The sequence below is a fragment of the Gopherus evgoodei genome, chromosome 5 (assembly GCF_007399415.2).
Source record: "Gopherus evgoodei ecotype Sinaloan lineage chromosome 5, rGopEvg1_v1.p, whole genome shotgun sequence".
Lineage (NCBI taxonomy): Eukaryota > Metazoa > Chordata > Testudines > Testudinidae > Gopherus > Gopherus evgoodei.
Genome location: NC_044326.1, coordinates 8,637,305 through 8,774,835, shown reverse-complemented (window position 1 = coordinate 8,774,835; position 137,531 = coordinate 8,637,305). Strand labels below are relative to the sequence as shown.

The following is a 137,531-nucleotide window of genomic DNA, read 5'->3' as shown; positions in this document are numbered from 1 at the left end:
TTTGAGGGATTTTGTCTGACTATTTGAGATGAATAGAAAATAAGCATTTCTAAAACAAAAAAGCCAGATCTTCTGCGGGTACAAATTAACATCACTTCATGGAAGTTGGAGTCCATTGGTGCTGGGAGTCTGATTTAAATCTTGATCACACTGGTGTAAATCTAGAGTCACTCCAGTGAATTCAGTGGAATTACATTAGAGGGACACCAGAACAGAATCAGGGTCATAGGTTAACCTTAGTCTCTTCACACAAAGCTCTCGTTCATATTGACATGCAGGATATCAGTGGGTCAGAATATGGGCTGGAGTGTTTCCTATAGATAGTTAGAGTCCAAAATTCCTCTAAAGACCATCTCAGACTATCAAGGGAACCGATATATTGTCTCATATAAACTATTATGAGGAGTAAAAAAATACTCATGTGGGAATTTAGAAAGATGCATTTTTTTTACCTGATTGGATAATGAATTTGATAAACACTTTATAAATGACATTTTCCTGTGACTGATTTAATAACAACGTGGAATGACATATATTTTGGTACAAGCACTCATTTTGAAAATGCATCTTATTTACATAATTGATCATAATGGCTCCTTGGGAAGGGTTATGACGAATCCAATAAAAAAAAATAAAACCCAACACAGGTTTAGTCCCATGTCAGAAAGTAGATATTTTGCCCAATAAACTATGAGTCCATATGATATAATCTGTAAATCCTGTATTTACAAATTATTGAACCAATATACAATTGAATTAGTGCAGCGGACCCATGTATCAAATTCACATTCAGTTAAAAAAAACTATGGAAATCCATGGAATATTTAATTAGCATAAGGTTCATGCAGTCTGGTCTCCATGTCATGGTCAACACCTGATGTTGAAAAGGAAGGAGAAAATAACCCTTAATGCATGTACCCAACTGTGCAACAATGTCTAGCAGAAAAAGTTCCTTCCTGACCCCTGCAGGAAATTATGCCCTGAAGCATGAGAGCTGGCCTAATCTTCTCCTGCACAAAATAGCCCACTGCAGAAAAGAGTTCACACCTCCTCTACTGAAAAACTCTCTGACCTTGTTCCTTTACATGCTGTGCAAAATAGGGGCCCCATTCTCCCTGCCCTAGGGGAACAGTGACTCCACCAGCTGAAATTCACATGGTTTCTGTCTCTTTCTGTCAAGGGGACAGAATCTGTTTTCTTCCCCTCCCCCTACACCCACATAAGGAGCCAAACACACAAGGTACAGCTGGCTTAGCTCCTGCCCCCCGCCCTCTGGCCCAAAGCACTCAGATCCTAACTATGGTGATGGGGGCCATATACAGACCTAGATAGCGAGAACCCTGCAGATCTTGTGATCTTCCAGAGGCAAGTGGCTTCCTTGCAAAGTGGACCCTTGCTTTTCATTACCAGCTGCCCTCCGTTTCTATCTTCTTGCAGCCCTTGGAGCCTCATTGGAGTGCCCTCGCCTCCGTCCCTGCAACCACAATCTGCCAGCACAGGCTTCCTTCCTCTCGTGTTGAACTGAAATCCTGAACTGTGTCCTATCAGACTATGATTGGCCATTACCAAGCATTCACCAGAAGAACATTTTTCAGCACAGGCAATTTTCAGGGAGAGAGGGACATCTAGATAGGGTGTCTATAGCCAGTGCATTGCCCTGTGCTCCTGTCACCAATGGAAATCAGCAGGGGCCCTCCAAAGAGTAGAACTTTTGGAGGAAATCTTTCCTCATTCTGTTTTCCTTTACCAGTGTGAAAAAATGGGTCAGATACTTAGCTGATGCCCACGTCACAGCTCCATTGACTTCAGTGGAGCCAGGCTGACGTACCCCAGGTGAAGATCTGTTCCAACATCGCCAAACCTTCCAAGTGGTTAATCATTGAGCCATTTCATAAAGCAAGTGCATCACTGGTGTCCAGGAGCTCTCACTTCATTATGCTGGCTTTCTAGGGTCACTTTTAGCATTGTTATACTTTGTTGCTTCAATGAACTAATGCTAAGACTGGCTGGCCGCAGCACTTATGTCAGCAGAAACGCTCAGCTTCCATTCCTGGAGGGCAGAAGGTTTTATCCACCATTAAGCTGGACTGAAGTTTGGTTACATTTCTATTGTTTACAGCGTGTATATAAGTGTACATTTCCTTTAGCAACAGCTGGATTTTTTTTTTATGTATAGATTTTTATTTTTCACCCTCAGATGTATTTATTAGTCAAAATATTTCTGTTCCGTGATTCGAGGTACGTTGGATTGATGTAAAGTCTACAAAACTAAATGCACATATTTTGGTTTGTACCAAATACATGCACAATGCTGTATAAAAGGTGCAGTATTATTGTTAAGGTGCAGTATTGTTGCTTTATATAATTTTTGAAATATAGGAGGGAGGGTTGTGATAAAGCGCACATTTTTCATTCATGTATTTTCACCCACATATAAATGGTCTAAAAAGATTATAAAAGTTTGACCAGCTGGAATATATGACGGGAGTTTGAAAAGAAGCCATTTCTTCCTAAAATGATCTAAACTCAGGAATTCTCAGGCTGAGGATTACAAAGAGTGTCAGGGGTCATGACAAACTTGCTCTTCCCACATTGCTGAATGGAGGAGGGCATGTACTGGAGGGAGTGTGTGTCCTGGGATGGGCTGGGGGTTCTGGTATGGAAAAGGGGACACTAGTATCATAAATGTTAAGATTTAGGTCTGGTTGAAAATGTTTCCATTGAAACTCTTGTTTGATGGAAGATTGGTAGGGGGGAGGGTTAATGGGTTTTTTTTCTGAAAAATGTCTGCTTTCCTTGGAAATTTTCAATTTTTTGTTGAAAATGTACGAAAACTGAAATAGTTCCATTATGAAGTGCTTCACGGGACTTGTCACTTGGGTGTCTCGTTCTCCCATTCTCCTTTATGCATCAGGCTCCCTGGCTGCACTACATTTCCCATGAAGCATCACAATCTCCCTTCTCGGTAAAGGGAGGCAGTGCGTATTGGCAGTCATATGGCAGTAGTGCATTATGGGAGATGAAGTTCAGCTTTGGGCCTAGCCTATAAGGGAGAATGGAATCATGGGGCAACCAAACTATAAGTCTTGTGAGGCATCACAGCAGCGTTTTACAATTGAAATATTTTGGATTTGGGGCAAAGTATTTTGCCCAAAAGTTGAATTCCTCTGTATATGGAGGGAGTGGGGGACCAAGTGTTCCAATCAGCTCAGAGCCTCTGTCCCAGGGAGACAGAAATAGGTCCTTACAATGCAAGTGATAAATCACAGCCTGAGTGGATCCCATGTTGCTTTAGCTGAACAAAAACCATAGATATTAGGGATGAAAAAAGACTAAGAGGTTTAACCTTTTTAAAGGGGCTTCTTCTGCCTACAATTTAGTACCCACTTGGGATGAAATTTTAGACGCAACAGGAGCAGGGGAAGACCGTTTTCTTCCCTTTGTTAAATATTTGTAACGTTACAGAGCCCTGGGGGGGGAAAATAAAGGAAGTTGTCATTGCCACATGTACTTAATGATCTTTCCGTACCACAGAATTTGCCTGAGTGAAATGTCCCATCTCAGCTTTCACACACACCCTTCATTTTGCCTTGCCATTGAGTTTGTGAAACGCTTCCTCTGCCTTGAGCCATGTGAAAGGTTACATAGTATTAGCTGCTAAGTCAGAGGCTCAAAGGCAGATAGCCCATGGCTGTCCTTTGAACTGCACGTCTGTCTGGCACCTGGATGTGTTGTATGGTTCTCCTGATGCACAGGGTAAAAACAAGACAAAAACTCACTCAATTCCCAAGAGCCTGCTGAAGGCAGTGCTATGATTCCGAATGCCAGAACCATGTACACTGGTCAGCCAAATTAATAAGTGTTGGCCTGGTGATGTGAAGAGCTAAGCTCCGTCATTTCCCATAGACGTCAATGGGGCATTGGAGATAATCAGCACTTCAGAGGATTGGGACACATAGCACATCTCAACCAGCAAAAGAACTATTACAAAACTTATATCCAGAAACATGATGATTGACACAGTGTAGCAGGGAAAATGGGAAGCATCTTTTCATTGCTGGCCGCTGCTAGCAATAGCTGAAAGATGTCTCCACTCAGCAAGGTCTAAAGGACAGCTCCTGCATGTTATCGGACCAAAATAATGAGCATCTTTACTTCTCAACCCTTTGGTTGCCAGCTAAGAGTTATAAAACCTCAAATGTTAATTAGCATCAATAAAGATCTCATAGCAGCTATATGACCAAGGTTATTATTCATTTCTTTTTTTAAATACAACTCTGTCGACACTAGAGCTGGTTGGAAAATGGAATTTCTGTTCCATGGGAAATTCCAACATTTCAAAAAAAATTCCACCCCCAAATCAGGGGAAAAAGTCAAAGTTTTCCATGAACAGAAATTCCAAGTTTTCAATTTGGAAAGATTGAATCATGTCATGCTCATAATATAGACCTGATTAATTTCAACAATGTCAAAACATTTCATTTTGCAAAGGTAACACTGTTTTGTTTTGATAATGTCAAAACACTGTCATCATATTTAATATTAATTAAAGATATGCATACAATAAAATATTGAGCTATAACAACGTAAAAGTCTAAATGAAATTAAACAGAACAATAAGGTCAAAGCAAAATGTTTTGACATTTTTTCACAAAATGAGACAGTCGAAAGGAATTGTGTCAACATTTTCTCATCGAAAATTTTGCTGAAATCAACATATTCCTGCAAAATGTTTCAATTTCATCAAAATTGCATTTTCTGATGGAAAACTATTCTGCCAAAAAAAATTGATAAGCACTCATATAAACCAAAGATTGAGCTCAATGGCTCAGGGGTGAGTAATGGGCTACAAAACTTTTTTCACGTAGGTCACTGGTTTGAATCCAGGTCTGGGTAATAGTAACCTCAACCTCAACAGTTGTTCGGTGACCTGTGTGAAATGGAATTAGCAATCAGGCCTGCAGCCAAGGCAGATATTTTCAACTAGGAGATTTAGACACATCTATTTTAATGGAAGAGATGTAATAAATTTATAATTAACAAATTTCAAGGTCAGAAGGGACTGTTGTGATCATCTAGTCTGACCTCTTGATTAGCACAGGCTATAGAACTTCCCCCAAATAATCCCTCAAGCAGAGATTTTAGAAAAACATCCAATATTGATTTAAAAATTATCAGTGATGGAGAATCCACAACCACCTTTGGTAAATTGGTCCACTGATTAACTACCCTCACTGTCAAAAATGTATGCCTTATTTCCAGTCCGAATTGGTCTAGCTTCAGCTTTCAGTCAATGGATCCTGTTGTAACTTTCTGTGCAGATTGAAGAGCTCATTCTTGATCTGTAACATCAATGGTAGAGTTACTGCAGTAATTGAACCGAGGAGTCCAGCCTTACAGTGACTTCTAGACTGCAATCCATCCTTTAGCACAGAGGAGGACAAACTATGGCCCACGGGGTGGATGCAGCCCGTCAGGGCTTTCAATCCGGCCCATGGGATTGCCAGACCTGTGGCGCAACAGGGCTAAGGCAGGCTCCCTGCCTGACCTGGCCCCGCTCCACTCCCGGAAGTGAGCAGAACCACGTCCCTGCAGCCCCTGGGGGGTGGGGGCAGAGGGTTCTGTGCACTACCCTCGGCTGCAGAGGCCACCCCCTGTAGCTCCTATTGGCCAAGAATGGGGAACGGCAGCCAATGGGAGCTTCAGGGGTGGTACCCACAGACGAGGGAAGCACACGGTGGAGCTGCCTGCCCCACCCCCAGGAGCCACTGCTGGACATGCTGGCCACTTCTGGGAGCAGTGCGGGGCCAACAGGCAGGGAGCCTGCTGAGCACTGCTGCCACCCTGGAGCCGCTCGAGGTAAGCAGCACCAGGCTGGAGCCCACTCCCCAAACCCTTCCTTCACCCCGCACCCCAACCCCCTGCCCTGAGCCCCCTGCCACACCCCGCATCCCTCCTGCACTGCCCCCTCCTGCATCCCAACCCCCTGTCCTGAGGTCCCTGCCACACCCTGCACCCCTCCTGTACTGCCCCCTCCTGAACCCCATATCCCTCCTGCATCCCAACCCCCTGCCCTAAGCCCCCTCCTGCACTCTGCACCCCTCCTGCACCCCAACCTCTTTCCCTGAGCCCCTTCCTGCACACACACACCCCACACCCACACTCCCTTCCACATCCCAACCCCGTGCCCCAACCCTATATTCATGGCCCTGTGTGCAATTTCCCCACCCAGATGTGGCCCTCAGACCAAAAAGTTTGCCTACCCCTGCTTTAGCACACTGCTATTCATGTGGGATGTTTACGTGTTTCTGTTGAGTTAGTCTCATCACAGACTTACTGTTTAAAAAGGCTGCTTCTTAGTATCTGGGAAGCGATTTCTGATAGATAGCTCTTGAGCAGAAAAACAGGTAAGATCCGGCAACTGGAAGGTGAAACGAGACAAATTCAAACTAGAAATAAGACACAATTTTTAACAGTGAGGGATATTAACCACTGAAACAAATTGTCTATGGAGTGAGTGGATTCTCCATCACTTGAAGTCTCAGTCAGGACAGGTTATCTTTTACGTTATATATGCTCTAGCTCAAATAGAGGTTAAGGGCTCGATGCAGGAATCACTGGGTGAGGTTCTTTGGCCTGTGTTATGCAGGAAGTCAGATGAGATGGTCATAATGGACCCTTCTGGCCTGAACACTCTATAAATCTATACCTGGCCTAGGGGATGGACAGTACATCCTACTGAACACAGGAGGCATTGCCAGAAGAGCACGCCTGCTTTGCTCATCAGAGCAGACTTACCTGGCCAGGGGAGTTACCTGCTGCCATTCTGAAGCTCCAGGGACAACTACACTTTGGCTTCTTTTTGAGAGAGTTTCAGTCATTTGTTTATTTATGTTTAGGTTCTGGGTTCTGTGTTTTACAGTCTATCCACCAAGGGTCATTGCAGCTATTTTCGCTTCTGGGAATTGGCCGCGGGGTTAGAAAAAGCTGTTTTGATTCATTGTATTTATGTCTGTAGTTTTCACAGTGAGTTATTGCCAGGGAAAGGTGCCATTAGGACAGCCGTGGGGGCCTCTCTGCCTCCCCCCACCCTCCCATTAAAAAACAGATTCTGCCTGTACCATCACAATGGAGGCCACCCTGTATGCTATGCCACGGAGCTGCATCCTGGAGCAGATCACCTCTTAGACCATGGCCCAGTCTAGTGTCGTCTGTGCTGAGATTGCCAGCCATGAGGCCAATGAGCCCCAGCTGTGCTTGTTCACTCAGGGTGGGATTATTCAAAAGGGTCTAAGGGGGGAGGCGGAGTAATGGGCCTCCTCTGCCATTGAAAGACAATGGGAGACAGGCACTTGCTTTCCTTAGGCAATCCCAGTTTTAAGGCCAAATCCAACTCCCCTTGAGGTCAATTGAAGATGCCCACTGACTTCAACGGGAGCTGGAAAAGGCCCTAAGCACTAGGCCGAGACCAAAAAGCTCAGTTCACATAGGCCACCAAGACAGCTGACAAGGATTTCTACTCTCCTGAGCTTTCCTGGATTCAAGCCATTGGCCTAGAGATAATGGGGGGCCTAGCTTAAGAACATAAGAACGGCTGTACTGGGTCAAACCAAAGGTCCATCCAGCCCAGTATCCTGTCTTCTGACAGTGGCCAATACAAGGCCGGCTCCAGGCACCAGCGGAGGAAAGCACATGCTAAGAGGCAGCATTCCGTCTATTCTTGGGGCGGCACAATCCAAGCATTTTTTTTTTTTTTGCTTGGGGCGGCAAAAATGGTAGAGCCAGCCCTGGGCCAATGCCAGGTGCCCCAGAGGGAATGAACAGAACAAGTGATCATCCAGTGATCCATCCCCTGTCGCCCATTCCCAGCTTGCTACCTGTCCTCTGAACCAGCTGCCTGTGAGCCCTGGGTGTCGCAAAACGAAATGAGGATCAAGCAGCAGGGTTAATGGTGGGTTTGGCCAGGAAGGTCTTTCCCATTGCGGGTAGGTACTGACTTTACCTTGTCATCTTGCTTACCACAGAGCTTATTGCTGGTGCCAAAGACATAATGAGGAACAAATATTCCCAATGCAGTGGCCTTCAGACTGAAAAAAAAAAAAATACATCCCTGTGGATCCACCACAGCCATTCAGTCCCTACGGTACCTAGGACAAGAGTGCATCTGAAAATAGAATTAACGAGGCTTGTGATATGGACACTGCCAAAAATGCAGAGAAGCTGACCAGTCTTCCTCCTATTACCAAAGGGTGTGTGATGTTGGAAGAGGGCCAATGTTTAGGACAAAGTGTTTTTAAAAAATGCTCTGGGTCAACTATGCAGCCTGTAGTGAGGAACTTTTATGGCTGTGCTGAACTCTGAGATGTCAGACACCATCTCCTCGGCCAACAGAGAGCTGCAGAAAGGCGCCACTGTCAGTATTCATGTGGTATTTTTAGATGACAAGCACTGAAGTAAACTCACGGGATGATTTTGCAGCCTCCTTGGCAGAGCACTGTATGAACAGAGACACATGCAACTGACACAAGGCCCCAGAAAAACATCTTTCAAGAGTGGGAGCAGTTTCATTTTCCCCAGAGGGCAACATACACACAGGTTGGTATGTGACATGCTACCACTGCCCCTGTGGCCAGACTCAGCCCTGTTCCGAAGATATTAGCTGCCTATCCAGCGGATGGGCTAGAATGAGAGATGAGCAAACATGTATCCCATGGAGTCCTTAAACCCACAGCTCCTGTAACCTCTAATATGAGGATGGGGCCTAGGGATACTACAAGTCCCATCATGTATTGCTCCACCTATAATCTTATCCATTTCATGTAATTTATGTGATGACCTTTGGGCTCCTGACAAGTTGTTCATTGAGCAGAATGTGGACACCTTAATATAAGCCCCAATACCACTGGCTGCTGAGGAGGATCCTGACAAAGATTTCCTTTCCTAGAGCTTCCTCCAATGGGCTTTTCCATGAGACAGGAGGATTTGGGCATCTATTATTCATTTCCTAAAGCGTGTTGATACAGTGTGTGAAAGTTGGTGGTAGAATGAAATGATCATTATAATATTAATATGAGAAAATGTTAGAAAAGGTGCTCAATTTCTACACGGATGGATGGATAACTAGAGGTGGAGGCTGCCTCTGTTAAACGATCACCATTAGAATTCTCATTAGATGAATTTCCAAGAAACACCATTCTGCTGAGGCCCAGATAATAAGCAGCCTGTCTAAAAACAAATATCTGGTCTTGTCTACATGGGGATATACAAGAAAATTAATTTGAATTAACTAAAGGTGTAAATTTGAAGTAGATTAGTTAAACTGCTTTAAATCCCTGTGTGGATGCTATTAATCAGAATGAAGGTGATTTAGTTTAAGTGAATTAAGTTAAACCAAATTAAGACTATTTTCATTCTGAATAGGGCTTTAAGGTTGAGGGGTTGTTTGAAGGCCAGAAGAGGGGATTCAGGAAAGATTTCTTCCAGGATGTCATCTCCATTGAGTATGGTCTGTAACTGTTTAATGATACCTGTATGGGTTCCAGTGTGGGGTGGTAGGTGGCAATTGGGGTGTGCTGCCAGAGGGGCTTTTGTCCTGTATTGAAGCATGTTCTTTCAGGGTATCGGGTGGCCCGTTCCATGATGCAATCTACTTTTCTGGTGGAGTGTCCTTGTTTGATGAAGGTGATTTTATGTGAACGTATGTATCCCAGACTTTCTCCTCGGAGCACATTCTGAGATATCTAAGTCCTTGCTCTAGAGAACAGATTTCTTGCTGTGTTTGGGATGGTTACTAGATCTGTGAAGGTAAGCGTGGAGATCAGTGGGTTTCCGGCATTTAGTCATATGTATGGTGTCATCAAATCTTTCCCCAAATAACTGCAAGAGAAACTTTACAAACTCATCCCCCCCGGGAACCCACCCCAAGGACCTTCTACATGCTTCCCAAGATACACAAACAAGGCAGACTCTTTGTATCTAGTCATAGCACTTTTATTGACCAACTATATCGGGACTCACAGCCAGGGCCAGCTCCAGGCACCAGTGAAGGAAGCAGGTGCTTGGGGGGGGGGGGGCAATGGAAAGGGGCGGCACGGCCAGGGATTTCGTTGGCGGGTCCCTCAGTCCCTCTCTTCCTTTTTGAGCTGCTGTCAAAGTGCCGACAAAGAGGAAGAGAGGGAGCGAAGGACCCGCCACCAAATTGCCGCAGAAGAATGAAGCAGCGCAATTGAGCTGCCACCGAAGTGCCGCCGATCGGCTTTATCGCGGCGGCAAAAAAGCTGGAGCCATCCCTGCTCACACCACACAAAGGGCCAGCTTCCTCCAGGACACAACCAATTTCCTCAGGAAACTCTGCAACAGTAATAGCTTCCCTCAGAACACCATCTTGGCCACCAGGGATGTCATCTCCCTATTCACCAACAACTCGCACAATGGCGGAATCACTGCTCGCCTCAGAGATCTACAAGACACTCACGTCTCCACCCCAAACACATCACCAAACTCATCCATTTCATCCTCACCCATAACCCTTTCATTCAAACAAACGAACACTTTGTCCAAACCATGGAAACAGCCACAGGTACTAGGATGGCTCCCCACAGAGCAGGACATACCAACTCAAAGTGGCACCAGACCCTGTCATAACAAAGCTTGCAGACAAAAGATGCAAAACCTGCAAATATATTTCTACTGCTATGATGATCAGTATCCCCCACAACACACCTTTCAAGATCCATGGCTCCTATGCATGCCTATCACATGTACCTCATCCAGTGTACACAGTTGCAATGATGTCTGGTTTCACCCACAGTCACTATGCTCTTGAATGAACTCACACAGGAAAAGGATACAAGACACAAATACCCTATCCCCTATGGGCGAACACTTCTCACAAAACGATCACTCACTATCTGACCTCTTAGTCCTCAAAGGAAACCCGCACAACCCCGTCAAAAGAGGAGCCTGGGAGCTCTCATATTCATAACTCTACTTCTCACCAAAAATCATGGACTGAAAAAAGACACTGGGTTTATGGTCCATCATTACAACAATTTGTAACCCATTAACCTTCCTTTGTCCTAGGACTGTAGAGCTTAATTGCCCATTTCACCTTGAATAGTCTCTTGCAACATGTGTTAACTCCTTATCTTTTCTACCTTCTATTGAGTACCCTTCCCAGGCCTGAAGAAGAGCGGTGTAAACTCAAAAGCTTGTCTATTTCCCCAACAAAAGATATGACCTCACCCATCTTGTCGTCCACAAAATGAACATGGCACATATTAAATAGATTAAAAACTGGCTGACAGATCTCAAAAAGTAATTATAAATGGGGAATCAGCATTGAGCAGATGTGTTTCTAATGGAATCCCGCAGCGATCAGTTCTTAGTCAACATTTTTATCAGTTACCTGCTGGAAAACATAGAGTCATCACTGATAAAGCTTGCAAGTGATGCAAAGATTTAGGACAGGTCTATACTACAGACTTGCCCAGATGCAGCTGCGCAGCTGTAGCATGTCTGTTGAAGACATTTGAAGGCCTTGGCTACACTTGCGAGTTACAGCGCAATAAAGCAGCCCTGGGCACCCTAGCTCACTCCCTGTCCACACTGGCAAGACACATAGAGTGCTCTGACTCCATAGCTACAGCGCTGCTGGTACTCCACCTCGGCGAGTGGAATAACATTTGCCGCACCCCTGCTGGAGCACTGCAGCGCCAGTGTGAATGAGGTGTTGCGTTACTGCACTGTGATCAGCCTCCCAAAACATCCCATAATCCCCTTAAGTCAAGTGGCCACTCTTGTCATTGTTGTGAATGTTGTGAAATCGGCTGCAGGAATGCAGAAATGTCCTTTCAAAGCTCTGTTTTGGAGAAGCTGGCTGCTTATCAGCTTCGAAAAAGGCAAACATTTATTGTTTGCTGTGAGTCAGAGAGAGATGGGGGGGGGAGGGTCTGAACTTACAAGACAGCATGCTGACACACTCTCCGCACCCCAAAAACCCACTCTCTCTCCCCACACATACACACATCACACTCCGTCACTGCAGTCACTTGCATGCTGGGATAGCTGCCCACAATGCACCGCTCCCAATGCCACTGCAAGTGCCGTAAATGGCCACGCCAGTGCGTTGGCAGCTGTCAGTGTGGACAGATTGCAGTGCTTTCCCTACTGCGCTCTACAAAGGCTGGTTTACCTCACAGCGCTCTACATCTGCAAGAGTAGCCATGCCCTAAGGTGACAGGAGAGAGCTCTCCCGTCAGCTTAATAACTCCACCTCCACAAGGGACGGTAGTTATGTCAGCAGGAAAAACTCTCCCATCAACGTAGTGCTGTCTACACAGGGGGTTACAGTCGGTATAACTACGTCGCTCAAGGGTGTGGATTTTTCACACTTATACTGAAGTAAGTGTGTAGTGTAGACCTGGCCTGAGCGAGTGGTGAATAAAGAAGAGGACAAGTCACTGACGTAGGCGTGATCTGGATCATTTGGTAAGCTAGGTCACGGGCAGTAAACAAAAATTCATGGGCCATGACCTGTCCATGACTTTTACTAAAAATACCCATGACTAAAACTTGGTAGGAGGCTGCCCGGGGGCACCACAGGTGCTGCGGGAGGGTGGCCCCGCTGCTGGGAACGGGAACAGGCGGCAGCGTGTGGCTCGGGACCCCCACTGGTGCTGATGGTGGGGGTTGGCAGGGCCAGCAGGCTCCCTACCTGGTTATGTGCCTTCCCTGCCCTACCAGCAGCAGAGTTTGGATGTGAGAGGACGGCAGGAGGTTGGGTCACAGGATGGGGTTAGGCGGGCTCTGGGCAGCACTTACCGGGGCACTCCCTGGAAGTGGCGACATCTCCCTTGCTCAGCTGCTAGGCGGAGGCGTGACCAGGAAGCTCTGCTTGCTGCCTCTTCCCAGAGTGTTGGCTTCACTGCTCCCATCGCAGCCTTACTAATGGGCAATCAAAGCAGGCCTCACTGGCCAAGCAGAAGGGCCAAGGAGACAATGTGATAAGAGACAGATGAGTGAAATAGGGCGGCTTGCAGGATCGGCACCCAAGAGATTTGCTTGTGTCCTTGCATTGCTTGGCATCCTTACTGTGCCCATCACTGTGGTATCTAAGAACCTTGGCAAGACAGATTAAAAACGAAGTAAAGTGCTCAAGATTGGGGCCAGTGTGTGCATTTTTTCATAAACTTCTTTTTTTCATTGAAAAGCCAACACACAATATGTGCTTGACCTGAATTTGTTTCCCCTGGTTCTCTTTGCCATAAATGCCTTTGGAAATTGCTTTCTATTTTTAAAAAGCCTTTTTGCCCAGAAATAGCATAAACTTCCTAGGCCGTTCAACAATAGGTTTTAAAGATTTTTCCCCCCAGCCATTCTCCTGTTCTGAATGTATTAATCCCTTAGTGAGTTCTTCTGTTAAGGGCATACCTGTGTTTATCACTTTTTCTTTGCCTGTCTCACTTTGCAAGGGCATAGAAACTGCCACTCTAGGAGAGATCAATCTTCTAGCTAGTCTGGGGTCCTGCCTCCAACAGTGAGCCATACAAGAGGTTTTAGAGAACCAGAAAAAGGTTATCAAGATTATCCCAATGGAAGAATGGTGCTGCGTCATTCCATTAGGCACAGAGCTTTATGGATTGAAATCTCTCCAGGAAATCCTTTTTGCTTTGTAGAGGAGTAGCACATAAATATTTCTTTTGTTTCAGAAAGTTGCTGTCACGACCTGGACTTGGACAGTCATGCCTAATGGTCAGAGCATTGGCAATCAGCCTAATAGTTAGAGCAGTGGCAGTCAGAGACCAGGAACAGCACCAAAGGTCAAAGCCAGGAACCAGGAATCAGAACCAAGGTCAGGAATATGAGTGGAGAGACAGGTCCATCTCTAGGTGGGATGGGAGGGGAGTCCACCTTCTTGCATGGATACTTCTTGGAATGTCTCCTGAGCTTAAATAGGATGCTTGGCCCAATTAGGGGCCAAACAGGAAGTTGTCAGTCTAGCCTTCCAAGGCAGTACTTCCTGTGAAGTTTATCTCCCCAGGGTTTATGTGATAATGCAGATGATTCTATCACAGCTGTCGGGTAGTGATGTGTAGGTGTTGGCTGTCCCACGGACCCAGCAGCTAGTCCCAGGAAAACCTCACAGTCACACCCAGTAAGAAAGAGAGAGAATGGGGAATACCACAGGAAATGGAAGGAAAGCTTGGAGTGCATCCACCATTGCTTTGCACGCAGAGCGGTGCCACTAGACAATAGTTGCTCGGGGGGTAGGGGGCAGATGTTTTCTTCACCTTTAAACATACACAGAGAAGATTTCTTAAAAGCATCATGCAGCAGTCCGTCAACTCCAGAATGGAATGACTACCGCCTGAGCCTTCCATCCATTGCAGGCTTTTTACATACCCCTTTGATGTACGGGAACAGAGTGTGGGGAGAGGACGTGTAGGTGCCACCATATTGATGCCCTACCAAACCATCCACAGAATGGCGAGCTGGCTGTACCACGCTTTCCCTTAGAGAGATCAGAAGCTGACAAGGTCCCTTATTCTTCACAAGTGGACTAATGCAAGAGGGTCCTCTGCCCTGGCTGAAATAGAAGTGATCCCTGACTGCAAACTGGAGGAAAGGCTAGTCAGGCCATGGCAAAAGCCTGCTCCTCACCTCACCTCGATTTCCAAACCCAGTCCAGAGTGTGACCACCTCTGTGCATTGAGTCTGAACGCTTCTTGGGTAACCCTTCTGCTGACATGATTTAAAAGCGATCCCTAGTCTACCCCAAAGAGCCATCATCTGCATGCGCACCAAAGTCACCCAGGACCATATGCCCTATGGACTCCAACATGAAGCCGGGTAAGGACTCAGTGGGTTCACCAGGGGAAACCAAGGTGCAGCAGGGTGGCCAATATGACACAGCTGTTCCTAAATGCTGTCCTGTGACTTATCCATCAGCACAAACAAATCCATCTCTGGGAGACAGCTGCTGTATTTGTCCTCAGGCTTCTCCATTTTGTCTCTAAAGTACAGAACAGAGTCACAGACAATAGCAATGGAGAAAAACTGCTAAGTCCCCCACTGCTCCCCCATGGCAGCGTGCATAGGCGCTGACTTTTGGTTTTGCTGGTGGGTGTTTCTGAAGACGTGTGTTTGTTTGGAGGGGGAGAGGGCGCTCTGCCAGTTTTGGGGAGGAGGCTATTTTCAGCATATTTATACGCTTCTTTCATATTCTATTTATTGAATGTGTCTATCATTGGTATCTTTGCTATTTTAATAATAATTAAATGGTTATGAACTATATAATTATGTTACATAGAATCATAGAAGATTAGAGTTGGAAGAGACCTCAGACGGCCATCTAGTCCAACCCTCTATATGACTTAAAGTGTATTAAATTCATTGCAATCACTTACAAGCTGTCTTCACTAATGTCCCAGTTTAAAGACATGTCTCATTATAGCTTTCTGGATGAAACTGTCAGCAATCTTAGGCCTGGTCTACGCTGGGGGGTGGTGTCAATGTCATATACGCAACTTCAGCTACAGGAATAGCGTAGCTGAAGTCAACGTATCTTATTTTGACTTACCTCCCATCCTCACGGCGCGGGATCGACAGCCGCGGCTCCTCTGTCGACTCCACTAACACGGCTTGCTCTGGTGGAGTTCCAAAGTCAACGGGAGCGCGTTCGGGGATCGATATATCATGTCTAGATGAGACGCAATATATCGATCCCCGATAAATAAACCACTACCCGCCAATCCGGTGGGTAGTGAAGACATACCTTTATTTACATCTAGTTCCCTGGAATGGACATTAAAGGCAGTGATATTATTCAGTTGCGTCTGTCCCACTGATGCCTGGAGATAACTTTTAATTCTTCTGAAGCTGGAGAATGAGCATTCTGCAGTTCAGGATGATACAGGCACAATGAGAAGGATTCTTATAAATTTTGCAGAACTCTGCCCTTCCAGAATACTGCAAATGACTCCTAGCTCTCTTTCATGATGGGTAACAGCTAATTTAGGCCCCATCATTTTGTACGTATAGATAGGATTATGTTTTGCCATGTGCATTACTTTGTATTTAACATTGAATTTCATCTGCCATTTTGTTGCCAAGACACCCAGTTTTGTGAGATTCCTTTGTAACTCTTTGCACTCTGCTTTGGACTTAACTGTCTTGAGTAATTTTGTATCATTTGCAAATTTTATCACTTCGCTCTTTTCCCCTTTTGCAGATATTTAAGAATATGTTGAAGAACACTGATCCCAGTACAAGCCCCTGGAGGATACCCCTCTTTACTTCTCTCCATTCTGAAAATGGACCATTTATTCCTATCCTTTGTTTCCTATCTCTTAACTGGAGTTCCTGGCAATGCTTTCAGGATCATCTAATGCTCCTTAATTTAATTTAAGGACAAGCCTTTTGTTATCTTAATCACCCTCTGTTTATAAACAACCAACCTGCCCCTAGGGCAGAAGCTGTTAGCATCACCAAACTCATCACATTTCACACAAGCTCTGGCTCCTGGTTGCTGAGCACCCTCTATATTTTTCCCATGGGTGCTAGAGCCCCAGAACATGCATGGAGTCGGCACTTATGCCAGTGCAGGATTGCTCGCTGGCTACATGACAAATAACAGTGCAATAAGATGACTTAGCACTTACATAGCACCTTCAGGACCAGATCTGCAGCTAAAACAGCATATCCCCGTCAAGCTCTGTAGCATTATGCTGATTTATCCCAGCTGCATTCTGCCTGGCCCTCCATCTCCAGAGCACTGTCAAACATTTGATAATTCACAAAGTACATTTTCTCATGCTTTAGCCATCTAGTTTTTTGCAAATCAGGAGGTTTCCACCACTTCCCTTCTGTCAAGAATTGTTTCCCTGGATGTTTATGGTCAAGTCCTCAGCTGGCATGACTCAGCAGAGCTCTGTTGAAGACAAGCAAACCATGCTGATTTGCAGCAGCTGAGGATGTGGCCCTTAATCTACAGTCTCCTTATTTTAATTCCATCCCATCACTACTAGCTCCCCCTGGCACTGCAACCAAGAATGCCTCTCCTTCCCTGATGGGAATGCCCTCCATGTATTCAAATGATGTAGGCCCCCTCTCATCCCTTAGCTGCTGCTCAGCCAAGCTGTAAATATTTTGCTCCTTTTCTTTTTTAATCTTCCACCATAAATCCCTCCAGTGCCTTCATCACATCTGTTGGGTTTGCCGGTCCATGAGGTAATGCTGCTAATTGCAATTTGTCAGCCACCTGGCTGGGCTCCCATTACACAGGAGAACTTGTTTACAGTTGTTTCGCCTGGGTACATAATAGTTTTCTGACCATTTTATCTCTGTTTTATGTTGTTTTAGCTCTGTTGTTTCCTTTATTTTCCAGATACCCAAAGCAAACAAGGCAATGCTGAAGTGCCCAGGCTGAGCCCAGACAGGAAGCCTCTTTAAAATCATCATGAAAGGTTGATTTAGGCATGGATTTTGCACTGCTTTGAGTAAATGGGAGACTGGGGGCTTGTCTACATCAGAAAGTTGCAGCGCTGGTGAGGGAGTTACAGCGCTGCAACTTTGAGAGTGTCCACATCTGCAGGGCATCACCAGCGCTGCAACTCCCTCTTTGCAGCGCTGGCCGTACTCCCGTTTTGTCTCGGGTGTAGAGGATCCAGCGCTGGTGATCCAGCGCTGGTAATGCAATGTAGACACTCACCAGCGCTTTTCTTGACATCCGTGGAAGGAGGAAGCCTCTGGTAATCAAGCTGGTTTCCTTTCCCGGTTTGCCCTCTCGGTCCCGGAGCCACCCAGCAAACCGCAGGGAAGGAGACCTGCTTGCTCGGGGTTCCGGGACCGAGAGAGCAAACCGGGAACGCCGCGGTTTGCTCTCTCGGTCCCGGAGCCAGCCAGCAAACCGCGGGGAAGGAGACCTGCTTGCTCGGGGTTCCGGGACCGAGAGAGCAAACCGGGAACGCCGCGGTTTGCTCTCTCGGTCCCGGAGCCAGCCAGCAAACCGCGGGGAAGGAGACCTGCTTGCTCGGGGTTCCGGGACCGAGAGAGCAAACCGGGAAAGGAAACCAGCTTCGCCGCGGTTTGCTCTCTCGGTCCCGGAACCCCGAGCAAGCAGGTCTCCTTCCCCGCGGTTTGCTGGCTGGCTCCGGGAACGCGAGAGCAAACCGGGAAAGGAAACCAGCTTCGCCGCGGTTTGCTCTCTCGGTCCCGGAGCCAGCCAGCAAACCGCGGGGAAGGAGACCTGCTTGCTCAGGGTTCCGGGACCGAGAGAGCAAACCGCGGCGAAGCTGGTCTCCTTTCCCGGTTTGCTCTCTCGGTCCCGGAACCCCGAGCAAGCAGGTCTCCTTCCCCGCGGTTTGCTGGCTGGCTCCGGGACCGAGAGAGCAAACCGCGGCGTTCCCGGTTTGCTCTCTCGGTCCCGGAACCCCGAGCAAGCAGGTCTCCTTCCCCGCGGTTTGCTGGCTGGCTCCGGGACCGAGAGAGCAAACCGCGGCGTTCCCGGTTTGCTCTCTCGGTCCCGGAACCCCGAGCAAGCAGGTCTCCTTCCCTGCGGTTTGCTGGCTGGCTCCGGGACCGAGAGAGCAAACCGCGGCGTTCCCGGTTTGCTCTCTCGGTCCCGGAACCCCGAGCAAGCAGGTCTCCTTCCCTGCGGTTTGCTGGCTGGCTCCGGGACCGAGAGAGCAAACCGCGGCGAAGCTGGTTTCCTTTCCCGGTTTGCTCTCTCGGTCCCGGAACCCCCCTTGAAGCCGCCCAACAGCGCTGCAGTGTGGCCACATCTAACACCACTTGCAGCGCTGGTTGCTGTAAGTGTGGCCACTCTGCAGCGCTGGCCCTATACAGCTGTACTAATACAGCTGTAACAACCAGCGCTGCAAAATTTTAGATGTAGACATGGCCTGTGTAAAGAAAGGCAATGGATTGCAGCTGCTGAAGAGGGAAATCCTCTGTTGTCAGCAAGTGGAGAGCAAGTTTCACCTACAATGGCCTGCCATGGTTCTCCTGTCTGGATTTGTAGGGCACCACATCTAGGGATAAGAGCATAGGGATGTGCAGCACATTTCATTAGGATGTGCACCTAGGGAATTTTATTTTATTAAAAGGCAAACACTGAATACTCAGTCATAAAGGACAGTATTTTTATTCAAACAAACTAAAACTCAACTAAACTTATTTTTTTTAAATTAACAACTAAACTTTACTTAGAAAATACAAACTTAAAAATGAGACAAAATACCAATTTTTTGCTGTAGTGATAACCAAGCATATACAAAGGTAAAGATAATGAAAATTGACTGTATATTTAACCAGATAATGAGCTAACCCAAATTGACCAAAACAGGTTAAGGTTTCTTCATCTTCCTATCCTAGAGAATGAGATGTTGCTCACCAGGTGGACTTGCTTCCAGAATGAATCAGTGAAACCATCCTGAATCGGAACATGCTCGGCACTACCTGACTATTATGTGGTTATGTGCGAAATGATGCTGTGAATAACAGCACCTGACACAAGAATCATTTATTTGCAAATAAACAGCTTGACCCAAAGCCCAGGGAATTCATGTCCAACTTGACCCCCGTTGTTTGGTTGCTTTCTTCATTTTTGGCAACCAGATCGCATAGCTATCTAAATTTGCCACAAGATGGCAGTGTTCAGTCACTTTATAATCCAATTAAAATGACTGTAATAGGTACCTTTGGAGCCTCTAATGTTAGAGATGGAAAAGACCTATTCAGTCATTAAAGCCCTCTCCTAACTAGTGTCAGATTGCTCCTTACAGGACCATTTTAGTCCAGGCTGCCTTTAAAGGTTGTTTCAACTGGAAAAGTTTTGATTTTTCAGGTCAAAACTACTGAAACAGGACATTCCAAAAGTGGTAGAACTCCTTCACATACACACACCCTTGATTTTTTTGGAGTTGGGAGCGTCGTCAAAACTGATCATGTTTCATGAACAGTTTTGGTTTTGACAAATCAGCATTTTTGGGCAATAAACCCCCCCACTTTGTCCAAAAATTCACAAAACAATCCTCAGAGCAGCCCGACGTTCAGGAGATGCAGTCCCCAGAGGAGCTCCACAGGTAGGGGGTTGCTCAGGTGTAGCAGAGATGCCATAGCAGTTCCCACAACCAGCTTTTCAGCCGGCCCAGGGAGCATGTGACACTGCATTTCAACAGTCCCCAGCTGCTGTAACAGCTGCTTGTGACTATTGACAGCTGGTACAGGTTAGAGATCTGTGCCCAGGGACCAGACCAGCACAGAGTGGTCTGAAGATCAGGACATGCAACACCCACCTTTGTGATCCCTTCCCCCAAGCTTCACCTGAGAATCTGGCCCCTTTGCTGCACTGATTTGCACTATGCCCAGAGGCAAATCACTTGGGCCCAAGTTATTTTAAGCATCCGTGTAAAAGAGCATGTGGCCAAGTGATCCCCACTTTCCGGTCTCAGTAGTCAGTAAATATACCCAGATATTACTGGTTATCCAATATATTATCTATGATAGTAACAGAACTGCCACGCCAATGCTTCCTTGAGGAACCCTTTTGGCCTAGTCTGTGTAATCTACATGGGGCTAAGCAGTTTCTGTCCAATAGATGTATATACTGTGACAGGTTAGACCACAGAACCCCCCTTGGGAGCTGCCACCTGATGTGCCAAGACTACTTCTGCCCCTGCTTTCCTGCCCTGGCACCTTAAGACTTCAGTGCCCTCCCTGGTTTGAACCAGACTCACTAGCCTGCTGCAAACCCACACCCAGGTATGAATCTCATCCCCTAACAGCTGTAGGCTTACCTGAAAGCACCTTACAGAAGTGTTCCTGCCTTTAACACTCAGATACCCAGCTCCCAATGGGGTCTAGACCCAAATAAATCCGTTTTACCCTGTATAAGTTTTATACAGGGTAAACTCATATTGTTCGCCCTCTATAACACTGATAGAGAGAGATGTACAGTTGTCCTTACCGCCACCCCCCCCCCCCAGTATTAACACATACTCTGGTTTAATTAATAAGTAAAAAGTGATTTTATTAAAAATAGAAAGTAGGATTTAAGTGGTTCCAGATAGTAACAGACCAAACAAAGTAAGTCACCAAGCAAAATAAAATAAAACACGCAAATCTATGTCTAATCAGACTGAATACAGAATCTCACCAGTTCCAGAATGCTCCCTTTTACAGACTAATCTCCTTTTAGTCTGGGTCCAGCAATCACTCACACCCCTTGCAGTCACTGTCCTTTGTTCCAGTTTCTTTCAGGTATCTTTGGGAGTGGAGAGGCTCTCTCTTTAGCCAGCTGAAGACAAAATGGAGGGATCTCCCCTGGTCTTAAATAGACAGTCTCTTGTGGGTGGAGACCCCGTCCTCTCTCCTATGCAAAGTCCAGCTACAAAATGGAGTATTGGAGTCACCTGGGAAAGTCACATGTCCTTACCAGCCAAGCCACATTCCTGGGAAAGTCCAGATGTGGACTGGTGTCTCCCAGTTCTTGTTGGCTTAAATGTTTCTTGATGGGGTACTTACTGAGAATAGTCTTCTCAGGAAGCTGACCAACTGCTTCACTAAACCCTACTTAGACTCAAGTATGCAGCCAATATTCATAACTTTGAATAAAGAAATGATACGTGCATACAAATAGGATTAATAGATTCAGTAGATCATGACCTTTACAGAGATGTTACATGACATATGTAGCATAAAACACATTCTAGTTATGTTATATAATATACATACATAAGCATATTTCCATAAAGCCTTCTGGGTGGCACCGTCACACATACCCCAATAACTTTTGGGCTGTGTGTATTCAATACATTGAAATAACATTACATAAACACAGAAAATGCAGCTTGCTTTCCCAGAGTGCCTCCAGCTCCCTAGGGGCAGCGAGAGGCAAGGCTCCTTTAGGACAAGAAAGTCACCTGGACCCAGGACCGGCGCTAGGGGTTTGAGCGCCCTAGGTGGACAGCAATTTCGCCGCCCCGCGCGCTGGTCCCGCGGCTCCACTGGAGCTGCTGCAGTGGTGCCTGCGGAGGGTCCGGTGCTCCGTGGCTCTGGTGGAGCTGCCGCAGTGATGCCTGCGGGAGGTCCACCGGAACCGCGCAAGCAGCTGACCATCAGCACGCACGACTGCGGCAGCTCCACCGGAGCCAAGAAGCACTGGACCCTCCGCAGGCACCACTGCGGCAGCTCCATTGGAGCCACCTGCCGCCTCCTCCAGCAAAACGGCGCCCACCATTTATTCTGGCGCCCTAGGCGATTGCCTAGGATGCCTAAATGGTAGCGCCGGCCCTGCCTGGACCTGACTCTAAAGACACACAGGGTGGAGTTCACCCCGTGCCGAGGGCCAGCATGTTGCCTGGGCACCACTGAAGTCCTGATGTGAGGACTGAAGTGGAAGCTAAGCAGTGCAGGGACCTGCTGGCTCGGTGCACAGCACAGGGTGAATTTCATCCCGGGAGTCATTCAACTGAGGAAGTGGTGACATTTTTCATGAAAGCTTTTCCCTGAGTGCAGCTGTATTTGCATTCATAGGTTCAGGCCAGAAGGACCTATTGTGATCTGACTCCTCTACAACATGAACCAGAGACTCTCTCCCAGTGATTTTTGCGTCAAGTCCCTGATTTGTGGATGAGCCAGAGCATTTCTTATGACCAACCATCCTGATTTAAAGTCTTCAAGTGCTGGACAATCCACCCTGGCCCTAGAGAAGATGTGCCCAATGTTTAATTACCTTCTTGGTTCAAAAACAACTGCACCTTTTTTCTAGCCTAAATTTGCTTAGCTTCAGCTTCCAGCCGTTACAACTGGTTCTGCCTTTGCCAGCCCTCTCAAGAGACCTGTCCTATCACAAACCTCTTCCCCCTGTAGATCCTACAGACCAGGAACCAGTCACCTCTTAAGCGTCTCTGGGATAAACTAGTGAGACTGAGTTTATTTAGTCTGTCACATTGGGGCAGGTTTTCCAGACCATGAATCACTCTGATAGCTCTTTTCTGAATCCTTTTCACAGTTTTACACCGTTTTTGAGGTGGGGACACCAAAACTCAACTCAGAATCCAGATGTGACCCCTCCACGGCTGTGTACAGAGCTAAGCCCACCTCCCTATCCCTGCTCGAAATTCTTCTACCTCTATTACTCACGTGTGCTCTCTTAGCCACAGCAGCACAGTGGGGGGGGGGTGTCACATTCAGTCCATCCACCATGACCTTCAAGGCAGAGATACCTCATACCTGCTGATACTGGGGCAGGGAGTTAAAGGTGAAGGGAGGGCACATGACTGCCTCACTCGTCAACCCTAAGAGGAGAGTTCCAGCCTCATCTCCTTGGACCAGGGCAGCCAATTCCACCAACTCCTGCAAGGCTGGGACCAGAAGAGAAGGAAGCACATGCCTCTGGGCTGGGCCCATCTGGGGGAGAGGCTCGCAATAACACAGTGTCTCCCCAGAGCTCCCAGACCCTTGCAGACCCCTCAGCAAGGGGAGGAGCATAGGCAATGCTCCTAACTGGAGCTGAACAGAGGGAACCTGCTTCCAGCACCTTCCCCTGTGACCCCCCTGCCCTGCGCCCAGCCTGAAGCTGCCACACTCTCCCTGCCAAAATTACCTGCAAGGGGGGGGGACTCTGTTCTTGTCCTGCTGACCCTCCCACCCCCAGCATGTTTCAAGCTTGCTCAGCCCCTCACCCCAGCGGCCTGGCCTGAGCAGGAAGCGGAGGAGTCAGGATGGAGCCGCTTCTCACACCTGTTGAGGGTGGCCGCTCCGGGTTGCTGCCTCTGTGCCTTATGAGAGCTCCCAGCTGTGGCAGGTGATGGGGGGGTCCCCCAGAGCTCCAAGCAGTTGGCAAGCAGGGGCACCCTGCAGCTCCCAGCCTCTGTGGGTGGGGTGGAGACCCCAGACATTTCAGCGACCATGGGTGGCCGGGGCCCCTCCCATAATTCCCTTCAGCAGGTGGAGGGGACCCCAGATCTCCCAAACACAATGGGAAGGGGACTCCTGCAGGCAGCGGGGGACCCCAGAGCTCCCAGACGCTGCAGGTGCTGGATCCTCTCCCCTCCCCATTTCATCAGGGATATTTTTAGTAAAAGTCAGGGACAGGTCATGGGCTTCCGTGAATCTTTGGTGATTGCCCAGGATTTGTCCCTGACTTTTACTAAAAATATCCATGACAAACTCTTAACCTTAATGATGGCTGTCTGTGAGCAAGCCCGGCTGGGGAGGCAGCGGTGGCCCACCCCCCGCCCCCACTCCCTGCCCAGGCTGAGGCGCTTGGGACAGGGGCTGAGTGAGCCAGAAACACGCGGGGGGGAGGTACAATGGGAGAAGGACAGAGCATCCCATCCCCCCCAGCAATGCAAACAGGACAAGCCCTGCAAGAGCATCTTGGTGTTCGCAGAAGTCTGAGGGGGATAAAGGGAAGCACTTGCCCCCCCTTCCCCATGCGTCACCTCTGTCATAACTCTCCTACTCAGATCTGAACCTTAGAGTTCAGAACATGAGAAGCTAGCATGAAACCTCCAAACTTAATTACCAGCTTGGATCTGATATCGCTGCCATCAGCCAGAATTCCAGTGTCTGGCTCACTCTGGTCTCCCCAAAACCTTCCCTGGGGAACCCCCAAGATTCAGATGCCCTGAGTCTCACCACAAAGGGAAATAACCCACTTCCCTTCTCCCTCTTCCCCTCCTCCCAGATTTCCCTGCCCTAGGTACTCTGGGAGATTCCCTGCTTCAAGTCCTTGAAAAACAAGTACCGAGAGATCAATCTCTCTCTCCCCTCACACAGAGGGTATACAAAGTCAGGCTTAGTAAATCTAACACAAAGAGATTTTCCCCCTCCCTTCGTTTCTTAGCCTTAACCAGTGAAAAACACTTAAACAGGTCTTAAAAAGAAAGCTTTATATACAAAGAAAGAAAAAGACATAAAATGGTCTCTGTATCAAGGTGACAATATACAGGGTCAATTGCTTAAAAGAAAAAATGAATAAACAGCCTTATCCAAAAAGAACACAATTTAACACATTCCAGCAACTACACACATGTAAATACAAAAAAACAATATAAACCTATTTTCTTACTATCTTTGTACTTACAACTTGGAAACAGAAAATTAGAAATCCTGGAGATAGAAAGATCACTCTCAGAGCCGAGAGGGTCACCAAACCAAGACAAAGAATAAAGAACTCACACCCAAAACTTCCCTCCACCCAGATTTGAAAAAGTCTTGTTTCCTGATTGGTCCTCTGGTCAGGTGTTTGGTTCCCTTTGTTAACCCTTTACAGGTAAAAGAACATTAACCCTTAGCTATCTGTTTATGACAACCTCTGCTTCAAGGCCTTTTCAGAGTCACTGCTTTCCAAAATTCAGTCCCTAGCTTGTTAGTGTGACCTATGTGCTGTTTTAAGTATTTCCCCAATATATAATTTCTCAACCGCAGGACTGCATTAGTGCCACTAATTTAATACATCGGTGTAGTGAGGCGGTGTGGCTCCCCGCCGCCCCGGGGAGCCACCCCCAGAGGCTGTGGTGGGCGGAGCTAGGGAGCTCTGAGCCCGCCCCTCAGAGGGTCAGGTGGCGAGCCAGAAGTATAAAGGCCCGACCTCAGAGCTCAGTAGAGGGCCAGTCGCCAGGGAGGCCAGCCACCTCCAGCCTAGCCTGTGAGAGGGAAACTCCTGTGGCCCAAGGTGCCCACCAGGACTGGCCGGGCCTGCCTGGCGCCCGCTACCCGGAGGAGCTGTGACTTAGTACCTTGGGGGGGGGGGGGAGGAAGTAGCCTGGGGGCAGCTGACCCAAGTCTGGCTGCAGCACTGCCAGAGCCCCATGTCAGTGTGTTGTGGCCAGGATCCCCCTGACGCAGCAGCGGGTTGTCTGCCGCTGCTAGGGCCCCGGGCTGGGATGCCCCTGCGACCCACCTGCCACCCAACTCGTGGGTGACCGTCTCCCCAGCCCTTTAGAGGCTTGGGCCTACTGTTATTGCTCAGCCCTGCCTGAGGGCCTGACTCATTATGGCCCCACCCTGACCTAGGGCTGGGGTTTACTACTGTTTATATTGCTACTGTGATAGCATTATTGCTCAGCCCCTGCCCGAGGGTCTGAGTCATTGTTGCCCCACCCTGACCTAGGGCCCCAGCATAACTGCACTTATTTCTGCCTCCACAAGGGCCGCTAGGGAAGGCTCCCATGGCCAGACTAATTCCCCAAACCTCAGCGGTGTGCAGTGAGCCAGTGTGGCTCCCCACTGCCCGGAGAGGATCAGGCTCCGGCCAGCACGTCTACACTCAGTTTAAGATCCTCCCAGCTGTACTACATAAGGCTCTCCAGGAGATGGTGCTCAGGGACTGCTTTGCTGAGCAAAGGGTCCGATGAAACAGAATCCTCGGAAGGCAGCGCTGATATGGGATCCAGCTGATGATATAACCGAGAGGAATGAGAGAGAAGAAATGAGAGGAGCTGGCGGAGAGACGGCTCATGATATGACCTTTGCTTTGTAGGCCCCCTACTTGAAGTGGCCAGGAACAGGGGTAGGTTGCAGAGTCTCTCCGCAGAGCAAGAGACACCCCCAATGTGATACAAGAGCACAGAGACTGACTGTAGCGATGTGGACTCACCCCTGCAGCACCTCCTGCTGGTTGTCTCAAGGAATTAGCTCTTCCAGCATCCAGAACACCCTCTAGAGGCCAGTGATCCACCTTACCGCTGGCCCATGTCCCTCCCAGGACCCAGTGCCCCTTTTACCTGGGGTGCTGCCCCCCTGGCAGTAACCCCTCACAGCCTCAGGGTCTCCCCCCTCCCAGGGGAACCCCCACCCACTATCCCCACTTCACCTCAGTGTTAGGCTACTGCCAGTCCCCATCTCGCGCCCACTCACTGGAGCAGACTGCAGTGTACACCACTCATCCTAGGCAAAGGGGTTCAGACCTGCTGCCTCTGCCTACCCAGGAGCTTCCCTCTGCAACCCAATACCTGATAGGCCTTATCAGGCCTGCAGCTTGGGGCTTTCCTAGGCCAGAGCTCCCCAGCTCCTTTGGCCTTTCCCCAGCCCTGCTTCAGTCTAGGTTCCCTGCTTGGCACCTTACAACCAGGGGGCGGGGGCAGGGGTGGTGTCCGTGTCTGTGTCGACAGAGGGAACCTACCTGGGCCTCTGGCTCACAGCCTTTTATAAGGGCCAGCTGGGCCTGATTGGGGCATGGCCCCAGTTGAGCCTACTTTCCTCCAATCACCCCAGGCTTCTTGCCCCAGCCATAGCCCTCCCCTGGGCTGTTTCAAGCCCCGCAGGGCAGGAGTGGGTACACTGCTACACTGACCCACAGATTAGAAGCATCCCCCAATCAGCCTGGTAGCAGCCCTTGCCTGGGCAATGCAGTGGGGCTAGCAGTGCCCCCGAAAACAGACAGGTGGGGGACTGAGTCCACGGCTAACCCCAGGAAGGTGCTGGCATGGGACCTGGGTGGCTGCTGCGGGCCCCTAGAGCTGCCAATCAATGAGGCTTGCAACCCAGTCAAGGAGACTGGCCCCCAGCAAGAACAGCAAGAGTCAGTGTGAGCCAGGAGAAACTCTGGCTTCTGGGGCCTGGCTGTGCCTAGGGGGGACAGGCGGCAGGTATAAACCACTTCTACCCTCACATTCCCTCTGTGCGGAGAACACCCTGCCAACACTGGGAGCTCACCTCCAGCCCCAGGGTCGGCTCTGATGACCCCACACCTCCGAGGGGATGGCACACCCTGGGGAGAGCAGTGTTAGCCATACCAGTGCACAGCCGGGGACGGCGAGGGCATGAACCGTGGGCTATAGAGCATGAGGAGGCCAGAGGGGAGTGGGGGGCCAACAGACATGAAACCCCTGCCCCACCTGAGGGGGGGATATAATTGAGGCCACATTAGGGAAAACCCAACACTCGGATCCCAGCACCCCTCCTTGTGACGCTTGGGCCCATCTGTCCCACGAACCCCTCCAAAGACTGTGGTGCGGCATCCCTGCAAACAGGGCCAGCTAAAGAAGCAACCAGGCAGGCCTGGGGTGCCTGCACTGGGATGCGCAGTCGTTTTAGCCGGCACAGGGCGGGGCTGCTGAGTGTCAGGCATCTTATATGACACTCATGCACCTAGCAGCCCTGTCTATGTTCCTGCAGCCCAGCTGGACCCTCCTGCGGGAGCTGCCGTTTGGCCACCAGCGGTCGCTGAAGCAGCTGGTGCAGATAGCTGGGCAACCTCTACACTCCCTTAGGGAACCCCTGGGTGGGGGAGGCGAAGTGACAGCAGTGACAGTGGGTAGAACGGTGGGGAAGGCCAAGGGGGGGTTACAGGTTCCCCAGGCTGTAACTTAGAACCAGGGTACCACTGAGCCCTCTGTCTCACCAACCTGGGCTCCCTCTATCATTGTGATGCTGTGACAAGCTGCAGACCTCTAGATCCTGTACATACACAGACATCCACAGGCAAGGACACATCCAACCGAGTTACATGAATGCTTCTCCTGGCCACTCATGAACCAACAATAGAGAAGACTCCAGCCAATTCCCCCAGCTGCCCAGCCTAGAACCCCAGAGCTGTATTGTCTTGCCCTGGTCAGAAGCCTGACCAGTGTCCGTTTATTACCCAGTTACCCCCGTTAAATAATCTCCATAAGAAGTCAGAGATGAAGCTGCACCAAACTGTTAGCCAAGGACAGGAAAGGATCAGCAGGCTGGCCATTGGAGGGGAACGAGAGAAGAGGGGCACCCGTGTTTTGGAAGAGCCACAGAGCTGGCTAGGGACAGGCAGCTGTGTGCCAACAAAGGGCACCACAGCCAGGAAGTGCTGCAGCCCTTTAACCAGAGAGCCACACGGGGGTAAGTTAGCACATCTGGACGGGCTGGCTAGGATTTTTAGGAGCATCCAGCACACAGAAATTGCTTGGTCCCTGGGTTTGACCCATAAGCCTGACAGAAAGTGGGGACACCGGCAGTATGGCCAACTCTTGTGCTTTTATTGTGTGTTGTGCAATCTCTCCTGTTTTCTTTAAAAGCCCCAGATCTTGGAGTCAGGTAATTACATAAGAACCCCAGCATTTATTTAAAAAAAAAATTAAAAAGCAGAGAAAAACTTGAAAATGTGACAGATACACTCACCCCAAAGGCTCAAAAACCTTTCTACAAACAAAAATCACCAAAATTATTCATATAGCTCTCATGGTTTTGAGGCAATTTCATTATCTTTTTTTCCTTAGGCCTGGTTCATGATTTTTGAACACTCAGAGTTGGCAATACTGTTCTGGTATAACCCCCCCAAAACTTTGCTCTTTTCAGGGGAGTTATTCTGAATTCACACCACAATTTGGCCCTCTGATGTCAACAACAGAAAGTTCCTATTGGGTCCAAGGCCTGGTCTACACCTAAAATGTAGGTCTCCATAGTTACGTCACTCACACTCCTGAGAGACGTCATTAAACTGACCTAAGCCCTGGTATGGACACCACTAGACCAATGGAAGAATTCCTCCATTGACCACACTATTGCCTCTCCAGGGGGATGGATATACTGCAGCAATGGAAATAACCCTTCTGTTACCGTAGTAAATGTCTACACTACAGCTGCACAGCTGCAGTACCATAGCTGTGAAGCTGCAGCACTAGTAATGGAGACAGCCTAGGAGAAATTTCCTGAGGAGAAATGGGGTGAAGCAAAAGAACAATAGATTTAAAAGGAAAAGAAGAGTTAAAGTATTTCTCCTCCTAAGGCAGGAACCCCGCAATATCCCTTCCCCTCTCTCTCTCTCTCACACACACACACGACACCTGCACCATCTAGATATGGCAGCAAACTGAGCCACATTTCCCATGTCTAACTGAAATGGTTAGGCCCATAGGGGTACTCACTCTGAACTCTGTAATTAGGCCTGGTCTACACTGCACAGTTAGATCAATATAACCTGCCTCACATTGACCTAGCTGTGGAAGTGTTTTCACTTAAATTTGGCTCCCGTCGACGCTGATTTAGTAACACCACTTCCCCAAGAGGCTCAGAGTCAAGGTCAATGTAGTTAGGTCAACACAATGTCAGTGCAGATGCTGCGTTCTTACATCGATTGTTACTGGCTTTCAGGAGCTGTTCCTTGCAAGGAGCCAAATGTGTGCACACACAAGCCACGTAATCACTGCAGAGGCTGTGTGCCGATGTAAGCTCAGTCGACCAAAATTTGTAGTGTAGACATGGCCTTGGTTACCTGCTGCAACAGGTGACTCGTATCTCTAGATAATCCTTTCTATTCAGAAGAGGCTTCCTGTTTACTGGCCCTTCCTATGATGCTTGAGCAGCAAAGAGTCCTGTGGCACCTTATAGACTAACAGGCGTATTGGAGCATGAGCTTTCGTGGGGTCATTGGATGCATGATATATGATGCTTGAGTGGGCTCATACCAGGTACTCAGGCTTAGGTGCAATCAGAACATATAGCTGCAAAAGACCCTATCTGTTGTTGCCTAATGTCAGTGACAATTCAGAACAAGAGGCCAAAACCAACACTCCAGATTAAGCACAGCCATATTGGGTCAGACAAAAGGTCCATCTAGCCCAGTATCCTGTCTTCTGTCAGTGGCCAATGCCAGGTATCCCAGAGGGAATGAACAGAACAGGTAATGATCAAGTGATCCATCCCCTGTCGCCCAGTCGCAGCTTCTGGCAAACGGAGGCTAGGGACACCATCCCTGCCCATCCTGGCTAATAGCCATTGATGGACCTATCCTCCATGAATTTATCTAGTTCTTTTTTAATCCTGTTATAGTCTTGGCCTTCACAACATCCTCTGGCAAAAAGTTCCACAGGTTGACTGTGCATTACATGAAGAAATACTTCCTTTTGCTTGTTTTTAACCTGCTGCCTACTAATTTCATTTGGTGACCCCTAGTTCTTGTGTTACGAGGAGGAGTAAATAACACTTCCTTATTTACTTTCTCCACACCAGTCATGATTTTATAGCCCTCAATCATATCCCCCTTTGTGACTTTTCAGTCTGGAAAAGAGACGACTAATCTTATTAATCTCTCTTCATACGGAAGCTGTTCCCGACCCCTAATCATTTTTGTTGTCCTTTCTTGTAACTTTTCCAATTCCAATATATCTTTTTTTGAGATGGGGCAACTAGATTCCAGCCCCACTGAACTTTGGGGAAATTTGGATCCAGAGCCAGCCTTGGTGGCTTGGGACCATCTTGATATTTACCCTTTAAAACCAAAACTACATCTAGCTATCGAGCTCAAACAGAAAGTCACCTCTTCCAGCCTGTAGAACGAGCCAACAATCACGTGCACTACATATTCTACCTAGCAGAGGCAAGACACATAAATCATTCATCACCAGGTGGTGCTTAAACCTATCAGTTCTGCATACTGCAGAGGGAGTGAAATGTAGGCACTGGATGATTCCATTGACAAGTGACACATCAAGCAGCATTACAGCTGCCTGGATCAGTTGCTGTCATTTTTTATGTCAGCTTTAATCATAACGTTATACCAGCTAGAAGACTGACAGCAAACAGCCATTGGAGGCCCAGCTCTGACTTTGTGTTGCTCTTCTGAGTTAGTTACTAAGGGAGAACTTTCCCTAATTATTTCTCTGTAAGTGGGGGCTGCTGGGAGATTGCCTGTGATCAGAGCCATCATCCCTCCTTTTCCTCCAGTGTTTGGTTCAGTAATGAGTGCCCACCTGGGTGAGTCTGTAGGTTTGTTTATCTGCTGTGTGTATCTTGGATCATGTAATAGATTGTAGGTGTGGGGGGAGTTGTAAGGTCATCTTTTGTTAGGTATTTAATGCCCTCTGACTGCTGCAAATGCTCCTCAGGGCCTGTCTGGGGGGAGGGATAGCTCAGTGGTTTGAGCATTGACCTACTAAACCTAGGCTTATGAGCTCAATCCTTGAGGGGACCACTTAGGGATCTAGGGCAAGAATCAGTACTGGGTCCTGCCAGTGAAGGCAGGGGGCTGGACTTGATGACCTTTCAGGGTCCCTTCCAGCTCTATGAGATATGTATATCTCCTTTTAAAAAAAAGATAAGGGTGGAAAAAATGTGAGATTACTATGGCTGTTTGGGGGAAGCAACTAACTGCAAACAAGAAATTCCATTCAACAGGAGGCAGCCTGGGACAATGGACTGAACACAGGACTGGCACCCAGGAGACCAGGGCTCTGTTCTGAGGCCTGCCACACACCTAATGTGAGGATGTGTAACTGTGTATCAGGTTCCTCCTCAATTTACACCCCCAGAGCCCAGATTTCAGGGCAGTGGGCACGGAATCAAAGCCTGAAAGGCCAGGGGGTTAGCTATGACTGTCCAAAGAGGGCAGTGTTCCTGGAGGGAATTACCTTCAGCAGGTGCTGTACTCTGAGGCGGGAGGCTATGTAGCTGTAGCTTAGCCCTTGTCTACACTACGCTCTGGCCAATATGGATATGTCAGCAGAGACCCCTAGTGGATATGCAGCATAAGCCAACAGAAGGAATTCTGCTGTCATAGCTACACCACCTCCCCAGACATTAACCAAGCCCACAGACGCACTCTTCTGTCAGCATAACTGCATCTGCGCTACATCAGCTAGAGGGGTGCTAATCAGATCAGAGCTACCTCCTTGGGTATTACTGCAAATGGATTTCTCCCTCTCTCTCTCTCTGCTTGTTGGTCCAAGTGCCTTCTTTCTTTGCAGCTTCTGCCATCTGGCACTGCCTTCCTGTATCATCATTAAGCCCAGCTTTCTTCACATCTCACAAACCACCACCATCTTCCCCTCTTTGCCTGGCCCTCTTCATTTCCAGGTTCCGTGCTTTGCTTTGGTAACCATCTGACTCTGCCAACCAGGTTGGGTTACACTGCAGATAAAGAAGCTACAGAGTATTGTGTTGCAGACAGAGTTTTTATTCCATTTATAAATGCACTCATCACATAGTCACAGAGCTAAAAGCTGTGAAAACAGACAGACAGACCAGGCTGTCCTAATGTCTACACTGGAAGACACTTTCTAATAAACTATTGCAGGCTCCACACCAAGCGCAGAAGGCTAATTGACAGCCACTGATAGATTAGTTGGGGAAGCAAGTTCCAGAGCAATGGCCCTCCATGAAACAAAAGTGTCTCCAGCGCCAGACATTCCAGATGACCTCAGCTGCCACACTGGCACATGGGGAAAGAGCCAGGTACCTAAGGCCCAACCTACAGGGCTTTACAGGTGAGAGACAGCACCATAAATTGCATCCAGAAGCACAGAGGGAGCAAGTGCAGTCTTTGAATGGAGTCGATATGTTCTATGCTGTAGCATCTGAGTGTGCTGCCTGCAAACTGCTAGCTAATCACCAGAGACATGATGCCTCCCCACATTGTGTGTTCAAGTGATGGGGCTTCCACTACTTCATTTGGGAGATTATTCCCCCCTAATAGATCTGACCGCTAGGAAATAATCCTAAAGCGTCATTGTGACGTAGAGTGTGTCATGCACGGAGACAATAAATTCCTCAGGTGTGGCTTGTTCTGGCTCTTCTGCTGGCATCCATATTAGGACTGGATGAAATATTAATCATGAACATGTCTTGTTTGTGGATAATTAACTTGTTTTGTTAGGTGCAAAACTGGAGCAGCCCTATGAAATGGCGACATTTTCCAACTTCATTTTGCAAGGGGTATTTTTCACTATACACATACCCAGGAAGAATCGGAAGGTCACGCTATGTTGCACTCTGCTGCCACTCAGGCCACCCGGATCAGCGGATAGTAATCCATCTATTGGACTGATTTATCGTGTCTCGTCTGGAGGTGATAAATCGATCCCCGAATCGACGCCTGTACTCCACCTTGGCAGGAGTAAGCGGAGTCGAAGGAGGAGCTGCAGCAGTCGACTTGCGGCCGTGAGGACGGCCAGGGAGGTCGAACTAAGATACTTTGACTTCAGCTACGTGAACAGCATAGATGAAATGGCATATCGTAGATCGATTACCCCCCCCCCCGGGTAAACCAGCCCTCAGAACCTTCACAGCAGAGGCATTACTTACCCACTAGTCACAGAAAGTTAGGTACTTTGCAAAAAAGCAAGAAAAGAAGATCCCCATCTAGCAGAGTTAATAGTTTAAACTCCTAATCCTGCAAGTATGTGCACATGTGCTTCACTTTAGTGCCAAAGCATAATCCCCTTGTCCAGGTAGACAGACAGTGGAAAGAATGCAACAAGCTAAGAGGTTAAGCAGGGGCGCGTGGCATGTGTTGTCTGAGATCCACAAGTTTTGTTTAGAACAGCATTTTTGTTAGTTTTAACAATAATCTCACGTCTATTTTTGTTCATCTTAAAAAAGAAAAGATGTATAGTTCTCAGAAAAACAAAATTATTTGTACTCCAAAATTACAGACTCCGGGTACATTATTTCAAGATTCATTACCACAGGGTTTGTTTCACCTTCTTCTAAAGTATCTGATACCAGTCACTGTCCGAGAGATAAAATACTGGACTAGGTGGATTCTAGGTCTGACCCACTATGGTAATTCCTGGTGTTCTAACCCGATGGCAGAGGAGACAGGGGGTGGATGTGGGTGTGTGATCACCAGAGTGACATTATAGGCTTCAACTATAGATTTTTGGTTTTGCAGTAAAAGGTCTAAACCAGACCCATTTAGCCAAACTGCCCACAGAATTCCGGGCAGCCGAAACACCCTGAACGACAATCTGCATAAACCAAACCCACCTCTGCATTTGCACCCAGATCCCTGTTCAGTATTTGCTGAAAAGTCGGGTTTTGTTTTATGGCCCATTTGTGTTTACAGTATAAAAGGAACATATGCTCTGGCAAATATTTGCTGTACACAAATAAGGGAAAAACTTCAAGAGAAGTAAATGACACACACGGGCACACATATGCTTCAGCCTGTTGCTAATGCTAAAACCCAATTAAGTGCATTTTTAAAATAAACAGTGAGTTTCTTTTTGAGAAGCCTAATTAGACCTTAGGAGAATTCTCTGTTAAACTGATAAGTAGCTCTGGGGATTTGGCACAGATGGTTTCTACTAATTATGCATTTGGTGCCCTCCTCCTTTCACAGTGAAACAGATTTTCATAGTCCAGATTGCATTGCTGGAATACAAACTACAGCTGGAAAACCTGATCACTGAAGTGCCTCTTCATAAACAATTTGGTACACTGAGGAATGACTATGTGTAGAGACCTGCAAATCTGCTGATATCTGCGGGCCATTGTTGTGGGTCACAGATCGGATGTGGATATAAATGTTGTATCTGGGCAGGGCTCTATGTGCTACACTGACCTCTCCTGGATGCAAACAGAACTGTTCAACTGTATGTCATATGGTGTATATGGCTAGTTGCTAATGGAGATAACACAAGAATCAGCAGATCACCCAATGAAATTGATAAGGAGCAGGTTTAAAACAAACATAAGGAAGTACTTCTTCGTACAACACACAGTGAGCCGGTGGAACTCATCTGCAGGGGATGTTGTGAAGGCCAAAAGTATAACTGTGTTCAAAAAAGAATTAGATAAGCTCATGGAGGATAGGTCCATCAGTGGCTATTAGCCAGTATGGACTGGGCCACAACCCCATGCTCCCTGAACCTCTGACTGCCAGAAGCCGGGGCTGGGTGACAGGGGATGGATCACTCAAATTACTCTGTTCTGTTCATTCCCTCTGAAGCATCTGGCATTGGCCACCGTTGGAAGACAAGATACCGGGCTAGATGGACCATTGACCTGACCCAGTATGGCCTTTTTTAGGTTCTTACAAGCTTCTCCATTAGCTCAAGTGGGAAGGGTCTGTCCTTTTGGTGCTGGAAAATTGAAGTTCTAGCTCAGCTGTCCTTGACATTTTGAGAGGCCCATGGTGCAATAGATGCTTGTATCAGTTTTCAAGCTCTCTCCCTTTTTAATTACATTTTCAAGGCTTTGTACTGTGGGCTAGAAATTTAATCTAACTTCAGTTTTAACCATTTTTCAAATAAGCCAACTGGCTAGGGCTGAGCTGTGCTGGATTACTACTGCTGGTATCATTGCCTTGGGATGCTCCCCTGATAAAAGTGTATTACCCTAGTCAGTGCCGGACACCAGGGTCAGACATGCAAAAGGAAGGAGACAGAGTACACCATAAACAAACCTTGACAGAGAGATTCCCTAATCTTTTGCGTGATGTTTAGGCTCCTCACAGAACATGGAGTTGGATTGTTACATCAATGCCAGGCTCTCAAATCCAAGGCATAAGGGAATTTGAGCTTTCAATAAAACAAAGGTGGGGGAAGGTGCCAGGCCATTGTTTTATCCAATTGCCCCAGAACCTAGGCCTGTTACAGATAGCTGGCCTCACAAAGGGATCACCGAGACATGCAAAAAACAAAATCCTCCTACTCCCACATATATTACAAGATTAAGCTAGGTGGCAACCTAACGGTGTTTAAAATACAGTTAGCCCCAATTTGAGTGTGCAGTAAGCATCCGCCTCAAACAGCGCCCATGCTCTGTATTCTCATATGGGTACCACCTACAGCGTACGAGCAGAATATTCCTTCTCACAGAGCCAAGGGAATTAGAGATGGAACAGGCCGAGGAAGGAAGCTGGTCCCCACCCCTCTGAGGATATGCTGTCTCAAATGTGCACAGGTAGGCCTGGGCTGCAAAGCTTGGATCGGGCCTCCTGATGGTTAGATGCTGGGGATCTAGCTCAGGTCCATGTCTACCAGTGTATTTGGAGCATTCAGAATATTTTTTAAAACACCTGCTATCCACAATCCTGCAAACTGCTGCCAGGCATGGCCTTTACTATTGTGAGTGGTAGTATCAGACTTCAAATGACTTTGGTCCCTTGTCTTCTTCTGTTTGGAAAGCGCATCTGGGGCACTGCCACCAAACAAACAGAATTAAGTATCTGTCTTCACTGCAGAGTTAGCTTGGGCTCTTACACGGGTGTTCCCCTGACCCTGCTCCTATCCACCTGCAAAACGCTCTCATCTGAGTTTGGTGGTGCTTTAAACCCAAGCTAGCTAGGGATATAGGCTAATGCTGCTTTCACTCAGGCTGATAACCTGACCACTTTGCCCTGTGGATACGGGCCAGTGGTTCTCAAACTGGGGTCGCCGCTTGTGTAGGGAAAGCCCCTGGTGGACCGGGCCGGTTTGTTTACCTGCCCCGTCTGCAGGTCCAGCCAATCGTGGCTCCCACTGGCCGTGGTTCGCCGCTGCAGGCCAATGGGAGATGCTGGAAGCAGCAGCCAGTAAGTTTCTCGGCCTGCGCCGCTTCCAGCAGCTCTCATTGGCCTGGAGCAGCGAACCGCGGCCAGTGGGAGCCACGATTGGCTGGACCTGCAGACGGGACAGGTAAACAAACCGGCCCGGCCCGCCAGGGGCTTTCCCTACACAAGCGGCAGCCCCAGTTTGAGAAACACTGATACAGGCTAAATCACTCAAGCGCCTTCCCACAATTCCCCCCATGTGCCCAGAAGGACAGACAAGTTCTCCCACAATTCACTGGGAAAAATCATAGAGCAGCACACAACCCCATGGGATATGCCCCTAGAAGTCCAATGGGAATGCAACACCAGTGAAAACACAATAACTTGGGCAGGGCTTTGCAGTGTGACTGCTCACAACTGGACTAGGCTAAGCCGTGCTAATCACCCAAGTGAACTCTGCAGTGAAGACACACCTTAAGAGAAAAGACCCCTCCTATTCAAAATCCCATGGCAGGGAACAGAAATCCATAAACTTTTTGGAAAGAGAAAAAAAAAGTATTGAGCAGAAGCTCCCAAACAAGTGTACAGGATGTACCACACCACTCAGATATTTTATTACAACATTTATTTTAGAAGAGAAGGCACTTACAATACAGAAAAAAAAAATGAAGAGGCACTGAAAGTGCAATTAAAATGACACACACACAAAGTTTACCATACAGAAAGAGCACCCTCCTCTGTTAACAATACAGTAAAGGAAATAAGCTACAGGGGACTATGTTTTTAAACAGTTAGGGCTTTTTTTTATAAAAAGATAGAAATTGTTCTACTATTAATTTAAAAAAACCTACACACAACTGTAAAAGGTATCACGAGTTAGTGGTTCTTCTCAAACATTAAGCCTTTCAGTTCCTGCATTGTAAGAGGTCTTGGTACATTTCAATGAGGTGAGCAGCCTCTCTCTGGCCAGAAAGCAAAGCACCATGGGTAGTGGAATAATACTTCCTATGAGTGGCCTCTCCCGAAAACATCACCTGCATAGGCTGGAGATAAGAAAAAAAGTCAGTGGAAGTTACAGGCTTCCATCCTTTATAGCTCCAGGAAAGAGTCAAACATTCTATTGCCCTTCCTACACTCTCAAAATTAACACCCAAATTCTTGTGGGCATCAGGCAGAATTTCCAAAGGGATGTGCCACAGCTACATGCAAAACATGCAGTTGTGAGTACCAAATATATACTGGCTAGCGTGACTGCGTAGTATCATCCTCTGAGGGCATGGATACACCATTGCAGCTGTACTGGTGCAAATCATTTTTTACCCGACCGCAGCACATCTACCCTAGAAGAGGTTTGAAAGTTTTACCTTCTCTGCGGATTCAATTTCTGCTTCTTTCATCCCACACGATGCCATGTTCACTGTATTCTTTTTGAGGGTTAAGTTTAATTTTTCCCAGTATGACAAGATACATCACAAAGCCACCAGATTCCTGGACTTAGAGAACAGTGGCATCTCTCTTGATTTTATAGCGTCTCTCACCACAGTATCTATGTGCCTGTTAAGGGGATCGCATATGAAAAAGCTCTGGTTCATCCAGAGATTTTATTAATTAAATTCCCCCACACGTGAGAGGTATGAAAGGGGAAAAGGCTACACGGGCTTTGAAGTGATGAATTCCACAGGAAGTAGAGATGTTCACAGAATTTAAATTATTCAAAATCTCATCTTCCCCTTTTAATAGGCCCCTCTGACCCTCATAATTATACAAAAAGTGTATAGCCAAAAGAAAAGACAGGATCACAGAAGGCAGGTTGACAAGTCATCATCTCTCTAGGAAAGGGGTCTAGACCCTGAGACAAAACAAGTAGCCTGGGAAATTGCACGGACATCGCGGACACCTCACATGTCTTCTTAGCACCACATTCAAAGAACTGGGACTGCCTAAGAAGAACATTTTATCACACAGACTTGAACTCCCAACGCATGAGCTTCACGACAAGGGGCAGGATCTCTAATGTACTAGCACAGCCACAGAAGGGGTTCTCAATACACTGCTCTGGCATATTCTGAATTAGCCCTCAGGATAAGTCGCTACTGAGGCCATGTTTAACACTCACTCAGAGATGCACAGATTCTAAGGCCGGATGGGACCACTGTGATCATCTAGTCTGACCTCCTGTATACACAGGCCATGGAACTTCCCCAGAATAATCCCTAGAGCAGAGCTTTCAGACAAACATCCTCTCCTCATTTAAAAATTACCGGTCTCCAAAGGTTAACTACCCTCACTGTTAGAAATGTACCCCTTACTTCCAGTCTGACTTTGTCTAGCTTCGATTTCCAGCCTTAGGATCATGTCACATTTTTCTCTATTAGACGGAAGTGCCCTTTATTATTATCAATATTTGCTCTCCATGTAGATACTTGCAGACTGTAATGAAGTCACCCCTTAACCTTCTCTTTGTTAAGCTAAACAGATTGAGTTCTTTGAGCCTCTCACTATAAGGCATGATTTTGTTCTAATCCTTTAATCATTCTCGTGGCTTTTTTTCTGAACCCTCTCCAATTTATCAACATCCTTCCTGAATTGTGGGCACCAGAACTGGACACAGGATTCCAGCACCGTTCGCCCTGAACCAAGTACAGAGGTCAAATAACCCCTCTGCTCCTCCCCAGGATTCCCCTGTTTATGCATCCCAGGATCACATTAGCTGTTTTGGCCACAGCATCACACTGGGGAGCACATCGATCATGACCCCCAAATGACCCCTTTTTCCAGAGTCACTGCTTCCCAGGAACACTATAAAAAAAGGGTTGTGTTTAAAATGAGTAAACGATAGCTATTTAACCCCCATCATTTCTAACAGGACTTTGCACCTAGCATAGACAGAGAAAGTAGTGTTTAAAAACGCACCAGCCAATCATGACCAACCTGAGATTCTCTTTTACAGGTGCCTGCCCCGGCTGATGAGGAGCAAACGTCCGAAGGTGCCTCTCTGTGTTCAATGCCCCAATACCACCCCCAAAAGCAGTAGTAAAAAGAACAGGCAGGTGAAGCAGGGAGGCAAAACCTCTCTGCATAAAATCATCCCAAGAACAGGTTTAAAATATTTGAGGGCAGATTTCCAGTAGGTATAAGAAACAAAGAACTGCAAGGAGAGGAGAATAGATGCCCGCACAGATCGGTATAAATATTGTATCGAAAGTAGGCTACAAACCATGGAACCCAGCGAGCTGGAAAATAGCAAGTGCCCTTAATAAAGCCATAGCCAAACCATCTCTCTCTCCATCCTAGTGTTCAATACTTACAACTGTCTTGGAGCTTTCCGTATAAGGCAGTGGCTTAGCAAGTTTCTCCACGTCAGCCCCGCTAGACCCAACCTGGGTGTAAGAATAGGATCCTCGGAAGTTGGGATTGCTGCCCCATGAGGACCGCAGGATGCGGCGAGGTTTCGGAATGTTTGGATTCCCTGGGTCAAAACCAAAGGAGAAAACACAGTCCAGAGAAACGCGGCTGCAACATTGATGTGCCAAAGGCATGGAAGGCGACCACCGGGGAGCTCTGCAACCTGCCCATGCAGCTAGTTATTTCTTCACATTTTTAAAATACAACTCTAAGTGCCTAACCATAGTCAGCGTGACAACCATACGTAACAAGCCTAAAATAGTTCTCTTGAGGACAGGGGCTGGTTAGTCCTCTGGTTACAGCTCACCCCTTGTATGCTTACAATGCTGTAAGAATATTAGGTGGACGTACAACAGAAAGTTCCTCCACAGAAGCATACATTGTGGCATAGTAATACTGTTGAACTGATGACCACTTGGACTAAAGTATAAATACGGACAAATAAGCAAGACCTTTATGCTTGAACCCGCACAGTCAAGGAACATGTACGCAGCCATTTGTAGATTTTAGTAAAATTTCAAGGATAAAACAAAGGAATTAATAATATGCTCTTCCAGGAAAATCAGGAGCAGGACCAGCAATGGTTCCAGGCAACGACTTGGGTTTGAAATGAACAGTCTGATAAATGTCTGAGCCGTGCAGAAATAGGAAGCCACATTTTAAGATATCAGATTTGTCAAGGAAATTGCTGTCACATTTTATTTTGAAAAGGTTGAGCATAAGCCCAAGAGAACATATGGCAAGCGCCATAACACAATGCAAATACTGTTGTACTCTAAAGTCTTCTTACAGAGCACATTCCAAAGCACTTACACAAAAGCCACACAATGTATTGTACAGTGCCAATCCAAATAAGAGGAGGTGGTTAGAAATGAGCCTTTGTTGCCTTCACATTGTAAAGGGTGCATGTTCTCATTTTATATTGTCAAGGTGCCCAGAGGTCTTTAGGTGCAGGCGTCAATACATAACAGAACAATAATAAAAAGTTGATAACGCTGGGAACATGACGTTGCCCTTACGAGTACTGAATTTTAAATTGAGAATCACACAAAAGCAGGGACAGAGATTAAAAAGAGATAATTCAGAGGCTGTTAAGGAGCATGCAAACATATTACAGAAGCCAGAGAGCTACTGAATTTGTGAAAGGAAGAGAGTTTGGGGTATCTCTAGCCTGAACGGCAGTTGTATAAAATCAGTGGGCTTAGCAAAGCAATGACTCGGATACTTGTGTAAAAAACAACTTTGTGTTTCCTTTTTGAAGATCTCCAAAAGTCCACCCTCATGAGTAAAGCTTCAGTCCTTCTGCGACTGAAGCAGCATCATTCCCATATCACTAACTGGAAACTGAAACACAGAGAGATAAACTGACTTTCCGTGGTCAACCCAAAGTATCTGTGGCACAGTAAGATGCAGATCTGAGACCTCCTTACTCTCAGCCCTGGGCTTGTGCCCAGACCATCCTCCTCTTTGCAGTACAGTGGAGGTGTAGGTAAACAGCAGTATCTATTATGCACTTGATTGTAGCATTCACACCACCTTAAGTATTAGAAACCTGTTACATTTGGGGTGAGAAATTGTGGGGGATGGAGAATGCTGGCCAAGAAGCAGACTATCCCTCAACTTTGCAACAGAAATCCTATGGTTTCTTTAACTTCCACCTGGCCAGTCACGGCAGACTGATAGAGGGAGGCTCCATTTGAGGGGAAATAGGAATACGCAAGACAAACTCTACAAGCCACAATGTTGCAGTGCTTCCTTGTAGGGGAAGAAAGCCAATTAGAAATGCTACCTCAGCTTGGTAGGGAAGCAAAACTCGGCTGAAAATCTGTCAAGAAACTCTCTGATACTTGACATCTAACAGGATACTCTTATAACTTTTTTTTACAGATAGCTGAATAGTCGGGCTGCTTCCGTTTGTCCACAGATCAAATAAATGCATTGATGTGGAAACGGCTAAGAAAGGATCACAGATGCGCTATTCAAATAGAGAGATGATGGTTGTGCAAATACTTTGGCTATCATTACCGCAGGAGCGTATGACCCTAGGACTTCTGGGAGAGGGATGCAGAAGGGTTAGAGTATATCCTGGGTGTGGTATTTACATACCACTCCACTGAAGAGTACCACTTCAGGTCTCTACTGAAAGACTGTGTCACACTGGTCATCCTAATCTTTGCAAAATGTATGAGTCGATACTATGTAAGGAGCCGTGTATATATACTGCAAATTATGTTCTTAAATGCTTGGCTGACCATTGTGCATTGCGTGTTTTACAACAGGAGTCTGTTTGCATACTGAGTCATATGCTAACGAGGAGATTGCGGAACTTCAGATGAAATTAATTGGAAGAAGTAAACATCAGGGAGAGAAATCCATTTACAGGTGAAAAGCAAAGGACTTGTCTGTTACATGGAGGTGTGCACAGAGAGATACCCTGGCATCCTCCATCTGGGGAGACAAGCTGCCAGTGGGCTTGGGCTTACAAAAGGCAGGTGCTTAGCTATCTAGCTGAAAACCACTGTGAGAAGGACTTTGGGTGAGGAGGACAACTTGCTAGTTATGAGATTAAGCTCTAGAATGTGTGTTATGATTTTATTTTATTTCTAATCATTTATTTCCATTAATCCTACTTGCTTCTCCAATCACTGTTCCTTGTCAAATGAACATATTGCTGTTTGCACTATAAACATATCTAAGTGCTGTGTGTTAAGCAAAGCAGTGATCCTGAGGAAACACTGATAGGCCAGTACATATTGTTCCCTTGGGAGTAGTGGATCTGTGAATTCTGGGAGCGCCCAGTGGATCAGGGGCTGGATACTCCAGCGGATGCTCAGAGGACTCAGGGACTGGCGTGTATGTATCACTAACCTGCAAAAGGATGACACAGCCTGGGTAGGCTGAGAGTGCTCATGCTGCCTGTGTCTGCAGTGTCCAGGCGCTGACCCCGGGCAGGTACATACAAGGCTCCCTCATGCTTAGGGCAGGTGGTAGCGAGGTGAATCCCAACCCCGAGTACTCCTGGGAAGCGTCACAGAGTGTACCCATTATTACATCACCAGGGTTCATATTTCTGAATCTACGGAGGGGGAATCCCTGGAACCCAAACCAGCCTCTCTTTATTCTGTTTTCAACTACTAGTTCTGAGGTAAGGGTATGTGGATTTACAATACACAAACCAGGGTATCATAGTTTTAGGGCCTAGTGCGGGATGAATGTGTGTGCATGCACGTAAGTAACTCCCACTGAAATCAAGCAGAGTTTTGCCTGTGTGTTTTGCAGTCAATCAGCCTTGTAGCTTGCTTAAGAGTGAGTAGACAGAGCTGATTTACTTCCTTTGGATCAGTTCCTCCTAGAAAGCTACCTTCCTCAGAAAGCTGGGTGGTGTTCTGATCTGGGGATTTAGGGATCACTTTAGTCTACGGAAAGCCTCATTCATATCAGTGGGCTTTATATCAAACCCTTTGATTGGTCCATTGTAGAGTGAGGAGCCACCCACAAAATACAGATCAGGATCCAAGTGTTCCTGAAGACGGAAGGGTCAAGCTTTTCAGCTGTAGCTTTGAATATCTTTTGGAATTCCATGCAGGTTGTACATTATTGCAGGAAGTCCAGTAATGTTCAAAACCTTTAACCAAAAGTAAAATGGAAAAGCATGAGCACAGCTGAACGTTATTTTAGACTTTGCACTTGCCAACACTGTGAAAATGTGGAAGTCTAAAAGCTGAAGCATGTATGATGCAGAAAGAACAAAGCACATTTCACAGGGAGGTTGCACATTTAATACAGCATGTGTCAGCATTAGGAAAACGCTGCATGGCTGAGTGAGTGCCTTGGCCACAGGCTCTCAGAAATCCAAATTCTCAACACAGTAATGGGTAGAAGGCCTCAGACTGTCTAGAGCATGGGCATAGTTGGGGGGGTGGGAGGGGACGTTGCCCCCCCCCCAAAAAACAAGACCAGACTTATAGGGAGGCACTGCAGTAGGGGGAAAGGCTTGGTGCATTTAACTTAATGCACCTAGCTGGGCCCCTGCCAGCACCTAGCTGGGCCTCTCCCTGACTCCCAACTTTCTCCTGCTCGTCCTCCAGCAGCCCAGGGTACTGACTGTTTGGTAGTCCTGGGGGGGGCCCATGCTGCCGCGTGCCTCTGTGCAGTGCAACGGGAAACAGGAGCCCGGCATGCCATGTCCCCTCAGCAGCAGCAGCAGCAGCACCGGGAGTCACCAGAAAACGGCAGCACCAAGTCCAGCGTTGGCAGCTGGTGCCAGAGTGGTCGCGGCTCCCCTGCTCAGGTCAGCACAGCAGACAGCATCACCATCCAGATCTCCCCTGCTAAGCCAGCCCAGGTAGCGCGCAGCCCGTCGCAGTGCCCACCACTCCAGAAGGGGGAAGAGAGGCAGCGAAAGTGGGGCGAGAGGGAGAGAGAGAACACGTCTCTCCCCACCCCCCCAACACACACACACGCAGCCCTATTAGCTTGGCTTGAGCTGCCTCCCACCCCAAAGACAGCAGTCAAACTAGGCCTATGGGCTAGAGACACTCTGTTTTAATCAGATTTAGAGGATGCTACATTTTTCAGTTACCCAGTTGTGAATTACTGGAATTGTCAATGGTTGTCAGACCAGCAAAAAGCTAGAGGGCTTTCACAGCAAATACAGATAATCCACTACTCTAATTTACATGTAAAATTTAAGGTTCCAGAGGCAGATAGTCTCCTCTCCTTCTCCTCCAAGAAACATACTGAGAGTAAAATTATGCCGAGCCTAAAATAATAGAACATGCCCCTGACCCAACACCCGCTGAAGTCAATAGGAAGAGTCCTACTGACTTCAATGGCCACTGGACCAGACCCTGTAACTTAAATGTACAGCTGAAGAGGGGAGTCCTAGGGACTCCTGCATTCTGTTTATAAAGAAGCATGAGATAGCACTGTCCTGTCCCTCAATGCCCACCCCCGTGTGAAAGCTACCTAGAGGTATAAAAATCAACAGCATTACTGGTGGGGCCTGATGGAGCAGAGGGGTTATGGTTATTTCTAGATTGCTGGTGGCAAGTTCTGAGTTAGGTCACAAGTAGTGCTATTCCCTGCAATAGTAATAATTATTTGGACTTATAGAGCATTTTCTTCTGAACATCTCAAAACACTGATTGTGTCTCAACTCTCTTGTGAGGCAGGGAAGTAGTGCAGAGGGGTGCAGTCATTTTAAACAGACACAGAGCAGTTAAGACCCAAATCTCCAGACTTGGGTGTCTGAAGCACCTGAATAAGTGGTTTGACCGTGAAAAGGGTGAGCTTTAACAGTGGCTGAAGGAGCCCAGGCTTCTTAGTTAGCTATCCAAATATGGGTTTGGGGCACCAAAATTCACCCAGCAAACACAAATGAAAAAAATGCCTCGTTATCCCAGGGGGTTTGGAGGAATAGCTATGGGCACTGTGAAAAAACTTTCCCGCAGATAAAAAGATTTGCTTGGGAGGAATGAATCAAACCATGAACATTTCACCGGTGGAACTGGACACAAGGCATAATGGAAATGCTCCAAGAACCCTCTTTTCCCTGCAATGATGAGTGCCTGAGAGAGAGATCAGATCAGTTTGGCTATGGAGATTTGAGTTAGATACCTAGGAAATGTAACCAGAGATTCTGACTCAGGATTAGGTCACTACACAACACGAAGATGGGTTACAGCTGAGATGGATGAGAACCTGATAGACACTGCGCAGGTGTTGGATCATGCGGAACAACAACCAAAGTGGATACAGAAGATCCAATTTCAAACTATTTCCCCCTGAAAAGACAAGTGAGGGGGAGGAGAGAGAGAGAGTTCGGTAACTAACTTTACTTGTAAGAGGGTAGGTTCAAAGTAGGAGAGGAGGAAGGCTAAAGAATTTAGTTCCCACTCAATAAAATAATATAGAAAAAGAAGCCCAACAGTTTTAAATAGGAGGAACAATGGCAATCAAGATTATTTATAAGATTTGGAAAGCATCATCATGGAGCACTAAGACAACTTGATGTTAAGAAAAGAGCCTTCTCTTGTCTTTATGGAAGGTTGGAGCTGACCTGCTGTAATTAGTAAGAACAGTGATTTCGATTCAATTTATATGGATGTTTTGAAGGTACCACTGCACTCTTGTTTATAATCTCAGTGGAGGCTGGGATGGGAACAAGAGGAGAAGAGTGGAGTGCAGTGGAGTGGAATTCAGGCTGGATTAACCTTGCAATTTGAAGGTCCCGAGGATGGAAAATTGAGCCTTGTAAGTATTTTCCCCCTAAACAGATGGAGGTGGGAAATAAATAATGAGTTGCCCAGACTTCACTGGGCCCCAAGCAGGACCTTTGTCTTGTTTGTGCTTAAGGCAGTTCTAGCTGCAGATGGAGTCAAAGAGGAGAAGGAGGAAGTGGTGATGATAGTTGGTGTTGGTCCTACTTTGAGCAGGGGATTGGACTAGATGACCTCCTGAGTCTCTTCCAACCCTAATATTCTATGATTCTATAACACCCCGATTCAGAAAGGCAATGTAGCTTTAAATTCCTATTTAATGGCATAGTATTTTCCACTACCACACAACTGTTTTTAATGCTGTGCATGATGAGAAATATCAGAGGGTAGCCGTGTTAGTCTATAAGGTGCCACAGGATTCTTTGCTGCTTTTACAGATCCAGACTAACAGACGTTTTGGAGCATGAGCTTTCGTGGGTGAATACCCACTTCCTCAGATGCATGCATCTGAGGAAGTGGGTATTCACCCACGAAAGCTCATGCTCCAAAACGTCTGTTAGTCTATAAGGTGCCACAGGATTCTTTGCTGCTTTTACATGATGAGAAATGTTTCTTGCTATGTGAACTTTCAGACTGCTGAGCAGAAGGTCATAGATTTCTCTTAAAGTTAAAGTTGCCACAGGAATTTAATCTACTGCCAGAAATGGCTCTGATGTATCCTGGTGGCTCAACCAGCAACAAACCACTGGCCAAGAGAACGTGCTACAGTACTTGCAAAATAAAGCAACTAAGTCATCAGTTAACTTCTGTCCTGTTATGGTCACTAACAAGTCCCACTTATTATTAGGGTTAACAGTTATTGATTTACATTGGAGTGGGTATCAAGATTTAGGTCCCAATTCAATTCCTATTGACTTCAGCGGGCACTGGAGCTGAAGCTTGATGATTGGAGGGATAAGTATTGACAGAGGAAGTCTAGGACAATATTTATTTTGAGGAATAATAAATCCTGACCAGTCAAATTGCAAGCCAAAATCTGTATTGTTAAATACATTCTGAATGTCTTCACCTGAAGTGTTGGAGAAGGTCTGTAGCCAGTGATTTAAGAAGAAAAAAGAGTAACAGCTGTCCTTTTCTGCAAAAAAGTCTATTATGTGAATGGTGAGAAGGGACTCCATGATATACAAAACTAAAGAGGAGACGTGCAGTGAAATCCTAGTCTGAATGAAGTCAAGAGGAGTTGTGCCATGGACTTCCATAAGGCCAGGATTTCACCCCTGGTCTCTACCCCAGGAGTTTAGACTCTGCGTCTACATGTGCAAGTGAGGCTACATACACAAGAAGTTATTTGCCTCTTGAATGCAAGCAACTAATTAGAAAGTACTCATCAGCATAGTTGATCCAACTAACATTGCTGAAGATCTGAATATGGTTCATAGCCAACAGACAGGTATGAGAACTTTGCTAACTTGTCATCTTCCTTCAGCTAAGCTGTAAACCCCGATTGGCTGGTATGCACAGCAGAAACCTGACCATTCATACCATGTGAAAACAGAAAATATGTTTGAATGTCTAGGGGTCAATAGAACAGGGAGACATGATGGAAGTTAATCAAAAACTAAGGTTTGGATAGCATGGGATAGATGTGTGGATACAAATATGTTAATAATAAGAGAGAAGCTTCTGGAAGCATAGAAGGATTTCTCATCTTTGATAGCACCTCTTTTTAAACAAAATTATAATTCAGTATGGAGTAGTCCCTAAACCCAAAAATCCTTGGACCAAGACTGTACAATGCTCTGTTCTGCATTTCTGCAAAGTATTTTTCATAGATTCCAAGACTAGAAGGGACCACTGTGATAATCTAGTCTGACCTCTTCTACAAAAATGCCATAGATAATTTCTAGAGCAGAGCTTTTAGAAACACATCCAATCTTGATTTAAAAATTGCCAGTGATGGAGAATCCACCACAACCCTTGTTAAATTGTTCCAGTGATTAATTACCCTCACTGTTAAAATCTGACGCCTCATTTCCCCTCTGAAGTTGCCCATCTTCATCTTCTAGTCACTGGATCATGTTATACCTTTGTTTGCTAGACTGAAGAGCCTATTATCAAATATTTTCCCCCATGTAGGTACTCATAGACTGTAATCAAGACATCCCTTAACCTTCTCTTTGTTAACCTAAACAGGTTGAGCTCCGAGTCTATCACTGTAAGGCAGCTTTTCTATTCCTTTAATCTTTTGCATGGCTCTTCTCTGAAACCTCTCCAATTTATCAACATTATTGCTGAATTGTGGACATGAGAACTGGACACAGTATTCCAGCAGTGGTCGCATTAGTGCCAAATACAGAGGTAAAATAACCTCTCTCCTCGAGAGTCCCCTTTTTATACATCCCAGGATCACATTAGCCCTTTAGACCACAGCAGCACTCAGGGAGTCCAAGTTCAGCTGATTATCCACCACGGCCCCCGAATCTTTTTCAGAGTCACTGCTTCCTGGAATAGAATCCCCCATGGGGGATTGTATGGGAAAGTATGGCCTGCATTTTTATTCCTAGATGCATATGTTTACATGTAACTGTATTAAAATACATATTGTTTGGCTGTGCCCAGTTTACCAAGCAATCCACATCACTATATATAACAATTAGCTGAGCTCTTCATTATTTACCAGTCCCCGAATTTTTGTGCTGTCTGCAAACTTTATCAGTGTTGATTTTAGGTTTTCTTCCAGGTCACTAATAAAAATGTTAAATAGCGTCAGGCCAAGAACTAATCCCTGGGCATCCCCACTAGAAACACATTGACTCAGGGATGATTTGCATGTTTATACAGCACCTTTCCTCTGAGGATCTCACCGAGCTTTTCAGCATGAATGAGCTACACCTCACAAATATATCCCTTCCCTCAGCTAAGCTAGACAGGTAATGCAGAACTGACAAATAGACTTGTTACAGCCTGAACTTTTAAAAGGTCACTAATTTGGGGTGCCTTCATTTTTGGGTGCTCCCTAATTTTCACTGCTGTAAGCTACTGGCAGCTAACATTGAACAGAAGTGTGGCAGAGCCTCTGAAAAAGTGAAGCCCGGAGTGGCTCATTTTTTAAAATTTAGTCCTATGTGACTTACACGTGCAGTGAGTGGGAGTCAGAGACAGAATCCAAATGTCAGACTCTCAGCTGGTCTCAAATGGTGTAACTTCATTGTCTTTAATGGAGCTATGCTGATTTACACCAGCTGAGGATCTGGCCCTGGGAATCCTGACTGTCAATGCGTTTCTGTAACTGTTAAAGGTGATAAAATGATATTGGAGATTTTTTTTAAAAAGCATTTGGAGTCTGACTGCACTCAACCCACCATTTGATGTAGTGTGCTCCAGTTCTTCATCATCATCTCTATATAAATGAGTCTCAAAACACACTCAAGCCTTTAGAGCAGTGGCACTTAGATAAATACATAGAATGCATCTCTGCAGCAGGTGCTTCTAAAGCATTTGCACATCCTTTCAAAAGGAACAAGAGGCCAAGGAGCTATTGACTACTTCATTGCATTTCCTTCCTCTCGGTCCCCCCTTTCTTCTCCACCAACAAAAGGAATGAGAGCATTGCTGACCTGTAAATTTACGCAGCATCTCAGTGCACGTTTCTGCCACAGTTTCATCGTCATACTTCTCCATGATCAAAGCCTCCTCCCCGCAGATCCAGCCACTCAGCACATAGCCATACCGCTCCGGTGGGTAGAGGACATCAAAGCTGCAGATCTTCTTGTACCACAACTCCTCAGGGTAAGTCAAACTCTCACTCTCCGCCTCATCCTCCCAGACGAACTGGATGCTGTTGCATTCAGGACTCCAGAAGGGCTCTTCAAACTCCAGGAAGATTTTGTCGGTGGTGCTAATGCCCAGTTTCTGAATGGCCATCACCTTCTCCTCAGGCAGGCCAGGGTGGAACAGGCTCTCATGGTACTTCTTCAGGACCCCCAGTGATACAGTCACGATGACGTGGTCGGCAAGGATGAACTCGCAGTCCTCACACTCCACTAAGACATGGTAGCCCTGGTCCTCCTCAGGGCTGTCGCTGTTGTGGTCCGCCACACGCTCAATCTCCTTGCTGACCGATTGGTTCCAGTGGATACACTTGACTGGCTTGCAGAGTTGGATGACCGACTCTGGAATGGAATGGGCCAGGATCTCCACAATCTTGATAAAGCCACAAGGAATGACATGATGGGCCCCAGGTATTTCAGTCCATTCCCCGAATTCACTGAGCGAGACCTCGTCCATGCTATGAGAGCTGCTCTCACAGCTCTCGACCTAGCGAAAGCAACACAAAACCAAGTTTCCAAAGAGCTACCCACCTCACCCTGGTACAGACAGAATAGTGCAAGTTAACAGCAGAGACAGGAATAGAACCCAGGAGTCCCAGTCCCTTGCACTAGGCCACACTGACATTTACCGATAGAGCACATGAGAGCCAAAGAGCTAGACAAAACAGATCACTTGTTATACTGTTCACCAACTCACTCTCTCTAAGGACCAATTGAGTGTGTTCTGCTATAGTACTCTGATGCCCCTTCCGTATGATGTTGGACCAAGGCCCTGGCCACTTTTGATCACGTACAAATCCCACTGAACTTTTCTGCTAGAGAAGGGGTGGAGTGCTGAACACGGATCAGCTGAGGTGCTGCTCAAACTGAAGCTGATGCCATGCTTATTTAAACCCCTTTTTCACTAGCCAACATTGACAGACATTCACATTCTATACAGAGACATTAGAAGAACAAAAGAGTTTCAAGGCCACCCCTTCAGAGGCAGATCTCAGCACACCATGAACATTAACATTCAACTAGCTAATGATCTGCAGCTGAGAGGTCCCTGGTGGACTTTAAAGTCCCTGCTCTTCTCTTTTCCCTGGTTATAGGACAATCTACGGTCTGAGGCTAGAGCATCGGTGGTATTTGTACAAGTTGTTCTGGCTATGGTGGAAAAGCTTTATCAACTCTAAATAAATAAAAGCAAGTTATTACAATGATTCAGCACCAAAATTACAGAAGGAATCTTGAGGAGGCAAAATGCAACTATCCAGATTAGAATTTGGCCAGGACATCAGAGTTAAAGCCCATTTTCTTGCCAGAAAGGCCCCTCGGTTCTTTAATGACCACGAGTGGTTATTTCTGATTCAATAATGACTCAGAGGGAAGAGTGTCACAGCAGCTGTCAGACTCCCTGTGTGACCTCAGGTCTCTCTTTGCCTCAGTTTTCCATAGTGGATACATATACTTACCTACTGCGCCAGAGTGTTGTGCGTACGGCTCCCCTGCCTTCCTTCATAAGCCTTTCATTCACATGACCATTTCAAAGCACAAACTGCCCAATTATGATTAACATTTATTCTGTGATGACTGCTGGGTGCTGCACAAGTCCCATCCTCAAGATAAGATACAGAGAAGGCAGGATCTACTTGGCAAGTAGCATGGAGGTACTAATGAACACAAGTATCAGAGGGGCAGTCGTGTTAGTCTGGATCTGTAAAAGCAGCAAAGAGTCCTGTGGCACCTTATAGACTAACAGACATATTGGAAGATGAGCTTTCGTGAGTGAATACCCACTTTATCGAATGCATTCACCCACGAAAGCTCATGCTCCAAAACTTCTGTTAGTCTATAAGGTGCCACAGGACTCTTTGCTGCTTTTAATGAACAGAGTTTACCTTTGATTTGATTCTCTCTCCCCTTTCAAATGAATGCTAAGATGCTTTGGGATTTTTTGGGGGGGAGGATGCTGGTTGGGATGATTTAGTTGGGGATTGGTCCTGCTTTGAGCAGGGGGTTGGACTAGATGATCTCCTGAGGTCCCTTCCAACCCTGATAGTCTATGATTCTATGATTTACTTTGCAGGGATTGCCCCAACAGCTTTGTATTATCAGAGTTAATTTTCCTGGTTTCCAAGCTCTGGAGAAAGGCAAAAGGGGATAAATGACCCTGTGTCTGCAGCACATGGTCCACGGTATGGGGCAAAAAGGTACCATTCCTAAATGGAGCTGGCAGTATGCTGTCTTTGGCTGCTAAGTGGCAGGATAGAGGATTGAATGTTATAACACCACACAGAAGAATTTAACTGAACTGATGAGACATCTCCTAACTTGTCAGCCCATTGTGGAGATGTCCAGCTCATGAGGAAAATTTAATATATGAACCAGAAATATCCCAGCTGCAAAGATGACCAATCTAAGTAATTCCCTAGTGATAGGACATAACTCTTAGCCAGGTTTCTAATGTCCCATGATTGAACTGCCTTTTTAAACATACCTTAAGATATTGCTGGATCATGGCTAGTTTTAGCCTCCTGGTGGTCTCCGAGTCATCTAGATCGGCTTTGATGCGTTTGCGCACCACATCCCGTGTGAAGACGCCCACACTATTCTGGCTCTCAGCATTGACTGGTTTACCACGTTGAAAGAACTCCTGAGTCAGGTTATAGACCTGCCAGAGACAGAACGGAAAGAGGGAGAGAGTCACTTGCAGCAAGTACTCGAGTGTGCAGAATCCAAGCCCTGGGCAGTGTGCACACTCCTCTTCATGCAGGATCGGTAAACTCAAGCCACCCCATTGTGTGGGGGAACAAATTCCAAAGCTGGAGGCACAAGACTAAAAGTTGTTAGAGGGCGTTAGGAATTTATTTGATCACATGTTGCCCTTCACAAGACGTACCAAGAGTACAAGGAGTAATGGTTTCAAGTTGCAGTGGGGGAGGTTTAGGTTGGATATTAGGAAAAACTTTTTCACTAGGAGGGTGGTGAAGCACTGGAATGGGTTACCTAGGGAGGTGGTGGAATCTCCTTCCTTAGAGGCTTCTAAGGCCTGGCTTGACAAAGCCCTGTCTGGGATGATTTAGTTGGGAATTGGTCCTGCTTTGAGCAGGGGTTGGACTAGATGACCTGCTGAGGTCCCTTCCAACCCTGATAGTCTATGATTCTATCTACAGCTCTGCCAGTCAGCAGAGGATAGAAAATCAGAGGGTCAAAGACAAATTGGAAGAGCTCTGACCTGCATCAAATGTTCTCTGGTAGCTATTTAGGAACACACTATGTCTGTCGGTCTTCCCAAAATATGGGCATTTCACCATTACCTTCCACTGGAGGAAGGGACAGAGCTTCTTGTGCAATCATGGCACCCTCAAGTGGCTAAATCTTGCTATTCAAGCTACAATACTAATATTGCTACCATCTGTGGCCCAGTTGCCCTCTAACGGTGGCAGACCAGAGAACACCTATACCAGAACACTACTTCTGCACAGGCATGGCTGAAGTTTGGATTTTTGTTAGGGTGAGAATAGAGTTGGAGAATGTTTGGTTTGGGGGACTGGCTTCTTTTGTAGGACGAGTGACTGGGTTTGCTATTTCTGATTTTGTGTTTCTCAGACTGTCACAGCCTGGCCCTGTCACATGCTTTGGACAGATACCAGTCTGCTGTGAGTGGATCCATCAACTCAGTCCCACACACTTCTAAGCCCCCTGGGTCTGGACAGTGACTGGCCACTGTACCTAGCTATGAGTCTCTCAGGCATGCTCTCAGGTGTAGACCCCATGTGTGACACCCTCCTTAGGCACTGGGATCCCACAGTTCAACAGCCTAGACACTGGAACCAGCGCCACGGTCCTCCGGAGCCCCCACGTTCTCTGCAGAGTCCGCCTGGTAAAGGAAGATCTGATGCACACATGCATAATTTACTCTTAAAAAACACAAAGAATTACAAATCTATCGTTTTCCATAAACTCCATAAATACAATTCCCCTCAATGTCCTCACGACCCTTGAGAGTCCTGGCCTTGGGCTCAGTTCTTTAGGCCAGGCAGCCTGACCTTCCTTGGCCTGACTATCCTTGCCTCTGGCAGGAGAATGGCTTCCTTTGCATACAGAGCATTCCAGGTTTAAAGACAGCCCCTGACACCTTTCTTGCCCCTGCTAGGGAATTCCAGGTTCCAACACCCACTCTTTGCCAAGTTTCTAGGCAGAGAGTTGTCCAGAATCAATGGCACTGCCCATAGCAAACCAACTGTTCCACCGGGGCATAAGCCATTCAGTGCTGATGGCCTTTAATTACACTGTCCCAGCTTCCTAGATGCACCCTGTCCTCTATGGTGTCAAGTCCCTGCTACAAATGAACATTCAAAGCCACGCTATAGGTTACATTAAAAACGGTGGTTGAAATACAACATGACATTCACAAAACAAAAATGGAATAGATAGGTTGACCAATACATATCCCCCAAATTCTAACAGACTGTATTCTTAAATTATTTATCCAGGAGTCCAATATTCTGGAACGGGGTTCCTATGTTGAAATCAATATATACAAATATGAATGATTCACAAGTAAGGAGGCCACTCGTCTGATTTTAAACCACAGTCCCCCTTTTTGGGTGGTTTGTCCCCCATCCAGTACTGAGACAAAACTGCACATGGTTTTGTCTGGTATCAAATAGAGGACACCATTCTAAAGAGCACGCTGCCCCTGCATGACTGGGGCAGCACGCTCCTCAAAATGAGGTCCCCCAGCAGCATGACCTTGCATGCGCATGCCATCAAGGGTGGCCCCTTTCCCATTCCCAGCAGTACTGGAATGTCTGGTATTCTGGGAATGTGTGGGTGGCCATCCTGTACACTAATGACCACTAATATACGGTCAAGAAGCACCCAAAAGTTCCCAGTTGATATTGCTCAACTGGCTGAATCTTCCACCATTTCATACATTCAGAGACTGCAAGAACAGAAGGGACCATTGTGATCATCCACTCTAGCTTTCTGTATAACACAGAACTCCCCGCAAAATAATTCCTAACACATAGCTTTTAGAAACACATCCAATCTTGATTTTAAAATTGCCAGTGATGGGGAATCCTCCACAACCCTTGGTAAATTGTTCCAGTGGTTAATTGCCCTCACTGTTAAAAATTTACAATTTATTTACAATCTGAATTTCTCTAGCTTCAACTTCTAGCCACTGGATTGTGTTACACTTTTCTCTGCTAGACTGAAAAGCCCTTTATTAAATATTTCTTCCCCATGTCTGTAATCAAGTCACCCCTTAACCTTTTTTTTGTTGCTGTTAATCTAAATAGATTGAGCTCCTTGTGCCTCCCACTATAAGGCATGTTTTCTAATCCTCTAATCATTCTCATGGCTCTTCTCTGAACCCTCTCCAATGTATCAACATCCTTCTTGAATTGTGGGCACCAGAACTGGACACAGGATTCCAGGACTGGTCACACCAGTGCCAAATACAGAGGTAAAATAACTTCTCTACTCCTACTCCAAATTCCCATTTATGCATCCAAGGGCTGCATCAGCCCTTTTGGTCACTATATTTCACTGTTCAGCATGTCCCATGTTCAGATGATTATCCAGCACAACCCCCAAATCTCTGTCAGAGTCACAGTTTCCCCAGATAAAATCCTCCATCCTGTAAATATGGCCTACACTCTTTGTTCCTAGATGCTTGAGCCCAGCTTACCAAGCAATCAAGATCGCTCTACAGTAATGACCGTGCTCTTCATTATTTACCAATCCCAAAATTTACCTCTCTCAGTAATGACTTTGTTTTCTTCCAAGTCACTGATAAAAATGTTAAATAGCGTAGGGCCAAGAACTGATCTATGCAGGACCCACCTAGAAATACATCCGTTTGACGATGATTCCCCATTTATGGTTACATTTTGAGACCTATCAATTAGCCAGCTTTTAATCCTTTTAATGTGTTCCATGTCAATTTTATAACTTTCTAATTATTTAATCAAAATGTCATGCAGTACCAAGACAAATGCATTACAGGAATCTAAGTACATTACTTCAGCACTATCACCTTTATCGACCAACCTTGTAATCTCATCCAAAGATATCCAGTTAGAATTCTTTTTTTTGGAGAAGGTGTTTCATATAACAAGATGACCCAACAAATTGTGTCATTGTTACTGTTGCTGGGGAGGAAGCGGTTATCAAAACACAACCATCACCACCAACCGCTTGTGCCCATCTGGAATAATCAAGCCTTTTGTTTGCAGGATTGCAAGAACCGCTCAATTGTGATTCATGGTACTTCATATCAAATGAAAAACGTACCAGAACAAAGACAGGCAGGAAAGCCCTTAAAGATAAATCACAGAAGTACAACCAATCCCAGGAAAAACTTGTTTGTCTAGAATCTGTGCCACCTTCTCATTTATTTAGCACCACAGGAAAGCATAGTGCTTTATAAGCAGAGAGACAAGATCTCTGGTTGGAGAGTTTTTCCCATCGAAGGTATTTGGATTAAAACTACTGATCTCTCTGACAGAACTAGATATTCATGATTTCAACATACTAGTGTTGAGGAGTAATTATGGAAAATGGTTTAAACTGATTGCCCCCTGCACCTTCCATATAGCTACAATTCCCAGCCAAAAGAGAGGTAGGAGGATCCTGGCACGTCCATCCCTGTGACTTGTAATAAGAAGCTGCAGGGGCCACTAAGATGCCACATGCTTTCTCCCACACACCACAGCTGGTCCCCGTGTTCTATCTCAGTCCCTCGGTGCACTACAAAGACCTGACTGTCAGTGGGCAGTGTGAGAGACAAAACACAAGACAGTGGTTGCAGAGGGAGAGAAAGGATCTGTTGGCCTCAAAACTCAGATGTCTGCTGTCACGTGGCCAGACATAACTCCAAAAGCCAGTTGTCTATTTCAGGCGCCAGGGGATTCAGCATCTACCTGGATAAGGAAGGACAGACATTTGCCATGTATTTTCCATGAGACCCTCGTGGTTGTTAATGCAGTGGTTGCTGTTTGGCTGTTTCCAGGCACAGGATGACTCACCTGAAACTGTACTTCGAGTTATTGGTGCAGTCATTCAGCTGCTAAAAACGTCTGAGAAAAAACAGATGAGTTTGGCAAAATGGCAATCGGTATTGGGGACTATGGTATCAAATTGACCTTTTAGTTCTCAGGACAAAAAGTTAGGGGGAGGGAGTTGATGCTTCCTTTTTACTTCTGTGTACTGCCCCCCTGTTGTGACTGTAATTTGCAGGGGTTGCTTTGAAGTTTTATTTAATAAACATGAACAGAGAAAAGAGACAGGAAGTGAACTAGGGTGAGAGGAAAAAAAATTAAGGAGCAGTACCAGAAAAAACCAAAACATAGAAAAAGTAATGACGACAAGGGAAGACACACAGAAGAGAATAAGGAAACTGGGAGAAAACAGGAAAAGAGAAAGGCCCTGGGGTACTGACTGAGGCACAGAGCTGTCCCAAAGCACAAGGATTTCAAAACAAGAGAGATTGGGAGTCCTTCTCAGTGGAAGGGCGGGAATGGTCTCTCTCCCCCACTCCCACATCAGAAGTATTGTGGAATTTCAACACTCGGCAGTTCATGGGCCTACACTATGGCACAGATTTCTGAGGTCTAATCACTTCCAATAAGTACTGCTAAAAGCTGCTGCAGACCTTGCCTCAGCATAATGCAGCTCAGCTTTCATAAGCTGATTGCAGACTATAAGCAGATAACACATTCACAAGACAAGCAAAGCTGTATTAAAATCCAGTTACCACTTGGCCCAGAGGCTAAATTAGCCATAGGCATGTTTTTATTGTCCATTGTAGTATTCACTGGGCACCAGAAGAAAGAAGAGACAACACAGATTTCTCCCTCAGTGGGGAAAACACCAAATGAGTTTTTTTCCCCCTAAGTATGTGATCCAACTGGTCAGACAACAGGAAAATATCATCATCTGTATTTATTATGGTAGCACCAAGGAGCCCCAGTCACGGGCCTGCACTGCTAAAAGATTTTGTGAATGGCAGCTCATTCAGCAGCAACATGCAAAGAAGTGAGATTGGAAATGCCAAGAGAATCTTACAATGAAGTATCTCTTAATAATGTATCAACTATTGACTGAGTTTAGGATTGAACACACTTCCTAAATCTACTTGTGGAAAGGGATATTTATGCTTCTAACGATGGAAAGAATGTGTATGCATATATATACACACAAACAAAAAAACGAAAGTGTACCCTTTATATATATATATATATATATATATATATATATATATATATATATATATATATACACACACACACACACACACACACACACACACACACACACACACAGCAAAATCTGTTGTAAGTGACCATACAAAGGTCAAACCAAGACTGTGCACTTAATGAGAATGTCTAATAAAGGGGAGACAGAACTGTATTCATCCATTTGGAGATACTTTGAGTCTGTCTCTTGAGACAAAATCTTGAAAAAAAAGTATAACATCAATGAGTGTACAAGACTCCATTTAAAGTTACTGGGAAATGGCACTTTTGAAATACGGGACATAGAAAAACACCTGCCTTTATTTTTTTCCTACAACATAGCTATCAAAACATACTCAAGAGACTCCAAACAAGGTTTATTTCAAAGAGCTTGGCAAGATGTAGGGCACCGTGTACAAGATTCTACTGATTTTCTTTCCATTTAGAAAGCACACGTATGCAGGATCTGACAGCACCAGGCCAATTAGCAAAAACTCCAAAGTCAAATATTAATGTCATCTTACTCCTTCCACCAAGGGGCGGCTCTAAATACAAACGGTAACACACCAGCAAACAAGGCAGAGTGAAGAACTGGCCAAACTCTTCTCTGAGGACGGGAAGAACAAGTGAGTCTTGTTGCGTGCCCCAAATCAGCAAATCTGGGTTATTTCAGACTAGAAACAGAAGGGCAGACCTGTTGCTTACAAACTGGGAAGAATTAGTAGGGGAAGCAAAAGTGGATGGGAACCTGGGAGACAGTGACCATGAGATGGTCAAGTTTGGATCCTGACACAAGGAAGAAAGGAGAGCAGCAGAATACGGACTCTGGATTTCAGAAAAGCAGACTTTGACTCTCTCAAGGAACTGATGGGCAGGATCCCCCGGGAGAATAACAAAGGGGGAAAGGAGTCCAGGAGAGCTGGCTGTATTTTAAAGAATATTGAGGTGCAGGAACAAACCATCCTGATGTGTAGAAAGAATAGTAAATATGACAGGTGACCAGCTTGTCTTAACAGTGAAATCCTTGTGGATCTTAAACACAAAAAGGAAACTTACAAGGTGACCAGGGAGGAGTATAAAAATATTGCTCAGGCATACCATGAAATCAGGAAGGCCAAATCACACTTGGAGTTGCAGCTAGCAAGAGATGTTAAGTGTAACAAGAAGGATTTCTTCAGGTATGTTAGCAACAAGAAGAAAGTTAAGGAAAGTGTGGGCCCCTTACTGAATGAGGGAGGCAACCGAGTGACAGAGGATGTGGAAAAAGCTAATGTACTCAATGATTTTTTTGCCTCTGTCTTCACAAATGAGGTCAGCTCCCAGACTGCTGCACTGGGCAGCACAATATGGGGAGGAGGTGACCAGCCCTCTGTGGAGAAAGAAGTGGTTCAGGACTATTTAGAAAAGCTGGACGAGCACAAGTCCATGGGGCCGGATGCTCTGCATCTGAGGGTGCTAAAGGAGTTGGCGGATGTGATTGCAGAGCCATTGGCCATTATCTTTGAAAACTCATGGCGATTCGGGGAGGTCCCAGACGACTGGAAAAAGGCTAATGTAGTGCCCATCTTTTAAAAAGGAAGAAGGAGGATCCGGGGAACTACAGGCCAGTCAGCCTCACCTCAGTACCTAGAAAAATCACGGAGCAGGTCCTCAAGGAATCAATTCTGAAGCACTTAGAGGAGAGGAAAGTGATCAGGAACAGTTAGCATGGATTCATCAAGGGCAAGTCATGCCTGACTAACCGAATTGCCTTCTATGATGACATAACTGGCTCTGTGGATGAGGGGAAAGCAGTGGATGTGTTATTCCTTGACTTTAGCAAAGCTTTTGATACGGTCTCCCACAGTATTCTTGCCAGTAAGTTAAAAAAGTGTGGGCTGGATGAATGGACTATAAGGTGGATAGAAAGCTGGCTAGATCGTTGGGCTCAACGGGTAGTGATCAATAGCTCCATGTCTAATTGGCAGCCGGTATCAAGCGGGGTGCCCCAAGGGTCAGTCCTGGAGCCGGTTTTGTTCAATATCTTCATTAATGATCTGGAGGATGGTGTGGACTGCACTCTCAGCAAGTTTGCAGATGACACTAAACTGGGAGGAGTGATAGATAGTGGTAGCTGGAGGGTAGGGATAGCATACAGAGGGACCTAGAGAGATTGGAGGATTGGGCCAAAAGAAATCTGATGAGGTTCAACAAGGACAAGTGCAGAGTCCTGCACTTAGGACGGAAGAATCCCATGCACTGCCACAGACTAGGGACCAAATGGCTAGGCAGCAGTTCTGCAGAAAAGGACCTAGAGGTTACAGTGGACGAGAAGCTGGATATGAGTCAACAGTGTGCCCTCGTTGCCAAGAAGGCTAATGGCATTTTGGGCTGTCTAAGTAGGGGCATTGCCAGCAGATCGAGGGATGTAATCATTCCCCTTTATTCGACAATGGTGAGGCCTCATCTGGAGTACTGTGTCCAGTTTCGGGGCCCACACTACAAGAAGGATGTGGAAAAATTGGAAAGAGTCCAGCGAAAGGCAACAAAAATGATTAGGGGGCTGGAATACATGACTTATGAGGAGAGGCTGAGGGAACTGGGATTGTTTAGTCTGCAGAAGAGAAGAATAAGGGGGGGATTTGATAGCTGCTTTCAACTACCTGAAAGAGGGTTCCAAAGAGGATGGAGCTAGGCTGTTCTCAGTGGTGGCAGATGACAGAACAAGAAGCAATGGTCTCAAGTTGCAGTGGAGGAGGTTTAGGTTGGATATTAGGAAAAACTTTTTCACTAGGAGAGTGGTGAAGCACTGGAATGGGTTACCTAGGGAGGTGGTGGAATCTCCTTCCTTAGAGGTTTTCAAGGTCAGGCTTGACAAAGCCCTGGCTGGGATGATTTAGTTGGGGATTGGTCCTGCTTTGAGCAGGGGGTTGGACTAGATGACCTCCTAAGGTCCCTTCCAACCCTGATATTCTATGATTCTATGGCATTCCAGGGCCTTGCATCAGCATCTCCACTCATCACAACCCTGGCTGCATACCACAGGGAAAGAAGTCTCTCCAGGAAGCCAGATATTGAAAAGCGAATTTTAAAAGTTATTCAGTATTGAATTAGGAAGGCTAGGATGGCACATCTCAATCTGTGCAGTTTCCTAAGGATTTTGTCGGAACTCACCTCAAGCACTCTTTCTGTCTCGGTTTTAAAATGAAGGGCTTGATTTATACTCATGCCAGTCTGACGCTAGTGCGACCCCAGTACAAACCAGGCTCTCAGTATCTAATGGGCCAGGCAAATGGAAGTATGCTAGACTATGATGCAGGGGACCACAGCTTAGTCCTGAGCTGGCATAAAGCCCAGCAGAGGGTGGGAGCCTCAGGGGAAGAGAACTTAATCGTTCTCCAGCTACCTCCTAAACCCACCAACATCCACCACACAGGGGAATGTTGACTGACGCTGAGACCATTAAATATAGTAACCAGAAAAAGGGTCATTGAGGTGGGGCCGATTGTGCTATGTTTTCACTGCACAAGGTAGGCGTGTTTTGAAACTGAAGATAGGGCTCTTAGGCACTATGGTACTTACATTATTATTGTTAATCATATAAAATCCTACAGAGACAAGGCCCTGTTGTTTTTACCTTGAAGTAGCTAATCAAGGACAACACTATATCACCCCCTCACCCAGAGTTTACCTCACCTAGCTCCATCAAAGTGGAAACCACCTGTGCCTTGTCTCTTCCAGAATTTTACATCAATGTAAAACACACCTTTCCCAGCAATGAAGACCACATCCTGGGAGACTAATGAAGTTAAAAGGGCTAAAAGTGGGTGTGATACCAAGCCAGAAAGGGTTAAGCAACTTGAAGGCTACATGACCCAAATTCTACCTTTAAAAACATATTAGGAAAGTATGTAAATGGTAATTAAGGATATTTCTTATAAATAGACAGCAAAGCCATATTAGACGGAGGAGAGCATTGAAATGTAGACTTGTATTGTTAAAGAATTGGGAAAAGATAGTGATTGTACTAGTCTATGTTTACCTATATCTTGTTAGATGTTAACAATGTAACCAGACGGCTCCTGTCTCACACTATGTTTCATTGATTTAAAGATCAAAAGGGAATATTAACATTTAGTGAACTGTGAATGTGGTAATATCATTGTCTTCGTTTCTCTTTGAAGTATGTAATAAACTACTTGTAAATGGTGGGAGATGGGCAGTTGCTTTATGCTGATCCATGTGGAGTGACCAGATGAGAATTCCAAAATATCGGGACCACCGCAGGGGGAGCGTCTGTTCAATTGTTACACTCACCTGTCCGAGTCTTCGGCGGCACTTCAGCAGAGGGTCCTTCAGTCGCTGACGGTCTTCGGCAGCATTTCGGCAGCCGGTAATAAACCTTGCAGCCAAAGAAGGAAGTACCCCCCGCCGAAATGCCACTGAAGACCCGGACGTGTCGGGTGAGTGTAACAATTGAAAAGGCACTCCCTCTGCCGGTCGCCACCGCCTAAGCAACAAGGGGGGGGGGAAAAAAAAGAGCCCGAAACAAAATATCGGAACAAATGGCATCCTGACCGTACTTCAGTCAGGGCGTGGGACAAACTGCTCGATATCGGGATGTCTGGTCATCCTAGATCCATGTAGCTAATTATCAGTGATGCTGAGGAAATAGGAGTTCTACTTCAAAGCCACAATGCTTCACGTATTAGTGACCTGCTGTCAAGAGGCTGCAAGAGAATTATAAAAGGAACTCTTGGGCCCTGATCCTGTTATCTCATATCTGCTTCAGCTTCCTCGGGGGAAGTTTGAGTCGCAAGACTGAGGTCCCCAGCTCCAGTCAGGATCACCCAGATATTGGACATTGAGCTATAACCTATGGAACTTATTCTGAAAGAACCTTTTGCAACTCTAAAACTCACCATCTCTATTATGAAACTGACCTAATAACTCTACTCAGACCTGTATGTATAATGATCTTTTAACCCAGGGGTAGGCAACCTATGGCGCGGTGCCGAAGGCAGCACGCGAGCTGATTTTCAGTGGCACTCACACTGCGTGGGTCCTAGCCACTGGTCTGGGAGGCTCTGCATAAATAATAATAAAATAATAATAATTGAAGATATACCAATCTCCTAGAACTGGAAGGGACCTTGAAAGGTCATTGAGTCCAGCCCCCTGCCTTCACTAGCAGGACCAAGTACTGATTTTTGCCCCAGATCCCTAAGTGGCCCCCTCAAGGATTAAACTCACAACCCTAGGTTTAGCAGGCCAATGCTCAAACCACTGAGCTATCCCTCCCCCATTTTAATTTAATTTTAAATGAAGCTTCTTAAACATTTTAAAAACCTTATTTACTTTATATACAACAATAGTTTAGCTATATATTATAGACTTTTGAAAGAGACCTTCTAAAAATGTTAAAATGTATTGCTGGCACGCAAAACCTTAAATTAGAGTGAATAAATGAAGACTCGGCACACCACTTCCAAAAGGTTGCCAACCCCTGTTTTAACTTATACTCTTTTCTTTTTAAATAAAACTTAGTTTAGTTAATAAGAATTGGCTGCAAGCATGTATTTGGGTAAAATCTGAAAAATTCATTGACCTGGTGGGCGATGTGTCCGTCCTTTGGGATTTGTAGAACTTTTTATATGCTGAATAAGATTTTCAGTAATCCTCATCATATTTGATTTGGCTGTCTGGGTGGGAGCCCAAGGCTGAATTGTTTCAAGGGAAGTGTGTTTTGAGCTTCTTGGTAACCAGTAAGGTGTTGTAGAAGCTGCTTTGTTGCTGGCTTTGTAAATCTAAGTATTAGAATAACCATCAGTTTTGGGAATCATCTTTCCCATTCTTTGCAGTTTGCCCTGATTAAGCAATCTCAGTGCGGCTCCCCTGGGACCCTGATCACAGTAGGGGACTCTCAGGGCTCAGAAAGTGGCTTGGAGATCACCCTGTCAGGGAAAGGTATGTCAGGACCCTGGAGATGACCGTGAGGGAAAGCTAAATACGTCACGTGCATCCAGTTTTCAGATTCGCCTTATTTGCCACTGATTTAGTGTTGTGGTTGTTTACTCAGAGTAGTTTTAGGGATGTTGTAAAATGCCCCAACATACAATCCCACCAACTAATAAAGAAGAGATTAAAACTGAAGCAGGCTGAATGCCCACTTGTCATTCCCCCTCCCCTTTAAGTATAAACGTGGCACAAGAACCTGCAAATCATCTAGAGCAGTAAAACCGTAAGGAACCAACACAACCAAAAATATAAAAGCCCCCAGAAGTAATGCAACATGCTAACTCAGTCGGTGTGTAAAGAGAAACACATTCTCATCTGTGCATTGTGCAAGAGTAAAGTTCCTGAAGCCACACACACACATACTATGCACTTTCCTATTTACTTCATCCAACAGTGAGTGTGTTTGCACATTGCACATTTGGTTTCTTTTGCAATTTGGGTTTTCAAGAGATCCTAATAACTTCTCTTATTTTTGTTCCCAAAAGTAGAGAGAGAGGAGAGAAACACAGGACTTGCCATAGCCGACCAGTACAATCATCCACCTAATCCAGCATCCACCTTTGAGAGCAGCCAGTACGAGCAGTTTCAGAGATGAGTGTTAACTCCCCCACTACAGGCAATAATGATGCAACACAGGTGTGGGGAAAGTTACTTTTTAGTCCCAGACAACTGAGGGTTGGCTTATGTCTTAAAGTAAGAGTGGTAAGATCTCTTATACATTTTTATCCCAGCACATGTAACAGCAGATGTGTTTACTACCATATAAACGTCAAATCCTTTTATGACTCTTAGCTATTGGCCACAAGGTTATCTTCTGGTAGTAACAAGTTAATTATGCATTGCATAAAAAAAAAGATCAGCTTGAAGTTTGCTGCTTTCTAGTTTCGCTGGCAGACCCCCTGTTATTGTATTATGAGAAAGGGTAACTCCAAGCGCAAAATTGAGTTTTCTTCACCATTCATTTTGTATCCCTCTGTAAACTCGTATTAGTCTTCTCCCTAAACTGTATTTTCACCTCTTTTTGTTTGCTTCTCATAACAGGTTGTTCTAGGCCTCTAGTAATTTTCATTCCCCTTTGCGAAACACTTTATATATTTCTATATCTTTGACATGGGATGATCAGAACTGAAAACAGTATTCAGAGCAATAGCATGCTGTTTACTTATATAACATCATCCATTCCAGCATTTTCAGTGTTATTCCCTCTCTCTTTTTTGATCTGGCCCAACATTTTATTTGTTTTTTTGATCGCTGCTGCACTCTGAACTGAGGTTTTCCCTGAGCTCATCATAGAGACGCTCAGCTCTTTTTTCTGAGGGGCGACTGTTAATTTTAGAACCTAGTAAAAAGGGAAAGCAGCTCAAACTATTCCTGCCAAAGTGCATCACCCTGCACTTGTCCAAGTGGGATTTCATCTGCCACTGCGTTGCCTAGTTGCCTATCTTAACTAGAGCCCTTGGATGTTCCCCACAATCCTCTCTATTAACTCAATTAATTATAGGCCATGTATTCATTAGCACAATGCTAAATGTCTTTCTATGTTGGAAATCAGCATTGCCACTCTGTCTCTGATCCATGATAGCACTTTAGCTCTTATCCCATAACTATTTTTTTTCCTTAATGGCCTCTGGTGAAGAATTTGAATACCCATGTACATATTTTTAAATATATATTATACAATGTCTGGCTGATCCCAGAGGTGTGACATTATAAAAAAGATTTACCCAAAAAAGTGTTGGTGAAGTTCAGATCCAGTGCAAACTTTGAGGGCTCTACAAAGGGCTACAACTTGGCAAGGATGATTCCCCACTCCCACCCACTCGGAGAGCCTTTTGATTGGGGAAATTTTATAATTGCCCCTTACCCAAATATAATTAGAAATAGAGGAAACCAATCAGGAGAATAATTAGAGTGAAACCTGGCAAGCTGTCTTAGCATTGGTCTAAGGGCAAGTCTAAGGGCAGGTCTACACTATGGCAGGGATCGATGTTCTGAGATCAATCCATCGGCAGTTGATTTAGCGGGTCTAGTAAAGACCCACCAAATCGATTGCAGATTGCTCTCCAATCAATCCCTGTACTCTACCCCCAACGAGAAGGGTAAGGTTAGTCGACAGGAGATTTTCTCTCCTTGGCCCCCCACAGTGTAGACTCCGCGGTAACTCGACCTAAGGTACGTAGCTGGAGTTGCATAGTGTAGGTCGACGTACCACAGTACTGTAGATATAGCCTAAGTCTTGGTATTATAAAAGTACAAAAGTAATGTCATTTTACATTTGTTCAGCCATTAATTAAGTATCAGGGATCACATTCACCTGGAGTAGAAGCAGGCATCATTCCACTAGAATAAGTGGAATGGTGCCCATTTACACCAAAGTGAGACTGACCCTACTTATCTAGGAAACCGAAGATCATTTTTTCCTTGGGTATTTGCTTAGGACACGTTTTATTACTGAACCTGTATTTCCCCTTTTATTCTGCAGTTTTCCATTTATTAATTTTTTTAGTGCTTTCATTTCTATTTTTCGTTGGTCTAGAGTCTCTACCATGAGCTTAGGCACTGTTTTACATAGCTCTTTGGAGAAAATCATTTAAGATAGCGGAATGAACATTACAGGTAGCTTCCAAATCATAAAAATGAAAGCTCTGGCCAAGACAGAAATGATATTTAACCCTTGCAGCATTTGTCATAGCACTTGTGATGCAATCGAGCTTGTAATTCATACTAGGATGAATGTCATAACTTACACAGCACAGTGTAGTAGTTATAATGTCAATAACGTCTCACTGCCACATCTTTTAGTTGGATCTTTCTAAATCATTACGTTCTGCCTCGTTTGGGCCCCTTCCTTATTATTAGCTAAATGGCAAGTCTACAGCTATTGATTAAATTATCCCACAATATTTGCTGGAAGTGATGAGAATTGATCATAAAAGGACAGAAGGGGTATTGTCCTTCAGTGTGATTTGATTCTAGGAGCTCTGATCACATTAACCAGTGACTGAATTAAGTAGATGGCACCATATTGTTTTTTTTTTTAAATCCAAAACTTATTTTAAGTAGAGAAACTGAAGGCATTAAAAGTTTTTCTACTGTCTCAGCACTGAGAAGTGTCTAGTGGGTTTTCAGACCAATGTGCAACCGGAGGGGGCTGCTAAATACCAACCTCGTTGTATAAATCACTGAATTCTTCAACCACATCTTTCGGAATCCTCTGCCCATTGTTGGTAAGGTGATAAGCCACCCCATTCTTGGAGTAAAGACTGATACGGCCAATGCTTCTCTCACCATCAGTAGTCTCTTCAAGTAAGCCATTGTCTTCTGCTAGATGATAGACTGGATTTCCATTTGAACCATGGATCCACGTAGCTCCCAGTTCAAAAGTGGCGTTCTCTGGGGGGGAACAATCCAATTAGACCTGTACGATGAACTCATTTAAAAAGAGATGTTGTATGTCACATCCCAGTCTACAAATGAAGAGCAGTAAATAGAGCACAAATAGGACATTTGCCCAATGATGCCACATTACCAAAAAAAACAACACTGAAGCACTGAAGAAGTGCTTTCACTTAAGGACAAGTTTAAGTGTCATATTAATGTTTGTTCATCGTAGGTCTCTACAGAACAACAGTGTCATACAGTGCTATAAAAGGGGATCAATCACAAGAGGGGTGTTCCCTAAAGAGATTCCAGGGTATGCAGCAGCAATGGTATCTAATAGTTCAAGAATAAAGCAGAATCCCTGACTCCAGGTCCTAATCCAGGATTGTCACTAGCTCAACAGGTGCCATTTAGCCTCTCTACTTCATCCTTCCAACCTACAAAATAGGGATATTATTCATTTACCTACCAGAAGGATGCTGGAAGGACATCTGCACAGCGCTTTATACCTTCAAAAGAGCTATATGAGTATTTTCTATATCCCGGTATCAGATGCTGAGCAGCGTAACAGCAGAACGCAATGGTGCCTACCCTACAAACATCATTAGAATTTAGTGCACCAGAGGGTATATTGATCTCTCTTGCTCAGAAAGTGTGAGGGGTAAGGGGAGGAAAAGAGGGGTTGGCTCTCTGTATTGTACTACCGCAAACAGAATATAAATGAATACTTACATAAATATTGAAGAAGTGGTAGGGAAAGAATAAGAGCATCGGTAGGCCACCCAAAGCCTTCAAACATCAAATTTAGTCTGAGGGAAGGGGAGGGAAGGGGATTGTTATTCAAGTACAGGGCAAAAAGGCATCTGTTCCACTAAAGCAGAGGAATGCAGGAAAGACTGAGACTGTCCTGTAATGGCAGCCTGAGGCTGCTTCCTTTAGCATGCAGGAAAGCCTTCTTCTGCAATTAAACATGTGTGTTGTTTACCAAAAGGACTCAAGCTACCTGCATTTCCAGAAGGTGGAAATAGATCATATTTTATTATTTGTGCCTTTGAAAGATTTCTTTAAAAAGATGCACTGTCACATTAAGAAATATCATTTATTTTTCACTACCTATGCTGTTTGTTTGCTTTTTTGCGTTTCTCAGTTTGGACAATGCAAACTGATTAGTCAGTTACATGGTTCTCTTTAGTCTAGATCTAATCAGTTTTGCCCTCAGGCTCTCACGTATTAGCCCAATTCTGCAAAGTTTAAGCAGATCACACAGGGGCACGTTTATTAGGTTAAAAAGAAACACTGTTTCTAGCAGATTTTATTTTAACTTATGGGACTATTTCTTATTACAGTTAGGTTTTGTAAAAGCTCATTTGTACAAAACCAAAAGTTTGGACAAAATTTGACCCAACACTGTTCCTTTCTTATCATGGAATCAACCCCATGCAATGCAGCATGTCCTGTAGTTTATGTGGATATTTTATTAGGAATTAGCAGTAGGGGGACCCAAAGCTGCAGGCCAAGGGCTTCAGCTCCACACAAGGGGCCTGCAACCTGAACCCCACCACCCAGGGCTGAAGCCTTCGGTCTTCAGCCCCGGCACCAGGCAGTGGGGCTAGGGTTTCAGCTTCAGCACCGGGTCCCAGTAAGTCTAATGCCAGCCCTGGAACCCTATTAAAATGGGGTCGCGACCCACTTTGGGGTCCAGACCCACAGTTTGAGAACCACTGGATTACACCATCACATAGTGCTTAACATGTAAATACAATCACAATGCCATTCCAAGTATGTTAACGTTTACAGTGGGTTCACTGTTAGAAGTGATGCTGTCAAGTTGTACAAATGAGTCACTATCTCAAAGCAAATCCCAAGACATTTGGGTTTCCAAGCCAAGAACAATTTCAAAAGGAAATAAAGTGCCAGTGGAAGTTATCCATCAAGGCCCTGAATGTGCAAAGACTTACATGGGCACATAAAGCATGTGCTCATATCTATGCAAAATCAGGGCCTAAATGTGTTAATATTTAAGGCATTGCAACTTCTGAACATCCCATAGATCATGTAGTCTGGTGGAAATGATTCAGTCCAGCAATCAACAGTATAGTGCTCATAAATATTTCAGGTTTAAAGTGACAGTGATCTTATTACCTGTGATCTTCATACAATCCATAGCATACAAGATTATTAGCAGGAATAGTATATAAAACTTGTAGGCCGTTCTGTGGTCACCGTTACGCTAGTGTGAATTGGCATTAATACTGACATCCAAATAGAATCTGGTTCTTTTTCTTTCAATTATCAGCATTGTTTAAAGTAGCACAAAATACTAGCGTATTCTTCTTTATTTTTGCCCAATAGCATTTACTTTACTGTCACGGCACAAACAAAATAGGAAAAGCCATTTTCTCCTCTGTTCTATAGGAGTCGTTGTGAGGAATGTAATTAAATACTGTACAGGGAAACTAAAAATAGGCTAGCTCACCTGTATATTTAGAAACCCATTAACCGACATTACTCAAAGCAGATAAGCCAGTTATTTCCTGGAGTAAGTGGCATGATAAATTCTTTAAAGGTGTGAAGTTAATCACATTCTTTTACACAGATACTCCATTTAGTTCCAGGGCCCTTCAGGGCTTGAAAAATCAAGTAGTTCCAATACCAATCTCATTTGAATAAGGCCTTGTCTATACTACAGGATAAAGTCAATTTAAGCTACGCAATTTGAGTTATGTAAATGGCGTAACTCAAGTCGCCATAGCTTATATCTACTTACTGCGGGGTCCACACTATGGGATGTCGACATGGTCTCCCGTCAATTCCCCTTACTCTTCTCTATCTGGTGGAGTACAGGAATTGACAGGAGCGATCTGCAGTCAATTTAGCGGGTCTTAACTAGAACCGCTAAAACTACTGCCAATGCATCGATGGCTCTGCGACAATCCCCCCGTAAGTGTAAACAAGCTCTTAATAAGATAGCAGCATACAGTCCTCATAAAATGGGTCTGCTAGTCCCATTAACATAGTTATTTAGCTATAATGTGTATTTCTCATGCATCACTGTGATGTAGCACCTGGATGTTATGATGATTGTTGCAATACATATATCAGACCAATGCAGAAGCCATATATATATATGGTCCTGTGCTTCTAGGCAGTTTATGCTAGCCTCAGTGGTTCACTACGACCCTCCACATAGCCCTTCTCTCTCTAGGGCCAGGGTTACAGTCTACTGAGCCCTTTTCATCATCGGCCAGCAAGGAGGTTGATGAGAGAACTCCCACAGTCTCTGTTGTCCCTGGGGCTTATTTCAGAACAGTTTAGCCTCCTGTCCTGACAGGGGCCTGACTTACCCTCCCAGGAGATGTTCCTGTAGTGGTGAGCTGGGGGGAACCTGGGCCCGCCCTCTACTCTGGGTTCCGGCCCAGAGACCCTAATGGTAGCAGCTGTTGGCATATGACCTTTCACTGCCAGAGTTGCTACATTTCCCTGGGCCACTTCCCCACAGCTCTCCTGCTTCTCCCTTCTTCACCCTTACCTTAAGGCTCTCTTACCGATGGCTTGAGGGTGTCTTCATTAACCAGCCCTTCAGCTGCACTTCCTCTCCTCTGGCTCCCTGACTCTTGCCAACCTGACTGGAGTGAGCCCTTTTATAGTATCAAAAGGGCCTTAATTAGAGTCAGGTGGTCACATTAACTTAATGGCCTCATCTGATTCTTTACAGGTTAATTAGAGTCCGGTGTTCTCATTAGTCTGGAGCAGCCCCTGCTCTGGTCAGTCAGGGAGCAGAAAACTGCTAATCCAGTGGCCAGTATATCTGACTTCGACTGCTTTGGTGTACCCAACTGGCCTGGGTCTATCACTATATATATATATATATATATATATAAAACTAAAGCAGAACACTCCATCTCCTCTTTGTTATTGCCTTGAGTGGAATTCTGAAAAACTTGTCTATGTTGAGTTACAACTAACTCTATGAGTGGTCTCATTGGAACTGCAGAGACTAAGTAAGTGTATCTGAATTTAGGCCTTAAGTAACTATCTTCAAGGGTATGTCTTCATTGCAGATAACTCAGGTAATCAGCACCCAGATCTATGCACACAGCTTAACCTCACCCAGGTGTGAGCAAACACACTGCAAAGCCTGGGGCCACGTCTACACTACAGCATAAAATCGAAATTATTAAAACCGGTTTTATAAAACTGGTTTTTTAAAATCGATTTTATGCGTCCACACTAGGGCACATTAATTCGGTGGTGTGCATCCATGGTCATAGGCTACCATCGATTTCCGGAGCGGTGCACTCTGGGTAGCTCACTAAAAGAATGAGACCAATAAATTCGATTTCCGTCCACACTAACCCTAAATCGATATAGTAATATCGATTTTAGGGTTACTCCTCTCGTTGGGGAGGAGTACACAAATCGATTTTAAGAGCCCTTAAAATCGATTTAAAGTGCCTTGTAGTATGGACGGGTACAGCGTTAAATCGATTTAACACTGTTTAAATCGATTTAATGCTGTAGTGTGGACCAGGCCTGTGTCTTAACTGGTGCTATGCTCCTGTGTGTGTGTCACTACGACTTCGGGGGCATCTCTTAGTGCTGCAGGAAGCTGAGATGCTCTGATTGTTTCCCAGGGGACTTGTGAAAAAACGTGTCTGTCCTTCAGAGAACATTAGGGGAATTGTGGGAAGGCACTGGAGGGCTATCAGCAATTGGTTTAGCTTGCATCCTCATTGCCAAGTGGACGGGCTGCCCGCTCAAGTGAAAGTGGCACTCAAGTTCAAGCCTACACCTCCAATCAGGCCAGCTAGCCCAGGTTTAAAGCACTACCAACCTCAGATGAGAGGGTTTTGTGTGTGGACACAAGGGGGGTTGGGGCAACAGTAAAGTAAAACCCTAAGTTACCTCTGCAGTGAAGACATACCCCCAAGGAAGAGATCACTAGACAATCCCTTAGCTTTGTCACTGAGGAGGAGGGGCTGTGTATAAAGGCCTTGCAACCTGGCCTAATAGGAGGAAAACCTGGGCTCCTCCAGATCACCAGTAACAAAGAATTCAACAGCCAAGAACCCTCCACCAGGAACAATATGTCCTCAGATTCAGTGGGCCTGATCACCAGCTAGTACACACAGGCGTGACTCCAATGAAGTCAAACCTAAACCAGTTTATACCAGCTAAGGATGTGGCTTTGGATATTTAAACTGTGAGGAATGTTTTCAAAGAGACTGGAGATCTGGAGATGAAAGGCCATGAGCCAGAATCTGCCAGCCTTGCTCTTGTACAGAAGCAAAGGGGATACTCACAGGGGCCTCTACATTAGATAAGAAGGTACGTTCTGTGCTACCAGTAGGTAAATGAACCTCGTCAGTCTTATGGAATCACCTCCCTAAGGCAAACTAACTAGTTTAATTTTTGACCATGTTCTCTGTATTCATTAACTTGGGCCTCTAGCTGCTCTTCTTTCACTTTATTTAGCCCGGCCTTACGTCACTTACTGCATTTTACTCTATAAACTCACCGCAGTAAATAAACATGAGTGCCTGTGACCTTTCAGAAGGGAAATGAATGAAAAGGCTATTTGACAAATCTAAACTTTGGAGTCTGTATAGGGCATTTCAAACGCTGGTGAGACTTGGCACAGAGATTAGAATGGGAAATGTGTCATTTACTCCAATGGGCTGTGTCCAAAATATCCCTGATCATGCGTGTGAGTGGAGGGAAGTGTTAAAGGTTTGAATATTAAGGAGTCAATATTTTCCCTATGGAATTTTTTGTATAATACTAATATAGGGCCTAATTTTACCTTCCCTGTTCACTATGTTACTCTGTGATCTTGCCTTCTCTAGAAAGAAAAGGGTGTTCTTACCTCATGTTAGCTAACACACGGTAACTAACACAAGGAAAAATCTTAGTGAAGACAGGCAATTTGGAGCCTAAGGTTTACCTCAACCAAGGAATACACGTTATACTCCTGAGGGCATTTTGCACCAAAAAATTAAAAACTCTGCACACAAGATTTTAAAATTCTGCAAAGTTTATTTGTCAAATAAATGTGGAGACTCCAGCCTGGCATTGGGGAGCACAGGCCACTGGCTGCACGAAGGTGGGAGATCACCTTGCAGCACCCCCGCCCCTGGGAAACGGACTCAGCAGTGAGGCTGCACCTGATCCTGACACAGCGCATGGATTGGGCCTGCCCCAGAAACATGCCCCCCCCTTGCCAGTTGCACCAGGTGTGGGCAGGCAGGATGCAAGTATGCAGGGGTTTAGTGTGGGGGGATCCAGGTGTGGGCTGAGAGGGTTCTGTGTGGGGTAATCTGGGTGCAGGCAGCTCAGTGGTGGGATCTGAGTGGGGGGGGGGGGATCCGGATGCACAGGGGCTTGTTGCGGGGTTCTGGGTGCAGTTGTAATGGGACTCTGCAGGGGACTCCAGGTGAAGGTGGTTGGGGCTCAGCGAGGGGTCTGTATGTGGAGGGGATAGAGCTAGGGAGACTCAGTGGGGGATCCAAGGGTTGGGGGGTGGGGCTCAGTGGGGTGGGGATCCCGGTGCAGTGGCTCATTGGGGTGGTCCAGGTGCAGGGCGAGTGGGGCTTATCAGAGGGTTCTGAATGTGGGGGATGAGGATCAACGGGAGGGTCTAGGTAAGAGGGATTTGGATACAAGGGGGTTAGGTGGATGGGGGAGCAGCTCTCTGTACAGGGATCCCTCCCGCTGCAGCTGAAGAGCGACGGGTGCAGGAAGCAGGGGAAGTTTGCAAAGCTTCCTGCAGCTGGGAGAGAAATCTGGGGGTGGGTCTGCCCCTGCCCCAGATGCTGTGCAGGGGAAGGGCAAGTCCCGTCCTCCCCAGACGAGCCAGGACTGAGCTCAAAGCAAAGTAGGGAGCTGGGTTTTCCCCAGTCCCGTCCCCTACCCCACAGTGATTTACCTCTCTGCCGGCTGCCCTGGGCATCCGAAACATACTGCTGGGGAGGATCGCATGACCACTCTTGTGGCTACCCTTTGCTTCCCTGTCAGAAAGTCATTTTTCTGTGGGGAAGCAAAGAAATCTGCAGGGGACATACATTCTGTGCATGCACAGTGGCACAGAATTCCCCCAGGAGTAACGTTAATGCTACAAACTGCCCTGTCTTCACTAGGCATTTACTTCACATTACTTACCATGTATTAGCTAACGGGATGGGAATACTAATTCTAATCTCATCTCATCCCAGCCCAGGTAGACAGACATGCACTAGCTCTACTCCAGCTAGCATGCTAAAAGTAGCAGCATGGATGGTGTGGCTTGGGCAGCAACCCAGGCTAGCCACCTGAGTGCCGAGCCAAGGGATTAGGTCACCTTACACTCAGGTGACTAGCTCATGCTACAATGTCCACACTGCTATTTTTAGCATGCTAGCTCAAGCAGAGAACATAAGAACATAAAAACGGCCGTACTGGGTCAGACCAAATGTCCACCTGGCCCAGTATCCTGTCTATCAACAGTGGCCAATGCCAGGTGTCCCAGAGGGACTGGACCTAACAGGCAATGATCAAGTGATCACTCTCCTGCCATCCATCTCCACCCTCTGACAAACAGAGGCTAGGGACACCATTCCTTACTTATCCTGGCAAATAGCCATTTACGGACTTAACCACCATGAATTTATCCAGTTCCCTTTTAAACCCTGTTATAGTCTCAGCTTCACAACCTCCTCAGGCAAGGAGTTCCACAGGTTGACTGTGCACTGTGTGAAGAAGAACTTCCTTGTATTTGTTTTAAACCTGCTGCCTATTAATTTCATTTGGTGACCCTTAGTTCTTGTATTATGACAATAAATAAAAAACTCTTCCTTATCCACTTTCTCAACATCACTCATGATTTTATATACCTCTATCATATCCCCCCTTAGTCTCCTCTTTTCCAAGCTGAAAAGTCCTAGCCTCTTTAATCTCTCCTCATATGGGACCTGTTCCAAACCCCTAATCATTTTAGTTGCCCTTTTCTGAGCCTTTTCTAGTGCCAGTATATCTTTTTTGAGATGAGGAGACCACATCTGTACGCAGCAGTCGAGATGTGAGCGTACCATGGATTTATATAAGGGCGATAATTTATTCTCAGTCTTATTCTCTATCCCCTTTTTAATGATTTCTAACATCTTGTTTGCTTTTTTTGCCACCTCTGCACACTGCGTGGACATCTTCAGAGAACTATCCACGCTGACTCCAAGATCTCTTTCATGATCAGTTGTAGCTAAATTAGCCCCCATCATATTGTATGTACAGTTGGGGTTATTTTTTCCAGTGTGTATTAGTTTACATTTATCCACATTAAATTTCTTTTGCCATTTTGTCGCTCAATCACTTAAGTTTTATGAGATCTTTTTGAAGTTCGTCACAGTCTGTTTTGGTCTTAACTATCTTGAGCAGTTTAGTATCATCTGCAAACTTTGCCACCTCACTGTTTACGCCTTTCTCCAGATCATTTATGAATAAGTTGAATAGGATTGGTCCGAGGACTGATCCTTGGGGAACACCACTAGTTACCCCTCTCCATTCTGAGAATTTACATTAATTCCTACCCTTTGTTCCCTGTCTTTTAACCAGTTCTCAATCTATGAAAGGACCTTCCCTTTTATCCCATGACAGCTTAATTTACATACGAGCCTTTGGTGAGGGACCTTGTCAAAGGCTTTCCAGAAATCTAAATACAATACGTCCACCGGATCCCCCTTGTCCACGTTTGTTGACCCCTTCAAAGAACTCTAACAGATTAGTAAGACACGATTTCCCTTTACAGAAACCATGTTGACGTTTGCTCAACAGTTTATGTTTTTCTATGTGTCTGACAATTTTATTCTTAACTATTGTTTCGACTAATTTGCCCGGTACTGACGTTAGACTAACCGGTCTGTAATTGCCAGGATCACATCTAGAGCCCTTTTTAAATATTGGTGTTATATTAGCTAACTTCCAGTCATTGGGTACAGATGCCAATTTAAAGGGCAGGTTACAAGGACAGGTAGCATGTCTGTCTACTCACCCTGGGAAACTCACTCCCTACTGCAGTGTATGTACCCCAAGATAGCTATGTTCTGTGGTCAGCAGATTACTGAATGTTCTTAGCCAATAGAAAAGATTGGATGCCACAGGAGAAATATTCCTAGTTCACACTCAAGTTACTGGAGAAAAATACCCTTCCCCACCCTCAGCCACGCTGAACTCTCTTTATAAAGCCAAATGATCACCAAGACTTTAACTTCACAATAATACTTTACATTTCTGCAGAGCCTTTCATCTAAAGCTCTGAGTGCTTGCGAAGCTCTGTGCCCCTCACATGAACAATAACCCATTGTACCCAGAAGCCTGGTAATTGCAGAGTAAAATATCCATTTGCAGGTACAAATGACCAGGAAATGGCTTTAAGAGAATATCTAACAAATTAACCCTCATAATAATACAAACCCTTGCCAGAAGTACGAGACAAGAGAATCCAATACAACAGTACAACAACATTTTCCTTACCAAGTTTGACGCTTTGCACTCTGCCTCCAATTCGGTCAGATGCCTCAAGGATTGTTACATCCGTGAAACCGTTTTCCAGGAGAGATTTTGTAGCTGACAGGCCCGCAAGGCCAGCACCAATAACTACTATTCGAGGCTGTCGTTTTCTCCGTAGGCCACTACTAAGAGGATCATCAGTGCTGTCTGAAGATGTTTCACAACTTTGCATGCCGTCCAAGCTCTCTTTCTAAGGAATCTAAGGAAAAGCAAATGAAGAGGTTCAAGGAACTAAGCCAACAACTCTCCACACTTCAGGAGGGTTCCTTCTCTCAGCACAGAAGCAAATTCAAGGGAGTCTCTAAATATATGACTAGCAGAAAAGAAAGTCAACCTATGAACTAGAACAAGTCCTTTCAAATGGGAACCACAGAAAGGGCAACGAAGGATGTAAGAGTTTCTGGTCTCGATTCTGGAGCATCAATAGTTGAGCCTACTGCAGTCTCCACCCTCTACATTGTAACCATGTAACAATTTCCAGCAAATTCATAGGATTTCTGACCTCCTGCCTCTTTATATAACCTACTGAGGTGGCAATTTTGTGGCAGAGGAAAAACACACACCCTGTGACAACAAGCTGTTCAAAGAAGTAATGTAACTTTATTCTGCTTCTGTGGCAACCACAAAGCATAAGCTTTAGATCATATAAATATGATACTAGGTAAATGGGACTTAGCTCAAATGAGGAAGACCGGCTATCAAACCAATAGCTGAACCAAAAGTGGGGGTGGGGAGGAGAATCTAGGGTGTGCTCATTAGAGGGCTATTTGATTATTGCATTGTTAAGAAATGTGACTAAATGCACTAATGATCACAAAACAACCACACTGCTTTTCACGTCTGAGGTACCATTCATCTGAGGATCTCAAAGCACTTTGCACACACTGAATTTCTCCACCTCTGTGTAGTACGCAGGGATCAGATATGGTGGAGACAGATGATGATCCAAGTTCAGCAGTCATGTAAACGGTGGTATAAATAGCAAAACTGCATCATCCAGCATCCAGATGCTACTTCTTCAAACTGCCATTTTAAATCAGTTAGAAACTGGTTTTAAATTGGTGTAACTTCAGCCCAGGTCTATACTTGGCAGCCTTTGCCAGCATAGATATTCTATACCAGCAAAGTACTCCTAGTGTAGGCTAGGGTGACCAGATAGCAAGTGTGAAAAATCAGGACAGGGGGTGGGGAGTAACAGGTGTCTATATAAGATAAAGCCTCAACTATAGTGACTGTCCCTATAAAATCGGGACATCTGGTCACCTTAGTGTGGACACAGCTTACACCATCAAAACAGTGCTTGTGCCAGTATAGTTCAATCCAGTCCCCCTAAGCATAATAAGCTATAACAGCAAAAGGACAGCATTACCCGTATATCTGCACCTACACTACAGGCTTTTCCCAGCACTGTTGGGTCTGTCACAAATCACACCTCTTCACACCCCTGACCAACATCAGTATGCCAGCAAAAGATTGTAGCGCAAACTTGGTCTTCATAGTGTGGACACATTTCCAAGCAGCAGTGTTTGAGTAACAAGACTCTAGTCAATTTCATTGCTGTTATCTAGAACCTTTTGGCCACTGTTGCTAACTATGGGCCAGCAGGGGCGTGCACTGGAGTAATCCAGGGGAAGTTGGATCTGAACATCGGAGGCTGAAGGAGGAGCAGAAAACTCTTTCCTCTGTTTCACATACAGGCTCTTGAGCAGGGCGAAGTCACAAAGCTCCTTTCTTTCAGCAGCTGGGGGTGGGTTACAGCTTCAGGTTTTAGGTACTTACGAGCCAGCGGCAGATATGAAAGATGAAGCACATGCACACCTGTAAAGAGGGTCTAGAGACAGCACCCAGGTAAACATAACAGCACCCTCCACTTTCTCACTATTTGTAAGTAACAGGGGGACTGGGTTCCCAACCATGGTGTGTCTCCTCTTCCCCCCAACACCAACAACTCCTCACCCATATCCCGTTTCTTTCTCACCCACCTCCACTCCAGAAGGGGTTTCTAGGAGATTTCTCAATTCCTGATGTTCCAATATATACCAGTAGCCTGGAAAATCAATCAAGGATCCATTCCTACCAATTCCAAACAAACAAATTCAAGAATCTTAAACTGTTCAAGGTAAGAAGTCAGACACTTTTGGTTTCTTTTAGGGCTGTCAAGAGATTAAAAAAATTAATTATGTGATTAATCGCACTGTTAAACAATAATAGAATGCCATTTATTTAAGTATTTTTGATGTCTTCTATATTTTCCAATATATTGATCTCAATTACAACACAAAATACAAAGTGTATAGTGCTCAATTTATATTTATTTTTATTACAATTATTTGCATGGTAAAAAACAAAAGAAATAGTATTTTTCAGTTCCCCTATTACAAGGACTGTAGTGCAATCTCTTTATCATTAAAGTTGAACTTAGACATGTAGAATTATGTACAAAAAATAACTGCATTCAAAAATAAAACAATGTAAAACTTTAAAGCCTACAAGTTCACTCAGTCCTACTTCATGTTCAGCCAATCGCTCAGACAAACAAGTTTGTTTACAGTTGCAGGAGATAATGCTGCCCACCTCTTGCTTACAATGTCACCTGTAAGTGAGAAAAGGCATTCTCATGGCACTGTTGTAGCCAGCGTGGCAAGATATTTACGTGCCAGATGCACTAACATTTCCTATGTCCCTTCACACTTCAACCACCATTCCAGGGGACATTCGTCCACGCTGATAAGGGGTTCTGCTTGATAATGATTCAAAGCACTATGGATCTACACCTTATTTAGTTGGTGTTGGTCCTACTTTGAGCAGGGGGTTGGCCTAGATGACCTCCTGAGGCCTCTCCAAACCCTAATCTTCTATGATTCTATGTTTATTTTCATCAACTGAGTCAGTTGCCACCAGCAGAAGGTTGGGGCTTTTTTATTGTTTTTTTTGTTTGTTTTTTTTAGTGGTGGTGGCGGTTCGGGTTCTGTAGTTTATGCATCGTAGTGTTGCTTTTTTAAGACTTCTGAAAGCAAGCGCCACACCTCGTCCCTCTCAGATTTTGGAAGGCACTTCAGATTCTTAAACCTTGGGACAAGTGCTGTAGCTATCTTTAGAAATCCCACACTGGTACCTTCTTTGCGTTTTCTCAAAGCTGCAGTGAAAGTGTTCTTAAAACAAACAACATGTGCTAGGTCACCATCGATAACATGTTATATATGGCATGCTATAACATGAAATATATGGCAAAACATGGGTAAAACAAAGCAGGAGACATACAATTCTCCCCCAAAGAGTGCAGTCACAAAATTAATTAACACATTATTTTTTTAATGAGTGTCATCAGCACGGAAGCATGTCCTCCGAAATGGGGGCTGAAGCATGAAGGGGCACATGAATGTTTAGCATATCTGGCATGTGAATAGCTTGCAGTGCCGGCTACCAAAGTGCTATGCGAACACCTGTTCTCACTTTCAGGTGACATTGTCAATAAGAAGCAGGCAGCATTATCTCCCGTAAATGTAAACAAATGTGTTTGTCTTAGCAATTGGCTGAACAAGAAGTAGGGCTGAGTGGACTTCTAGACTCTAAAGTTTTACATTGTTTTGTTTTTGAGTGCAGTTATGTAACAAAAAAAAATCTACACTTATAAATTGCACTTTCATGATAAAGAGATTGCACTACAGTACTTGTATGAGGTGAGTTGAAAAACACTATTTTTTGTTTATCACTTTGTATTCTGTGCTGTAACTGAAATCAATATATTTGAAAATGCAGAAAAACATCCAAACATATTTAATAAATTTCAATTAGTATTCTATTGTTTAGCAGTGCGATTAATTTTTCTGAGTTAATCACATTAGCTAACTGCGATTAATCCACAGCCCTAGTTTCTTTGAACTACAAAAAGGACAGGGAGCCAGGATCCTTGGGTTCAATCCACAGAGCTCTGCCACTGGATCGCTGTGTGAAAATTATATCACTTCCCTGTCCTGCAGTTTATTCATCTGCAAACTGAGGATATAACAGTCTCACAGAGGTAGTTTGAAGCTTAATTACTATTTGTAAAGCACGAAGAGCAAAGTAATGCCTGTTACTAAAGGTTATACTATCATTAAAACTGAGTATTTTATTCTACTCAGGTAAAATATGGTGATGTATTTTAGGATTTAATGCATCCAACATGAGTTTTAAAAATTCTTCAAACAATTTTCTCCATGCCATGCCTTGGGAACTCTCAGATACTGTATCGACGAGTGTTATAAAGGCCTAGATATGCAATAGTCCCCTCTACTGTCTATCATACTGTCAGCTTTAAACAGGAACTACTGTCTCAGATCTCCAGTGCAGCATTCCGAACTTAATACAGAGGACGTTCTCACGCCACCAAAAACTTAAAGAACATGTGCGTTCCCTTTCTGTTCAGCATTTTAATTTTGGAATATAAGGTCTGTCTAGACACATGAGACAATAACAGGGTATTTCATATGCCATGTACAATTTAGAAACCACCATTATTAAGCTAGTTCAAATTTTACTATACAACTTACAGAGAGGAAGACAATTAAAGTAATAGGAGCCTAGGCTTCTAAATCATGATATGCAGTGAAATGAAGATACTACATAAAATCTATAATTCCGCACTGCACATTATTTCACTATCAATTAATACAGTGTGTCAGGTTTGTAAGTAAGCGCATGAAACATGGGTGTATTAGAGATAATACCTTCAGTATTTGCCAGGCAGCAAGACAGCATCCAAGCCAATGTGTGTTACCCTTCACTCCAACACAAAAAGAAGTTTGCAAGATACTTTTAGGTTTTGTCTTCACTGCTAAAAAAAAATGGGGCGGGGGTCCATGGAAGGACTAGTGCACATTAGCCAGCCTGTGATAAAATCTCAGTGGAGATAAGGCTTTTGTAGTTTGATCACAAGGTAAACTAGGCAAGTATGATGCTGACCTCTGCCAGCCACCTTACAGTCAAACTGCAGTGCCTTGTCTCCTCTAGGATTTTTATCCTGCTATAAAAACGCCCAACTTTTCTGCATGGAAGACAGAGCCTTTAGTTTCACCATCTCCTCACTTCTGCCTAAGCCTCATCATCTACCCACTGCTGCCTCCATTCTGTTTTTAATTACCTCCTGCTCGCCTTCCTCAGCCTGTTTCTCCACTCCGGACTCCCTCACCCATTCCACCTACTTTCATTCATCTCCCCTCACCGCTTGCCCTCTTTTCTGTTCCTACTTTGCAGAGTTAAACAAGCCATGATCCTGCTTCCAAGAAGTACCAACACGTCTGCAAAAATAAATCCATCACCAAGACATGCACAAAGACACCAAAGCAAACTCATTGGCTTGTAACTGCAATGCTTGCTCTCTTCAGCGCCTATTGACTCCGTGTACGTTTATCTCTGGTGGTCGTCTCAGTTAAGCCACTGATCCTGCAACTGGTTCCATTTGAGTGGACTCTTGCACCTGTGCAGAGCCTTTTTCACTTCCAGCGGGACATCATGCACAAGGAAAAGTCCAAGAAGTAGATCCAGTTGCAGGATCAGGATCTTAGGTTGTAAGCGTTCTGGGCAGGGAAAAAGTCTTATTTGTTTGAGACGCAACTAGTTTACTTTGGTCCCTCTGTAAATAATTAATTATTACTTGTCTATTTCTGTTTCTTGGTCTTATCTTTTAGAATACAAGATCTTCAAGGCAGGGACTATCTTCTATTCCTTTTGTACAGTGTCCAGCATAATGGGGCCTGCCAAATAAATAATCATTACAAACTGAGCACAATACAGCACAACATGTTTAATCCTAGGCAAGCCAAATTACCATGATGTGGTTAGTAGCCACGTAGCACCTAGGAGCCCCAGTCATGGACCAGGATCCAATTGTGCTGGGTGCTGTAGAAGCAAAGAACAAAAACACTCACCCTGTCCTGAGGAGCTTACAACCAAATTCTGAAGTCCATACTCTGTTCTCCTCAAACAGACTCCCACTGAGTACTTTGTGCTCAACATTCCTCCAGCGGACGTTCTACCTGAGTGAAGACTTCAATGTGTGGCCCAAGGATTGGTAGAGGCCCATGAGTTTAAGCCTTTTGCCTTGGAAACCCTTTCCTCTCACACCCTTATAAATAACGGCAGCGTTTTACTGAAGTCATACCCAGACATTTTATAGAAATCAGGCTAATACACATTTCCAGAATGAACGCACGAGCTGAATATATCCTGGGCTTCTCATTTTTCTTATCATTCAAATTCTTATCCACTCTTATGCCCTGTCTATACTTGAAATGTAGGTCCATTTAGCTATGGCACTCAGAAGTGTGAGAAATCCACACCGCTGAGTGCCACAGACATGCCAACCTAATCCCCTGTGTAGACACAGCTAGATCAAGGGAAGTATTATTTCCTTGACCTACTTACTGCCACTTATGGAGGTGGAGTTACTATAGTAGTGGAAGAATCCCTTTGTTGCTATAGTGTGTGTCTACCTCACAGTGGAGACAAATCTTTAGGCCTTCTCTACACACAAAAGATGTACCACTAACTATATTGGTATAGTTAAAGTAGTACAACGCACCTAATGTGGACAGTTACATTAGTATAAAGATGCTCTTACCAGTAGAGTTTATTCACATAAGGGAAAGGAAGTAAGACAAACCAAGAAAAGAGGCCTTTATAATGGTATAACTGCATCCTCTCAAGAAGTTGCTCTGGTATAGCTATTTAGGTTAAAAAAGGTCACACCCCTAACTGAAAATAATTATACTGGTATAAAGCTCTGTGTATAAATCAGGACTGACTGTTTGGTTAAGGTTTGCTCCAGCAGCATTTCCCTTAAAAAGAAAATATAATAGGTTTCTCTAAGTTATGCCCTCCTCCACATGCAAGACAACCCCCGGCATCCATACTCTCTGCACTGCCAACTTATTCACACAGAAATCCACCCCAGCAAAAACCGATACTAGTCTTCTGTGCTCCAAATTAAGCAGCCACAGCTACAGTCCAGAACAAGCCTACAGATCTATCCATTTTATAAACTTCCTCTCATCTTATCAGAGTTCTGCCAGCAAAATCCTGCAGTACACAAGTGAGACAATTATATTCCAGCACTGAGCCCAGAGGATTATGGTAGCCAATAGCTGCTTCCTCACTGTTTTCTTGGAATGCGGCACTCTCCTGATATGGCCTTGTTTCTCTAGGACCCTGAGGGGAGCGGGCGTCAGAGAGAATAGTAAAACAGTAAGCAAACTTGGCAGGAATATTACCAAGGGTCAAACAACATTAAAAAAAGCAAACAAGGCAATTCTGAGCCAACGCTGCCACAATGTCCTTACCTCACTTAAAGCAGTCTGTAGAATATGCACAAGCTACAAGTATGAGCTGCATGCTGAAGTACCTGCATGCTACCGTGCTGCACTAATGGATAAATGGGACACATTCTCAGTTGTGTGTCCACATACTATTCCCAGGCTCATTAGTGTGGGTCTGGTTTTTTAGACACTATTCTCAAATGAACGTTTTAGTGCTTACGAAAGGTACCTGTCGAGGTGCTAAAATTAACAACAGCTACATCCAACCAGCAGGGGGAAAAAAATCCCTCCTGACCCACAGACTCCCTCAAGCGCACAAGGACAAATTTAACACAGTCAGTTGCACAGAGTATTTTTTAATTTCAATGAAACAGGATTTAAAGGTTAATCCTGCACTGGAAACCTAGGCACCACCACTGGGTTTGTGTGGAACAGCAAAATGAAACAGACTAACTCGGTTTTCATTGTACAGGCCAACGGAAGAACAAGGGATAAACACAGTATGAATAAGACAAAAAGAAGGACCTTACATTTAAGTAATTTTAATGATCTAAGACATCATCAATACTGGTAAGGACACCACACACACATACATTGTATATACTACTTAAGAGATGCTTTGGTCCAAAAATACCTACATAGTGTGAAGATTTCTGATAGCAGAGGATTCTTTAACCAAGCAGACAGAGGCATAGCAAGTGGCTGAAGGCTGAAACTAGACAAATTCAGACTAGGAATATGACCTCTTTTGTATCATTGTTTACCTGTGTTCCCCGGCAGGTCTGTATTCATCTGCTGTCTCTTGGTTTACATTTAAATTGTAAGTTCTTTGGGGCAGGGACCATTTTTTGTTTGTCTTCAGTCTGTGTTTGTACAGCACCTTGCACAGTGGGGTCTTGGCCCATGATTAGGACACCAAGTTGCTAAATAATAACTAGTAACGGTAATTAACCATTGGAACTGCTGCCCTGAGGCTGCAGTGGATTCGCCATCATTTGAAGTCTTTAAATCACAGCAAGGTGTCTTTCTAAAACGATATGCTCTAGCTCAGCTAGAAGTGATTATCTTGATGCAGGAATTACTAGGGGAAATTCTATGGCCTGCGTTATGCAAGTCAGCCTAGATAATCATAATGGCCCTTGCTGGCCTCAATCTAGGAAATCTATAACTACGCACACAAACGTGCATGTATGTATAATAATATATGTATAATTTGCATCCATATAATATACCGACACATATGGGAGTGTGTGCTGTCTCAGTGTCCCTTAAAGAATAAAAAAGGATTACACAATACCCAGAAGCATGCCTCCTCCTCTCCAAACAATCCAAAACAATCTTAGATAAATAGATTGAAAATCCATTTTTCAAGAGGCTATTCTCCCCCCACCCTGCCAAAAAACCCAGATTGTTATCTGAAAGCAGAGCTAATGGAATCCATATACAGAAGGTTCACACAACAGAAGCAGAAATGGCAACATATTTAGCAGATGTAAAGATTTATGCACACTGTGGCCATTATTTCATTAAGTAGCCTAGTGCTACTCGAATCACGCAAATGTATAACAAGCCAGGCCCTAATGAGTAACCTTTATCTAATTAACTGTAGTGAGAAAGTATTCAATTATCTTCTCTAATGTACTTTTTTTTTTTTTTTAACCAAGTAAGGACAAGGAAGCGTTTGGAAGGATAATAAACATCTTCAGGCTGCCAGCAGTTACCTCCTTGCATGCCCCCCCTTTCTGAAAATTCAGGCTGTCCGTTGGGTATACACTGCCCGGCACAGAACAGCGTGTGCTTTTAAACAGATAAAAAATATGCTTGAAGTAGCAGGCAGAGTGGCAGGAGGATTGTACTGCTTGCTGCAAAACTGCCTATCGCCAGTACCTCCCGCATCTTAATTGCAGTCATCCTGTCTCCCGGAACAATAAACAAGCATTTTGTAATTTCTCCCTCTTGTACACTCTAATTAGTCCTCTAACAGCAGGTGCATTAAGCATCACTGCCTGTTGCTCTGAAACATGATGTCAGTGCTCTCAAAACTATATTCGCCCAACTGAAATATCATCCTGATGCCCACCCCTCCCCTGCCCCTTTCCCAAGCTCCCAGGCTGGCAGCTAAATTGTTGAAACCATTCACGATGCTTTTCAGCACTACTGTTTACACCAGCGCAGGTTAAGTACAAGCACCATTTCACTGAAGGCAGAATAATACATAAAACTCAAATACACCACATCAATCTGAAACAAAGGTCTGCTGCTGTTATGAAATTCCTACATATCTTAACTATTGCAACCTTACACATTTGTGTTGAATTCCAGTTGTAGCACCACCACCTCACCGAGTGTCATTTCACCATCTTCATCCTTGACATCATAGACTCATAGACTCATAGGTCAGAAGGGACCAATCTGATCATCTAGTCTGACCTCCTGCACAAGGCAGGCCACAGAACCCCACCCATCCAATTTTATAACAACCCCAATCCCAGGACCGAGTTATCAGACTTTGTTTATTCAAATTTGGTTCTTTACTCTCCATTGTCAATACTCACACCTCTGTACTTAGCATTTCATTGTGGGCAATAAACACACACACTGCAATTAGTTACATGAGCATAATTAAACATTAAAATACTGTTATACTGCAGGGAGAATAAAAAGTAGCACCTCCTTACTTGAAAGCAGCACTGCCTAGCACGTACAGCAAGGGACTGCGTTCCAGGGTTTCATTCCTGCCTTTCCCCACAGATATCTTACCACCAGCAAGTGTCCCATCTCCAAACTTTAACAACTCTTACAGCTTTGTAAAGCACTTTGAGACCCTCAGATGAAAGGTGATACATACTACTGCAAGGTATTATGACTCACATCAGCTCTCTCTCTGTAGTCAAATCCGCTTAAGTGAAAGAAACAAGTTTTTACTCCTGAGAGCACTGCGCAACCTGTTCTGCTTTATGCATCACTGGCTCGATTCCCATTACAGATGCCAAAGCAACAACTCAAGACGCAGAAACAAGGTGGCTTGATTTCTAAATCAAAAGATGACTCCTAAGATTCTAATCTTCGGTGAAAGTCAGCCTCCCCACACAATGCCCAAGCAATCAGGCTTTGTGCAGGGTGCTAAGCAGATGTTGAGGGGACAGAAGAGAATGCAAATCAATTGTATTTTTATTACATTAACCCCTAGAGGCCCCAGCCAGGGATGATGGCCCCTTTGTGTCTGGCACTGCACAAGTTTGCAGCAAAAAGGCATTCCTTGTCACGAAGAGTTTAGTCTTGTTTAACGACAAGACACAATAGGCGGATGAAACAAACAGACAAGGAAGGATAATTAGGATGATGATATGAGCGTATGCCCCTACTGGCTGGAACAGCGGCTCCCGCTGCCCTCCCATGTCCCCCACACATGGTTTTCAGGCCACTGGATTTGTACACTTGTAGATCTTATGGCCCTGAGCCCAACTCACCCCAACATCACCTCAAAACCAGCCTATTTGGAGGCAGCACGGAGACCTCAGGCTAGATTATGTGCTGTGTCACCTGAGTGATGCAGCCCAGGAGGAGGGAAGGAGGGTGGCACAGCTTTAAGCCACCTTCGTCCTGCCCAGATTCTGGACCCGTGAGGGCCAAAAAAGGCAGGCTTACCAGGATGGCATGTCACCTGCTCTGCAGCCTAGCCTCCTCATAGAACTGAAGCTACAAGCATGCCACCCCTCCTGCCTCCCTAGCTCCAGACCTGCCTCAGCACTTCCTCCTGTGCCAGGGTCTACAAAGGGGGAGCAGCACAGAGCCCTCCGTCTAGAGCAACCTACAGTGAATCCCCATTTTCTCTAGACCAGGACCCCCTTTTCCACGTCAGCACCCTCCTTACCCCTGAGGTCCCCCTACTTCCATCTAGCCACCCTTTACCCCCATTTAACATTATCAGAAAGGCAGGGGCACTGCAATCCCCTCACACGTGTTTGACGCTCCCAGGCTGAGAACCTGCTCCGTCAATGCACACATACAATTCCTAATAACCTAGTGAATAGGGCCGAGACTGGGCCACTGACACATTGTGTCACCTTGGGCAAGCTGCTTCACTTCTGTGCCTCAGTTTCCCCCACTCACCAAATAGGTATAACAATGACCCATTTTTGTAAAGTGCTTTTCTAGTTTTAAGTATTCTACTAATGAACATTAGATACTATAGAGACAAAGGACCTCAACACAATACATCAAGAGTAGCACTTGAAGTTTTTAAACTTCATAGAAAAATAAACATAAATGTTTAAGTTCTTTGGCAAAAAACAAAGATATTTTTGCAAATGTGATCCAAGACAGCCATTCCCTTTGTCTCTTCCTACATCTTCCCTTTATCATCTTCCCTTGTCTACATCATCAATGAAAAATGTGAGGGAGAGAAAGCTAAATACTCAAATCCTACATTTTTAAAGGTATCTCCAGCTATGCAAACAAGATGTGAAAGGCTTCAGGCAAGCCCTACCACCACTAGCTCACCCTTTCTTCGGATTGTTTCACTGATTACTCAGATGCTATGCAGAATCTCATCGCAACTAGAGTTAGAGATAGCGTATAGTATCTGACTAATCAGTAAAACAAGCCATAGAATAAGTGAAACCTAAATATAACAACATTCCCCTGGGTGATGACACGGTCTTCAAAATGTCCCGGGACAGGGTGGGATTGTGTTGCAATGATTCACTTCCCAGACTTATCAAATGCTTGCAAACTTCGTCACAGCGAGATGACTCGCACAGCTAACAAGGCGGGTGGCTGGGAAGGTGAACACAGCAACAAAGAGCACAATGCGCAACAGAATTTTATGAACAAATATGGTTTTACAAAAAGAGATTCTGAATACAGACGCTTTCTATTTAATTTTTAAAGCAGCTGATGCAACAAAACAAGATGTTAAAATCACAACAGCATCACACATTCACACAAATCTATCATTTTTACAGCATTCACATATAACAGATCAACCACCACTTGGAGCCTGCAAGTTCCGCCTACGCTGCTGGGAATCTCATGTCCTGGAGGGTGAATCCCACTGAATAATAACACAGAATTCCTGTAAAAAAGCCCCTCCCTTCCAATGGAGTTACGCCTGTTTATCTGAGGGCTCTTCCGAGCAGTCACAAACCTGTACAGTAACAAACAGGAAATCAGAATGTGAGGTTGCAGTCCCAGTCCATCTCTAATGACTAAAGATCACATTAAGAATCTTTCAGCTCACTTCCACGTGACATTGGGCTATAAGTGTTCTCAGAGAAGCAGAGTTGGCTATGGCTAATACTCGCATGGGAAACCTCAAAGCAGTCTCTGGATATCGGTGATACAGTTTTTGGCATTCATTTTCCATGAATCAGCATGGCAATGGGTACTGGGCTGCTGATTTGCTGTCTTTAGGACAAGAGAGCAACCGGGGATCCTGACTTTGCCATTGCTTTGTGCTTTTTACAGATTCTGTGATTTTTTTTGCAGGCAAAAGGCTCACCTGGCATCTTACACAAGTCCCAGTCAGGGTAATTACTTCTTCCCTACTTGAGCACTCCATGCCGTTTCAGTCAGATAAGTAACGGTTCCTCATCTGCTTCCTTGTAACATTGTGTAACGTTGCTGAGCATCAAAAAGAACTACCGTGTTGCAATCCACAGGCTATGGCTGAGTGAAGCAATGCCTTTATTGAGACTAATGTGCTTTGGGATCCCTCTAGACGAAAGGTGGTGATAGCTACAATAGTCAATATTAAGCATATGGTTCTAATAATTTCCTAGTGTCTGCTAAGAAGCATGTGACCCAACAAACCTTCCCCGCTCTCCCAAACATCACCAGAAAGTTGCTAAATGTAAAATCTCCCTGCTCCAGACTGTTTTTCTTTTTTTAAACAAAGGCCACTTGATGGAGCTTTTGATCATCAAAGCACTGCACATTTTTACCACGTGTGATTGGACTTGTATAACTGTCTTCAAACATCACGGGGGTAAAATGAACTTATCTGAAGCTGATTCACATGAAAGCAGCTTATTAAATTCAGTTTTTGTTAAGCTGAAGATGTTTAACAAGCTCCCAAGCATCTTGGCATGCAGTCTAAAGAATTCCCTGTTGTTTAAAAAAAACAAAACAAAAACTAACATATGGGCAGGGCAGGTTGTCTGCCAAAGGGCACTTCCATACAGTGCACCAAACCAGCAGAATAGCAAAAAAATAAGTTGAAGAACATCATGCCAGGTGCTCAGAGTGTGACTCAAGTCTGTTTAGAACACTCATAAAACCTGCCCGTGTGTGTTTTCTCAGCACCTTCTGATCTGAGAGAGAGAGAGAGAGAAAAAGTAATTGGGTGGCCCACATTTGGCTCTTCAACTTGCTCCTGAGGCTCGGGAGTGCTGCGGATACCACTTGCTCAGCCAGCTCCAGCGGGTGAGCGGAGCACCTCGCACCGCTCTCTAAATACCCCTCTTACTAGCTCCTGGAGTGGAGCTCAGCCAGAGGGACAGCCTTCTTCATGCAGAGCTTGAGGATAAGTGGGGATGAAGTTAAACCAAGGTGGTAAATCCTAGAGGATTTTTCCTCCACGATAGGAAGTCTTGATCCATATGCCCAGATGTTAGTGACCATCCTGCAATGATTCCCAGAGGTATAAGCTAAGAATTAACCTAATAGGGTTTGAGGACCATACTGCAGAGGCCTCCTGCACTGGCAGGGGATGGACTAGCTTCTTGCAGAAGCTTCAATTCCACAACCCTTCAATATCATTTTATGCAACCTTTAGCTCTTTGAACGTCCAAAGATTGCTGGCTTGTCTTGGAATGAGACAACAGTTCTCCTATGCTCTGTGGCCTGGGTTACAAATGTTCCCCTGTCCACCCAGCTAATGAGGTCAGAATACTTATGCAATGGTCCTTCATTGAGTAATGTGCCAGAGGATTCAGTGTTAAACAGGATGCAGTTAAAGAGAATTTTACAATTGCAGCAAGGGTATAAGTTTGGGCACAGTTCTTTCCCTGGTACAGTTCACCGAATCATAGAAATGTAGTACTGGAAGGGTCCTCGATAGGTCATCTAGTGCAGTCCCCTGCACTGAGGCAGGACTATGTATTATCTAGACCATCCCTGACAGGCTTTTGTCTAACCTGCTTTTAAAAATCTCCAGTGATGGAGATTCCACAACCTCCCTAGCCAATTTGCTTCCATGCTTAACCACTCTTACAGTCAGGAAGTTTTTCCTAAAGCCCAACCTAAACCTCCCTTGCAGCTCTTCTTTCTGGTTAGGTGTTCTACCATGACATCACCCTTGTTTTTTTACCCCTTTTATTCTTACCCAGAGACATTCAATAGGTCTGCCTCCCACTTCTATCTCAACCTCAGGGCAAGTGTAAACATCTATGACATACAAGGCAACACCTCTTCCCTTTTTTCCCCTCCTTGTCCTTCTTGAACAAGCTGTATCCTTCTATACCAATATTCCAGTCAGGTGAATTATCCCACCAAGTTTCTGCAAAGCCCATTGTGTGTTGTAATTATGATTATTCACTAATATTTCTAGTTCTTCCTGTTTACTCCCCATATTTCTTGCGTTAGGACACAGACATCTAAGATGTTCATTGGATTTCCCCTCTATATTCCCTTTTGTCGCTCCTTTGTCCCTACTATGATTGCCCATGTTCCCCCCAAATTCTGACCCTTCCCCCAGGTCTCCATGTTTTGTCTTACCCATGGGCTTTAGCCTCCTGTCCCCATCAAGCCTAGTTTAAAGCCCACCTCACTCTGAATGCCTTTACTGTTTGAGTACCTTTACTGTTAATTATGTTTTTCCCACATCCTTCTATAGGCGTGTCTCCTGAAAGGAAAGCAAGTGCTGCCAGTGAATCCCCAGCTCTCCCTCATCCCCAAAGTTCCACAACAAGGAGCAGGAAAACACAAGTAAGTTAATGCTGAAGGGTCAGAGTCCTATGAGATGGGAAGGGTACAGTAACACACAGAGCAGCCATCCCCCATTCCGACTACATCATCTCCTGCTACAGCCCAATACCTGTGGTTTTCTATGAGAGAAGCAGCAGCAATAATGCCATAGAAATGGCACTACCCAACTCCTTGACCATTCCGATGTGTCCCCATTGCCACAGGAAATGGGGAGCTTCCCCCTCTACCCCAGGAGAAGAAAAGGATGATATAGCCCCAGATTCCTAAGCCTATGTTACATGCTGGCATGCCTCAGACTACAGTCCATGGACCCTAGGGGTCTGCTCTGAGCTCACATGGTGCTAACTCTCCTCCTCATTTCTAGCTGCATGTCTACACTACAAAATTAAGTCAACCTAACTTACGGTGGCATACTGCAGTAATTACATCGCTCGTGCATGTCTACACTATGCTCCTTGTGTTGGCAGTGCACATCCTCAACAGGAACGCTTGTATCGATTGTACTGCCAGTGTAGAGCATTGTAGGATGGCTTCTGAAAGCGAGTAACAGTCGACATAAGCAACATAGTGTCTACACTGATACTGCATAGACCTAATTATATCGACATTGACTCTACGCCTCTCATGGAAGTAAAGTTATTAAGCCAGTGTAGCAGAGCACTTATGTCGATGGGAGCCAAATTTAAGCATAGACACTTCCATAGTGAGGTCAACAAAAGCTGCCTTGTGCCAGCCTAACTCTGTAGTATATGCCAGGCCTAAGACAGGTTAAAAGGACACAGGAAATCCCTGGAACAGTAAAGTAGGCAGATAAGCTAAGTGCTGTAGCTGTCATGGAGATGGTATGAGATCATGAACAGAAGGGTAAAACACCTGGGAATTGCAAACAGGAGGGGATTTGGTCCATGAGACAACTTATATAAATTGGAGAATAAACTAAGTGGGGATATGAGAATGGGTTGAAGGTCAGTCTACACTGGAAACTGGAACCATGTTTTTATATAACCTGGACCAGTGCTGCAGCTAGGTTCCCTTAGGTGACTGTATCAGTAGCAGAGATAGGGAACAGCGGTGCACTACCCAGCCCACATAACCACATGATTTTATTACCCTTACTCTTGTTCTCTCTCCTATTAACTCAATAAGATCAGTCTTAAAATCAGATTCCTGACCTCAGTTATAATGTTTATACAGCGCTGAGCAAACTGGGGTCTGCATCAAATAAATGACGATGCCCATATTCGCATTGTACTTCTGAATGCTTTGGGATTTTGACTGTTTTGTAAACGAGCTACAGTAAGCAAAGGAGCGATGCCTGAGTTCTGAGTACAACTCACCAATGTAAAGGGAGGTGAGTCAGTTAAGGAAGTTATGTTCACTGTGTCTACAGCATAGGCAGGACCACCTATTCAGGACACGGTGCATTAAGGACACTACATCAAAAGAACCACTTCTTAGAATCCAGACATTACAGATTGCAATGAAGTAGCAGCAGTTCTCTAAACAACATCATGTATGCTATATTTGAAAGCCGCACACATTCTGAGTCTTTGACTGAAAGCCACCCTTAAGCAGTTAACCACACCTTTCCCTTGCAAACCACAGGAAAAAAATTATTAAATGTAATGGAAGCCCTGGCTTCTAACCAAAGATATACATGGCCAAATTTTACAATTATTCACCTCCACAGCAATATCATTCACACCTCGCCTATTTCTGCTGAAGTCAATCAGTGCAGAATTTGACCCATTGGGTGGATGCGGATTTAGAAGGGCTCTCTTGCCTGACATCTTCTAGAATTCTAATTGCCCATCAAGTACCGTCGTGAGAGGAAGCAGAATCCTAAATTCTCACTAGCCCCACAACTTAAGGATTGTGCAACACCTACAACATAAACCTTAACACTCCTCACCTCACTTTAAAATTCCAGGTGTAAGACAGGAAGGGAGGCCTGATATAATTAACTAGAAACAGACACAAGCAGATGTTATTTCAAAAGTCTGTTATTTTCTTACAGAGGAAAATTATCATTAATCCAAAGCAGTTCTTGCTGCAGCAAGTGTCACAAAAGTAGTGTGCAAAGGAAGACCATACAGTACAAGGTCAATTTGTTGAAGAAGGGTGGGGTGGGGTGGGATGGGAAGAGGCTTCCTGAAAGGACCTGTCCACACGTGAAACGCTACAGCTGCAGCATTGCAATGCTTCAGTGTAGACACTACCAACACCATAGAATCATAGAAGATTTGGGTTGGAAGAGACCTCAGGAGGTCATCTAGTCCAACCCCCTGCTCAAAGTAGGACCAACCCCAACTAAATCAATCGGAGGGTCCTCCTGTCAGTATAGGTCATCCACGTCCCTGAGAGGCAGCAGCTAAGTTGACAGAAGAATTCTTCCATCAGCTTAGCACTGTCTACACCGGCGGTTAGGTAGGCCCTACTATATCACTCAGGGGGATGGGTTTTTCCCACCCCTGAATGACACAGCTGGGTCAACCTAACACTTTAGTGTAAACCAGACCTAAATTCTCTGATAACACGGATGGATGGGCTTCTGAGATTTATGATACACCCATGACTAGATTCCTTCCCAATTTTTTCATGAAGTTTCAATCAAGGAGCCTCTTACTGAAGATTAAGGCATCTCCCCAGTGCTGATCAAAGGGTGTGTTTTTGAATATGAAATGCACATCCTTTTATCTTACAGATGTTTCTGTGGCAAAGGCACGTAGAAGCTTTTAGCTAGCTGATGTCTAACTTCTAACTGTTTGGTGACAGCTGTTAAAATAAGACAACTCATCACTATGTTACCATGAAGAAAAATCATCTTATACTGAAGGACCCAAATTATCCCTGCTGTAACTCCAGAAGTCATTCTGCACTGCCCTCATGATTACTAGTGCCTGGACCCAGAGCAGAGAGAAGACCTAGCTGGTGAAATGAGAGAGGAGAAGAGTGGAAGAGATAGTAATGCATGGTAACAACAGACAGTTCTTTGTTTCCATATTATTACGTACACCAAAACAGAACATACGGCTGAAATTCTATCTTGGGGCTCTGGTGACAGTAAAACTGCTCCAGGTGTGCTCTTGGATTGAGATCAACGGATCCCAGCCTTATGTACACTAGGAAGTACATAAACTGTGGATTATTTATCTGTACAATACGGCTTTCCGTTTTCCCCACCATGGCTTAATCAGAGTGACACTGGTTAAATCAGAGTGACATTTCTTAATGATTACCAATATATACTGCATTTTAAACAAATGGAACTTTATCTTGTGTTATATGTCTTTAATAAACTGTATCCCAACCCACCTTCCAGAAGTAAATAATTATGCAGAAAGAGAAAAGTTAAGCATAGGCTAAGAAGGAAAGTGACATTTTAGAAATAGGGGAAGTTTTAGCGGGGCAGGGAGAATGGTCACGTGGCTAACACAGAGGACTAGGAATCAGATGACTTGTGTTTTGTTCCTGGCCCTGTCACAGATTTCCTGTGTGACCGGGGATAATAAACATAAAATTCTAAACATAACTAGCAAGTACTCTCAATTTCCATGTATGTTGAGGAGAGCTGATTACATTCAGCATGTCACACTTTATCCTTTCTACACTTTAGTTTCCTCATGCGTAATAAAGGGATAATATTTAGCTACGTCAAAAGGGTGTTTTCATTCATATTTGTAAAGGGCTCCAATAGCCGTAAGTGTACAGTTAAGATGTTAAGACTCACCTCCTTAACACAGGACCATATAATTTCAATTACTAATTCTTACATCAAGCCCGAAACTACAAGATGAATGTGTTACTACAGGTCAGATGACGTGTCCACAAGAAATACAGTAAGATTAGACAGATGTAAATGTCAACCAAAGTAAAATGCTTCAAAGACAACACATATCTAAGTTATTTCATAGGAGGACTCTTTTTAAAACTTAGATTAGAGAGTTTCCCTTACCCTGTGTAAGGTTCTTTTTATTTCCCTATCCTGTTTAGCCAGTCTGAGCCTCCTTGCAACCGTGAGTGTTTGACCAACAGAGAAGGTTGGGGAGGTTTTGTTCGTTTGTTTGTTTGTTTGCTTTTCCCCCTGGGCTAACTTCCAGTTTAAAAAGAAAAAAAATACACTTGAATGAAGCACAGTCCCTGGTTTTGGAAAGCTTGTTTTGAAAACTTGGGAGGAAGCAAAGTCTCCTCAATTTATAAAAAGTCCTATTAACATTCTCAACCAAGCCTTTCTACAGAAAGTACTTGGTTGGGAACACACTATTTGAAGTTGTCCTCCTCTTTACAATGTCATCTTCAGGAATATAGGTCAATATTTAAAAAAAAAGAGACTAGTGATTTTTGTTTGCTCACATTGAGACATCTTGACGGCACTTGATTTTCAGAGGGGTGGGTGCTCAACACACAGTCCATTTTAAGATGCTAGACTGGACACCCAAAAAGAGACACTCACAAAAATCACTAGTCACTTTTGAAAATCCTGACCATTATTACATTAATTACCAAGATTAAAACTCTAACCCCCAAGGAAGCACCTCTAAAGAATAAAGCTTGACGCAAAAAAAGAAGTGGATATTACAATATCTTTCTATTCTATAGAGATTCTTACATTTTATGACAAGTCATTCTATCTACAAAACCTTTTCAAAGAGGTCAGATTCTTTAACATAGGAACTTGTAGGGATCTCCTGAGTCACTAAGTCCCCTGCCAGCACATGCATTCCATCACAAAATCCTGTTCAAAATCTTGTCAAGCTCTCTCTGAAAACTAGTTAGGTTGTCTGTCCCAATTACTCCAATTAGAAAGCTGTTCCAGAACCTCTCTTCTCTAATGATTAGAAACCTTCTTCTAATTTTCAGCCTAAATTTATTCATAGACAGTTTATACCCATTTGTCCATGGGCCAGCTTTATTGTACCACCCTTTTTTCCTTCTCCGTAAGGAAAGCAAGACTTCTGGAGCATTCATGAGGTTTAAAAAGTTCACTTTTTCTGAGTACTGAATTGTTTGTTCCAATTACTATACTCTGATCTTTGCAAGCTTCCTGACCCTGTTTACACTGCATTTTCTTCCATATTATGATATAGTTTTTTGAGATCACGTTTCTGCTACATGTCAGAGTTCCATGTTATTATATGGTAGTTTCCCAGCGTTGAAACGCCCTTGGGTCTAAACTGAGTTTTAACCATTTTAAATACCTAATCTTTTAATAAAAGATTTTAAAATGGGGTTTAATGATTACAACAGGTAAGCATTTATAAACATAATTATGCTGCTAGAATAGACAGGGTCTATTACTATTGGCAGTCCCAACTTTAGAGAGACTTATTTGAAAGGTCTGCCGTGTCCATGCTGGAAGCGTAAATGTGAGCTAAACCAGATTTTTCAGAACTTTTTCATAACAGAACAGCTGCCATGTGAGAATTCGAAAGAAAACAAACGTGATGCATTTATGGGCCTAAAATGAAATTAAACAGTTATACAAAACCAATCTTCAAAGCAGTCTTTGAACTAACCCCAAACCACTTTCTGCAAGTACAGGAGAAATAAGGAACATGTCTAGTCTGGACCAGCCTACTGTCCTCTGTGTCTACGTGCTGCTACTCACGTCTAGCTAGTTGTTTAATTGGATAATAGAAAGTACCCTTCATAACTGCATAAGTATATCACAGTCAATCTGCCTTGGAATAGGGGCATGCAAATGGTAACAAGTAAACTAGACAAGCCAGGCAGCAGACTACTAAATTATGGCCCCACAGCCTCCACCACTTCACTTTCTTCTCCTGTGTACTCCCTAGGGAAGGGACTACATGCCGTTGTTTGCACAGCACCCAGAAGAACGGGACCCCAATCCTGAATGGGGTCTTTGGGCACAACTGTAAAAGAAGTTGATTAATTATCAGTGCTTCTTTACAAAGACAGAGGCCTGGTTCTGATCTCATTTAAACCACTGTAAATCGGGAGTAGATCTATTGAATAAAAATGGAATTACTCTCAGTTCATACCAGTGTGAGATGAGAATTGGGCTCCAACTGCCTGTGTGTAATTGTATTCACGCAGGGTCTGGTTGGGAAGCGTGGCCTAGTGGTCATGGCCACAACCCCGGACTGCCCAGGGGGTTGTGTGGAGGGGAGCCCAGGCCATCCCACTCCACCAGGCTCCAACCTAGGGCCCTTTGGGCTACAAGTAACCTGGCAACCAAGACCCATCCTCCCTAGGCCTCTTCCTCTCGTCTCCCCCACCTGGGGTCACCTCAGTCCAAGGCATTCACCTGGTGGGAAAATCCAAATCAAAGAGAAGAAAGAGGGAGTCACCACTGTCCAGGGCCACAGGATACTTTCCTCTCTCCTTGTTTCTGGGGAAGGTCCTCCCTTCCCTCACGGAGGGCCCCTCTGGGCAGCTGCATCAGAACCTTTAGGTTTCACTCTGCTCTGCTGGAGCTGTGGGCTGCAGGTCTGCTCACCTTCAGCACTGCTCACCAACTAAACTAATTCGCTGCCTTTTCATTCCTCCAGCAAATGGAGCATTTGCTGCAGATGTCGCAGGGCGGGGCTGGCTGAGCCCAAAATGAGCCCTTAAGTCTTCGTTGCTTGGTGTGGGGTTTGTAACCCCATCACACTGTGGCTTAAGAAGTCAACTACTCCTACCTTTTATTCCCACATTGAAAATCATAGCCATTTTTGGACAAATTACAGCAGGTGGGAAAACAGAAATTCCTTCCCATGGGAAATTCTGACATTTCAAAAAAACTTCAACCTGAATTGGTACAAAAAGGCAAAATGTGCAGTATGGAAATTCCAAAAATATTTCAATTAGAAAACATGAAAAAAACCCTGACAGAAATGCTTGGTTCTGATGTCAAAATGTAAATAATGAAATACTAAAATTACATTTTAAAACATAAATTGAAACAAGGAAGTGGAAATGAAATACTCCCATTTCAATTTCAAATAATTTAAACAATTTTACCATCAAAAATTATATTGAAATCAACATCCTCCCACAAAAATTTCAATTTCAAAGACACAGCCTTTTTCAATGGATAACTGTTGCATCAAAAAATGTTCAACTAACTCTAGGACGCTTCCCCACCAGCCAATTGTTATGGACATTTCAGACAAACATACATTGGTCTAACAGAGAAGAGAACTTGACCCAGTGACTTCAAGGAAAGTTTACACAATAGAAGCAGATAAAGTTATTCTTTCTCTCACTCCAGCCAGTGGAAGTTTTGTCATGGACTTCAGCAGAAGCAGGACTGGAACCCTAAGGACACGTCCACACTACAGAGTAAAATCGAAATTAATAAAATCGATTTTATAAAACAGGTTTTATAAAATCGATTTTACGCGTCCACACTAGGGCACATTACCTCGGTGGTGTGCGTCCATGGTCCCAGGCTACCATCGATTTCCGGAGCGGTGCACTCTGGGTAGCTCAGTAAAAGAATGGGACCAATAACTTCGATTTCCGTCCACACTAACCCTAAATCGATATAGTAATATCGATTTTAGGGTTACTGCTCTCGTTGAGCAGGAGTACAGAAATCGATTTTAAGACCCCTTAAAATCGATTTTAAGTACCTTGTAGTGTGGAAGGGTACAGCGTTAAATCGATTTAACGCTGTTTAAATCAATTTAACGCTGTAGTGTGGACCAGGCCTAAGTAGCAAAGACATGGTTCTTACCACCACATGACCTACGTAAATATAGGCCTGTCAGTTTGACATCAATCCCAGGCAAGATAATGGAGTGGCAGATATCGGACTCAGTTCATAAAGAATTAAAGGAAGGTAATGTATTTAATACAAATCAACATGGGTTTATGGAAAACAGATCCTGTCAAACTAATTTGGTATTTTTTTTATGAGATCACAAGTTTGGTTGATAAAGGCTATAGTGTTGATGTAACAGACTTCTGTAAGGCGTTTGACTTGGTACAGAGTGACATTTTGATTAAAAAACTAAAATGATATAAAATTGGCACAGATTAAATGGATTACAGATCAGTTAAGAGACAGGTCTCAACGCCTAAATGTAAATGGGGAATCGTCATCAAGATGGTGTGTTTCCAGTGGAGTCTCACAAGGATGGTTGTTGGCCCTACGGTATTTAACATTTTCATCAATTACCTAGAACAAAACATAAAATTGTTAACGAACAAGCTTTCAGATGGCACAAAAATTGAGGGAGCAGTAAATACTGAAGAGGCAAGGTCACTGAAACAGAGCAATCTGGATTACTTGATACATTGAGCGCAAGCAAACAATATGCATTTTAATATGGCTAAATGTAAATGTATACATCTAAGAACAAATAATGGAGGCCACAGTTACAGGTTAATGGACTCTATCCTGGGAAGCAGTAACTCTGAAAAAGATTTGGGAGTCGTGGTGGATAATCCCAGTTTGATGCTGTGGCCGAACGAGCTAATGTGATCCTGGGATGCATAAATGGGAATCACACATAGGAGTAAAGAGGTTATTTTACCTCTGTATTTGGCACTGGTGTGACCACTGATGGAACACTATGTCCACTTCTGGTGCCCACAAGACAAAAAGGATGTTGATAAATTGGAGAGGGTTCAGAAAAGAGCTACAAGAATGATGAAAAGATTAGAAAACCTGCCCTACAAAGTTAATGGCTTGATGCAGAAATTATTGGATGAAGGTCTTTGGCCTGTGTTATGCAGGAGGCCAGATAAAATTATCACAATGGTCCCTTAAGGCCTTAAACATCTGTAAACAGGTTATGTGTCCAGACAACAACACAGGCAGAAGGAGAACCTCTTTGCCAGTATGTAAAATCAATAAGGGAATGCATAAATGAAATTGATTTTTAAATTGTTCAAATGACCTAATTTCATTAGACTGGCTGGAAAGAGTGTTTCTTCTCTTCTCTTCTCTTACTAGCACTGTAGACTAACTGCTCAGAGTGTACTACATTACTACTGAAGCTGGTGTGGGGGCTGAGCGAGGCAGGCCAATTAATCAGGCATGGGTGGGGGGCTGCTGGGAAAGGGAGGGGAGAAAACGATCAGACTAAATTCTGATGGCAAACTGTGTAACCATCATCTGCTCAACCCAATTCAGACAAGCTCGCAATGCACAACAAACAGCTATAATTCACTTGTATTGTAGGTCAAAAATTCAAATCTGGCCAAGTCAGCTGCAACACAGTCTTATGTATCTGACAGCTGTTCGGTGACATATAAGAACTCAATTATGGTCTGAAGGCTTGTCTATACAGGAAAATTGACCAGAATCCACATGGATTAGCTAAATCAGTAAAAGGCATTCTTCTTTTTAAATATCCACATCGGGAGCTATTGCTTTTTAAATTCACAGCCTATTTTATTCCAGAATACATTCCCTCTGTAGACAAGCCCAGAGTTGTTCTCTTGTTAACATCCTAACTGACACCCTTGTTAGCAAGTCTCCAGAGGCATAAGGTTTGAAAGCGTCAGAAGGACTCCACCCAACCTCTCCCAGCAGATCAGGGTAAAGACACATTGGTGAGGAAGTCTGCACAGCAGCTGCCTGTGCTGTACCTATTCAGTGAGAAAAATAGGACTTTGGTGTCAAAAAGTCATCAATAAAATTACTTTTGCCATCATTAAGTTCACTTAAAACAATTTTTTTAAAAGGAGAAAATATAGTGCATCTGTTGGCTACCACAGCCAGATGTTTCAAAGTTCTAGGAAAGCTGGAGACACACATTGGACAAGGTACCATATAAAAGATGTATATGAAAAGCTTACATCTGCTTAGACAAGACACATAAAGCTCCATAAGAACTAACAGCAAGCAAGGTGGATTAAAAACAAAAGAAGAAAAACAACTTTTCAAAAATTATACATTGGATTTTTTAATTTAAATTAAATTAAAGTTTATTTTTTAAAATACACATCTCTAAAATTAAATTTGAAATTGACAACCTATCACAAGGGCTCAACTTACTATAATCCATTAAAGTCATTTAAATTACATACAAAAAATATTAAGCAGTATGTTTGCTGCTAAAGCTTTAAAGGAGGGATCAGCAACCTTTGGCACGTGGCTCGGCAGGGTAAGCACCCTGGCAGGCCGGGCCTGTTTGTTTACCTGTCGCATCCCCAAGTTCAGCCAATCGCAGCTCCCACTGGCCGCGGTTCGTTGCTCCAGGGCAATGGAGGCTGCGGGAAGCGGCGTGGGCTGAGGGATGTGCTGGTTGCGGCTTCCCACCACCCCCATTGGCCTGGAGCAGCGAACTGTGGCCAGTGGGAGCCGCAATCAGCCAAACCTGCGGACGCGGCAGGTAAGCAAATCATCCCGGCCTGCCAGGGTACTTACCCTGGCGAGCTGCGTGCCAGAGGTTGCCGATCTCTGCTTTAAAGAAACTCAAGCCACTGATCTGGTGGAAGTCACTGACTTGCAATCAGAGTTTACTGAAGTGCTAAACCAGCTTTTGACAGCAGTAGCCATTTCTGCTGGTATAGAGAGAATATTTTCTTCATTTCAGTTTATTCAGCTAGTTCAGTTCAATGACTAGTTCAATCACAATTAAGAAACTAATTGGGAGATGAAAAAGCAGGAAAGCTTGTTTTCCTCTTCCTTTCTATGAATAAAAACTAGGTGTGAGAGACTATGAGATCTTCTATTTCTAAAATCTTGAAGGACATGGGGACCAGAAACAATCAGTTCAATTCAATAACTTCCTTTGTTCAGTAAATCACTTACTTTTAAATTGCAAAACTTGTTTTAATAAACTCTTTGATAAACTTTTTTCTTATGTATCCAGAACTTTTAATATAGTTTTATTTAATAATAAAATTTTAAAATGCTGTTTTGTGCATTTTTTAAGGAATTTGAATGTCCATCCAAATAGAGCTTGACACAAATACAAAATTAATCATCTTGTCAATAAGAAATGCATCATTCACCATTTTCTAACATAATAATAATGTAAAAATTAAGAATTTAAATAAATATATGTTAAGCTATAGATTTATTTAAATAAATGTATATATTCTCCTGGTTAGCAAAAAGCACCACCAAATTTAGTGTAAAGCCTATATTTAGTTGCAAATCAATATTTTTAATAGTTACCAACCAATGAGAATCCACCTTTCTTTAGGAAAATAGCTAAAAAGTACAAACGCTAAACAATTAAAATCAATTATTTAAATCAAGATTTCCTGCTTGCTGATGGAAATCACAATTAAAATTGGTGATTTAAATTACTTTGATTTAAATCAATCCTCTCTGATAGCAAGAAGGGGGGGGGGGGTGGAAGTAAGTGATGTACATAAACTAATCCCAGGGGTAAACCACAAACATTTGTTGCTTGCATGTCTCAAGAATATCCAGGTCAGTCTTTACAATGGAGTGAGCTCCCTCAGTTAATCCCATAATAACACCTTTGTACACTGTTGAGGCTTGTCTACACAGGGACACATAGGAAAATTAATCTGAATTAAAGGTTAATCTTGTAAATGGGAGCAGCTAAATTTCAACTGAGATAACGACATTCTGTTATATAAAATTTCCCCTTTAGTTTCAAATGGATATATCTAATTTTTTCAGTTTATAGTGGAGCTATTACCTTGTGCATGAATAATTAAAATTCTTTTTAAACCCCCATGATCATTTATATGAACATAATATCCAAGATGTCCCACGTGGATTTCAAATAGTGCCACTGAGGTGTTGTGTGATGTGGACACCTGTCCATTTGGAACCAGAAAAGACCAAATTCGTTTCACACAGAACCACCAACAGCCATCAGATACCAATCCCATTGCTTCCTTTGCTACTCAATTGCTTCTCAGAATCATTTTACTAAGGACACAATAATCAAGCAATGACAATTACCAAACACCACTTAAATATGTTACTGTTGAGGTTGGCTGAGATTTTAAGTTATCATGTACATTTAAAGGACAGCTGTGATTTCAAATGATGTGCTTAAATGTAGTTTAATTGCAATTATATTTACAGATTTCATAAATGCCTCGGTTTAGTAGCTTATCTTCATAAATAATGTTTCTAACATTGGTCCCGTACATTTTCTATGTAATAATGCCTTCTGTTTAAATAGCATCTTTCATCCCCAAATGCCCAACTATTACCAACTGTACATGCAAAGCAATAATTTTACCCACCACTGAAATGTACTTCTGGGGAGAAATGCATCAGCTGTTTAACAGCACTTGGTGAAACTATGATACGTAACAGTTTAGGATAGGAAGTGAAGCAGAATATCATTGTCCAACTAAAATTGAAAGGAGAGGTTAGATGGGCAGAACATAGGTATCCAAACTACAGTAGGACCTCAGAGTTACAAACAACTGAGTTATGAACTGACCAGTCAACCACACACCTCATTTGGATCCTGACGTATACAATCAGGCGGCAGCAGAGACAAAAAACAAACACACCAAAAAGCAAACACAGCACAGTCCTGTGTTATACGTAAACTAGTAGCAGCAAGGGAAAGCAACATTTTTCTTTTGCTTAGTAAAGTTTCAAAGCTGTATTAAGTCAATGATCAGCTGTAAACTTTTGAAAGAACCACCGTAACGTTTTGTTCAGAGTTAGGAACACCTCTATTCCCAAGGTGTTCGTAACTCTGCATCACTTGGTCCGCTGCACAGTCTGAAGAGTGCCAGGAGAGCCTAACTGGACACAGCTGGTCAGGGCCTACATTTTACATCCCATAGAAGAGACAGCATCTTAAGCAGAACAGGACCATGTTAAGGAGTTGGTTCAATACAAGTTCATAAAGAAGAGCGTTACCAACATCATTTCCTGCAGCACCTGGCTCCCATGAACTGTGAAACCCCTACCCACTCTGTGCATTGGTTTATAATGCATCAAAAGATAAAGAGATATATATATATATACACACACAAACACAGGAACAGTGACACCATAATAAAAGGTTTCTCCTCAACGTTTCTACAGTAATTCATGCAAACTTCCATGCACCATATGAAAAGAAGTGTGTAATAGTTGCTATGTGTGACCAAATACTGGGAGTTACTCTTTCTCCGCTTCCGAAAAGAGGAATACAGGAGAAATATCCACTGCAATACAAATGACCTGAATTTATGAAATCCTGCATTTGAATACCAGGAACAAAATCTAGCATGCAGCTCCCACTACTCAATTAGAAAACCAGCAATTCATGAGTGCCCCCTCCTTTTATTACAAAGATTTTCATAGGACCATAGTAGTCAGGGAACTCTTGCACCACCTGTGCTGTGCCTGGGCCTTACACTCACTGTTCCCTCTCTGTCCTTCTCCTATCTTTGATCTGGAGCCTATTTCCACACTACATCCTGTGTTTGGAGCAACGTCCCTTTTCCCATGCACCAAGCAATCTCTTCTCTGCTCCTTCTTTAAATATTTCAGCATATAAAGATCTACAAGGCTGGGACCTCTTTTGTGCTTGTACAGCCCCGCGCACGTTATCTGTGCTTAACACATAACTGATCATTTGCTTAGCATTGCATCACTGACTTCCCCTCCAGCAATGTCTGCAGTCTAAACTCTTGGCGGTGGAGCCCTTATTTTCTTTCAAAACAATAAAGCACCATAAATAGGTATGGAGCTTCACAAACAGTAATAGTAATATTATATAGCTCAGTGGTTTGCCCATGGGCCTGCTAAACCCAGGGCTGTGAGTTCAGTCCTTGAGGGGGCCACTTAGGGGTCTGGGGCAAAATCAATACATGATCCTGCTAGTGAAGGCAGGGAGCTGGACTCAATGACCTTTCAAGGTCCCTTCCAGCTCTATGAGATAGGTATATCTCAGATTATTGTTATATTATATTATTATTAAATCCATCCCCTGTAAATGCAGGATACATGGGCTTACTAGAACAAATGAATGTGTATATGGACACCACAATTTCATTCCTGGCTGTCCCAAAGCCTCCTCTGTAAGTTTGAGAAAATCATTCAGCTTCTTCACAACTCCATTTCACCATGTGAGGGTTTGTCTTCACTACTGCCCTACATTGGCGCAGAATTACTGTGAGGCTGAATTCACTGAAGGTCCATTTGTTCCTGTCCTGTTAAAAAAATGTATTAGGAGGGTCCTGTTTCTCTCTCACATCCCCCGATATTTATCATATTTCTAAACTAAGCAACCTCAGTCTTTTCAATCTCTGCCCATGCAAATATATCTTCTTGTCTCTGATCCTTTTTGTCACCTATCTCTGAAGCCTTTCTGTTTCTGCATTTTTATTTATTTTTTGTCTTGAGATGACCTGAAATGAACACCATATTCCAGGTGAGAGTATATCAGGAATTATATAATAGCACTGTATTTTTAGTGAGATAAGGTGGGTGAGGTAATATTTTTTATGGGATCAACGTCTGTTGGTGGAAGAGACAAGCTTTAGAGCTTACACAGAGCTCTTCTTCAGGTCTGGGAAAGGTAATCAGAGTGTCACAGCTAAATACAAGGTTGAACACTTAGCAAGAGAGCCCATTCAAGGAGAAGTGACCAGTTAAAATCTCTGCAGTCAGAGGACAAAAAAGGGAGTTAGCGGGTTATAGATTGTTCTAATATGCCATAAATCCAGTGTCTTTATTAAGTCCATGACTTTTACTGTCTAGCAAAGTTATGAATTTAAGCTCCCAGGCTCATCTTTTTAAGGTATTGTTGGACATATGGATCATGAAAGGTGTCTTTTGGGAGGTATTGACCATCGCAACAGTGGAGATATGTCTGCAGATTTTGCATCTGTTATTATGGTAGGGTCTGGTGCTGCTTTGAGATAGTGTGTCCTGATCTGTAGGAAGCTTGCATCTAATAATGAGCTTGGCATGGTTGATGGGTTGTTTGAAGGCCAGAAGAGAAGGTTCAGAAATGATTTATTTCAGAATGTAGTCCCCATCAAGTACGGGTTTTAACTGTTTAATGATACCCAGTATGAGTTGCAGTGTAGGGCGGTAGGTGACAAGTAGGGTGTGTGGTCAGAGGTTTTTTTTCCTGTATGGAAGCAAGTTCTTTTGGGGTATTTGGGTGGCCCGCTCCATGATGCAATCTATTTCTCTGATGGAGTATCCTTGTTTGGTGAAGGTTGTTTTTAAGTGTGTTAAGGTTTGTATCCCGGACTTTCTCCTCAAATCATATTCTGTGGTATCTGAGTGCCTGGCGGATAACAGATTTCTTTGCGTGTTTGGGGTGGTTACTGGATCTGTGAATGTAAGTGTGGTGATCCATGGGTTTCCTGTAAATAGAGATCCATTTTTGATGCTGCTTGTGGTGTCCAAGAGGGTGATGCTGATGTCGGAGTGCTCTAGAGAGAGACTGATGGATGGGTGGTGGTTGCTGTGGCGGGAATCTATGAGGGGCATTTGCACTAAATGCCCCAATAACAACTATGTGGGTGAAATAGGACAATCACTACACTCTCGAATGAACTCACACAAGGAAAGGGCAGAAGAGCTACATGCATTTTTCAGGGATGCTGCAAGCATGAGCATCCTGGCCATCCTTGTTGATTTGACAGGCCACTTAAATTATTTCAGCCTAAAGCTACAGAGCCAAAATCACAATCTAGTGGATCCCCACTATCAAAACAAACTGAGTCTCTTCAAAAGCAATTTGGAAACTGGGGAGATGCTGCATTTCCCAATGCTGCTAAGTTCAGACGTAAATCAGAAGGCAACAGCTCTAGACAGGCTTCTTCAAAACTTCCAGCAGAGGTCCCAAGAATTTGAAAGTGTTAAAGACATCTTCCTGTTTAGAAGGAACCCATTCGTGGTACAAGAAAATGGCACTTGGTGTGATCAAGCAAAAGTATTCTTTCCAGATGTTGAAAAAAGCAAAACCACAGCTCAAGCGTACTGATTTACAAGTGGATGAAGTGTGTAAGGTGCACATCTGAAACTTTCTGGACAACTCTTGTGCTGGATTGCAAGTATCCACACTTAAGGAAGATGGCATTTAACATTTTGACTATGCTTAGTTCAACATACTCAATGTGTGAGTCAGCATTCTCAACAATGAATAACATTAAATCATGTAATCATAGAATCATAGGATTTGAAGGAACCTCGAGAAGTAATCTAGTCCAATCTCCTGCACTCATGGCAGGACTAAGAATTATCTAGACCATCCCTGACAGCTGTTTGTCTAACCTGCTCTTAAAAATCTCCAGTGATGGAGATTCCACAACCTCCCTAAGCAATTTATTTCCATGCTTAACTACCCCGACAGTTAGGAAGTTTTTCCCAATGTCCAATCTAAACTCTCCTTGCTATAATTTAAGCCCACTGCTTCTTGTCCAATCCTCAGAGGTTAAGAACAATTTTTCTCCCTCATCCTTGTAACCTTTCATGTCCTTGAAATCTTTCATGTCCCATGTCATAAACGGATAGTTAAGAGTTAATGGAACAGAACTACTTCATATCTCTTTTGCCTGTAAAGGGTTAACAAGATCAGTAAGCCAGGCTGTCACCTAACCAGAGGACCAATCAGGGGACAGGATACTTTCAAATCTTGAAGGAGGGAAGTTTTTGTGTGTGCTGTTAGATTTTGGTGGTTGTTCTCTCTGGGTTCTGAGAGTGACCAGACGTGCAACCAGGTTTCTCTCCAATCTCTCTGATACAGTCTCTTATAAGTTCAGAATAGTGAGTACTAGGTAGATAAAGCGAGTTAGGCTTATGTTTGTTTTCTTTATTTGCATGGCTGGGAGGAGTTCAGACGTGTATTTGGCTGGAAGGATTTTAATTTGTACTTGTATGCTTAGGCTGGGAGGGTATTCCCAGTGTCTATAGCTGAAAGACCCTGTAAAATATTCCATCTTAAATTTACAAAGATAATTTTTACTGTTTTTTCTTTCTTTAATTAAAAAGCTTTTCCTGTTTAAGAACCTGATTGGTTTTTTATTCTGGTGTGAGACCCCAGGGGACGGGGTCAGGATTCACCAGAGAATTGATGGGGAGAAAGGAGGGAAGGGGGAGAGAAAGGTTAATTTCTCTCTGTGTTAGGATTACTTTCTCTCTCAGGGAGAGTCTGGGAGGGAGAGAGAGAAGGAGGGGGGAAGTTGAATTTTCCTCTCTGTTTAAAGATTCAAGAAGTTGAATCACAGTGATCTCCCAGGGTAACCCAGGGAGAGGAAGCCTGGGAGAGGCAACGATGGGAGAAAGGGTTTTCTTTCCTTGTGTTAAGATCCAGAGGGTCTGGGTCTTGGGGTTCCTCGGGCAAGGTTTTGAGGGGACCAGAGTGTACCAGGCACTGGAATTCCTGGTTGGTGGCAGCGCTACAGGTTCTAAGCTGGTAATTGAGCTTAGAGGAATTCATGCTGGTACCCCACCTTTTGGACGCTAAGGTTCAGAGTGGGGAATTATACCATGACATCCCACCTCAGTCTTCTCTTCTCCAAACTAAACAAACCCAATTTTTTCAAACTTCCCTCACAGGTCACCATTTGTGTTTTTTGCTGCTCATCTCTGGACTTTCTCCAATTTGTCCACATCCTTCCTTAAAAGCGGCACCCAGAACTGGATACAATACTCCAGCTGAGGCCTAATCAGCGCAGAGTAGAGGGGAAGAATTACTTCTCGTGTCTTGCTTAAAACACTTCTGCTAATACATCACAAAGGCCTGGTCTACACGGGGGGCTGTCGATCTAAGATACGCAACTTCAGCTATGAGAATAGCATAGCTGATGTTGACATATCTTACATCGACTTAGATTGACTTATTTTACATCCTCGCGGTGCAAGATGGACAGCCGCCGCTCCCCCGTCAACTTCGCTTCCGCCTCTTGCCCTGGTGGAGTTCTGGAGTCAACGGGGAGCGCGTTCGGGGATTGATGTATCGCGTCTAGACAAGACATGATACATCGATCCCCGATAGATCAATCACTACCCGCCAATCCGGTGGGTAGTGTAGACATACCCAAAATGATGTTTACTTTTTTTGCAACAGTGTTACACTGTTGACTCACATTTAATTTGTGATCCACTATAACCCCCAGATCCCTTTCTACAGTACTCCTTCCTAGGGTCACTTCCCATTTTGTATGTGTGCAGCTGATTATTCCTTCCTAAGTGGAGTTCTTTGCATTTGTCCTTATTCAATTTCATCCTATTTGCTTCAGACCATTTCTCCAGTTTGTCCAGATCATCTTGAATTATAATCCTATTCTACACAGCACCTCCAACCCCTCACAGCTTGGTATTGTCCACAAACTTTATAAGTGTACTCTCTATGACATTATCTAAATCACTGATGAAAATATTGAACAGAACTGGACCCAGAACGGATCCCTGCGGGACCCCATTCAATATGCCCTTCCAGCTTGACTGTGAACCACTGATAACTACTCTCTGGGGATGGTTTTCCAATCAGTTATGCACCCACTTTATAGTAGCTCCATCTAGGTTGTATTTCCCTAGTTTGTTTATGAGGTTATGCAAGACAATATCAAAAGCTTTACCAAAGTCAAGATATACCAAACATACTGCTTCCCTCCTATTTACAAAGTTTGTTGCCCTGTCAAAGAAAGTTATTAGATTGGTTTGATGGGATTTGTTCTTGACATATCCATGCTGACTGTTACTTATCACCTTATTATCTTCTAGATGTCTGCAAATTGATTGCTTACTTATTTGCTTCATTATCTTTCTAGGTACTGACTGGTCTGTAATTCCACATGTTGTCTTTATTTCCCTCTTTACAGATGGGCACTATATTAGCCCTTTTCCAGTCCTCTGGAATCTCTCTCATCTTCCACGACTTTTCAAAGATAATCGCTAATAGCTCAGATATCTCCTCAGTCAGCTCCTTGAAGATTCTAGATGTATTTCATGAGGCCCTGGTGACTTGAAGAAATCTAATTTGTCAAATTTCAGAGGGGCAGCTCTGTTAGTCTGTATCAGCAAAAACAAGAAGTCGTCCTTGTGTCACCTTAGAGACTAACAAATTTATTTGGGTGTAAGTTTTTGTGGGCTATAACCCACTTCATCAGATGTATGGAGTGAAAAATACAGTAGGTAGGTATAAATATACAGCAAATGAAAAGATGGAAGTTGCCTTACCAAGTGGGGTGTCAGTGCTAATGAGGCCAATTCAATTAGGGTGGATGTGGCCCATTCTCAACAGTTGACAAGAAGCTATGAGTATCAACAGAGGGAAAATTATTTTTTGTAGTGACCCAGCCACTCCCAGTCTTTATTTAGGCCTAATTTGATGGTGTCAAGTTTGCAAATTAATTCCAGTTCTGCAGTTTCTCATTGAAGCCTGTTTCTGAAGTTTTTTTGTTGAAGAATGGCCACTCTTAAGTCTGTCATTGAGTGTCCAGGGAGACTGAAGTGCTCTCCTACTGGTTTTTGAATTACAATTCTTTCACCCCCAGCTATCTTCGAGACACCACTGACTTCCTGAGGAAACTACAATCCATTGGTGATCTTCCAGAAAACACCATCCTAGCCACTATGGATGTAGAAGCCCTCTATACCAACATTCCACACAACGATGGACTACAAGTCATCAGGAACAACATCTCCAATAATGTAACCGCGAACCTGGTGGCTGAGCTTTGTGACTTTGTTCTCACCCACAACCTATTTCAGATTTGGGGACGATTTATACCTTCAAGTCGGCAGCACTGCTATGGGAGCCCGCATGGCCACACAATATGCCAACATTTTTATGACTGCCTTAGAACAATGCTTCCTCACCTCTCATCCTAGTGCCCCTACTCTACTTTTGCTACACTGATGACATCTTCATCATCTGGATCCATGGGAAGGAGGCCCTTGAGGAATTCCACCAGGATTTCAACAATTTCCACCCCACCCATCAACCTCAACCTGGACCAGTCCACACAAGAGATCCACTTCCTGGTCATTACAGCGGAAATAAGTAATGGTCACATAAACACTACCCTATACCAGAAACTTACTGACCGCTATACTTACTTACATGCCTCCAGCTTTCATCCAGACTACATCACACAATCCACTGTCTACAGCCAAGCCCTGAGATATAACTGCATTTGCTCCAACCCCTCAGACAGAGACAAACACCTACAGGATCTGACGAAGTGGGTATTCACCAACGAAAGCTCATGCTCCAAAATGTCTGTTAGTCTATAAGATGCCACAGGACTCTTTGCTGCTTCTGCAGATCCAGACTAACACGGCTACCCCTCTGATACTTGACACCTATCAAGCGCTCTTAAAACTACAATACCCACCTAAGGAAGTGAAGAAACAGACTGACAGAGCCAAAAGGGTACCCAGAGTCACCCAACAAAGAAAGTAACAAAACACCACTAGCCATCACCTACAACCCCCAACTAAAACCTCTCCAGAGCACGATCAAGAATCTACAATCTATGCTGAAAGATGATCCCTTACTCTCACAGACCTTGGGAACCAGGCCAGTCATCGCTTACAGACAGTCCCCCAACCTGAAGCAAATACTCATCAGCAACTACATACCACACAACAGAAACACTAACCAAGGAACCAATCGCCGCAACAAACCCTGTTGCCTACTCTGTCCGCATATCTATTCAAGGGACACCAGCGTAGGACCTAACCACATCAGCCACACCATCAGGGGCTCGTTCACCTGCACATCTACCAATGTGATATATGCCATCATGTGCCAGCAATGCCCCTCTGGCTAAACTGGACAGTCTCTACGCAAAAGAATAAATGGACACAAATAAGACATCAAGAATTATAACATTCAGAAAACAGTAGGAGAACACTTCAATCTTCCTGGATTGGCCTCATTAGCACTGACCCCCCACTTGATAAGGCAACTCCCATCTTTTCATGCGCTGCATATTTATACCTGTCTACTGTATTTTTCACTCCATGCATCTGATGAAATGGACTGCAGCTCACGAAAACTTATGCCCAAATAAATGTATTAGTCTGTAAGGTGCCACAGAGAGTCCTAATTTGTCTAAGTAATTTTTAACTTGTTCTTTCCCTATTTTATTCTCTGCTTCTACCTCATTTTCACTAGCACTCACTATGTTAGATTTCCAATCCCTATTAACCTTTTTGGTGAAAACTGAAACAAAACAGTCATGTAGTACTTCTGCCATTTCCACATTTGCTGATATTGTTTTCCCCCCTTCACTGAGTAAAAGGCATATCCTGCCCTTGGTCTTCCTCTTCTTTCTAATGTATTTGTAGAAGCTTTTTCTGTTACCATTTATGTCTCCAGCTGGTTTAATCTCATTTTGTGCCTTGGCCTTTCTAATTTTGTCCCCACACACTTGTGTTATTTATTTATATTTATCCTTTGTAATTTGACCTCGTTTCCACTTTTTGTAGGACTCTTTTTTGGGTTTCACACCATTGAAGGTCTCCTGGTTAAGCCAGGGTGGTCTCTTGCCATACTTCAGATCTTTCCTACACTCCGTTCTGACTGATAATCATCTGTGCAATTGCCTCCAAATTGTCTTGACTGAACTCACGCAAAACTTCTAGGCCCTTGTCTAGTAGAGGACCTGTCACTTTTCCCTCTGATGGCAAATATAATTATACATTATTCACGCATATTTTATTTTTAATTTCTATTGCCGTATAAAATTACATTTTCAGTAGTAACACTACAGTTTTAACAGATATTTCACAGTAATTATTCATGCTTCTTTTGCTTAATACACATGTAGGTGGGTGTGTATTTGTTATTGGAAAGACCTAAATCATAAAAGATAAAGAGTTCATGTGTACTAAGGGTTATTTTCTTTCAATCCCTGAAACTTATATTAAATAAACCACAAAAGTCTTGAAAGTTTTGAATATGTTTATCTACCTCTCTACATACACATATGGATACAATAATTTTATTTGACAAAACACATTTAAAACTTAAAACAGTCGTCTGAAAGTATTTTAATGCTAATATTTGCATCTATTTGACATTTTACCTACATACTTTCTCAAAGTAATTTATTACATTTGTCTTGAAGGTTATTTTCAGGTTATACAGTGGTTTGATTTTATTTTTCATTTAATGCACTTAAAAATAAGCAATAGGCCCTGGGTTTATTACACAGCAATGCATGTATTCATTACACAGCAATGCATGCACTTGCAGTGTGAAAAATATTTCTCTGGTGGCTGGATCTTAACTATACCTTGACCAAGAAATTTGGACCTTGAAAAAAAATATTTGACTACGCCTGCTCTAAGCCAATGGAAGAGAGCTCTCCCATCAGCTTAATAATTCCACCTCCAAGAAAGGCGGTAGCTATGTTGGCAGAGAAGCTGTCCTGCTGACATAGCGCTGTCTACTCCAACACTTAGATCAGTATAACTATGTCGCTCAATAATCCACACCCCTGTGCGATGTAGTTATACCAAAGTAGTTCTGTAGGCTAATATCCTCAGACCAACACAGCTACAACAACATTTGTATTTTCAGTGGTACTTTCTAAGCTATTCCTTAAGCAGCACACCATTTTGGTTGCTTTTTGGGGCCGATCTACACTATGTGGTTAAGTCAACGTGTGCCCTGGACTCCAAGAAAGGAACAGTGCTCAACCCACTAACCAAGTGGATGTTAGCGGTATAGCTTATTACGATCTCTTTCCTCCAGATCATTGTTATATTAAACATTTGTTCTAACAGCACCTTGGGAAATCTCGTTAACATTCTGCCATATTGAAAGCTTAACATTTAGCCATAATTTGTGCTCTGCCTTAGCCTGTTTCTTCTCCAGGATAGTACTTTGCCTCTCACTCCATGGCTTAGTTTTCTTAATTGTCTCTTATAAGCAACTTTGTCAAATGCTTTTTGAAGGGTCAAATAAACTAGAAATGACAGAGACACATAATCTTATCATATAATTTCTACGAGGTGTTGCTAACGTCATTCAGGGAAGTGGTGGCATAGGTGCCGACTCCATGAGTGGTCTGGGGCTGGAGCACCCAGGGAAAAAAAAAATAGTCTCAGCACCCACCAACAGCCCCGTGGATCAGTGCTGCCCATTCCCTCTCCCAATCAGCTCCTCTCCCTCCCTCGCTACACCTCCTGCGCACCAGGAATCAGCTGTTCAGCAGTATGCAGGAGGTGCTGGAGGGGAGGGGGAAGAGTGGGGGCAGGAAGAGGTGGGGGAAGGGGGAGGGAAGAGGTGAGGCGGGGCGGGAAGAAGTGAGGTGGGGACTTGGGAGAAGGGGTGGAGTGGGGGCAGGGCCTGGGACAGAGCGGAAGTCAAGCACCCCCCAGGAACAGTGGAAGTCGCCACCTTTGGGTGGTGCTACTATGCCGTCAGAACTCCTCTTGTTGACATATGCTGTCTACACTAGCAGATTATGCTGGCATAGTGAGGCTGCCGTAGGCACATCTACATTACAGATCCTAAATTCTTGGGGATGGGGGAGAAGTAAGTTCTCCTTATGTACAGGAGAGCTGGATTAGTGGGAGTGCAAGACTCTACCGCATTCAGCTCTCTCTGCTGAGACAACATAGGTTATTCTCTTGACACCTCACCTACAAGGAAGCTGCAAATGACTATTTCTGCATTAGTGAACTGCATGTTTATTTCACTTCAGTGTTGAACTAAACCTAAAAATAAAACCTATTCTTTTCTTCATGGCATGAAAACATGTAATTCTAAACAGGCCAATAATATCCTTTGGTGAATTAAATTTAGCTAATTATGGAGAAACATCTTAAACAAATCTGTCATTACACAGCAAAATAATGAACCACAAAGAACAGCACGCACAATTATCAGTTCTTTGGAAGAGATCTACCACTGTCCGTCAGTTCTGCAGTTATATCAACTGTGAGACTATGATGATTTTTCTGTTTCGGGTGGTTCCTCTCCTTTCACACACCTTTACCTTGTTAATTTTGAAAAGGAAAGCAGATTTAAACGAAATTGGTACAGGATGTTAACAAAGTGGATATGGCACGTCCAGCAGCAGCTCCTGAGGGGGAGAGGCAGGGGGTCTTGCCTGCAGGCACCGCCCCTGCAGCTCCCATTGGCTGGGAATGGGGAACCGCAGCCAGTGGGAGCTGCGGGGATGGTGCCTGTGGATGAGGGAGGCATCTGCCCTTCCCCAACCCAGGAGCCCCTGCCAGACATGCCAGCTGCTTCCGGGAGAAGCACAGGGCCAGGGCAGGCAGGGAGCCTCTCCTTAACCCAGCTGCACCGTCACCCAGGAGCCGCCTGAGGTAAGCAGCACCCAGCCGGAGCCCACAGACTGAATCCCTCCAGCACCCCAGCTCCCTGCCCCAGCCCTGAACCCCCTCTGGCACCCAAACACCCTCCCAGATCCTGTATTCCAGCACCCTGCCTCAGCCCTGATCACCTCCAGCACCCCACATTCCCACTTGCACCCCAAGCCCCTCCCAGAGCCTGCACCCCAAGCCCCTCCCAGAGCCTGCACCCCAACCTGCTGCCTGAGCCCTAAGCCCCCTCTCAGACCCAGCACCCTATACCACCTCCCATATCCCAACTCCCTCTCTCAGCCCTGAATCCGCTCCTGCACCCCAAAACCTGGCCCTAGGCTCAGCCCAGAGCCCCTCCTACATGCCAAACCCCTCCGTCCCAGACCAGAGCCTGCACTCCATCCCGCACCCCAACCCCTTGTCCCAGCTTGATGGAAGTGAATGAGGGTGGGGGAGAGCGAGCAACGGAGGGGGAGGGATGGAGTGAGCCTCGGAGAAGGGGCAGGGTAGGGACAGGGCTAGTGTATTTGGGTTTGTGTGATTACTGTTATTTCTACATTTTCTTTGAGTTAGATCCTGGGTTGCACTTAAATTCAAAAAGTGATCTTGGGCTTAAAAAGGTTGGAGACCATTGGTGTAGCTCTTTTGAAGTCAATGCAGTTATACTGACTTACAGTATCTGAGGATTTGGCCCATAAACTCTAATCCCAGTTCTACTACCGGTTTTCTATGTAGCCTTCACCTCCCTGCCTTAGTTTCCCTAGCTGCAAAATGGAGATAATATTTATCTCAGAGGGGTGATGTGGAAACTATCTTTGAAGAGGGCATGTTCTATAACCAAGGCCCTGCGTATCCCTCAGTTCTGTGGCTACAAATCTCTCTTCCTGTGAAGCAGTGCTTCAGAATCTAAGCATAAGTTTCTAGTCTTCAGGGTTTTGAAGGTAACCTTGAAAACATAAATACAGAATAAACCGTGTTATCTTCCTGAGATATGCAGAAAACCTTAAACAGTGGCTCTAGAGAGCCGTATACCATCCCATTCAGCTTAGTGATGAAACCAGAAGATATCAATTTAAAGTCAACATGAAGTATTTTGCTTCTGATCATTTTATCAGAGGTATCCATTTAATGTTCTTAGCTCACAATTCAAACTGCATCCAATGCCTCCCCAAGTGCCAAAACCCCCAAACGTCTTCCACCCAGCTGCCAAACCACTCCCTGCAGCATCTCCCTTGACAACTTCTGTGATGCAGTTATAGCTTGTCAAGAAAAAAATCTGCAGCACATCAAGAACTGAAAGTGTAGCGGAAATGCAAAATAAATATACCCAGACAACAGAGGCCATTGATACTAAATTCCTTAAAGACCCTCCTTTTTATTTAAATTGTTTTTAGTTAAAACCAAATGTCACCAGTTTATTCAAAAAGTGATTGGCACCGATTCCAGTTGAAGACAATGGGGTTGAACTTGTGTCAATGAGGAGCTAACTTAAGCTGCGGAACTTTTATTATAGGTGTGATGTGCAAACAGAGCTCAGGCTGAGTTTGCAAAGCTAGCAGGGTTTTTTTGCGGGGGGGGCAGAGGGGAGGGAGGAGGGAAGAAAACCACACATCCCAAAATATTTGTACATGTATACCGAGCGCTGCTGAAAAAGAAGTTACCGAGATACAAAGAACCCCACAATAATATTTTTACAAGGGCATTTTTCAGAGTAGAATCTCACTTTAAATGAAGCTGCTGTAATACAGAAGCCAAAGATCTTGCTACACTATTTACGTCTAGTTTACTGTGCAGCACGTGGGACTTTGGCTCTAGCAGTGGGTGCCATCAAAATCCTCTGTTGTAAATAGTTCACATTACCACCCACACTATTCCTGGAATTTGTTACAGGAAATACCATAGGAATAATGTTAGCTACTTGGTGACTACTGTGAGAGTACAACTATTACTATCCATAGCCAAATACACCCCCTGCTCCGAGGTATGGGATACCTGGACTCTGTGAAACCCAATACACCGCTGCCTCGATATAACGCCACCCGATATAACACGAATTTGGATATAACGCTGTAAAGCAGTGCTCGCGGGGGGGGCAGGGCTGCGCACTTGGGCGGATCAAAGCAAGTTCAATATAACACGGTTTCACCTATAATCCGATAAGATTTTTTGACTCCTAAGGATGGTGTTATATCGAGGCAGAGGTATATTTCAATATATTTTCATTCCTTTTGGGGAGAGAAAGCACGATAAGGAGTGGTGGCTATGGCCATGGGTGAGGATATTTCTACATTTATTAGTTTTCTGATTGGTTAATGGCGGTCATAGAGGCAGCTAGATCTGTGAAAGTGGTAGAATCTTTAGTATTTTGTCAAAGGAACCCAATGCATGGAAGATGCATTTTTATTTATATTTCATTTGATATACAATACATACTCATATAAATTAAGACCCTGCAGGGTTGACTCACTGCTTCAACCTTCAGAGGTCAAAGCTTTTGTCCTTCCCACTCTGATCTGAAATAAAAATAAAAATCTCAGCTTTCGTTTTAAAAAAATTCTCCAGTCATTTTCCCTGGAAAGACAGTTTTCTGCAGCGGGGTGGACAAACCACCATTAGTATAAAATGAGCCGGTTCTGTATGCCAAAGGGTACGTCTACACTTCGGCGGAAGGTGTATCTTACAGCTCAAGTAGACGTACATGCACTAGTTTTGATCAAGTTAAAAATGTGCTAAAAATGGAAATGGTTGCTACAGTGCAGGCAGTAACATGGGCTAACTGCCTGAATACAACCCCTCACCCCGAGACCCTAGGTCAGGAGTGGTCAACCTGAGCCTGAGAAGGATCCACAATTTACCACTGTACATTGCCGAAGAGCCACAGTTATACGTCAGCAGCCCCTCATCAGCTTCCCCTTCTCCCCCCGGCTCAGAGCGCCCCCTGCCCACTGGCATCCCCACCAATCAGCACCTCCCCTCCCTCTCCGCACCTCCCGATCAGCTGTTTTGTGGTGTGCAAGAGGCTCTGAGGGGGAAGAGCGAGGGCATGGCAGGCTCAGAGGAGAGGGGCAGGAAGGGGTGGAGTGGGGGCAGGGCCTGTGGTAGAGCCAGGGCTTGAGCAGTGAGCACCCCTGGCACACTGGAAAGTTGGCGCCTGTAGCTCCAGCCCCAGAGTCGATGCCTATACAGGGAGCCGCATAATAACTTCTGAAGAGACGCATGTGGCTCTGGTGCCACCGGTTGGCCACCCCTGCCGCAGGTACTTTCTCAGGCACATACCCTACCCTGCTGCCTGCACCACTGCTGCTACACTTCTATTTTTAGCACACTAGCTCTGTCAAAGCTGAAGTATATACATATTCCCATGCTGAAAGTTATGCCACTAGCTCAAGAGTACACATACCCAAGGAGTCACCCTACTAACCCTCTCCAACCTTCTTAGGCCATCCTGGTACATTTTAGGAGTGGGGACTCACAAAAACGTGTCTCAAAGGCCAAACCCAAAACGTTAAGGCTGGTTCTGGCTGAGGTGGATAAGTTAGCTCCATGCATGTAATTTAAAGCAGAGGGTCCTGTAAATGAACCTATAAACAGAAGATGCTCTGTCTGCTCAAAGTGGACATTAGAGATCCCGTGGCATTTTTCAGACTAGTTCATCCACAGTTTCCACACCCCAGACAACATTATGTGCAAGCTGGTTGCTGTCCTCCACCCCAGAAGTGGTTGCATTTCAGTGGTAATGTAATTAACTTGTTGAAGTACTTTGCCAACCTTGTGCACTACAGATATTTAAAAAAAAAAAAGGCAGCAGCAGCAGCTAAGATACAAGTTTAACAATGGGCAGGCCTGTCCAGGACTGGCAATATCAGACTGTTTTCAATAAAGAGGCATGGTCCAGAGGGGTAATGACTGAAAGATGGCTCTAATCTCCATTTATGAACCTGACTTTTCCATGTCTTAATATCCCCAAGTATAAAATGGTGACAACTGTTCACCAACTCCTTAGGGTTTTGTAAGGAATGAATGAATGTTTGGTTAACACTAAAAGTAGGAAAGGGGCTATATAAATGCTGAGTATTATCAGTATGTCAATAAACTGAGTTTGTTGGCGTCTCAAAACACACACTGTTCTTACACAATACACTGCGATGACTCTAGGCTGACACCATGTCCTTAACTCAACCAGCCTGGTTACTCTCAGAACAGCATACTATATTGTGCATATTAAGTAAAGCTTGCATCACCAGGGTGAGGTAAGGACAGCGTTTTGGCCTCAACCTTGTCTTTACGTCAGATCAGAAAGTGGGTGAGTGTAATTTTATACATATATATGCAAAATGAATTTTAATATGTGTGTGGAATTGTATCATATACAGGAGGACAATTATTGATAAGTGTCAACTTTATCTTGCTTGGATTACAAAGTGGATTTGGAGACGGGGTGTTATTTTTTTTTAATCTATAGATAGATCAAATATACACACTTTTTATTAGGATGTTTCTGCTGATACTACTTGAGCTTTATTCTCATGATGTTACCATAATCCTGAGATTATTGCTATAAATACAAAGCTTTCGTAGCCAGTAATTTATATATGGTGTTTTATGATGACTCTGGCATTATAATGCTACCAAGGTATTATAATACTACAGCTTTGGAGCTAAATTCTGATCTCAATTACACCAATGTCAAACTGGAGTAATTCCACCGACGTCAATTAAATTACTTGAGTACATGAGATCAGAAACTAGTGCCAAAACCACAGCATTATTAAGCCCATGTACAAACAAGAAACACCTAATGCACACTTGAAGCATTTGCAGATCCTAATTTACATCAATAATCTTGACATTTCGATGACATTTATTATTGGAGATTTATTGTCATGCTATTACCAGAAAAAAACTCCTTAATATAAATATACTAACATACATATATAACCAACCCCACACAACTATTTTATGATCTGACATAAAGATAAGGTTGAAGCCATTAATAATTGTCTCACTCCCACCTTGCACAATTCTACTTGCCTGGAGCAATTTTTTTCAAAAACACATGAGTCAAAACATAATTAGCTGTTTCCTTAATATTATCAAGCACAGAAGAGTTGGGAAATTTTGGAGGGTGCCTGGTAAATTTCCAAGACAATTTTGTAAGTCTGGCCTTGAGCTACATTGGATATTACACAGATTTCTCACTACTCTATATAGTGAAACATGAACCCACCAAAAATACACACCCCCCATTGTTATTATGGTTATTATATACTCTGTGCTTTGGAGTGTGCATGCACAAACAAACAAGAGTTCACTGTGCATTATCTAAGTGGGGCACATCTCAAACTGCAGTGAAACAGTGGTAGTCAGTGTCGAAACCATGTGCAGTAACGTGACTGGGGAAAAGGAACCGGCTTTGTTTCAGGATTCACTGCTTTTCCATCCATCAATTTGCAACATCAACAAAAGAAGCTCATAAAGAGGTCAAGAAAGGAGCCTCAGTGAGCACTAACTGCACAGCTTTTGCATGGCAGGAGTCTGACTGACACAAGAAGACTCTGAAACAAACACACCAAAGCAGGGTTCTGAAAAGTGGGGAGGAGGAATAACATCTATCAGTCGGGTGACCAGATGTCCTGATTTTATAGGGACAGTCCCAATATTCAGGGCTTTGTCTTACATAGACTCCTATTACCCCCCACCGCCATCCACTTTTTCACACTTGCTATCTGATCACCTTATCGTCACGGGCTGTTTCATATGTAGGTCCCAAGGGTGAAAGCAATGCCTCCCCCCAACTCCTGGGGCAGCTGAAGCTATGACAGAACATCAGTGCCCAATGAGGACAGGATATGCGCTCCCCCAGGGAAAGGGGGAGGGGATTATCTAGGGAAGAATGGGGGGTTACAGGATGGATCACTCCAATTCCCCCTCCCAAGCAGAACTGGGGGAAGGAGTCTGTAGTACTCTGGGGAGACTGCGGGCTGGGGGGTTACAGCACAGATCACTACAGTTTTCCCCCTCCCAAGAAGAAGGGGGGGTTCCAGGGGGAAGGGGTCTCTGGTCCTTTAGGGGAGACTGGGGGTTACAGGACAGAGCACCTCAATTCTCCCCTCCCAAGCAGAACTGGGGTTGTACTGGAGGGAAGGGGGTTGTGGTCCTTTAGGGGAGACTGGGGGGTTACGGGACAGAGCCCCCCAATTCCCCCCTCCCAAGCAGAACTGGGGTTGTACTGGAGGGAAGGGGGTTGTGGTCCTTTACGGGAGACTGGGGGGTTACAGGACAGAGCCCCCCAGTTCCCCCGTCCCAAGCAGAACTGGGGTTGTACTGGAGGGAAGGGGGTTGTGGTCCTTTAGGGGAGACTGGGGGGTTACGGGACAGAGCCCCCCAACTCCCCCCTCCCAAGCAGAACCGGGGGTCCGAGGCTGCGCCCCGCTCCCAAGCCGCCCCCGAGAAGCGCGGGGGCCGGCGGGGGTTCCCCGTGCGGGGCCGGGCGGTACCTGGCTGTGCGGGGGCCGGCGGCGAAGGGCTCCTGCAGCCTGTCCAGCTCGGCGCTCGGCTCGCCCGGCTGCTGCACTGCGAGGCGACAACCAGCGGCGGCCTGTTCCGCAGCCTCCTCCCCGCTCCGCTCGGCTCGGCTCGGCCCGCCCCGGCTCCGCCTCGGGCCCTCCGCCCGCCCGCCCCCCGCTGCCGACCGGCCGGCGGGGCAGCCCGGCCCGGGCCCTGCCTCCGGGGCCGCGGCGCCGCGGGGGGGAGCGGGAGGCCGGAACCCGGAGCCGACACGCCCCGCAGAGAGCGGGAGACATCGCCCGGAGCACGGACCTGGCACCCCGGCCACGCCGCCCGCCCGCTCCCAGCCCCGGTCCTTCCGCCACCATCTCCCCGGTACCCACCCTGCCCCCGCCGCGGCCCCTACCGATCCCCCCGGTCCTTCCGCCACCATCTCCCCGGTACCCACTCTGCCCCCCCCCGCAGCCCCTACCCTTCCCCCCGGTACCCACCCTGCCCCCCCCGCGGCCCCTACCGATCCCCCCGGTCCTTCCGCCACCATCTCCCCGGTACCCACTCTGCCCCCCCCCCGCGGCCCCTACCGATCCCCCCGGTCCTTCCGCCACCATCTCCCCGGTACCCACTCTGCCTCCCCCCCGCAGCCCCTACCCTTCCCCCCGGTACCCACTCTGCCTCCCCCCCGCAGCCCCTACCCTTCCCCCCGGTACCCACTCTGCCTCCCCCCCGCAGCCCCTACCCTTCCCCCCGGTACCCACTCTGCCTCCCCCCCGCAGCCCCTACCCTTCCCCCCGGTACCCACTCTGCCCCCCCCCCACGGCCCCTACCGATCCCCCCGGTACCCACCCTGCCCCCGCCGCGGCCCCTACCGATCCCCCCGGTCCTTCCGCCACCATCTCCCCGGTACCCACCCTGCCCCCCCCCCGCGGCCCCTACCCTTCCCCCCGGTACCCACCCTGCCCCCCCGCGGCCCCTACCCTTCCCCCCCGGTACCCACTCTGCCTCCCCCCCGCAGCCCCTACCCTTCCCCCCGGTACCCACTCTGCCCCCCCCCGCGGCCCATACCCATCCCCCCGGTACCCACCCTGCCCCCCCCGCGGCCCCTACCGATCCCCCCGGTACCCACCCTGCCCCCCCCTCGGCCCCTACCGATCCCCCCCGTCCTTCTGCCACCATCCCCCCGGTACCCACCCTGCCCCCATCCATCCCCCCCGGTCCTTCTGCCACTATCCTCCCGGTACCCACCCTGCCCCCCCACAACCCCTATCCATCCCCCCTGGTCCTTCCGCCACCATCCCCCCAGTACCCACCCTGCCCCCCCCGCAATCCTTATCCATCCCCCCCGGTCCTTCCGCCACCATCCCCCCGGTACCAACCCTGCCCCCCCCCGCGGCCCCTACCCATCCCCCTGGTACCCACCCTGCCCCCATCCATCCCCCCCGGTCCTTCTGCCACTATCCCCCCGGTACCCACCCTGCCCCCCCGCAACCCCTATCCATCCCCCCCGGTCCTTCCGCCAGCATCCCCCCGGTACCCACCCTGCCCCCTCCCGCAATCCCTATCCACCCCCCCCCGGTCCTTCCACCACCATCTCCCCAGTACCCACCCTGCACCCCCCCGCGACCCCTACCGATCCCCCCCAGTACCCACCTTGCCCCCCCCTGCAGCCCCTACCCATCCCCCCCGGTCCTTCCGCCACCATCCCCCCAGTACCCACCCTGTCCCCCCCAGTCCTTCCGCCACCATCCCCCCGGTATCCACCCTGCCCCCCCCCCCCCCCCGCAGCCCCTACCCTTCCCCCTCGGTACCCACCTTGCCCCCTCCGCAGCCCCTACCCATCACCTCCGGTCCTTCAGCCACCATCCCCCAGGTACCCACCCTGCCCCCCCCGCAGCCCCTACCCATCCCCCCGGTACCTACCCCCTCACACCACGCCCCCCCTGGTCCTTCCGCCACCATCCCCCCGGTACCCACCCTGCCCCCCCGTCCTTCTGCCACCATCCCCCCGGTATCCACCCTGCCCCCCCACAGCCCCTACCCATCCCCCCGGTCCTTCCACCACCATTCCCTGGTACCCACCCTGCCCCCCCCCACAGCTCCTACCCCACTGCTACCATGGCCACCTCTCCCCCAGTACCTATCCTGCCCCCACCCACAGCCCCTACCCCACTGCTACCCCATCCAGCGCCCCCCCCGGTCCTTCCACCACCATCGGCCCGGTACCTACCCCCCATACCCTTCCCCCCCGCAGCCCCTACCCCACTGCTACCCTGGCCAGCCCCTACCCCGCTGCTACCCCAGCCAGCCCCCCCTATACCCTGCAGCCCCTACTCCACTGCTACCCATGCCAACCCCCCCTCAATACCTACAGCCCCTACACCACTGGAACCCCGGCCAGCCCACCCCCAACACCCAGCAGCCCCTACACCACTGGCAGCCCGGCCAGCCCTCCCCAATACCCTGCAGCCCCTACACCACTGACAGCCCGGCCAGCCCTCCCCAATACCCTGCAGCCCCTACACCACTGACAGCCCGGCCAGCCCTCCCCAATACCCTGCAGCCCCTACACCACTGACAGCCCGGCCAGCCCTCCCCAATACCCTGCAGCCCCTACACCACTGACTGCCCGGCCAGCCCTCCCCAATACCCTGCAGCCCCTACACCACTGACTGCCCGGCCAGCCCTCCCCAATACCCTGCAGCCCCTACACCACTGACAGCCCGGCCAGCCCTCCCCAATACCCTGCAGCCCCTACACCACTGGAACCCCGGCCAGCCCCCCCCAACACCCTGCAGCCCCTACACCACTGGCACCCCAGTACCCTGCCCCCACAGCCCCTACACCACTGGCATCCCGGCCCAGCCCCCCCATACATTGGTACGCCAATCTCTCAGCCCAGCCCTCCAGGCCCTACACCACCATCTCCCCGTACCCTGCCCCCTCAGTATCCCGCGGCCCTCACACCACTGGTACCCTGGCCAGCCCCACCCATACCTCAGTCCCCCAACCTCCTAGCCCTCTGGCCCCATGCCACCATCCCCCCTGTACCCTAGAACACCATCCCCCCAGTACCTTGCCCCCCCAATGCCCCGCTCCCCACAGCCTCTCCACCCCTGGTACTGCAGCCAGTCCCCCCGCAATACACCGTGGCCCTTACACCACTGATGCCCTGGCCAGCCTCCCCCCCCCATACCTCAGTCCCCCAATCTCCCAGCCCCTATGCCACCATCCCCCTGGTACCCTGCCCCCACACAGCCCCTGCACCACTGGTACCCTGGCACAGACCCCCCCCATATCTCAGTCCCCCCATACCGAGCCCAGCCCCTACACCACCATCTCCCCACAGCCCCCACATCAGCATCCCATGGTACTCTGGCCCTCCACAGCCCCTACAAAACCAGTACCCAGGCCCAGCCCTCCCATACCTCAGTTTCCCAATACCTGGGTCCAGCCCCGTAGCCTCAGTGTTCTCAGCCAGAGGTCTGGGGCCCCCTGGGTGGCTGCAAGCAGGTTTCAGGAGGTCTGCCAAGCAGAACCAGTGTTGAACTTGCTGGGGCCCAGGCTAGAAAGCCAGACCCCCACCACATAAGTCTGAATCCCAGGGCTGTGAGCCTGCCAGCTGGGGCTGAAGCTGAAGCCTGAACAACATAGCTTGGTGGGCGGCCCTGTGGCAGGGGACCCCAGACAGTTGCCCCGTTTCCTGCCCCCTGACGCTGGCCCTGGCTTTTATATGTGGAAAACCAGTTATTGTGGCACAGGTGGGCCGTGGAATTTATATAGTATGTTGTGGGGGCCTCAGAAAGAAAAACGTTGAGAACCTCTGCTCTACACCACCATCCTCCTGGTACCCTGCCCCCTAGACCCTGTTCCCGGCCCCTGCGGCCCAGCACCCTCCCCCCTGTACCTCAGTCCCCCGATACCCTGGTACAACCACCTGACCCCTACACCACCAGCCCCCCAGTGCCTGGTCCCCCCCCATACCCTGTCCCTGCCTCCCCATGACCCCTACACCAGCGGTACCATAGCCCAGCTTCTGCTAGGCCCTGGAGTTTTTATAGCATGGGGGGGGGGGCTTCAGCAAGAAAAAGGTTGAGAATCCCTTGTTTAGGGGCTGTGCGGGCATATGGTGACTCAGAGCTCTGGGGCGGAAGGGGGGATCCCTTAGGCATAGGCATAGTTTTACTTCGGGGAGGCGAGCAAGGGCTGGCAGGGCTCGAGCCCGTTCTGCACAGCGGGATCCAGGGAGGGAGCGCCACCTCCACCCCCTGACTCACTCAGGAGGTTACTGAGCACGTCTGGGCTGTGGGGGGACGCAACCAAAAAGTGTAACTCAAAGCAAGGACTCAATTCAAAAGTTTGAAAACCACTCAGGGTGCAGGCAGAGGGTATCTAGGGGCTGTGTATGGGTGGGGGGGCTCCTGGCTTCAGCCCACCACTGCTCCCAGCTTGGGGTGGGGGGAGGTTTGCCAGCTTCAGCCCTGGGCCACTCCCAGCCTCGGAGGCAGAGTCACCAGCTTCAGCCCCGCACCGCTCCTGGCTTCGGGGTGGGGCTGAAGCTTTGGGAGGGCGCCGTTGCCAGCTTCGGGGGGGGGATGGCACATTCAGCCCCACGCTGTTCCTGTCTGGGGCAGGAGGCACCAGCTTCAGCCCCGCACCGCTTCAGGGGGAGGTGCTGGCTTTGGAAGGGCGCTGTTCTCAGCTTCGGGGGGGATGGTGCCTTCAGCCCCATGCTGTTCCTATGTGGGGCGGGGGGCGCCAGATTCAGCCCCACACTGCTCCCAGCTTGGGACAGGGAGGGTGTTGGCTTCAGCCCCGCACTGCTCCCAGCTTCAGCGCCGGTGCTGGGGTTCAGCCGCAGGGCCCCGCAGCCCCCCTGAAAGGACTCACGGACCCCTGGATGAGAACCCCTGCCCTATGCTACCATCCCCATCCTCCAAGTCCCCTATACCACCATTCCCCAAATACACCCTCCGAGTCCAGCCCTCTGTAGTCCCTATATCACCATCTAACCAGTACCCAAAGGATCCTGAACCAACATCCCCCAAACACCTCATCCTACCCTCACTCCCATGGACCAACCTAATTACTTTCCGTAACAGTACTAGCCTAGTGATGTGGGGAAGCAGTAGTTGTAAAACACCATACTAAAATCAAGATATACCACACTATCCCACATGACATTCTTATAAGCAAGCTAGGGAAATCTGGTCTTGATTAAAATTACTATTCAGGTAGGTGTATAACTTTTGAAAGACCATACTCAGAGTAGTTATCAATGGGTCACTGTCAAACTGGGAGGGCATATCTAGTGTTGTCATGCAGAGGTCAGTCCTGGGTCTGGTACTAGTCAATATTTTCATTAATGACTTGGATAACACTGTGGAGAGTATGCTTATAAAATTTATGGATGACACCAAGCTGGGAGAGGTTGCAAGCAGTTTGGAGGACAAGATTAGAATTCAAAATGAGCTTGACAAATTAGAGAATTGCTCTGAAATCAGCAACATGAAATTCAATAAAAAGTGGAAATTACTATATGTGGGAAGGAAAAATCAAATACACAAATACAAAATAGGGAACGAGTATCAGAGGGGTAGCCGTGTTCGTCTGGATCTGTAAAAGCAACAAAGAGTTCTGTGGCACCTTACAGGGTACGTCTACACTACAGGATTACTCAGATTTTACATAAACCGGTTTTGTAAAACATTGTATAAAGTCAAGTGCACAAGGTCACACAAAGCACAATAATTTGGCGGTGTGCGCCCTTGTACCGAGGCTAGTGTCAATTTCTGGAGTGTTGCACTCTGGGTAGCTATCCCATAGCTATCCCATAGTTCCCGCAGTCTCCCCCGCCCATTGGAATTCTGGGTTGAGATCCCAATGCCTGATGGTGCAAAAACAGTGTCGTGGGTGATTCTGGGTAAATGTCGTCACTCATTCCTTCCTCCGGGAAAGCAACGGCAGACAATCATTTCGCGCCCTTTTTCCCTGGCTTGCCCTGGCAGACGCCATAGCATGGCAACCATGGAGCCCGTTTTGCCTTTTGTCACTGTCACCGTATGTGTATTGGATGCCGCTGACAGAGGCGGTACTGCAGTGCTACACTGCAGCATTCATTTGCCATTGCAAGGTAGCAGAGACGGTTACCAGTCGTTCTGTACTGTCTGCTGTGCCATTGTAAATTGGCAATGAGATGACGGTTATCAGTCGTTCTGTACAGACTGCTGCTGTCATGGGTGCTCCTGGCTGGCCTTCACTGAGGTCAGCTGGGGGTGCCAAAACAAAAATGGGAATGAATCCCCGAGTCAATCTCTCCTTTATGGTTTATCTAAAAATAGAGTCAGTCCTGCCTAGAATATGGGGCAAGTGTACTACAGAACCAGTGTATCAGAGAACCAGACAGCACAGCTGCTCCATGTCAGATCCCGCAGAAATGATGAGCTGCATGCCATTCACGGGGGGTGCCCCTGCAACAACCCCACCCGTTGCTTCCCTCCTCCCACAACCTTCCTGGGCTACTATGGCAGTGTCGCCCCCATTTGTGTGATGAAATAATAAAGAATGCAGGAATAAGAAACTGAGTTTTTAGTGAGATAAAATGAGGGGGAGGCAGCCTCCAGCTGCTATGATAGTCCAGGCAGAATCTTTTCTTTAGACATGAAAGGGAGGGTGCTGATGAAACTCAGTCCCCAGTTGCTACGATGAGGATGGTTACCAGCTGTTCTGTACCATCTACCGGGAATCATTCCTATTTTTACCCAGGTGCCCCCAGCCAACCTCACCTGAGACCAGCCAGGAGCATTCACGGGTTGATGATGAGGATGGCTATCAGTCCTTTTGTACGGTACCGTCTAGCACCGGGGAGGGGAGGGCAGGGGAGAGGATGCTGCTATTCAGTGCCGCAGCACTGCGTCTACCAGCAGCATGCAGTAGACATAGGGTGACATATAAAAAAGTCCCGAAACTATTTTTTTCCCTTTTCTTTCACGAGAGGGGAAAGGGGGATAAATTGACGACATATACCCTGAAACACCCTGGACAATGTGTTTGACCCTACAGGCATTGGGAGCTCAGCCAATAATGCAAATGCTTTTCGGAGACTGCGGGGACTGTGGGATAGCTCGAGTCCTCAGTACTCCCTCCCTCCCTCCATGAGCGTCCATTTGATTCTTTCGCTTTCCGTTACGCTTGTCACACAGCACTGTGCTGTGGACTCTGTATCATAGCCTGGAGATATTTTCAAATGCCTTCTCATTTTGTCTTCTGTAATGGAGCTCTAATAGAACAGATTTGTCTCCCCATACAGCGATCAGATCCAGTATCTCCTGTACGGTCCATGCTGGAGCTTTTTTTGGGTTTGGGACTACATTGCCACCCGTGCTGATCAGAACTCCATGCTGGGCAAACAGGAAATGAAATTCAAAATTTCGCGGGTCTTTTCATGTCTACCTGTCTTCCTGTTTACCTGGCCAGTGCATCTGAGTTCAGATTGCTGTCCAGAGCGGTCACAATGGTGCACTGTAGGATACCGCCCGGAGGTCAATACCGTCGATTTGCGGCCACACTAACCCTAATCCGATATGGTAATACCGATTTCAGCGCTACTCCTCTCGTTGGGGAGGAGTACAGAAACCGGTTTAAAGAGCCCTTTATATCAATATAAAGGGCCTCATTGTGTGGACGGGTGCAGTGTTAAATCGGTTTAACGCTGCTAAATTTGGTTTAAACACGTAGTGTAGACCAAGCCATAGACTAACAGACGTATTGGAGCATGAACTTTGCTCCAATAAGTCTGTCTATAAGGTGCCACAGGACTCTTTGCTGCTAAAATAGGGAACAATAGCTTGGCAGTTAGTACTGCAGAAGAGGATCTGGGGGTTATAATGGATCACAAATAGAATCTGAAGTGCAATACAGCTGCAAAAAAGGCTAATATTCTGGGATACGTTTACAGGAGTGTCATATATAAGAGCTGGGAGGCAGCTGTTCTGCTCTACTCAGTGCTGAGGGGACCTCGGCTGGAATATCGTGTCCAGTTCTGGGTGTCACACTTTAAGAATGATATGGTTAGGACCCAGGTCCTCATATGTAGCACTGTTGTCTTGCCAGCTATCTCCCATTTGCTTGATGTCCTGTGCATATTTTATAAGCATAGTCTCCATTCCATCATCCAAGTCATTGAAAATACTGAACAGTACTGGGCCCAGGATGGACTCTTGCAGGACCCCACTTGATTTGTCCTATTATTTGACAGTGAACCATTGATAAATACTCCTTGAGCATTGTCTTTCAATCACCTTATAGTAATTTTCTCTAGAGCATATTTCCCTAGTTTGCTCATGAAAATGTCATGTGGGACTGTGTCAAGAGCATTAATAAAGTCCAGATATATCAGGTCTTCTACTTCCCTTCTATCCACTCAATTGTTTACCTTGTCAAAGAAGGAAACTAGGTTGATGTGGCATGCTTTGTTCTTGACAAATCCATGGTGGCTATTGCTTATCACCTTATTATCCTCTAGGTTTACAAATTAACAGTTTAATAATACTGATGTTCAACTGCAGGGCCCAATCCACTGGGCCACACCAGGCTTTATAGATTAAGGCTCCAATCATGCAAAGATTTATGCACATGATTATCTTTAACCACTGAAGTTAAGGGACTTACTACCATGCTTAAAGCTTAGCACGTGCTTAAGTCATTGTAGGACCGGGCCATGATTTTTAGTCTAAAGGGACATTGTCAGATTGAAATAATAGCTTTTTAAAAAATAAACTGTGTTATACCTTAGATAATTTAAGAATAATCCAGAACTGTCCAATTTACTTTTTCACCACTTACGCTGTTTTGTTTATTTTGAAAAGACTAATCCATTTTGCTCTCTGCAATCTCCAAAAAAAGGATTTTAATTAAACATTAAAATATAAAAAGGCAATGATCAAGCAGACATAGCAAATGTAGTTATAAATCTCAGATACAGTATTTTATTGTGCCTTCAATCCACAGCATTTCTCTGATTGAGTCCCCACTTTAGTGACATTTGACTAATCAAGCAAAAATGTATACGACTCTCACAATGTCTGGAGCAGCTCATGACCGTGGGTGCCAACCTCAGGACAGACTGTCAAAAATGGCAGACACCCCAAATTGGTGGTATGTTCTATAATTAGATTTCACCAACCCAGTAACAAATGTAAACTCCTGGATCACTATAATAGTCTTACCATGGAGTCACAGGCAGTCCCCTTAGGGTCTCCAGTCTATCCTGCTATCCAGGCAAGCTGGACATGATAACTGGTCTCCCATACCAAAGATCACAAAATAGTCACCTCCTACAAGACAGGCCCAACAAAGAAAATAACAGAACACCACTAGCCATCACTTTCAGCCCTCTCCAGTGCATCATCAGAGATCTACAACCTATCCTGAAATATGATCCCTCACTCTCACAGATCTTGGGAGACAGACCTGTCCTCACTTACAGACAACCCCCCAACCTGAAGCAAATACTCACCAGCAACCACACATCACTGAACAAAAACACTAACCCAGGAACCTGTCCTTGCAACAAAGCCTGATGCCAGCTCTGTCCACATATCTATTCAAGTGACATCATCATAGGACCTAATCACATCAGCCACGCCATCAGGGGCTCATTCACCTGCACATCTACCAATGTGATATATGCCATCATGTGCCAGCAATGCCCCTCTGCCATGTACGTTGGCCAAACCGGACAGTCTTTATGCAAAAGAATTAATGGACACAAATCTGACATCAGGAATCATAACACTCAAAAACCAGGAGGAGAATGCTTTAATCTGTCTGGTCATTCAATGACAAACCTGCGGGTGGCAATTTTGCAACAGAAAAGCTTCAAAAACAGACTCCAACAAGAAACTGCTGAGCTGGAATTGAAATGCAAACTAGATACAATCAATTAAGGCTTGAATAGGGACTGGGAATGGCTGAGCCATTACAAACATTGAATCTATCTCCCCTTGTAAGTATTCTCACGCTTCTTATCAAACTGTCTGTGCTGGGCTATCTTGATTATCACTTCAAAAGTTTTTTTCTCTTACTTAATTGGCCTCTAAGAGTTGGTAAGACAACTCCCACCTTTTCATGCTCTCTGTATGTGTATATATATATCCTCAATATATGTTCCATTCTATGCATCCAAAGAAGTGGGCTGTAGCCCACGAAAGCTTATGCTCAAATAAATTTGTTAGTTTCTAAGGTGCCACAAGTACTCCTTTTTGCGGATACAGACTAACACGGCTACTACTCTGAAAAATATTCAGGTTACTTCCAGTCCCAAGGGACCAGTCAAATACCACAAATTAATTTGTATCTCAGATCAGACACCAACAACAGTGCTTGCCCTGTAATAAACTAATTAACAGCTTATTAACTAGGAAAAAGAAACAAGAGTTGTTTACAGGTTAAAGCAAGCAAGCACACACACACAAATGAGTTACCATCTGCGGTTCCGAAAGATAACAGAGAGGTAGTAATCTGTCAATTCAAAACGTCTTTCAGGATGGACCCAGGGGTAACTCCTAGGGATCTCTGCCTTAGTTTAGTGTGTCTGGCCCTGTGAGAGTTCAAACAGCAAAGAGATGAAACATTTTCATGTCAACTATTTTTATTTCCCTCTTCCAGGGTTCAAAATGATGGGATGAGGCCTTCTGCACATACTTCCCCAGGGCAGGCTCCAGGCACCAGGCCAGCAAGCAGGTGCTTGGGGCGGCCAATGGAGAGGGGCGGCACGTCCAGCTCTTCGGTGGCAATTCAGTGGTGGGTCTCTCACTCCCTGTTGGAGGGAAGGACCAGCTGCCGAATTGCTGCCGAAAACTGAAATGGCGTTGGTAGAGATGATCACGTTCGCGGCCCCTTTTTTTTTTTTTTTTTTTTTTTTTTTTTGGCTGCTTGGGGCAGCAAAAACCCTGGAGCCGGCTCTGTACTTCCCAGTGGGTGGATGAGGCAGTTAACAAAGCTTTTGTCCTATGATGGCCCACTTAATTTTTGATAGTCCTCCTGGATGGGCTGAGGAAGCCCCTTTTCCCATCTGAGCCCTGGTCTACCCTACAGAATTACTTCTGTATAACTATATCATTCAGCAGCATGAATAAGCCACACCCCTGAGCAACGTACTAATACCAGCCTAAGCACTGGTGTAGACAGTGCTATGTATCTGCTGCCTCTCGCAGAGGTGGATTAACTAAGCCAATGGGAGAGCTCTCCTGTTGGCTTAGACAGAGGTTCTCAAACTGTGGTCCACGGGCCGAGCTCCATTCAGGTGTCCATGGACAGTTCCCTCTACGGTGCGCACCTGGGCAGATGCATACAAGAGAATGAAAGGCCACCCACCTAATTACTGGAGCCGTGCAGGCGTGGCTTTACTAATTACGTGCCTGGACCCTGGAGAAGATGCACATGTAATGTGAGATGGTGGCCTTGAGGGGAATAGGGGGTAGGTGGGTGGGGATAGTGGGGTGAAAAGAGGCAGAAGGGGAATTTGGGATATGCAGGGCTGCGGTGGCCAGAGAAAGAGGCGACTTTCCACAGCTCCAGGGCTGCGGCCGCCAGGGAGAGATGACCCTCTCCCCAGCCTCAGCTCTGTGGCTGGGGAGACACCCCTCTCCTTCCCAGCCCCAGCCCAGGGGCTGCCGCAGCAGGGGGAGAGCGAGCACATCCATCACATTAAAAAGGTAAGACTACTGATATTAAAATATGAGTTGTGTGCTTTTATTTGTAGAACAAAAAATGTTAATTACTAAGGGTTTTTTAGATAGCGCTTTTATCCAAAGCGCTTTACAGAAGTTAGCTAACGTTACAAACAATATTCGGAAAGATCATGAAGTGGTCCACCGAGACCCTCAGCAATTTTCAAGCGGTCCACGAAAAAAACAAGTTTGAGAACCACTGCTTAGAGCATCCTCATTAAACCGCAGCTGGATGATGCAGCATTTTAAGTGCAGTCCTGCCCTGAGTTCAGAAGTTCAGAGCAGGCATTTTTACAATTATAAAACAAACGAAGGGCAGATCTACACTTGAAACACTGTAGCTGCACGGCTGTTGCACATCAGTGAAGACTCTAATACACTGACAAGAGAGCTTCTCCCACTGGCATAGTTAATCCACCTCTGTGAGAGGCGGTAGCAACCTTGACGGGAGAAGCCTTCCCATCAACATAGGAGTGTCTGCACCAGGGGTTAGGTCAATATAACTTTTGCTCAGGCGTGCGGATTTTTCACACCCCAGAGCAACATAGTTATACTGATGTAAATTTGTAGGGTAAACCTGGCCTTATATTTTACCTTGTCACATGGAATACAGACATTACAAGTGAGATTAATGCAAACAGCAACTTACATGCGTTTCATAGAATCTAAGCACTAAATACATTCTTATAAGACTGATACCTATTCTGAACAAAATTAACATACAGGTGAGCTGGTGAGGTCTCCAGCTATGAGTTTGTCCGTTCATAGTGAACGCCTATAACCTTGGCCAGAGCCAGAGCACTTCATTTACCCGTGTCACAGCACTTATAAGACAAAACCTGAAAGTAGAGCAGAGGGCTACACCACAAAATGTGTGCTAGAGAGAAATATTCTAAAATAGATACAAAATTCTACTACTACGTTTGTTTTTCCTGAGGCAGTGCTAATGGATGAATACTTAGTGCAATGCTACAGAATGTGCGTCACAAACACAACAGTGGAACTTTGACCATCAAAAAAAACCAAAAACCAGTTATCATTGACTTTCTCCACCTCCTCCTGCAATTTCATGACAATATTTCTACAACACCCACATTTGGGACCTGAAAAACCTGGCAGTCTCTCTTTAGAAGTTTTTTTCATTCAAATCCTGCATGAAGGATATACCAAAATAAGTTATGATTAGTTCCAAAAACCTTGTTCACAGAGACTGACTGTCCTTTGTTCAAAGGCTTCTACACAATCTGCCTTTTCATACACAACTACAGTAATTCAGCTATATGAAGGAAGGCTAATCCCTACTACTATTCAATAACCATTTTGCAAGATGTCTAGAGTGATGGATAAGTGCATTGTAAATAAATGTAACAATGATAAATCATCTAAATACCAAACAATGGCTCAAGTCACCCTGTGGTTAAAACAAACAAGGGAGGAGGAAATCTCTTGAAATTCTCTTTGCAGCATTTTCCTCCCTCCACTGGGAGGAGATTTGGTTTGCTGCATCCAGGCCAATCATACATCCGAATGGGGCAATGGGAAGGGACACAGAGGTGTAGAAGCAGCACCCCTACCCAATAAAAACATTACTGAATTTTAAAAGAGAGGCAGAAAAATAGAACCAGCCAGCCAAATTCAACATAGGAGAAAGGCAATAGCATCCAGACAGGCCACCCCTTGTATAAAGGGGCCAGGTGCATGGAAGAAACAAAAAGACAGCAAATACAGAAGCAACAAGAGGTGTCTTAAATGTAGAAATAGAGTAATTGCAACATGAGCCTCAGGGCAGCTAAGAAGGGACTGTGCTTGACCTCCAGGACAGAAGTTCGTTTATAGCACCAAAAAGCAGGTATCAATGCATTTCCAGTGTTTCCTCATACTGGCAGCTGGAGCTAAAATCCCCCAAAAGATTAATTATTTATAGAAGTCTGCTCTTCCATCACACACACTGGTTAGACGCTGGCAGCAACATGGCCAAATGCCACTGTAAATAAATGTCAGAGCATCACCCTCCCACTTGTTAAAGAGGGGCACTTCAAGGATCAAAAACCAGTCCATATCAACCAGCTTAAAAACCAGGGAAGGGCGAAGAACCTTGCATCCCTCCTATGCACCAGAACTGTTTCTAAGTAGAATTTCCC

The 137,531-nt window shown here is 45.4% G+C and overlaps 1 protein-coding gene across 1 annotated transcript; it reads right to left on the bottom strand.

The window, feature by feature from the left end:
- Positions 1-37,824: 37,824 nt before the first annotated feature.
- SMOX (spermine oxidase) lies at positions 37,825-123,768 on the bottom strand. The gene is made up of 7 exons (XM_030563978.1): positions 123,655-123,768; positions 77,747-77,981; positions 68,031-68,257; positions 53,116-53,289; positions 50,421-51,120; positions 40,486-40,646; positions 37,825-38,220 (listed from the first exon to the last, which is right to left on the bottom strand). The coding sequence occupies exons 2-7, from the start codon at positions 77,952-77,954 to the stop codon at positions 38,083-38,085; spliced, it is 1,608 nt and encodes a 535-aa protein (XP_030419838.1). The 5' UTR covers positions 77,955-77,981; positions 123,655-123,768; the 3' UTR covers positions 37,825-38,082.
- Positions 123,769-137,531: the final 13,763 nt, after the last annotated feature.

Bases quoted from the DNA above. Each gene is read 5' to 3' on its own strand.
- SMOX (XM_030563978.1), bottom strand. From the start codon at position 77,954: ATGCAAAGTTGTGAAACATCTTCAGACAGCACTGATGATCCTCTTAGT. The intron at 51,121-53,115 runs GTATGTTTAAAA...TGCTTTCGCTAG, and splicing joins TGATCCAGCAATATCTTAAG to GTCGAGAGCTGTGAGAGCAG. The intron at 40,647-50,420 runs GTCAGCAATGCT...GTTTTGACCCAG, and splicing joins GATGCTGCGTAAATTTACAG to GGAATCCAAACATTCCGAAA.